This window comes from Macaca thibetana, chromosome 4, assembly GCF_024542745.1.
Source record: "Macaca thibetana thibetana isolate TM-01 chromosome 4, ASM2454274v1, whole genome shotgun sequence".
Classification (NCBI taxonomy): domain Eukaryota; kingdom Metazoa; phylum Chordata; class Mammalia; order Primates; family Cercopithecidae; genus Macaca; species Macaca thibetana.
The window spans coordinates 118,721,936-118,866,114 of NC_065581.1; the positions used below are offsets into that span (position 1 = coordinate 118,721,936).

At 37.1% G+C, this 144,179-nt stretch overlaps 1 protein-coding gene and 2 long non-coding RNA genes across 4 annotated transcripts; 1 reads left to right on the forward strand and 2 right to left on the reverse strand.

Moving 5' to 3' along the window:
- Nucleotides 1–3,562: 3,562 nt before the first annotated feature.
- Nucleotides 3,563–58,424, reverse strand: LOC126952651 (uncharacterized). The gene is made up of 4 exons (XR_007724988.1): nucleotides 57,865–58,424; nucleotides 44,485–44,580; nucleotides 13,785–13,873; nucleotides 3,563–5,972 (listed from the first exon to the last, which is right to left on the reverse strand). It is a non-coding gene; the product is annotated as an uncharacterized LOC126952651 (long non-coding RNA).
- Nucleotides 58,425–58,517: 93 nt separating this feature from the next.
- On the forward strand, nucleotides 58,518–84,398 carry FBXO30 (F-box protein 30). 2 transcript variants are annotated; one of them, XM_050787361.1, is made up of 3 exons: nucleotides 58,518–58,712; nucleotides 66,837–68,883; nucleotides 72,894–75,067. In XM_050787361.1, the coding sequence occupies exons 2-3, from the start codon at nucleotides 66,853–66,855 to the stop codon at nucleotides 73,095–73,097; spliced, it is 2,235 nt and encodes a 744-aa protein (XP_050643318.1). In that variant the 5' UTR covers nucleotides 58,518–58,712; nucleotides 66,837–66,852; the 3' UTR covers nucleotides 73,098–75,067. The 2 variants fall into 2 exon arrangements, with proteins under 2 accessions (XP_050643318.1, XP_050643319.1); XM_050787362.1 differs by lacking the exon at nucleotides 72,894–75,067 and adding an exon at nucleotides 84,279–84,398 and having other exon boundaries at nucleotides 58,520–58,712.
- On the reverse strand, nucleotides 75,669–101,597 carry LOC126952632 (uncharacterized). Its single transcript, XR_007724965.1, has 4 exons — nucleotides 101,410–101,597; nucleotides 96,732–96,848; nucleotides 95,301–95,509; nucleotides 75,669–76,496 (listed from the first exon to the last, which is right to left on the reverse strand). It is a non-coding gene; the product is annotated as an uncharacterized LOC126952632 (long non-coding RNA).
- Nucleotides 101,598–144,179: the final 42,582 nt, after the last annotated feature.

The following is a 144,179-nucleotide window of genomic DNA, read 5'->3' on the forward strand; positions in this document are numbered from 1 at the left end:
GATTTGTAGAAAAAATAAATGAAGTACTGATACATGCTACAACATGGATGAACCTTAAAAACATTATGCTAAGTGGAAAAAAAACAGTCCCAAAATACTGTATATTTCTGTTTATATGAAATGTCTAGAATAGACAAATCTTTATTTTATTTTATTTTTTTTAGAGATGGGTTCTCACTCTGTCACTCAGATGGGAGTGCAGTAGCAGTATCATAGTTCAGTGCAGCCTCAAACTCTGGGACTTAAGCAATCCTCCTGCCTTGGCCTCCTCAAGTAGCTGGGACTACAGGTATACATCACCACTCCTGGTGAGAATAGGCAAATCTTTAGACACAGAAATTACATTAGTAGTTGCCGAGGACTAGGAGAGGAACTGGAGTGACTGCTAAGGGGCATGGGCTTTGTTTATGGAGTAATGAAAATGTTCTGAATTTAGACTGTAGTGATAGTTGCACAAATTTGTGAATCTACTAAAAACCATTGACTTGTACACTTTAAATGGCTGAATTTTATGGTATATGAATTGTGTCTCAAAGATATTTTTGAAACATTTTTAAAGTAGCACAAAAGCTTATTTTGAAAAATGGCATGCAAAACTTTGGCAGAGCCAATTGTAGATGAAAATGAGACAAATGGTCTTCAAAATATGAAGCACACATTATAAAGAATGTTGTACTCCAGGCCTGTGAATCTTACTGATATCTGGCAGCCACAGTTTCAAATGTTGTAGCATCTGGAATTGCGGGCTGTAATTGAAACTCAACTGAAGAGCTCTCCATGGAGCTGGAATGACCAGAGAATGCATAAAGTTGTTAAACATGAAACAAAGATAACTATTATCTTTTAAAAACCTCTCATTAACCCTCATGATATTCTTGGGTGAAAGTCTAATCTGGCACACTTGCCAACTTCCAATAAAGAATCATACGGTCTTCCAACTCACATAATGACTAATTCTAAAGCATGCAACCTCGAAGTACAACATTCTCCCTGTTCTAGAAATACAACCCTAGAGGGCCAATCTTTCTTCAGCATTCAAATATTGAGTAAAACAACTGAACTGTAAGGTTCAGCTAAAGGAATGCAACTGTGATTTGAGCTGTGGAATGGCTATGGCCTAAGTCAAGAATTCTCAACCTCAGCACTACTGATTGATATTTTGGGCCAGGCAATTCTTTCTTCTGGGGCCTGTCCTATGCATTATAAGATTGAGCAGCATCCCTGGCCTCCACCCATTAGATGCCAGAAACACACTCTATCCCCAAGCTTTGACAACCAAAAATGTTTCCAGACATTTCCAATATCTCCTGGGGCTTAAATCAAGAACCACTGGCATAAGCCAAGGAAGAACTAACCATTTACCATGGTACAGGTTGAGTATCCCATATCCAAAATGCCTGGGACCAGAAGTGTTTTGGTTTTCAGATTTTTGAATATTTGCTTTATATGCTTACTGGTTAAGTATCTTAAATCCAAAATGCATGTCCTTTGAGCCTTATATCAGTGCTCAAAATGTTTCAGAGTTTGAAGTATTTCAAACTTGTGATTTTGGGTTTGGGATGCTAATCTGCAATAACATAGACCATGTACCAAAAGAAAAAAATTGATATGTTTAATTTATACGTCATTTATTCAAGCTCTGTGAAGTTTAAATATTCAGAATATTATGTAAAAACCAGTTTCCTTGATCATACTAAGTTTTGATGACCATAATCTTTGACAAGTTTATTCAGGAGATTTTCATATGTTGCTCTAAAGTTTAAACCCAATGCTGAAATGCCAGCTTGGAGCCACAGAAGGAATGAGCTGTTTGTATTCTATTAAAAGACTGCCCTTGAACATTTACAGATGAAAAAATTTCAAGGGGACAAAAATGTGATTTTAAAATCAATTTTGCCACCTAGTAAATGATTTGCTAAATGGGTAACTATGAGGTGATGGATGTGTTAATTATCTTGATTTTGGTAATCATTTCAGAATGTATATGTATATCAAAACATTACATTATACACCTTAAATATGTACTTTTTTTGTATGTCAGTTATACCTCAATAAAGCTCAGAATTAAAAAAAAAATGCTGTCATTAACTGAGGGTTTGCAAATACACTCTAAGTCTTTATCATTAAGGACACCAGGTGGCATGATAGAACTCACTTTCATTGTCCTTCCAGATTATCAACTGAATCACATAAAAATGAAAGATGAAGTAAAGTTTTGATACAGTGTACTTCAAAGTTTTTAAATGTGAATTTATTGTACTCTGAAACTACGATGTAGATGACATCGGCCCACACATTATTATTATTATTATTGAGATGGAATTTCACTCTTGTTGCTCAGACTGGAGTGCAATGGCGCGATCTCGGCTCACTGCAACCTCCTCCTCCTGGATTCAAGTGATTCTCCTGCCTCAGCCTCCAAAGTAGCTGGGACTACAGGCTTACTCCACCATGTCCTGCTAATTTTGTATTTTTAGTAGAGACAGGGTTTCCCCATGTTGGCCAGGCTGGTTTTGAACTCCTGACCTCAGGTGATCCACCTGCCTCAGCCTCCCAAAGTGCTGGGATTACAGGCGTGAGCCACTCCGCCCAGCCTGCCCACACATTTTGATGTCATAATAGTAACATAACATCACTTTGTGATATTAATTTTGTAACATTGGGAAGTCTTCACCTGTCTCAAGAGGACCCTAAGTAGACCTCATGCCTCTGCCTTCTAGAGGCTGGGACTACGTAGTTTCTAATTTTTTGTTCTTTTTTTTCATTTCCTTCCTTCCTCCCTCCCTCCCTCCCTCCCTCCCTCCCTCCCTCCCTCCCTCCCTCCCTCCCTCCCTCCCTCCCTCCCTCCCTCCCTTCCTTCCTTCCTTCCTTCCTTCCTTCCTTCCTTCCTTCCTTCCTTCCTTCCTTCCTTCCTTCCTTCCTTCCTTCCTTCCTTCCTTCCTTCCTCTAACAATTGTTACTGAGACACTAAAACTGACATCCCCACTGACACTTAGCAATTACAGTATGCTGCTGGGAAGCATGAGCATGCTGGTTTCTTCTCATAGCAGGAATGGGAGGCTTACCAAGAACCCTCCCCAGAATTTATGTCCATGATTTTGGCTACAGATGACCATTAAAGCAATATAAGGTCATAACCAGTAAAGCCTTCTCCTGTAACTTTCAGAAAATAAAATAAACTTGTTAACTGGACGTTGTGTCAATTAATAGTGTAAGAATAAACAGACTGGCTATTTTCTATAATCGCGGTAAATGGCATTCTTCCTTTTTTTTTTTTTTTTTTTTTTTTTTTTGAGACGGAGTCTCACGCTGTTGCCCAGGCTGGAGTGCAGTGGCGCGATCTCGGCTCACTGCAAGCTCCGCCTCCTGGGTTCACGCCATTCTCCTGCCTCAGCCTCCTGAGTAGCTGGGACTACAGGCGCCCGCCACCGCGCCCGGCTAATTTTTTGTATTTTTAGTAGAGACGGGGTTTCACTGTGGTCTCGATCTCCTGACCTCGTGATCCGCCCGCCTCGGCCTCCCAAAGTGCTGGGATTACAGGTTTGAGCCACCGCGCCCGGCCCAAGGCAAAAACTCTGGAGTCATCCTAGTGCCTTTTTCTTCTCTCATCTTTCACATCTAATCCACCAGCCAATCAAGCCCACCCTCAAAATGCGTCTAGACTCTGAACACTTTTCATCATCTCCACAGCTACCACATAGTCCCCAACATAATCTCTTTTTTTTTTAATTTTCAACTTTTATTTTAAGTTCAGGGATACATGTGCAGGATATGCAGATTTGTTACACAGGTAAACGTGTGCCATGGTGCTTTGGTACACAGATCATCCAGGTATTAAGCCCATTATCCAATAGCTATTCTTCCTGATCCTCTCCCTCCCCCTACCCCTACTTTCCAACAGGCCCCAGTGTGTGCTGTTCCCTGTCATGTGTCCATTTATTCTCACCATTTAGCTCCCACTTATAAGTGAGAACATGCAGTATTTGGTTTTCTGTTCCTATGTAAGTTTGCTAAGGATGACAGCTCCATCCATATCCCTGCAAAGGACATGATCTGATCCTTTTTATGGCTGCATAGTATTCCATGTTGTATATGTACATTTTCTTTATCCAGTATATCACTGATGGGCATTTAGGTTGATTCTATGTCTGCTATTGTGAATAGTGCTGCAATAAACATGTGTGTGCATGTGTCTTTATAAGAAAATGATTTATATTCCTTTGAGTATGTACCCAGTAATGAGATTGCTGGGTAGAATGGTATTTCTTCCTCTTTGTCTTTGAGGAATCACCGCACTGTTTTCCACAGTGGTTGAACTAATTTATACTACCACCAACAGTATTAAAGTGTTCCTTTTTTCTTCACAATCTCATCAGCATCTGTCATTTTTGACTTTTTAATAATCACCATCATGAATTATGTGAGATGGTATCTCATTGTGATTTTGATTTGCATTTATCTAATAATTAGTGATGTGAAGGCTTTTTTCATGTTTGTTAGCCACATATATGTCTTCTTTTGAGAAGTGTCTGTTCATGTCCTTTGCCCACTTTTTAATGGGGTTGCTTTTTTTTTATGTACATTTGTTTAAGTTCCTTATAGATTCTGGATATTAGGCCTTTGTCAGATGCATAGATTGCAATAATTTTTGCCCATTCTGTAGGTTGTCTATTTACTCTGTTGATAGTTATTTTGCTGTGCAGAAGCTCTTTAGTTTAATTAGACCCATTTGCTAATTTTTGCTTTTGTTGCAATTGCTTTTGGTGTTTTCATCATGAAATCTTTGCCAATGTCTATATCCTGAATGGTATTGCCCAGGTTTTCTTCTAGTGTTTTCATAGTTTGGGGTTTTACATTTAAGTCTTTAATCCATCTTGAGTTGATTTTTGTATAAAGCATAAGGAAGATTCCAGTTTCAATGTCCTGCATATGGCTAGCCAGTTCTCCCAGCACCATTTATTAAATAGGGAATCCTTTCTCTATTGCTTGTTTTTGTCAGGTTTGTCAAATATGAGACAGTTGTAGGTGTGCAGTCTTACTTCTGGATTCTCTATTCTTTTCCATTGATCTATCTGTCTGTTTTTGTACCAGTACCATGCTATTTTGTAGCCCTGCAGTATAGTTTGAAGTCAGCTAGCCTGATGCCTCCACCTTTGTTCTTTTTGCTTAGGATTGCTTTCAGTATTCAGGCTCTTTTTTGGTTCCATATACATTTAAAATAGTTTTTGCTAATTCTGTGAAGAATGTCAATGGTAATTTAATGGCTTTATATTGAATTTATAAGTTGCTTTGGGCAGTATGACCATTTACATAATATTGATTCTTCCTATCCATGAGCATGGAATGTTTTTCCATTTGTTTGCGTCATCTCTGATTTCTTTGAGCAGTGCTTTGTAGTTCTCCTTGAAGAGGTCCTTAACTTCTCTTGTTAGCTGTATTCCTAGGTATTTTATTCTTTTTGTGGCAATTGTGAATCAAAGCTCATTCATGATTTGGCTCTTGGCTTGCCTGTTGTCTGTTGTCGGTGTACAGCAAATTTTACACTTTGATTTTGATTTTGTATCCTGAGACTTTGCTGAAGTTGTTTATCAGCTTAAGAAGCTTTTGAGTTGAGACGATGGGTTTTCTATATATAAAGATAGTTTGACTTCCTCTTTTCCCATTTAAATACTCCTCATTTTTTTCTCTTGCCCAATTGCCTTGGCCATAACTTCCAATACTATGTTGAATAGGAGTTGGGAGAGAGGGCAAACTTGTCTTGTGCTGGTTTTCAAGGGGAATGCTTTCAGCTTTTGCCTATTCAGTAAGGACACTGGCTGTGAGTTTGTCATAAATAGCTCTTATTATTTTGAGGTATGTTCCCTCAATACCTAGTTAATTGAGAGTTTTTAACATGAAGGAATGAGGATTTTTATCGAAGGCCTTTTCTGCATTTAGATAATCATGTGGTTTTTGTCCATGAAATGAAGAGCCTAAGAAGAAAAAAATCCCACAAACATATCAGTAGGTGCAAAAAGAAAGCATTTTACAAAATCCAACACCCATTCTTCATAAAAAACTCTTAGTAAATTACAAACAAAGAGGAACTCCCTCAACCTGATAAAGGATATCTACAAAAACCCTACAGCTAACATATTTAGTGGTGAGAACCTTGAGACTTTCCCACTAAGATCAGGACAAAAGCAAGGATATCCCCTCTTACCAGTCCTTTTCAACATTGTTTTTGAAGTCCTAGCTAATGCTATACAACAAAAGGAAATAAAAGGTATACAGATTGGGAAAAAAGAAATGAAACTGTCTTTGTTCACAGATGACATGATCATGTATGTAGAAAATCTGAAACAGTTGACAAAAAAAAAACCCTTCTGGAACTAATAAGAGATTATAGAAAGGTAAGAGAAGACTAATATATAAAAGTCTATTGCTTTTCTCTGTAACAGCAATGAACAAGTAGAATTTAAAATAAAAAATGTAATACCATTTACCTTAGCACCCCCCAAAAATGAAATACTTAGGTATAAGTCTAGCAAAATATGTACAATATCTTCATGAGAAAAACTACAAAACACTGAAGAAAAATCAAAGAATAACTAAATAAATGGAGAGATAGACCACTTTTGTGGATAGCAAGGCTCAATATTATCAAGATGTTAGTTCTTCCCAACCTGATCTATAGGCTCACTGTAATCCCTGGTAAAATCCCAACCTATTATTTTGTGACTATGAACAAACTAATTTTAAAGTTTATATGGAGAGACAAAAAAAAAAAACAAAAAAAAACCCAAGATAGCCAAAACAATATTGAAAGAGAAGAACAAACTCAGAAGACTGATAGTATCTAACTTCAAGACTTACTATAAAGCTATAGTAATCAAGACAGTGTGGTATTGGTAAAGGAAAGGTCAACTAGATCAATGGAAGGAATAGAAAACTCATAAACAGACCCACATAAATATAGCGAACTAATCTTTGATAAAAGAGCAAAGGCAATAAAATGAAGCAAAGATTGTCATCTCAAAGAATGGTTCTGGAACAGCTGGACATCCACACAGAAATCACTGAATCTATACCCTTCACAAAAATTTACTCAAAATGAATCAGTCTTAAATTTAAAATGCAGAATTATAACACTCCTTGAAAATAACATAGAAGAAAATCTAGATCGCCTTGGGTTTGGCAATGACTTTTTGACTACAATACCCAAGGCACAATCCAAAACACAAATGATAAGCTCTTCATTCAGATTAATTTCTGCTCTGCAAATGCCAGTGTCAAGTGAATGAAAAGACAAGCTACAGAATAGGAGAAAAAATTTTCAAAACACATATCTGATAGGGAACTGTTATCCAAATACATAAAGAATACTTAAAACTCAACAATAAGAAAACACACAACTTGATTTAAAATGAGCCAAAGACCTTAACAAGTATCTCAATAAAGGAAATAGATGGCGAATGCATCAGGGAAATGCAAATTGAAACAAGATATTGATACACACCTATTGGAATGGCCAAAATCTAAAACACTGACAACAATAAACGCTGGTGAGGATGTAAAGCATTCATTGTTGGTGGGAATGCAAAATGGTACCTCCACTTTGGAAGCCAGTCTAGCAGTTTCTTACAAAACTAAACATACTCATACCTCATGAAATAAATATGAGAGACATTATTAGTTAAGAATAATAAAGCAAACTATTATAATTCAATATTTTTAACTTTTTCCTAAAAATAACAAATGGTTCATTGTAGATGTTTATATTTGTCCCAAAAATGAGATTTCAAGAAATCAACTATTAGAATGATTGTTTCACAGTAGACTTCTTTTTATGTTGCAACAATTGACGGCTGAGGCTGTACATCCTTCTTCAGCTTTAGATTGAATATACTAAGCAAAAGACTAGAGAGGTGAAGTATAAAAAACAATATTCTTCTAAGAAAGCTAGATTATCTTCTCTTGATTCTTTAATTTTCACTGACTATCTTCCTTTGTCCTACCTTAATGCTGATAACCTCATCTTAGCCGGACTGAAAACAAGTGACCCATTAAAACTTCCTAATAAAAAATGACATTCAACAAAAGTTAATTCTACCCCCAAATATTCTGTTTTAGAACTCAGGTATGAAGTCAGAACAACTTGGTTTTAAATCCAAGCTTCACAACTTACCAGCTGCGTGATGTTATGCAAAGTTGTGGGCTTTGGTCATTCCTCATGGGTAGCAACAGAGATGATGTTATTTGGCGTTATGGGATGAATTGCATCTCCTCTTCAAAAAATTGGTATGCTGAGGTCCTAACCCCCAGGGTCTTAGAATATGACTGTGTTTTGAGACAAGGCCTTTAAAGAGGTATTTTAGGTATAATGAGGTCATATTGGTGGACCCTAATCCAATTGGACTGCCATTCTTACAAGAAGAGGAGCTTTGGACACAGACAGGTACAGAGAGAAAACTATGTCAGAACACAGGAAGAAGGCATCATCTATAAGCTAAGGAAACAGGCCTCAGAAGAAATCAACCTAAAATAAATCAACTTGACCTCAAACTTCTAGCCTCTAGAATTGTGAGAAAAACAATTTCTGTTGTTTAAGCCACCCAGTTTGTGGTATTTTGTTATGGCAGCCCTAGCAAACTAATATACTTGGCAAAGTTGTTTTGTTTTGTTTTTAGTCTACAAGAGAGTTTTTGTGGAGGTATCTGTATTTAATTCCTGTGGGTGTTGTAACAAATTTCCATGAACTGAGTGGCTTAGAACCGCAGGAATTAATTCTCTCAGTTCTGGAGAGTAGCAGTCTGAAATCAGTTTTTCTGGGATAAAATCAAAGTATTGACAGGGCAGCTCTGGTGCTGATGGTGACATACTCCAAACTACCTCTGTGGTTACCTCTTCTGTCTGTGTCAAATCTTCCTTCACCTCTATCTTTTTTTTTTTTTTTTTTTTTTTTAAGACAGAGTGTGACCCTGTTGCTCAGGTTCAGGTGCAGCAGTGCAATCACAGCCTACTGCAGCTTCAACCTCCCGGACTCAAGTGATCCTCCTGTTTCATTTTGCTCCTCTCTTATAGTGACACCTGTGACTGCATGGAGGGTCCACCAGGTTAATCCAGCGTAATTTCCCCCCATTTCAAATTCTTTGCTTAATTCCTTTTGTAAGAGTCATTTTTCCATATAAGATAACATGTACAGGGAGGGATTAAGACCTGATATCTCTGGAGTCATTAATCAGTCTACTACGGTGTGATACAGGGATGAATTTGGATACTCATCTAATGAATGGAAGTTGCCTTCCTGTGAACCTTGTTAATGTTCATGAACAAGATGTTTACTGCACCTGTTCATTTTGAGATCAGGGAGTGACGAAGAGTAGAAAAGTGAAACTAAAATACTGAAACTGTAAAAATAGCACAGAATATTTCCCCCATAGTGACCTCAAATTTGAGCTTTAACTTCCCATTTAAAAGTTTTAGATTTTCTATGTTGGAACTGAAACAAGTGCTTTGAATATAAAAAACATAGAATACAGATTTGGCCAATCTGTTGGCAACCTTGAAGGGTGTTGACAAATCTTTATATTCACTGTAAGATTTTTGCATACCAGAAATATTGCCCCTGTCCCCTCTCTGTCTGCCTTCCCCCCTCAATCAGCACAGGCAAAGGCCAGAAAAAGTGACAAGTGATTGTGTGCTAGACAAGTTAACGTATGTGTGGAAAAGGAGAAAGCACTTTTGCCCCGCAAATCTCTGGTGACAAAGGACCCAGAAATCAAGAAGCAAATCTTCTAGTCTCCTTTAAGCCTTCTCTTTCATAAGTGGCCTCCTCCCTGGAATTGGAAACCACTGTTGAGTATCCACGTCCCCGTTGGTCCAGCATGAGACTTCTGCACCTTTGGCTCTTTGAATGCTACCTGACATGAACCCTCTGGCCACTTTCAAAATGAGGTCAGAGACTGCTGGCTCTCATGCTGCTAATAATGTCTGATAATGATAAAACCATGTCCTAATTGTCTGGTATTTTATCATAAAGAGCACTTTGATGTGCAGATTCTCTTTCCAAGGTGTTAAGAAAACAAAAGTAGATAAGACACATATTCAACCCTTACGGATCATTTCAATCCAGTTAATTATAACTCTTTTAATCCCAGAAATGTAGAAAGGAGGATAAGAGAGTTATTATTGTCCCCATTTTCCAAATGAGGAAGATGGGTGTTAAAAAAAAATTTCAGAAAAAGGTTAAAGTGTGACTTTCATACAGATATAAAAATGAATAGATGTTAAAGATTTTGTTCAACACATTCAATGAGGGAAGCAGACAGATGTTATAACCATTTCAAAAAAGAAGTCAAGAAGCACAAATGTATATGTCATAAAACAATGTTGAAATTAATGGGGAATGAAAGCAACTGTTTTTCCCCCTTGGGGATAAAGGTGAGGAAGAGGGAAGTCAATACAGCTTGTGGCACACAGGACAGAATTTGTGTGACTATCAGGTAAGTTCAACAAAGAGTTGTGAAATAGCTCCATGGAATCAGATCACCAGAGGGAGGATGTGTAAATGCATAGATTTCCAAATAGGGCCTGGATGTGAATCTTAGATTTTCTGACACCAAATTCAGGTTTGTTTCACTCTACCACATTGTCCTAGCTTCTGAAAAAGGTACTCTTTTGTCACCTTAAGTCAAAGAAAGTTACCAAAAAGAAAAAAAAATAGGAAATGAAAGCATAAAAGGTAAACTGGTCAGAGGTCTCCTGCTATTCTGCCAGTAAGCCAAGATGCAGCTGAACCTGATTCTTGGAGAGATTGCCCAGGCCTCTGCCCATACTGAGGCACAACTCCTGAAATGAAGCCAGCTTCAGAACTTGCTCAAATGCATGTTGTTTCTCATTGCAGTTGGAATAGTAGCTTGAACTGGGATGGAAATTGAAAGTCTGCTTCTAAATCCTAACAGGAATCTCCTAAGCAGGATCAAAGGCCATCTGTCTTAGTCAGCTCAGGCTGCCATAACAAAATACCATAGACTCAGTGGAAACAACAGATTTTATTCATTCATTCATTTATTCATCCATCTTCACACGGTTCTGGAGGCTGAAAGTCCAAGATCAGGATGTCGCATGGTTGGGTCCAGTGAGAACTCTTTTTAGCAACCATCTTTTCATCTACTTCCTATGTCCTCACATGGGAAAGAGAAAGTGAAACCTCTCTGGTATCTCTTTTTATAATGGCACTAATCTCACCATGAGGGCCCCACTTTCATAATCTCATCGAAATCTAATATCTCCGAAAGGCCTCATCTCTAAACGTCATAACGTTAGGAGTTAGGACTTCAATAGTTGAATTTGCATGGGGAAATTATTCCATCTATAGCAATGCCAATATTTGAACTAACTAACATGCTTAAGCCGGGGACCTGAGATGGTCACAATTATGGGCAAAAAGATGTTCAATCCAAAATAATGAAATTATAGCAGCTTACAAAAATGTTACAATTTATGTTTCTGAATGTTCCGTACTAGAAATAAATAGAAAGGCACCATGGTCTCAAAGTGTGTGTGTGTGTGTGCGCGTGTGTGTGTGTGTGTGTATAAATTTTATTTGATAGTTTGGACTTACTAGGCTGAAGGAAGAAGAACATTAGCAAAAAAATGATAGTGGCATTAATACATTTGCTCACTACTAATGACCTAAAACTTGGCAATTCAAAAGGAACAAATAATTATTTCAGTGTAGACTGTCACAGAATCTAGGGCATCATCAAACTTTGGTCCCTTTGGGCTTTTTGCTTGGAAAGAATGCAGTCTCTCTCTTTTTTTTAACATTAGCTTTATTTTCCAAACATTTTAAAATTTGATTCATGGGCTATTATTTTGTTCATAAGCTAAGTGACTTACCAAAAAAAAAAAAAAATTATTTCTTTGTACCAGATCGTACCAGATTTGTATCTTTCCAAGAGGCTTTATTGTTTTGTTGTTGCTGTTTTTATTTTTATCTTTTAATTTTTTAAATTTTTTATTTCCATAGGTTTTTTTAGGAACAGGTGGTATTTCATTTTTGTGACATCACCCCATCCTCCCACCCCTGGTCCCTGACAACTGCCATTCTACAGTTGAGAGATTTGGTGATTTGTGAGTTTCTTTTTTATTTACTTTTAAAAATGTTTGATTTCTTTTTTAGAATCGTTCACAGTTTACAGATGTTTGGCACAAGTAAAAATAACAGGGCTTATTCAATAAGAAATGTCTCTAAGGAATAAACATTAAGACACCCAAATTAGGGTCTAAATTAAGGAAAGGTGAAATATGAAGAATAAAGAAATGAGGAAGAGAGAATATAGATGATAGACCTAAGAGATTTGTCTTAAGTTATGGTCGTACTACAAGGAGAGGGCAGGTGATCTAATTTGTCAACAAGATGAAAGAATAAAGCACTCACATAAAGAAGTGTAAGTTTACATACAATGGTTTGCTTTGCAGATTTGCTGGGACCACAGCACAAGCCAGACACTCACATGATGCAAATTACTTATGTGGATAAATAATAGATATGCACATATCACAAGAGATTTTAACAAAACCTATTTAGCGACAATTCGCTAGTAATACACTATAAATAATCATAATTCTTCATTGACTTGTATTTTACCAAGTCTCAGTCCTTTTTTCTGACAGCCAGATCCTTAATGAATTACTAAGGACAGCAGGAAGCTGCCGCCAAAAGATGCTGCTTGTGAAATTTACCTTCCTGAAAACACTTTGATTATGTCTGTTCCCTAATTACAAACCTTTACTGGCTCCTCTTTGACACTGACAACGTCCTGAACTCCTAAAGAGGGAAAAATTTATCCTTTATTAACGAGCCCAGTCCATCTCAGACCCTCTCCCCTAAAAACTCTGGTCACATTAAGCTCGCTGTCCTCTCAACTCCTATGCACCTTTGCATTAGCTATTGTCTTTACTCAGAATGCTCTCCTTTCTCTTTGTCTTCTTAATAACATGGGCTATTGCAAAATGACAACTTACCACTGTCAATCTTATCCAGATCGCTTAAAATAGTTGTTTGCTGAAGGAGCTATACAACTTAAACTCAGGAAAGGTATTGCAATATATCTGCATTTATCCATCCATTCCTTTGGATACCTGGTCTTATTTATGTCTACCCTTTTAAAGGGAGGCTTGGTTAAGTTCATGTTATTCTAAAGATTTTTTGTCCTTGATTAGCTTAAATCAAATCATTGTAATCAAGTCTCTCATTTTCAAGTCTCACCACAAGTATCATCTAGTCTCCTTTACTAGTAATTCCATAGATCTTCATTCATACTTGGGATACAGCACTTCCAATGAGATATATAATTGATCTGTTTGCACATCTGCCTCTTTTAGGCTGGATAGAGATTCCTGTATTTGCCTTTGTATCCTCAGCTCTAACACAGAGTCTCATACATAATTGTTGTTCAATACATGATATCCTTAGATTCAAACTCCTGTCCAGTGACACTGGACACTACACAATTTGCTCTTAATCATTCATTTAATCTTTCAACTAAAATAAACTGAGCACATACTATGTCAGACATTGGGAATACAAAGACTAATAATACCTCATACCTACCTAGTTCTAAAATCCAGAAAAAAAGAAATAATCTTATACCTTGCATGTGAGAGGGTTTTCTAAGACACTCAGGAGAATTTGATTTAAATAATAGGAAAATAAGGGTTGTACTACTTTATTAGTCTTACACAGGAAACTGCACTTCACAGACATGAAAATACTGTTTCAAAGATAAATACAGTACCTCATACATTCAGAACAGAGTTTGACAGCTGAAACACAGAAGAAATTGTTCAACATCTACTATGTAACTGCCAAGCTCTATGCAAAATGCTGTGAATGTAAAAACAAGACACAATATTTGCCATTATGTAAACTTGATATGTTTGGGGAAAAGTATACACCCATGAAACTGTTACCACAATCAATGGCATAAACTTAACCAACACCTCCAAAAGTTTCTTCCTCCTCCATTTTTATTGTTTTGTTTTGTTTTTTCTTTTTGGTAAGAGCATTTAACATATGCTCTACCATTTTAGCAAATTTTAAAATATGCAATACAGTATTGTTATTCATAGGCCCCATTTTGTACAGTAGATCTCCAAAATCTACTCATCCTACATAAATGAAACTTTGCAACCTTTGACCAACATCACCCCATTCTCCCACCCCCAGTCCATGACAACTGCCATTCTACTCTCTGCTCCTATTAGTTCGACTATTTTAGATTTTACATATAAGTGAGATCATGCCATGTTTGTCTTTCTGCGTCTGGCTTATTTCACTTAACACACTGTCTTCCAGGTTCATCCATATTACCACAGATGGGAGAATTTCCTCCTTTTTATGGGATGAATAATATCCCAGTGTGTGTATGTGTATGTATCTATATCTACATCTATATCTACATATATGTGTGTGTCTGTGTGTGTGTATATAATGTTTTCTTTGTCCATTCATTTGTCAATGGACGCAGGTTGTTTCCATATCTTGGCTACTGTGAATAATGCTGCAACGAATATGGGAGGATGGATATCTCTTCAAGATACTGATTTTATTTACTTTGGATATACACCTGGAAGTGGGATTGCTGGATCAAATGGCAATTCTATTTTTAATTTTTTGATAAATCTCCATACTGTTTTCCATAGTGGCTGTACCAATTTACATTCCCACCAACAGTGTACAGAATTCCTTTTCTCTACACCAACACTTGATGTCCTTTTTTTTTTTTTATAATAGCCAGTCTAGAGTGTATGAGGTGATATCTCACTGTAGTTTTCATTTACATCTCACTAACGACTAGTAATGTTGTACATATTTTCACGTACCTCTTGATCATTTTGTATGTCTTCTTTAGATAAGTGTTGGTTCAGGTCTTTGCCCATTTTTAAATCAAGTTATTTGTTGTGGTTTTCTATTGAGTTGTAGGTATTAAAGTCTACAAACATTTTTCCCCCATTCGCTAGATTGCCTTTTCATTTTTTAAATTGTTTTCTTTACTATGCAAAAGCTTTACATTTTATGTAATCCTACTTGTTCATTTTTTGGTTTTCGCCTGTGTTTTTGGTATGATATCCCAGAAATCATTGCCCAGTCCAATGTCTGCAATCTTTTTCCTCTATTTTAAGACTATTATTTTTTCCAGTTCTACATGTAAGTATTTAATCCATTTTGAATTCGTTTTTGTATATGGGGCCCACTTTCATGCTTTACATATGGATATTCAATTTTCCCCACACTGTTTACTGAATAGATTATCTTTTCCTCATTGTGTATTCTTGGCATCCTTGTCAAAGATCAGTTGGCCATATATGTGTGGGTTTATTTCTGGGCTCTCCATTCTGTTTCATTGTCCCATATGTCTGTTTTTATTCTGTACCATACTGTTTAGATTACTGTAGCTTTATAATAGGTTTAGATGTAATAGAATGTGATACCTCTAGTTTTGTTCTTAGTGCCCAAAATTTCTTTGGCTATTTGGAGTCTTTTGTAGTTTCAAGTAAATTTTAGGATTCTTTTTTCTATTTCTGGAAAAATGCCAGTGGGATTTTGATAAAGATTGCATTGAATCTGTAGATTGTTTGGGGAAATATAGACATTTTAACAATATCAGTTCTTCAAATCCATGAACACAGAATGTCCTTCTATTTATTTGTATCTTTTAAATTTTATTTCATCAATGTTTTGTAGTTTTCAACGTACAAGTCTTTCACTTACTTGGTTGAGTTTACTTCTAAGTAGATGTTTAGATGCTATTATAAATATTTTTAAAATTTCCTTTATGGATATGTTGCTTAGTGTATAGAAACACAACGCATTTTTGCAGATTAATTTTGTATTCTGTAATGTAACTTTACTGAGTTCAGTTATTAGTTCTAACAGTTTTTTGTGGCATCTTTAGGATTTTCTACACGTAAGGTCATGTTATATGCATGACATAAGATAGTTTTACTTTTCCTTTCTGGAATGCTCTTGTTAGGGCTTTCAATACTATATTGAATAGATGTGGTGAGAATGGACATCCTTGCCTTTTTCCAGGTCTTAGAGGAAAAACTTTCATGTTTTCACCATTGAGTATGGTAGTTGTAAGAAATACACTTTTAATTCATTAACTATAAATGCCTATTTCAAAATAATTTTAGCAGTATAGGCAATTATATTCATATAAAATTTGAATTTAGATTATAAAAAGCTAACTGTTGTCTAGAGATTAATATAGGTTAAACAAAAACCCACCTTAGACACTATTAATATATCTGTAAAACATACTCACATTTGCCACTCAGAAAGAACAGAGATAGAATTCAATTTAAGACCCCTAAGCACTTTCTCCTCTTCTTGCCATTCCAACACATTCTGCCACTCTTTTTCATCTTGGTATCCACAGCCCACAAAGCTGCTTGGGCCTTGTTACAACAACCTCACAATCTTTTACGTTGGTTTGGAATCAGAAACAACATAATTTAGAAGCAAATTCAGTAAATTTTGACTATCATTTACTCATTCTAACTGAAGTCTTGCTGCTGCTTGATCTGTGATCTTTTACAATGGTTGCTGTTTTATTTCTTTGTTATGCATTACAAATTTATTTTATTATTTGAAATTGATGCATTCTAACATTACCTTTTGTAAAGCAGACAATTTTATTTCTGATTTGCTGTCAGTATCTCCACTAATTTATTTGTCTACATGGATAAGTTATTCCAAACATAATAATGATGTATATTTCAACGTGCAATTGAACTATAAAATCTTTAAATGATGTCCAGTGCCACATTAAATAAAAATCAATGATTTTTTCAATCATTTGAACATTTGAACAGTTTAACACTTTCTAAAATAAATATAGGTCAATTAGAGACATATAACAACTAAACTTTCAGAGAAAATTACAATTAATATCACAGGTTAATTGGGTGAGATTGAGTTGTTAGCATTCTACTCAATTTAAAATTGGGATGCATTTCTTCAAAATTGGTTAGACATACATTTTGTTTTTATCTGATCATCTACAAGTACATGTACATACAAAGATCTCCCAAGGAAAAGTTTTGGGTTGTTTTGCATGCATTGTATTTTTTATGCTATCCAGAATATTTAGTCCATAATAGTCAAAAGCATATTTGTTAATGTCAAACTATCATTTTAATATGACATGAATTACATAAAAATACAGACTAATGAGAAAAGCAAAGTCAAGATCAACCACAAGTAAGTCCATTTCTGTCTGCCCAGTCATAAAGAGCCATGAAATCTAAAGTACCACATCACTCCAGTTCTCTATGCCTGTTGAAAGTATACCAGGTTATTCTTTCATCCAGCATTAGCATTTTGAACCTTTAGGGTTTCTGTAGTTCTGTGACACATTTATTGAATATTGAAGAGGAAGAAAAACTTGGCAGAAAACCATTGTTGTTTTAAGTTTTACTGAGGTATAATTTACATCTAATCAACAGCACATATTTAAAATGTCAAATTTGATAAGTTTTGACATCCATGAAACCATCACCACAGTCAAGATAGTGAACATATTCATTACCCCAAAAAGTTTCCTCATGCTTCTTTGAAATCCCTCTCTCCCTTGTTTTCCTCTACTCATTCCCCTCTTCCCAACCAGATCTGCTTTTTATCACTGGAGATTATTTTAGAGGTCTATATAAATAGAATCAAACAACATGCACTTTTTTTGGTCTGGCTTTTTTCAGTAAGTATATTTATTTTAAGATTCATCCAATTTTTTTCTCATATAAATCTTTTTTAAAAATTATAGTGCTAAGTGACTTTCTGTTTATGGCCATACGACAATATATTTATTCATTCATCTGTTGATGTTTATGTTATTTTCAGTTTCTGACTATCATAAATAAAATGGCTATGAGCATACATGAATAAGTCTTTGTGTAAACATAAGCTTTTTTCCCCTTAGGTAAATTCATAGGAGTAGAATGACTGGGTCATATGGTAGGTGTGTTGGCCTTTTTAAGAAATTGCTAAACTATTTTCCAAATTCTGTACCATTTTAAATTTCCACACACAAAAAAGTATGAATGTTTCAGTTTCTTCACATCCTCACCAACTTAGTATAGTCATTCCTTAATTTTAGACATTCTACTAGGGCTACAGTGGTATCACATTGTGGTTTTGATTTGCATTTCCCTATAACTAATGATATAGTGTGTTATATCATATGTTTATTTTCCATCCATTTATCTTTGGTGAAATGTCTGTGCAAATATTGTACACATGTTTTATTGGGTTGTTTGATTTCTTATGGTTGAGTAAAGTGCACTTCTTGCAAGCAAAGTATAGTCTTATTTTTTTATTTCTACTCAGACAATCTGTGACTTTTATGTGGGGCAGTTAGAATATTTACATTTAATGTGATAGTTGATATTGTAAGGCCTAGGTCTATCACCTTCCTGTTTGTTTTTGCTCTGTCCCATGTGTCCTTTGTTCCCCCTTTTCTCTTTTCCCATCTTCTTTTGTATTAATTATATTTTTAAAATTCTTTGTTTATTAGGTGTAGTTATTTTGATGTGGTTTGTGTCATTGTTATTATTGCTCCTGTTTTAGTGGTTGTTTACAGCGTATTAATAGCTTACCATTGTCTATCTTCAAGCAATATTATACCACTTCATGTACAATACAAGAGCCTTACACTATTATATTTCATTTTTCTCCTCCTAGTCTTCATGTTATTGTTGATATACATTTTACTTATTTACATTTTATAAATTTCAGAATGCATTGTAATTAGTTTTAATACTCAATCAGTTATCTTTTTAGAAGATATAACTATAAAGGAAAAAATGTTAGGTTTTTACTCTTAGGGTTATCGTTTGTGGTGCTTACCATTCCTTTGTGTAGATCCATAATACCATGTGATATCATTTGTCTGACTGAAGGACATATTTTAACAATTCTTGTAGTGATGATCTGCTAGCTATAAGTTCCTCCAATTTCACTTTTTAAAAAATGAGCTATTTTACTAGGTCTAGCAGTTTAAAGGTGTTTTTCCTTTCAGCACTTTAAGGACGTTTCTCTCTTGTCTGCCCACTTACATCGTTCCTATTGAGAAATGTGTTATACATGTCTTTATTCCTCTATGGATAGTGTTTCTTTTTCCTTGAGCTGCTCTTAAGATTTTCTCTTTATCACTGGTCTTGAACAATTTGTTTACTGTGTCTGTTGTTTCTTCATTTTTTTTTGTATTTATAGATTTTAGTTGTCTCAAATTTGGGAATATTTTGGCCATTATTTTTCTATCCATTCTCCCTGCCCCTTGGCACTCAGGGACTCCAACTACATCTGTACTGGGCCACTCGAAGTTGTTTCACAGCTCTCAGATGCTCTGTTTACATTTTTAAAATTTGTTTTAGTCTCTATGATTCATTTCTGATAGTTTCTATTGCTGTGTCTTTAAATTCACTAATCTTTGACCGGACGCGGTGGCTCACGCCTATAATTCCAGCTCTTTGGGAGGCAGAGGTGGATGGATCACGAGGTCAGGAGATCGAGACCTTCTTGGCTAACACCGTGAAACCCCGTCTGTACTGAAAATACAAAACAAATTAGCTGGCCGTGGTGGTGTGCCCCTGTAGTCCCAGCTACTCAGGAGGCTGAGGCAGGAGACTGCCGTGAACCTGGGAGGCAGAACTTGCAGTGAGCGGAGACCATACCACTGCACTTCAGCCTGGGTGAGAGAGCAAGATTCTGTCTATAAATAAATAAATAAATAAATTCACTAATCTTTTCTTCTGCAATGTCTAACATATCATTAATCCTATCTAGTGTGTTTTTTAATTTCAGTAATTGTAGTTTTTATTCCTAAAATTTTAATTTGAATATTTTGATAAGTACTATGTCTCTACTTAATTTTGAAAGACATGGAGTGTGTGTGTGTGTGTGTGTGTGTGTGTGTGTGTGTGTGTGTATATATATATATATATATTTTTTTTTTTTTGGAGACGTAATCTTGCTCTGTCGCCCAGGCTGGAGTGCAGCGGCGCGGTCTCGGCTCACTGCAAGCTCCGCCTCCCAGGTTCATGCCATTCTCCATGGAGTATATTTATAATACCTTTTAAATACCTTTGTCTGTTATTTCTAACGTGTCAGTTCTGTGTCAGTTTTAATTGACTGATTATTCTCTTTATTAAGGGTCATGTTTTCTTGCTTCTTTGCATGCCGGAATAGCTTTCGTTGGAGGAAGACATTGTGAGTCTTACCTTTTGGGAGCTGGGCATTTTTATATTCCTATAAATATAATTGAGCATTGTTCTGAGGTGCAGTTAAATAACGTGAAAACAGTTTGATTTTGGGGAATCTCATTTTTATGATTTGATAGACATGTCAGAAGCAGTGCTAGGTAAAGGTCTAATTATTTCCTACTACTGAGGCAAGACCTTCTTGAGTACTCTACACAGCGCCCCATGAATTATGAAAATTTCCACTTTGGCTGGTGAAAATATGAACTATTCTCAGCCATTGCGAATGTCAGTCACTGTTCTTTCTGATTCATTCAGGTAATGTTTTTCCTGGCCTTAGGTAGTTTTCTCACATGTGAGCACTGACTGGTACTCTGCTGTAAGTCAGGGTTTGTTCGCTGCTGATTTCCTGGATTCTTTTTTGGTGTAATTCTCTTTTTGTAAACACTCTGTCTTGTGAACTCCAACTACTTGGGCATCCTTGGATCCTTAGTTCCCTGTTCTCAACCTAGGGAATCTGCTGGAATCTACCAGTGATCCCCACCCTTGTGTCATGACCTGAAAATGCTCTTAAGGTAGTAATCTGGGGCAAACATAATGTTTATCTTGTTTGTTTCCTCTCTCTGTGGTATCACTGTCCTGCACTGCCTGATAGCCACTGTCCAGAAAACCATTGTTTCATATATTTTGCTGGATTTTTAAATTTGTTTCAAACAACATGATAAATCCATTCTTGTTTTTCCATTTTTGCCAGAAAGCAGAAATCACTGTCACAAAATTTTGCAGCTAAAGAAAAAAGCAAAACAAAATCTTGTTTGTGGAAATCTTATTTATCCCTTTCTTGACTTTTAGAAGCATTTTCTATTTAACCTATTGCTTCATTGTGAATGTTTGTGTACTCCTCAAATCTATCTGTTAGAATCCTCTTTCTCACAGTGATGGTATCAGGAGAAGGGCCTTGTAAGAATACTACTATTTGCCTTCTGGCAACACTGCCATTTGAAAGATAATAATAACAGCAACAATAATAAATGGATATTGAATGCTTGCCATAATGAGATACAATCGGATGCATAAATCCAGCTTAGAGACTAGGCTATTTAGTGCCTAGTTGACAAAAAGGGCTGATTAGTAATAATATTAGTTAATGCTAAAAACGTATGTTATCCACCAGGCATTATTGTAATTCTTGACATATATTTACTAATATGATCTCTATAATTACTCTATGGGAATTTTGTGTTTCTATTTTACAGGTGGGGTAACCAAGGCATCAAGAAGTTATTTCTCCAAGGTCTCTCACCTAGTAAAGGACAGAAGCAAATATGAGCCCAGCAGTATTATTCCACAGTCCTTCTCAATTAGCCTTTAAATTTGTTTAAATATGAAAATCAGGGATTATCACAGCTCTGTGCATGTAGGAGTTCAGTTTTTCTCAGAAGATGCAAAGAAAATCTCTGAACTATTTTTGCAGCAGTACTCATATATGCATGCAGGGAGAATATTGGGTATAGCCCAATATTCTGTCATTAGCTCTCTTGCCAAAGTTCTTTAGTCTGTTTTAGGACAGAAATGATTGCAAAATGCTGAGTTGTGGATTGTCCATTTAGTGCTGTCTAATAAAATGATCTGTGACTATCTAAATGTTTGCATCTGTAGTATCCAATAGCCAGTCGACATACGTGGGCATTGAACCGTTGGAATGTGAATAGTGTAATTGAGAAATGAAATTTTTAGTTTAATTTTAGTTAAATTTAAATAAAAAAGTCACAGGTGGCTAAAGGTTACTGTATTGATCAGAGTAGATCTATGATGGAGAAGTTTCCACTTGTCATCACAAAGGACAGCACAAAAAAGCTTTTGTAAGATACTAATTAAAACCTATGAGAACCAAAATAAAGCTCTTCTAGCCACTCTCTATGATTTCATTCCACCCACTCTTCCTCTTCCCTCTTTCCTGCCAGACAAAACACACACAACATAAACACATGCATCACACACATAGACACAGACTCTCTCTCTCTCTCCCCCCCCCCCACCCCCGCACATCAGAAAAATAGTTATTTCCTGAGTAGTATATCCTGGACTTCCGTGTTGACCAGGACTTGCTACTGTTGTTTTCTCTGCCTGAAATGCCCCTCTCCTCTAGCCTTGCAAATGTCTCCTTCCTTCGCAAAATGTCATCTTTCCTTTCTTGGTCCCCTGAATCCCCTTAACAGAATTGATTGTTCCTGTGTTCCTAGGTGTGATGGTTAATTGTATGCTTCAACTCGCCTGTGCCATGGTGTGCTCAGAGTAAACATTATTTCTAGCTGCGTCCACCGGGGTATTTCCACATGAGATTAGCATTTCAATCAGTGGACTCAATAAAGTAGATGGTTGTCACTCGTATAGGTTGGCATCATCCAACCTGTTGAAGGCCCAAATAGAACAAACCAAAAAAAAAAAAAAAAAAAAAAAAAATGAAGGAAGGAGGAATTTTTCCCTTTTGCTTCCTGCATGCTTGCTGAGCTATCAGTCTTCTCCTGCACTTGAACTGAGATTTACACCTTCCGCTCCCCTGGTTCTTAGGCCTTCAGAATTGGACTGGAATTATACCACTGGTTATACTGGGTCTCCAGCTTGCAGATTATGAAACTTTTCAGCCTCTATAATTGTGGGAGCCAATTCCTCATAATTTCTCTCTCTTTCTCTGGAGAACTCTAATACACTAGCTATAAATGACCTCTGTGATTTAAAATTAATTGTTTATCAACTGAGGATGGATTGCTGGATTAGTAAAAAAAAAAAAAAAAAAAAAAAAAAAAAGAGAGAGAGAATGGAGACTAGAAGACCACAATCCAAACAGATTTCACAGAACTGCACAGGGCATGAAATGTCCCTGGTAGCATGTCAACCAATCATGTTTTGTAACAATCTCAGCTTCGCTCCAATTATTCAAAAGATGAGTAGTACATATTACTTTTGACAGTGTTGCTTTTTCCTCCAGTTTAGCAATGAGAATTTGTGTTACAAATGCACGTCATCATCTTGCATAAAACATAGAACTTCCAGTTTGGAGCTTTTTAGTAGAAAGCAATGGCATACAGGATACTGATATGACTCCTGTAAATGAGTTGACTTCAGAAGCTCAACTTTACTCTGATGCTGTTCAGTATGCCCAAGGTATCCCCATAGTTTGCAAGGATAAGGCAGACTACAAAATAAATCTTTAAAGGTGCCTTCCAAGAAAAGTGTAAATATTAAATTTGAATATATCTCACTACTAATGGGAAGTCAAGACGCACCCCTCAGATAAAAAGAACTTGCTATTCACCTGGAGTAGTGCAGTCAGTTGAGAGCCGCCTGCTCTAGTGCCCTCAGAAGACTGGATAGCTCCCAGCCAATGCCTGGGTATGGTGTACCAGGGCCTAGCCATCTGTCCCTCATGCAGAGCTCCTCCTCTGTCAGTGTTTGCACCAGAACTCTCTTTTGCTTGGCCGAGATTTTATCAGTACTATACTTATTGCCGTTTGAGGCTAGTCCTACCCAATCCTCCTTCCTTCCTATTCTCCGTTCCACAACAGTCAGACTTACATCACAGTCTGAGTCTTTCCCTGTCTATTCCTACTCCCTTTTCCCCTTTGTCTTTCACTGAAATTACTCTTGATTAATTTCTTGCTCTTCTAATTACATTTTGGTGTCTGTTTCCCAGGAGACATAAACTGATAGAATTAGATCCAATTTTAGAAACAAGAATCAGGCCTATAGAAGCACAGGACTTGCCTCCATGGCCTCTCCATCTGCTTCTAGGTTGAATCAGGAAGATGAACATATATTGTTTATTAGTTTTTATTCATTTTTTCTTTAAATGTTGGTCTTTTGTGGAACTGTGTTCCAGAAACAGAAATAGGTTCAGCTACTGCCAAGAACTTTTTTCCCCTACTTGATCCATAAAGTAAAAGAAGTAATAGGTCACTGTAACTGGCAAGGTGGGATTATCTAGTTTTGCTATGCCAGTAAGAACGAATTAAGACAATTTTTTCCAATAGGAACATACACAAACATAAATCTATATAAATGTGTATAATTTTTCTATTGCCTAAAAAATATCTATAATTCTGTTTCTTACTATATATGCTTCCCACTAGACCAAACACAAATTGGAAAGAAAAAAATATTCTGGAATTGCCTCTTTTTTGAAAAACATATGAAATATTTATGCTTAGGCCAATCATAAGAAAAACCCTAAATTCAAATGCAGAATTCTTTAAATTCCTTGGTTTATTGTAGACACAACTAGAAGATCCTGATATTCAGAAGTTTGGCTTTGTAGAATGATGATGCCTCAATTAAATCTAACCATCCTGTGGAAATTTAGATTATACTTGGTAGTAAATCATAATGCTGTGAAGACATTACAAAACTTATAAAGCTATATGATTTTTTTCACATATTAAAATAAGAAATTGGTTTAAACTTACTGAAACTCCTTTTCGGAAAGACATTTAGAGGTTGTTTTTAAGCCACCACCAACACTGGCTTTATTGTTTTAAAGCCATTTATCAGCATTTAATGGAAAAAATGAAAAACAGAGTCACCTGTATTGCTCACAAATTACCTCTAAATTATTTAGTTTATTTTTAAAGGTAAAATCCCTCCTCAAATAACAAATATCCATCATATGTATCTTTATCACATCTGAGAGGCTATAAATAAATCCTGGCGGATTATAAAGACTTGTTAATGATGAATTACACACCAGTAACTCCAAGACAGACCTGGAGGACATAAAGTTCCACAACGTGACCATGTCAAGTGGTGAAAGATCAAAAGTCAAAATGAGGGGCTCGGGAGAGATCCCAGGACATCTGGGTGCTAAACCTGCCTCTGCCATCTTGGAGAAGTTCTTGAAACTTCCAGGCCATTTTCTCACTCAGACTGTGAGAGGACAGGTTTTGAGGATGTCTAAGGTTCACTCCTGAATGAGCAAGGCTACTTCCCTTAGATAAGAAGAGCCAAGGGTGAACAATAAATATTTCCAAGGTGTAAAGTTGGAGCATAAAGAAAAACCTAACCAGTCTTTCCCTCCATCTTCTCACAGAAGATTGATTTAGAAAAAAAAAATCTTCAAGTACAAATGAAAAGATGTTTAAATAGTCATAAAACCTGCAAGTGTGATTAAATGGAAGCAAACAGTTGAACACAAATTGGGATGCTTTGCACCCTTCTCAATCTTTAATCTGCCCTTTACACACCAGGCTCAGGGCCTCCACCAGAGGGGTCATTAAAGATCTAGGAATTACAACAGAAGGTTTTTAGTAAGAAGGCTCTTAGTTTTTCCCTACAACATGCTTGCATGCACATGCTGGTCACATAAATTCAGCCCATTTGACTAAACAAAATATTTCTTTTTTTTTTGAGACATAGTCTTGCTCTGTCACCCAGGCTGGGATGCAATGGCATGATCTCAGCTCACTGCGACCTCTGCCTTCTGGATTCAAGCGATTCTTTTGTGTCTGCCTCCCAAGTAGCTGGGACTACAGGTGCATGATTAGCCCAGCTAATTTTTGTATTTTTAGTAGAGACGGGGTTTCACCATATTGGTCAGTCTGGTCTCGAACTCTTGACCTCAGGTGGTGCACCCACCTCGGGCTCCCAAAGTACTGGGATCATAGATGTGAGCCACCAGGTCTGACCCAGAATGTTTATCTTCTGAGCTACTATTTTAAACACATAGGATAGAAATTTCCATTTCTAAGACATAAAATAGTGGTCTCTTTTAATCTGGAAGATGTATCACTATCATCGTTGATATAGCATCTACTCAGTTACGCTCCTGATTTTCAAAAGTCAAACCCATGTTGCAATCATTATACAAGAAAGCAATTGAAGATAGGGAATACTGAAGATGTGGAATATTATGTCTGAAGAAGCCTAGATTAAACTTTTTATGTCACATTCATTTTTGTCAAATTCTAGGCCTTTAATAATCCAACTTGAACACAGCTGGGAGTATCCTTCTCAATAATCTAGGTCTGATGACATGTGCAAAGCCATACTATTGAAGGGAAGAAATAAGAAGACTGGCAATCAAAACATAATAAACGAAGTGCCATAAGAAGAAATACCTAAAATCCAGTTTGAGGAGATGAAGAAAGCAAGATATAAATGGGAATCCGAAAAATGAGGGGAGTAGCTAGATTCTGGTGGGGTTTAGGGGAAAGGGGATAACACTGGGTCAGAACAGTATTTGTAAAGGTTCCAGAAGCAAGAGAGATCAGAAAGTATTTAGGACTAAGTATAGAGTTTGGGAGAATGGGAGCAGATTATGATGAATAGAAAGATTGGAAAGGCAAGTGGGACCAGATCATGATGGAAGGACATGTTTCTTGAACCTCCATTTCCAAACACTTTTCACCTATATTCTGAATCTTCATTTTATCTCCACAACAAACATGCTTAGAAAGAATATTGTCATTTTCTTTTTTTAATTTTTTTTAAGACAGGGCCTCATTCTGTCACCCAGGCTGGAGTGCAGTGACATGATCATAGCTCACTATAATCTCAGACCTCTTGGTTCAAGTGACAGATCCTCTCACTTCAGCCTCCCGAATAGCTAGGACTACCAGCATGTGTCATCACACCCAGCCATTTTTATTTTTTTATTTTATTTTTTTGTAGAGACAGGGTCTTGCTATGTTGACCAGGTTATATTGACATTTTTATAAAAGTAAAATGTAAAAGTACTTTTTATAAAAGTAAAAAGTAAAAGTAAAGTGATTTGCTGACATTTCTTTAACAAATGTGCTCTATATGCTATTCATAATACTGTCTCCTGTATATTAAAATGTTAAAAGGTGGCTGGAGGAGGAATGTTGATAGCAAGTGTTCTCTTGCCACTCATTCTGCAACTCACAAGTTCCTCCTCAGTCATAGACTTCCACACCCATCTGCATCACCCATTAGAAAATTCATCCATGGTTTTTACAGGATTTAAGCCTTAGACTGATTCTGTAGGGGGTCGCTGGCAGAAATAAAAAGTGACTCATTGGACAGAAGTAGTATCCTGGGATTCTTACTTCTATTTTTAATGGTATTAGATCCAGAGAATTCAAATTATTAATGACAAACTGCATGGGTAAGTTAACCAAGTAAGAATGACAAACAAAATTTTCTCTGGAGTATAAATTGCACAGTCACCAACAACTTGGCAAGGTGTTAGAAGCAAAATTTGTACAACAGTTGAGTAATGTGGTGACTTGGCTGTCCTCTCCACATGAGTGACTTGCCACTGGCTGTGACATATACTAAGCTAAATCTAGATAGAAGAGGCTTTTAAGTTATATAAAATTGATAGTTGAACTCTGACTGGATCTTAGCATTTATTTCTCATTTGTCCAAAATTCATTTTTTCAGCCAGGTGAAACAATGCCGAAGACATTGAAAGTCGATATGTGTTGAAAGCAGGATTATTAATTTTTGATCAAGTAAAATACGTGTTTTCATGTCTTCTCAATTCTTCCTAGGCACTCTTGAGTTGGGAAGCATAAACAGTATTGAAAATAACGAGTTAAAAAAAATCTAGGACACAAATCCAGATATTCAGTTTTGTTGAGATTTCTTACAGTGATCTGTACTCCATGGCATAGTTTAAATATATCACAGTTTTGCTATTGGAAATCTGGTATGCTTCCCGTCTAGACAAGGTTTTGGAAATCATATTATGTATTAGACAAAATATGACTATATGATACCACATTTTAATTAAAGATTAATGGGCATATTAGAAGTTTCTCAAAGTTAGGCTAGAAATATATCTCAAATTACCCTAAGCAAACAGACAGAAAGGAGAAAATTTATCATCTTAAGTAAGTGGGCAGTCTGTCATGGGTCAGGTACAAACAGATTGAGGAGACCATGCAATAGCATCAGGCTCTGTTCTTCACCTCTGGATCTGCTTGCCTTGATGTGCTCTTCATTCATAGGTTGATATTGTTAGGTTTTGGGTCCCCACCCAAATCTCATCTTTAATTGTAATCCCCATAATCCCCATGTGTCAAGAGAGAGACCGGGTAGAGGTAGTTGAATCATGGGTGTGGGTTCCCCCATGCTGTTCTTGTGATAGTGAGTTCTCACGAGATCTGATGGTTTTATAAGGTGCTCTTCCCACTTTGCTCAGCACTTCTCCTTCCTGCTGCCTTGTGAAGAAGTTGCGTTGCTTCACCTTTGCCTTCCACCATTATTGTAAGTTTCCTGAGGCCTCCCAAGCCATGCTGAACGGGAGTCAGTTAAACCTCTTTCCTTTATAAATTACCCAGTCTTGGGCAGTTTGCTATGGCAGTGTGAAAACGGACTAATATATACATTTTCCAAGTCTTGGCAAAACAGTGCCTCTGAGCTCCATTATTCTTATAGCTGCAGATTACAGTGAAAGCAAACATCGCTCATCCTGGCAATTAGAATTACAACCTGATTTGAGCTACCTGCCCATCCTTGATCACAGTTTGGAGAGAAATAATGAGCACTTGACTGACCTGATTGATTGACTCTGAATTTAGTTGACCTTGAAGTAGGAAATGGGTTGCTTCTCCAGAAGAAAAAAGTGCAGAGCAAGTAAAAATAAATAAATAAATATCTTGCAGATGTCTTCTCCACAGGCAAATCAAATACAGAAAACATTTCTCTTTTGGTAGCCAAAATAGATAAGCATCTTTAGAAAACACTTTTTCACAATATTTTCTGCATATTTGAAGAATATATTATTATGCTATTAGAAGGGAAAACATCGTCTTGCCCTTCCACCAACACAAATTGCTTAAAATCACAAAATGTTTTCCCAGTAACCAAACTATTAAAATACATTTTTAATGGACTCAGTTACTTTAAATTCAAGTAACTATGAGTTGACATATTATCTGCAGTGAAAACAAAAACAAAACTTTGCTCATAATATATCTTAATGGAAGTTAATTAGCTGACACAGCTGGCAAAGAAAACAAATTAAGAAACAGAAAGACATTTAGGCAACTAACTAAATTAAAAAGCAGGTCTCTCTTTCTGGAACCTGTCATTGTGTGTATGACCCCAAGCTCTCAAGCTTATTGCTAAAAATCCTTAGTATCATTCAAAACTTTCTTTACCTCAGATACTTTTAATAAAATGTTGACAAATTCATCTCTGTACACAACTTAGAAAAAAAAAAAACCTTTATTCCATGAGTGTTTAATAAACAGATGTTTACTTGTAATCTGTTGTTTTGATAGCTGACTATGGGATTGGAGGCAGGGAAGAAGCAGGCAGGGGCAGCAGGAGGAGGGAGAACAGGCTGTGAAGACAGGGAACAGCCAGTGTTTCATGTTAGACCTTAAAAACAAAAGAAAGGAATTCTGAAAACTGGCACAGTTATCACATTATAAACAAAATGCCTTCCCAAGCAGATTGTATAAAAGGCATTTCTCAAGTTACAATTCCCCTACTGCCATGGTTGTGAAAGAGCAAAGACTAAAGAAGGAAATAATCTACCTTCTTTTTCAACTGGTTAAGGCAGATATTCTCAGAATCTTTGAGGCTGAATCTTTCTCATATGAGTTGATTCCGTAACATTCCCTCTCATTCTTATTCATTCTAAAAGTGTGATTTGGAATCTCTTCCTTATGAAATTAAAAGGAGTTTTATTTTTTAACACAATTTGATGCCATCTTTTGACTTAATTGGGCCATACTATGGGCTTTGACTTAATTGGGCCATACTATGGGCTTTTCCCACTCAAAAAGTGAGTGGGAAAGTGAGGTCCATAGAGCTAGAGGTTGGAGAGCTGCCCAGACAGGATTTGATGCCTTCAGGGTGGGCTTTCTCACCCACCCCTTCTTCACTGGATAGACCTGATTATATTGAAGTGTTATTTCCCTCTACCTGAGCTTCTCTAATTAAAGACTGGTTTCTGGATCAGAAATATGATTGGTGCACACCACTGCTTCCTATAGAGGGTGTTTTGCATATATGGGTTTTGATAATAATATTTGTCTTTGATTCTGACAACAGGCAGTTGGCTGCTTAGATATAAAAAGAACCCATAATAACCTATTCACAGAGCTGCAAATGCACAGATCAGCAATGCAGCTCCATTGGTTTGTTCCATTGTCTAGACCTTCCACTTACCCTGCCTGTGCATTCCCCTAGACCCACTTCAGTGGACAATGGGCACATGGTACATGAGGAAGACATACGGGGCTGGGACCCATGGGAAAGGCCTGCACCAACCAGAGGAACTGGGAGATTATCAGCCTCTGGGAAGGAACTCATGTGCTTTGGAACAGAGAGTTCATTTAAAACATGATGGTGATGGGTAAGAAAGAGGGGAGAAAAAATAAAAAGTTATCTTTGCCTGGTTCTGCTCCTGCTGGTTTCACTACATCCTGCAGCGAGGGGTGGGGAAGTTAAAAACACCTGTGTTGTCTCAGTCACGCCTAGAACTGAAGCTGCCTGACATCAAACCAATTGTCCAGGACCAGCATTTCCAGCACTTCCAGTTGTCCATACCTGCACTTCCAGGAGTAAACAGGCAACTGAAATACAAGTTTGTCAGCAAAAATCCCAGGAAACAAGTTCCTGGTAGAACAACGGTTAGATCAGGGGATCACTTCTGTGTCGGTATTACAGTGAGGTGTAGTCACAACCCAAACCACAAGAGCTTTTCAACCCAAAGTCATAGCTTGAATTGCAGTGAGCAGGAAAGCATGCAGTTAATGCACACTTGTTAAACTACAAAAAAAAGTATATTGGCTAGTATACAGGCAATTGCCTGCTCCATAACAAAGATGCCAAATTTTTGAAACATATAAATTAAAAATTATTCCTAGCTGGTGTTGTTCAAACGTAGGTGTCCCTCCAAAATTCTCATGTTGGAACTTAAAGCCCAAAGTGATGGTATTAAGAAAATGGGCATTTGGGTGTTGATTAGGCCACATGGGCTCTGCCCTCTTAAACGAAATAATGCTCTTATAAAAGAAGTTGGGAGTGTTCTAGCACCTTTTTGCCTTTCCATCTCTTCTGTCCTGGGAAGACAGCATTCTCCGTTCCCTTTTCACTCCTTCCTCCGAGTGAGGATTTAGCAAGTAGTGCCTACTTAAAGCAGGGAGCAGCTATCACGAGGCACCAAATCTGTCAGCACCTTGATCTTGGACTTTTCAGCCTCCAGACTGTGAGAAATAAACGTCTGTTGATTATAAATTTCTCAGTCTGTGGTATTTTGTTTTAGTAATAAACCTACACTAGCTTTAACAAGCTTCTCTTAATGTTTAATATGTTGTAGTTACATAATAGAATTATAATTGGAAGATTGTAATATATTGTAACAGATTACTAAAGCAGACCAATAAAATGAAGAGTCTACCTGACATCACCTTTTGAAGCCGTTCAGATTCCACTGACTAAATAGGATAAAAGGTCACTGTATTACTCAAGGTTCTCCAAAGAAACAAGAATCAACAGAATATATACATATGTGTGTGTGTATGTGTGTGCACATGTACATTATATATTTATATATAGTATATGTATGTGTGTGTATGTACACTACATATTTTTATATTATATATTTATATGATACATGCCATATATAAAAAATATATGAACATGTCTCATATATAAAACATATAATATATGATATATATTTTAAAATACATATATGGAAATTTTACATATTATATTTATAAAATATGTTATATATTTTAATATATAAATAAATAATATATAAATTAATATTATAATAAATCTTTCATTTTATATATATCATATAATTCTGTATATAAATAATATAAAATTATATATGTATATACTATATATTTGTCTAATTATATTTTAAATAATTATAACAATATTGTTATATTTAATATACTATCCATAAATATTTACAATTTATATATATAATTTAATGTATAATTTTATATAAATTAATATGTGATTTAGATATAAATATATAAAATTAATATGTGATTTATGTATAATTAATACATAAAATTAATATATAATTTATATAAATATGTTATATAATTATATAATTAAGGTATATATTATGAATATAATGAGAGATTTAATGTAATATTTTAAAATTTTAAAAAATACATACAAAATTTTAAAAATTTATTATATATAAAATTCTTTTAATATAATTATTTATTTACATATACAATGTATAAATTATATATAATTAATTTTATATATTAATTCTATTATATATACTATATAACATTATATATTATATAATTATATATAAATTATATATAATATATGAAATGAGAGAGATACAGAGAGACAGAGTTATTGTGATAAATTGGCTTACATGATTGTGGAGTCTTGATAAGTTCAAAATCTGCAGGGTGGACTGGTAGGCTGAAGAGCCAATGAAGAACTGGTATTGCAGTTCAAGTCTGAAGACAGTCTGCTGGCAGAAATCCCTCTTCCAGGAAGTTCATCTTTTTCTCTTAAGGCCTTCAACTGATTGGATGAGGCCCACCCACGTTATGGAGAGTAATCTGCTTTACTCAAAATCTGCTGATTTAAATGTTGATCGCATCTAAAAAAAACCTTCACAGAAACATCTAAAATAATGTTTGACCAAATATCTAGGTGGTGTGGCCCAGCTAAGCTGACACATAAAATTAACTGTGATAGTCACTTTCTCCATTGTAAGCTATTCTGATCTTGTTTGAACCTTCGAACCCCAATTATCAATAGTCAGAGGCCAGGAAGTATTTGGAGCTGAGAGAATGTATTTTATAATTTAAAAAAAATGAAACACCTATGGAGAGTTATTTGAAATTACTAACATATTAAGAGCCTTCCCTAAAATAGGAGAACACCAATAAAGAAATTAATTCCATTGAGCTTTCACTCAGGTTTCCTCATCTGTTTTGGAAGATACCACTTTTCTAGTAAAACAATCATACCAATTCTTTCCTTGTACCTGACATATATAATGATAAGATGTAGATAAATAATGTAGGTGAAGATTCCATTGACTAATTCAAACTTGCTGCTTCTGACTTAAAAGAATGTGTGATGTATTTATCTCAGAAATTGTCAAGAAACAGCCTCTGGAATTTGGAAATATAAAATAGTTTTCTTCAACCTTACTTTAAAAAGATATGTATATATGTTTCACCTCTAGAACGTACTTTCTAATTCTATATGAGGATAGTACTTGGTAGCACTAGTATATGTAACCCAAAGGGCAGTCTTAGAATGGGATGGTGACTAGACAGCATCTGACCCAAGTGGTTCTCTAGGGACCAAATATTTAAAACTCAAAGATTCCTGGGCTGGCATATAGTTGAAAAACGGCACAGAATATTTTAAGTAGCAACATAAAACCTACTGTTCCAGAAAAGCTTCATTTTCCTATTAGAGATATTTCCAGATATATCAAAACATGTACAAAGATAACTTGATTATCTAGGTATTATCTCCCTTTAAGTGGAGGATTTATAATCTGCAGGATAATAATCCTGAGACTACACGTCATGAGACTACTATAATCTGCAGGATAATAATCCTGAGACTACACATTCTTTGCAAAAGACATGAATCTGATTTCTGGAAATGAGAACAAAATACCATTGTAATGAATAATTTCTATTTACACTTTATTATTGGTGGCAAATGATTATGCATTTCAACTTGCTATGCTGAGGATATGTTTATTTCTTCAACATACTGTGTAAACTATGTACTAGCTTTGTTGGGTACACTGGAGATTCTGAGAAGAGTAAGACACAGCTTCTAACCTCAGGGAGGTCTTGTTCTAGTTGGAGATGCAGGTGGTGGTGTGAGTTAATTGTTTTTCCCCATCCAAAATTCATGTTGTAACTTGATCTTCAATGCAGCAGTATTAAGAGGTGAGACCTTTAGGAGGTCCCTGACTCATGAGGGCTCTGTCCTCCTTCATGGAGTTTGGTTCTGTTTTAAAATGGCTTGACAGAGGAAATTTGCCCCTTTCCCTCCTTTAGTCCCTTCCATGATATAAGAACACAGCACTCCTCCATTTTGGAGTACATGACAGCGAGGTGCCATCTTGGAGGCAAACAGCAGCCCTTGCTAGACAGCAATCCTGCCAGAGCCATGATCTTGGACTTCTTAACCTCTATAACTATAAAAAAATAAGTATCTGTTCTTTCCAATTATCCAGTCTGTGGTATTTTGCTACAAGAATGCAAATGGACAAAGATGGTTGGTAAACAAGTGTAGGTGTCATAAAAACCAAGACACAAAGGGGGGTCAAGTCTTCTTCAGAGAGAATAGGTTAATGACAGTCCAAGTCATTATGAAAGATATAAATTATCCCAGTGTCTACTGCATGTCCAGCAGTAGATATAGCCTTCCCTGAGTCTGATGTTGCCCTTAGCTGTGAACTATTTGACTCAAGTTGAAGTTTTTACCTTGTGGTTTTCCTTCATAGCTGGCAGGCAATGGGCTACATGGACTATGGAGTCTGAAAGACAGGGTGCCTCTCACAAAGCCTGACCAGAAGGGAGAATAGGAGGCAGCCAATGTAGAACTGGTGCCTGAAACCCATCTTTAGGGAGCTGGAGCACTTTGTCCAACAACTATCAAACACAAGATCTACCACCCTCCTACTCTTGGCTCAGTCATTCTTCATCTGAGGGTTGCTAAAATAGTGTAGGCCTTTATTGCATTTGTTATTTATACACTGATGCCTACTCCCAAGAGTATGTAAGCTTACTTGAAGTCCACACATACAATATAACCAATGAAAGAATACAATAATGTTTTAAAATAATTAAGGAGGTAATAAGTAGGTAGTTTAATCTAGTTTGATGGAATTGAGCATTAAATTTAGCTCTATTTTTGCTAATAGTAAAAGAAAAAAGGAAAAAAGATAAGGAGGGGGAACAGGATGAGTTCACATGCTTCTATCAACATAAAAAGAAAATGAGCAATTTAGAAATGTCTTTATTCTTCCTCTGGGACAAAATTCTAAGAGGGAGTATAGTGTAAGGATATTTCTATAAAGAGGACTAGGTAATTAATAATAGTACAAAGGATGAAGATACATAAATACAGCTTGTGGGTGTTGGGGAGGGTATGAATTCTGAATAAAAGCAGAAGGCAAATTGTTAAAGTTTTCAATGGTCTTTCTATAGAGAGCCAATAAAGTGACAATAACTCCCACTATTATATGTTGACGCTGTGTTAGAGCTTTACATATATTTTCCATAACAATGTTGGGAGGTACATACTACTGTTCTTCTAGAAGTTTCCTAGGGGAACTGTGAGAGATTGAGGATCTTGGTCATGTAAAGCTAAGACATGAATCTGGGTCTTCATGGTCTAAAGTCACATTCTTTCCATTCTACTCATCCAGGCATGTAGATTTCTATTGATTTGGTATGGAGATAGAGTAAAACAATGTGGAAAATGCTAGTTATCATGTTACTGTATCTCCGAAAACCACTGTCCAAGTCCAACTTTTGACACAACCAAGAGAGCAAAAAACTTGAGTTTAAGTTAACTGAAAAATGCTTGCAATATTACTATTTTCCAAAAGAAAATTCAGATGTTTTATATACCATATCATTAAGAAGAAAAACTGGTTTTCTTTTAAATGAAAATTAGCGTCAGATACAGACTTTCCAAGTTGACGAGTAAATTATATCCTTGCACAAAAGTAGACTGGGGTTTATGAGGATTAGGGCCAAAATTTTTCACAATAATGCTTGAAAGCAGCATCTATCATTAAGGACTCCTGCTTGAAAGTGATAGAAACCCAATTTGAACCCATATTGAGAAAGATGAATTTGTTATCTCTCAAAATCTAAAGAAGTAGTGAATATCCAAACCATGTGAAAGAAAGCATTGAGTTGGGTCTCAGGAACTGACTGTGTCAGGAACTTGAAGGATACCAGGTTTCTCTTTCATTTACTTTCTCTCTCTCACTTACATTCTCTGTCTCTCTCTTTTGCTCTCTCTCTCTTCCCCGCCTCCCCTCTGTGGTAACTTTGTCTCACACTGAGTCAGTCTTTCTCTTTGTGGCAGGAAACATGATTACTGACAGTTTCTAAGTTTTACACCTCAATTCAATCACAGGACAAGATTGCCTAACACACACCACACCAACTCCCCAACAAACAACAAAAACAACTCAAGGAATGCCCCTGATTTGAATGGCTTGGTTTGGTTACCCATCCTTAGAGCCCTCAACACTTTCTAGGAGGCAGAGTTGCAGTGGGAGGAGGAATAGTTTCCAGAAGAATGAGTTGCTTTTTTTTTCAGAAGAAGGCAGGGGTGGTTAGTAGACAAATAATAAATATTCTTCTCAAGATTGTCTTGTCTCAGTGGCTTTTAAAAGTACAGACTAACAACTGTCAGATTCTTCTATATGATAGAATATATTTTGTTTAATTGATGGATTAAACTTTTTATTTATCAGTACCTTATCTTATTTCAAAAGAGATTTAAGATCTTTAAAGGGCAATATAAAATATAGCAATAAGCTACAAATAAAATGTGCCAATAAATCATAAACTACAAATTCTATGAGAATAAATAAGGAAAAACAAACATGGGGGCAAAAACTAGAAGTAGAAATGAGTTAAATGAAAGATGAAATCATACTGTCATTTTGAGCTACAAATTTTGCTCTGTGAGAGGGAATGGGAAAAGGGAAATTTGATTGATGACCCAGTTCATAATATCCATAAAAAAAAACAAATCAATTTCTCAAGATAAGTCTGGCTTATCTTCCTCACATTAGCACCAGAAAAGAAATGTTGAGGTAGTTTATAGAGAGTGAGATATGGAATAACATGATTTCCATAGGAGGCTGCAAAGAGAAATTATCTGTGCAAGTCCAGAGCATCACACCAAATAGAATTCAGGAACAACAATTCAGTAGGGGGCCAAAAAATATATTCTGGAGTTACATGTTTCAGCTTTTAAGAGATCAAATTCAATGAAATATTTTATTCATGTATTCAATCAACAATTTTTGTGGGGTACTTACTACTTGACAAAGTGAGAAAAAAAGATGAAATAATAGATAAAATGTGAATTTTCCCAAAGGCATCCATGGACATTGTTTCCTGCGGTTGAGTTTTTAACAGATACTTGAATGACAAGGAATTCAAGAGTATATTCTCTAGGAAGTAGCTAGCAATTCTTGTATGTTGCCAATTAAGCACACAATTATATAGTTTCCTGCAGGGAAGAGCTAGCGTTGCAATAAATAACTTGTGAAAAAAATAAATAAATAAAGACATTTTCCTGAAGCCATCCACCTTCCTCTTAGAGGTGAGTGAGGCAATTTCACTAGGCAGAACCAAGATCATCCTTAGAAAACAAATTGTTATAATGTCCCAAATTTCTGTTCCAGATAATTTTGCAGTAATTTTAATTGACAAAAAATTACAAGGTGACATATCTGAATGCCTGTTTCAACATAACAAGAGCCCTGTAAAACACATGAGAACAACAAGGGTTGAACTACGTTCTGGCATAGCCTCCAAGAAGGACAATTTGTACACATCAACATCAGTGGACAAGGTATCATGCTACATTGATTCTTAATAATAATTTAATAGTTGAGAGAGAGCAACCAAAAGATAATTTTGAAATAGTTATTCATTTGGGGAAAGACAAGTAATAATATAACCAATTTTCTGTTAAACGTCCTACACTGTGGTTGTATCATGCATGCCTATAAAAGTACTTATGAGAAATCTATGGTGCCTGTAGAATAGTTCTTTTTTGAGCAGCCTGTATCCGGATGGGCCTGCTGGATAAGGTAGCCATGAAACAATTATCCCAGAGAACTTACCATGTGCTAATGTTAAATAATTTATTCATCACAGTGGGGTTATAAAGCATCGACTGGACACCAAAATGACAGTTTGGATTGCAGTATAATTGGTAATCATCAGGGAATATTATTATACATAATAGTCATTATATTTCATTATATAATATTATTAAGTAATAATTATAATTACTATTAAATAGTATATGTTATTATTATTTTACTGTCACTAGTTAGTAGATTAAGGTATTAACCACCTGTCATTCCTGTAAGAATGTGTCCTTTACTGTTTGCTATGGCCAGAAAACATGCATTTAATCAATACAATCATTGTGACAATTTACTAATTCTAATTAGGAGTGGAAATTAATCTATCAGCTCCTGTCACTCTATGTTTGCAAGCAGCTTTGTGATAAAGTCTCTGAATCCACATTGAAAGCCTACTATTTATATTGAAATCATAAAGCTTGGCCCATGCATCCTTATTAAATCAATAGATTAGAATAGATCAGAAATGATGCAAAAATTCAGAATTTGCTTCTAACATCTTTTTTTTGTCATTTATGTGAAAGAGAATATAGCAGTGATCCAACAGTAAACCAGTTTTACCTCCTGCTTTCTTATTCCTCATAAAGGAATAGTCATAGCCTGGTAAATAGTAGTCACTGAGTAAATTTGTGTTGAAGGAACTACACTAAGCAGATCACTCTTAAATAGGAAGTCAAAGGATTTTAGTCTTGTAAATGGATAAACTACATTTTGAGCCAATGCTGAAGAAATAAAGGTGAGTTAATAAAGATGATTTTGGCCAGGTGCGGTGACTCACACCTGTAATCCCAGCACTTTGGGAGGCCAAGGTGGGAAGATCACTTGAGGCTGGGAGTTCGAGACCAGCCTGGCCAACATCGCGAAACTCCGTCTCTCCTGAAAAATACAAAAATTAGCCGGGTGTGGTGGCACACGCCTGTAGTCCCAGCTACTCCGGAGGCTGAAGCAGGAGAATTGCTTGAACCCAGGAGGTGGAGGCTGCAGTGAGCTGAGGTCATGCCACTGCACTCCAGCCTGGGCTACAGCATGAGACTCCATCTCAAAATAAAAACAAAAACAAAAAGAGGTGAGTTTTGACTTTGAATTGAGAGTGTCCTCGACGATCTGTGTCAATACAAGTTGATTAACCAGAACGCTAAGAATTATTAGTTTCATTTAGAAATTATTCTAATATAAATTTCCAGTGAAAACTTGACTGTTCACAGACCTCTGAAAATTAAATCTAAAAAGTCAAGTAATGTAGGTAACTAAGGGTTACTCTTTTAGCTTTAAAATGGCTGTGTTTTTTATTTTAACCATTTTAAATAGTAATTTTAAGAAATACACATGCTTCTATTTTTTTTAAACAGAATTCATTGGACATGTCAACTTTTTCTGATGTGCTACAGAATGTTATTATAAACATCAGTTACAGCACTGCCCTCAGGACTGATAGAAAAGTATAGTCACAAGACAGATGTGTGATTTTTTTTTAAAGCTTTTCTGTTTAAATTTTTCTACCACCTTCTCTTCCCCCAGACTCTCAGGCAATTTTTTCTTCTTGGTTTTAGTGTATGTGCTTATTTCAATCCTATTGTCATATTTCAATTTGTGGCCTCTACTCCGTGGTAGGTTAAGATATTAAAAAGCCACACTCAAAACTGTATGCAAAAAATTCTCATATTTTTATGAGAATTTAGGTTTTAAATGGTTACATGGAATCCCTCTATGAAAAAAAAGTGTGCATTTTGTTTCAGAGTATTTTTACATATTTTGATTGTTCTTTGTTTATCTATTTTAGTCCTTTTTGGCTTCTGGGATTTTGGCTGCTTTCCTGATTAGGCAAATTTTAAAGATAATTAAGTTTTGTAGAAATGAAGTACTAACGTATACACAAGACTAGTTAAATAACTGGTTAACCAATAAATACATATTTCATGAGATTCTATTACTTTTTCAGTGTTGAATAGAGGTCATATGTGTGTTGGGGAAGGTATTTTCCTTCCATTTCAAAGGGCAGGAAACATTCATTTCAGTAATAGTGTAAGCTTTCTGAAATGGTGATAGGGAGATGAAGAATTAGGCTAAATAACAATTTTAAAATATTTCATAAAATAGCTGTTCTGGAATACCTATAAAACAAACATATGAGAGCATTTATCACAGGAGGTGATAATTGAGTATGCATTTATGTTATTATTTACTTAAAGTCTATCTCTCCAACTACACTGTAAACACTATGCAGGTAGGGACAATGTCGGTTTTACTGACCACTTTGACTTTTAGTGTTTTAAGAGATAACAGATGCTCAATGAAAATTTTCAAATGATTCAATCAATGACATATAATTGATAAGGAGGCAATATTTTCTGATGTAAAGAACATGGGATCCAGATTTGTAAAATTCCCTTTCTTCTGGTTGCATGTGATTTCAGAAAAGTTATTTATTGTCTCAGAACTGTGGTAACTTCATGGGAAAAACTGAGATAACAGTAAAGTCTATTAAATAAGTTGTTTGCAGGGCCAAACAAAATACTATATGAAGAGTATTTCTTATACTATAAGATGTTACAGTACTTTTTTGTCAAATTATAGTAAGAGATGAATAAAAGTCTCAAGAAGAAACAGTCTTTGATTACAGCTGTTGTTGCTTGACAAAAATATATAAATAGCCATAATCCTTAATGGCTGCTAATGTTCCCAAAAGTCATCAGACATATGTGCTTCCTGGCTGAAGTATACCTATGCAGTATTCTTACTACAAAATTGAACTTGATGCTCATCAAGCCTCTGGATCTAACTATCACTTTGCAGGAAATACGGGAGTAGTGGGAATCAGTAAACTTCAGACTAAGAGAAATTCTATTAGACAAATGACCTGGTCTTTTTAATGAATAATTTTCAAGGGATTAAAAAAGAGATAGAGTGAGAAAGATGGAAGAAGAAGGGTTAAGGAGACTTAAGAGACACATCAACTAACTGCAATATGTGGCCCACAACTTGGTTACATCAACAAATACATTTTTAGGAATTATAAAAGAGAAAGGGAGAACCTAGGGATTAAAATGGATTTCATCAAAATCCATTTTTCATTCCATTGTTAATGGAATGAAAAGACAAGCCACAAAGTAAATATTTGTAAAACACACCTACTAGTGGTCTTTTATCCAGGCCATATGAAGAATTTTCAAAAGAATATTAAGAAAAACTGCTCCATTTAAAAAATGAGCAATAAGCTAGGCATAGCAGATAATGCCTGTAATTCCAGCACTTTGGAAGGCCAAAGCAGGAAAATCCTTTGAGGCCAGGAGTTTGAGACCAGCTTGGGTAACATAGTGAGACCCCATCTCTACATATATTAAAAGTATTAGCTAGGAATGGTGGAGCACATCTAGCTACTCAGGGGGCTGAGGTTGGAAAATCACTTGAGCTCAGGAGTTCAAGTTTGCAGTGAGCTATGATCATGCCACTGCACTCCAGCCTGGGCAATAGTGCAGGACCCTATCTCTTTACAAAGAAAGTGGGGGAGGGGCAAGTAAACCAAACAGACACTTGACTAAAGTACAGATATAAATGGCAAACAAGCACATAAAAAGATGCTCAACATCATCACTTATTAGAAAAATGCGAGTTACAACCACAACAAGTTACTACTTTATGTCTGTTACAGTCATTAGAGTTTAATAATACTGGTGAGGATGCAGAGCAAATGAAACTCTCACGCTGCTGGTGAGAATGAAGATGGAACATTAGCAGTTTCCTATAAAGCTAAAAATGTACTTACCATGGGACCCAGCAATCATATTCTTAGGTATTTCCCTAAATGAATTAAAAACTTATATTCATACAAAGCCTATACATGAATGTTTAGAGAGCTTTTAGCCATAATTGCAAAAAACTGAAAACCACCCAAAAGTCTTTCAATAGGTAGATGATGAGGCAAACTGTGTTATATCCACATAACAGAATACTACTCAGCAATAAAAAGGTAGAAATTACTAATACATACAGCTACATAAATGAATCATGAACACAATATACTAAGTGAAAGAAGCCAGATTCAAAAGGCTATATGGTGTGATTCCATTTGTATGACATTTGGGAAAAGGCAAACCTATAGAGACAGGAAAAAAAAAAAAAAAAAAAAAAAAAAATGCTTAATGCCTCCCAGGACCTGAGCATAGGGAGGAGTACTGACAAGGAAGGGACACAAGAAAAGTTTTTGGAATGATAGAAATATTGTATATCTCAGTTGAGATGGTGATTACAAGACTGTGTTTGTCAACACTTACAATCGTACACTTAAAAGGGTGAATAGTGCTATATATAAATTATAGCTCCATTTCAAAAAAAATTTCAGAAGACAAATCAACCAATTACAATTGGTTGTACATTGATTTAATTTTGTTTCTGATTTTACAATGTTAAAAAATTTTTACAAGGCAATTCGAAGTTTTTGAACACTGACCTGTTTTATGATAATAATGAATTATTATTTTCAAGGTGCTGTGATAGTATTATTGGTATATTTACATAAATAGTTAATACCTTCTAGAGATACATAAGGAAATGATATGATGCCTGGAATTGGCTTCTATATAATCTAGATGGGCAGAGCAAGGAGTGCTGATGAAGCAAGATTATCCATGAGGTTATAATTATTGAAGCTGGGTAATGGTACAGGAGGGCTTAGCATGCTACTCTCTTTACTTTTAAATGTGTTTGAAGTTTTACCTAACGAAACATTTTCTAATGTGCAATGATTTTGTAAAAACAGAACTCGATTCTATAAAAAAATAAAAAATACAGAAAAAAAGAATTTATGTTAGAGGAGCCAAGGCAAATATGGAAACTCACAATATAAAAGTTGCTTTTTCAGTTCCCAGGAGGGTTTGAGCATAACTGCTGACATCTTAATTGAAAATTCATCATGTCTGGCATCAGTTCATACTTCCAGACACTTGCTCTACCACTAAGCTACTTCTATCTTGATAATTAAAGTATCAAGTCCTTATCTCCTGAGCCATTATTTACACATATTGATCACAAAAATCTTAAACTAACCTGAAATATTTAAGTTTGGTACAAACTTTGGTACAAACAGTAGACCTCTGTAAGTTTCTGTCATTTTTTGCTGCCTATTATTAAAAATGTTTATTCCCCTTTGGTTTTAGATTTTACTCTTCTATTTAGTATGACTATCTGTTGCATGAATTTTATTTTATGTAATCTTGCTTCAAACTCTTGAAAATATAAATGTATTCGGAGGTGAAGATAGTAGACACATATGTAAGATCTTATTACAGAGTATTTAATAATGATATGCTACATGGTGCTTTTGTAATGGTAACTTTCGTTAATTTAAAAAAAATCCTCCAAATGTATCTTGTCCTCAGTCTTTTAGCATTCCTCTGTTCTTATTCCCAAGAGAGTCCAGGAGGATAAGAGGCCGAGCAAGTGAGCCAGGGCCACAAGGCACAGGGTCAGAACTAAACCAGTGGACCAGGGCCAGCATGGCTCGGGCCAGAGCAGGAGGCAGCCAACAGCACCAATGCCAGAGAGAGCTGGGAAGAGAGCACAGTGGTGCAGCCAGAGGTAAACAGGTTGGGAAAGGTCAAAGCGGAGTGTGGCCTCTTGAGTTCAAAGGACAGAAGTATTGGTCCTGCTGTCCCCTGTGATGGTGCATTCTTCAAGTGGTTGTATTTCAGTGACTGACTCGAATTGCATTGCTTTTTTTCTCCACCAGTGCATCTGAATGACAGTAAATTCCTTAGTTCTTCGCTCTTCAGTAGCCCATTCTGAGTCTAATGTTGATATTAATATTAATCAAGTATTTAAAGAATATCCATTTGGGCAAATTCAGAAACACTATCAGTAAACAACTTGGACTGACTTCTGTGAGAGATGTAGAATTTTAAAATTTTTTAATTGACACGTTGTAATTGTACATATGTATGGATGCAATTTCCTGTTTTAATAAATATCTGTGCTGTATAATAATCAAATCAGGATAGTTAGTATATCCATCACCTCATGCATTTATCATTTCCTTGAGGTGAGAACATTCAAAGTCCTCTTTTCTAGCAATTTTGTGATTATATAATACCTTACTGTTAACCATAGTCACCTTATTATGCAAGAGAACAGCAGAACGTATTTCTCCTATTTAATAGCAACTCTCTATCTATTTGACTCTCTCCTATCTAATTGACTAAGCTCTTTCCATCTTCCTCATCCCCTCTTCCTTCCCCATTCTCTGGTAAACACTGTTCTACTCTCTACTTCTATGATACTGACTTTTTAAAAAATTCCACATATGAGTAAGATCATGTGTGTATTAGTCCATTCTCATGCTCCTAATAAAGGCATACCTGAGACTGGGTAATTTATAAAGGAAAGAGATTTAATTAACTCACAGTTCAGCATGGCTAGGGAGGCTCCAGGAAACTTACAATCATGGCAGAAGGGGAAGCAAACACGTCCCTCTTCACATGGCCACAGCAAGGAGAAGGCTGAGCAAAAGAGAGAAACGCATCTAATAAAATCACCAAATCTCATGAGAACTCACTCACTGTCATGAGAACAGCAGCATGGGGGTAACCACCCCTATGATTCAATTACCTCTCACCAGGTCCCTCCCATGACACCCGGAAATTATGAGAACTACAATTCAAGATGAGATTTGGGTAGGGGCGCAGCCAAATCATATCAATGTGGTATTTGTCTTTCTGTGTCTGGCTTATTAAACTTAACATAATGTCTTCCAGGTTCTTCCATGTGGTCACAAATGACAAGATTTCTTTTTTTAAATCATAGAACGGTATTCCATTGTGTATATAGACTGCATTTTCCTTTTCTCTCTTTCTCTTTCTTTCTTTCTCTTCTTTCTTTCTTTCCTTCCTTCCTTCCTTCCTTCCTTCCTTCCTTCCTTCCTTCCTTCCTTCCTTCTTTCTTCTTTCTTTCTTTCTTTCTTTCTTTCTTTCTTTCTTTCTTTCTTTCTTTCTTTCTTTCTTTCTTTCTTTCTTTCTCTCTCTTTTCTTTTCTTTTCTTTTCCTTTCTTTCTTTCTTTCTTTCTTTCTTTCTTTCTTTCTTTCTTTCTTTCTTTCTTTCTTTCTTTCTTTCTTTCTTTCTTTCTTTCTTTCTTTCTTTCTTTCCGTTCTTTCTTTTTTTTTTTTTTTGACGGAGTTTCACTCCTGTTGCCCAGGCTGGAGTGCAATAGTGCAATCTTGGCTCACCACAACCTCTGTCTCCTGGGTTCAAGTGATTCTCCTGCCTCAGCCTCCTGAGTAGCTGGGATTACAGGCATGAACCACTATGTCCAGCTAATTTTGTAGTTTTAGTAGAGATGGGCTTTCTTCATGTTGGTCAGGCTGGTCTTGAACTCCTGACCTCAGGTGACCCACCTGCCTCGGCCTCCTAAAGTGCTGGGATTACAGGCATGAGCCACCATGCCTGGCCTACATTTTCTTTATGTATTCATTCATTGTTTAACACTTAGATTAATTCCATAGCTTGGCTATTGTAAGAAGTGCTGCAATAAACATGAGACTGGAGACATCTCTTTGATATATTGATTTAATTTCCTATGGATATATACCTAGTAGTAGGATTGTTGGAAAATATGGTAATTCTACTTTTAATTTTTTGAGGAATCTTCATACTGTCCTTTCTCCAATATATATTCTCGACACCTTTGTTTTCCATCATGGCTGTACTAATTTATAATCTCACTAACAGTGTGTAAATGTCTCTTTTTCTTCACATACCTGTCTACATTTGTTTCATCTTTTTGATAATAGCTATTCTAACTGGAGTGAGGTGGTATCTCACTGTGGTTTTCATTTGCATTTCTCTGATGATTAGGATATCTTTTCATATACCTGCTGGACATCTGTGTGTCTTTTTTTGAAAAATGTCTGCTCATGTGTTTTTCTCATTTTTTAAGTTAGGTGATTTGTTTCTTCGCTGTTGAGTTTTTCAAGTTCCTTGTATGTTCTAAATATTACCCCTTGCCAGATGGATAGTTTGCAAATATTTTATCCCATCATGTAAGTTGTCCCTTCACTCTGCTTATAGATCCCTTTACTGTTCAAAGCTTTTAAGTTTTATATAATCTCATTTGTTTCTCTTTTTGTCACTTGAGCTTTTGAGGTTTTATTTTAAAAATCCTTGCCCAACCCCATGTCACGAAATGTTTCCCCTATGTTTTCTTCTAGTAGTTTCATAGTTTCAAGCCTTTAATTTAAGTCTTTAATCCATTTTAACTGATTTTTTGTATATGATGAGAGGTAGGGATCTAGTCTCATTTTTCTGCATGCAGGAGATGTGGTTTTTAAATTTTTTAATATTTTTAGGTAGGAATCTAGTCTCATTTTTCTCAATTTTCCTCCACACCATTTATTGAAGAGATTGTCCTTTCTCCAGTGTGGATTCTTGGCACCTTTGTTGAAAATCAATTGGCTATTGGATGTAAGTTTATTAATTTATTCCTGAGCTCTCTATTCTGTTCCATTGGTCATTGTGTGTGTTTTTATGCTATTTTGGTTACATTAGCTTTGTAGCATATTTTGAAGTCAGGTAATGTGATGTCTAAGCCTTCCTTCTTTTTGATCAGGATTGTTTTAGCTATTTAGGGTCTTTGTGATTAACACAAATTTTAGGATTGTTTTTCTAATTCTGTGAAGAATATCATTGATATTTAACAGGCATTGCATTAAACCTGTAGATCACTTCGGGTATTATGGCCATTTTCAGAATATTAATTCTTTCAATCCACAAACATAGGTTATCTTCCCATTTATTTGTGTCCTTCTCAATTTCTTTCATCAATGTTTCATAGTTTTTCAGTGTAGAGATCTTTCACTTTCTTAGTTAAGTTTATTCCTAAGTGTATTAGTCTGTTCTTGCATTGCTATAAAGAAATACCTGAGACTGGGTAATTTATAAAGAAAAGAGAATTCACTGTCTCATGGCTCTGCAGACTGTACAGGAAGCATAGCGGCTTCTGCTTCTGTGGAGGCCTCAGAGAACTTCCAAGAATGGTGGAAGACAAAGAGGGAGCAGGCCTCTTACATAGCAGGAGCAGGGCCGAGAGAGAGGGAGGAGGTGCCACACATTTTTAAACAACCAAATCTCTTGAGCATATACTCACTATTGTAACACAGTACCCAGGGGAACATCCAGGCCCCATATCCAATATTGGGAATTACAATCTATTGAACATGAGATTTGGGTGGGGACACAGATCCATACCATATCACTAAGTATCTTACTTTTCTTGCAGCTCATGTAAATGAAATTTTTTTCTTGGAATTTTTATTAAAAAATTTTTAAAACCTTAAATGTCATATTTCCAAATATGATCTTAAAGACTTTTTTCCTGTGTTAAAAAATAGTAAGTAATGTTTGTTTCTCATATGATTTATAGTAGAACCCTATTATAGCATGGTTGATCACTTAAATGAATTTATGTATAAAATGAGACAAATAAGGCTATTGTTCCCTAAATTAAAAATACATTAAAAAATCAAAATAGAGATGGCTTCTTGAGGTGCCTTTCAATCTAAGATAGAAACTATCTTTCTAATCCACCTCAATCTGAACACCACTGTAAACATGTGAAGAAAGTATTTTGCTTTGTTTCCCCTTCTAGGCTCTACTTGTCCCCATAGTTACCACAGATGTCTCTCCCAACTCACTAAACTCTTGTCCTTGGCTCACAAACCCCAGATGTCTGTAGGGTAAGTTCAAGAACCTAGTTCCTAATCTTGTCACCACCAAAGTCTCCTTTAATTATCTATCCCTGCTCTTCTTCTCTTCATGCACACACAATCTCATTAGTTTAAACAATTTTGTTTTACCTTGAGATGCCACAATTTTATTTACAAGCAAGGAAATTTGATCTTTAATCAGCCTATATGTGACGTGTAGCAACAATATAGAAATAAGCCATACATGGTCACTTTATTTGGATTTGCAAGTTGTGGACTCCACAATTCCAGAAGGATAGCCATCTAAACATTCTCAAAATGGAAGCATCGGGACCATATGACATTTTGCTGTTTTTATGCAAGGTGCTACATCACAGAGGTATGGGTGCCAAACAGTAAGTCTGCTACAGCTATTCTGACACTGCTAATGATTAACACTCTGGCTTCAGACAGGCATTTGCTGTCTGCATTTATCAAATAAAATAAAAGGATTAATAATCTGTAAGATCTAACTTATTTTCTTGTTTTGTTTTGTTTTTTGGTGAACTCAGATATTCCTGAAAAAGAACAAATACGGAATCAGGAGACCACAGCCGTACATCCAGTTCTATGTTGTGAGACTTTGGGTGTCTTGCTTAAATGCTCATTGTCCCTATTTCTCCAAATGCAAAGTAGAGATAACTTGAGTAATTCACGAGATTGATAGTGAACTTAAAACTGGTTATAAAAAATGGTTTGAAATCATTTTAAATGCATTACACAAATATAGGGGGGGTTGCACTTCACCTAAAATTAACTTAGTTCAGTTGTACTTATCAAAATGGACTCACAACTTTTTGGGGGAAGAACTTGCCTCTGCTAGTGAAAGCAGCAAAGTAAAAGAACTGTATCGAAGCCAGCACTTCAAGTCCTAAGGCAAGAGCAGAAGGTAAAAAGTAGAAATATTTTTCCCAACTTGTTGTGTGATCTTGTTTCAGCCCTTCTGGTTCCCGGCACCTGCTCTTACTGAAAAAAAACCTGGCTGAGGCTGGAAGTTATTGTGGATATTCACAGCTTTCCTTATGTCATAGGACCCCATAAGCAATAAAAAGGACTTTCTTGGCTGGGCACAGTGGCTCATGCCTGTAATCCAGCACTTCAGGAGACCTAGGTGGGCAGATCACTTGAGGTCAGGAGTTTGAGATCAGCCTAGGTGGGCAGATCACTTGAGGTCAGGAGTTTGAGACCAGCCTGGCCAACATGATGAAATCCGTCTTTATTAAAAATACAAAAATCAGCCAGGTGTGGTGGGGCACACCTGTAATCTCAGCTACTCAGTAGGCTGAGACAAGAGAATTGCTTGAACCTGAAAGGTGGAGGAGGTTGCAGTGAGCCGAGATCACGCCACTGCACTCCAGCCTTGGTGATAGATCCCTCTTCTCAGCAGATTATTTATCATCCACTTCCCTGCCGTCCCCACTCTATCCCAGATTTGAAGATCCATATATTTTCAGACTTCTTAGGTAGACTCAAGGAAGCTTTCATGTTGCTGTTATTATGCCAAGTCAGGGTCTTCTAAACCGTGAGTTTGCACAACACAATTAGATCATGTGCATTTACTCTGATGTACTTCGTCGCATCATCTAGCTCTGTAAAATTTGCCTTCTGTTTCTTTCTGAAGTCTTTCCCCCACTACTTCACAAATGTTTATGTTCTTTTATAAACATTAAAAGCATTTAACCAAATGTGGGAAGCAACCAAAGTTATCTTAGCACTGAGGCATTAGACTGTTCTGTTTCTCTGAGGAATATTATTGTGTGACCTCACTAAGGAGGGAAATAAATAGAAGCATATGTTGTTTATAATATTTCTCTGCATAAGATAAACTGAGAAGTGGGTGAGCAGAATCAGGGTGTGGCAAGCTAATTCAGCTCTGGAGTGTCTGAGAAAGACTTGGGGACAAATTAAACACCCAGAGAAGATGACAAAGGCATTTGGGTTGTGGTGACATAGGCTTTAATGTATGACTCACGTGGGCTTGCTTTAGATCTTTCCATTTCAGGTTGGAAATGAAACTAAGCATCTTATAAGCAAACTGCAAGTCAATGTAAAGTTAATCTAGTTTTTGTTTGAGTGTGTTTGTTCTCAATATCTTGCTAATTAAATCACATTATGTGGGAGTCAGTGGTCCTAGACTCTGGTTCTGGCTCAGAAATTGATTTTATTGCCCTTTCTATTTATGAAATATGAGTAATATGAAAAGTCATAATGCTTCAGGGGGCATTAAATGCCAATCAGCTGGCTCCAGGATTTCTATAAAAAGGATATTAAGGGTAAATACTTTGGTTCTTCCTTTGCATCCAGATACCCAATGAAACTTCTACATGGATTAAAAATTTGCTCCAGGGTGTCAAGGCAAATTGAGGATGATGATGTCAGAGTTGCAACCTGTGTAGTTTTGATATGTCACATATTACTATGTAATTCACATTTAAAAAAAGAAACAGACACAGATTCGGAAGCAGAGGAAAAAGAAACAGAGAAACAGAAAGGCTATTGGGTGGAAGACTTTGCTTCTCAAGACTTAGCAACAAATAGAAAGTTCACATACAGGGCTAGACTTTGGAGGCCTCCATCTTCCCTTTTAATTCTTTCACCATCTTGAGGCCCCTGAAATCTCCTACTCCCATGCCTCAGATCCTCTTCTGCTACCAACTGTCCATTATTCTAAACAAAATACTGCTCATTTCAGGGTTGCTTTTAATAGGTGATTCCACAAGACCTCATAAATTACCAAAGGAACAAATTGATAACATTGTGCTCCACCCAGATGACTTGTCTTTCAATACCCACCACTGGAGAGACCTCAGATTTCCCAACTTGGAGGAAGAAGAAAAGAAAAGATAGCTTTCCTAAAGTTTTGTTTTCCCACAGAAGATGTCAGTTTAGAGATGAATCAGGGGGCCATTTGCCAGGTACTAGCTTCAGCTTTGTAAGCTGATAGGAATGGAGAGCATGCTTACCTTTAACCCTTTGAATAGTGGAGAAGCAAATTAGAAAGTGATTTTCAATTTAGAAAGTGAGTTTCTTTTTAGGTCTTACCATTCCTTGATGCTCTGGAAGACATCCAATTCTTCTTTTGGTGGAAAAACTCCCCCAAATCTACAATTTTTACTTTCAAGGCTTATGTGATAGAGTCTTTCTTACTGCAACAACTTGATTTACATTGAACAATATTAATATCAACCCATAATTATTGACTTGCATATACACATTTCTTTCTCCTGTTCCAGTCCCATCTTTGATACTCTAAATACATCCTGAATCACTTTGTGTAACTAAGGATAAATGAAAGTAATGCTAGATACTTTATTTATTCAGGAAATAATCTGTCTTAGAAAGACAAATTAGCTTAGCTTGCTTGTCACCTTAGATATTTCAGTGGAGTGGAAAAAATCCATTGACCTTGAAGACCACCTTGCTTCTGTTCCCTGAAATGTCCCAAAGTAGCTGTGTGCAGGTAAGCTTCTATCTCAATGTAATAATGCATTTTCTTTCCTTTACTGTAAAATGTAAGGTCAGAGAAAGGTCTATGAAAAGTGTGCTGCCATCTCAAAATATGAAGCAACAACAATTTACAATTATTGGTGTAACACAAACGTCATTTAACCAACATTTATTTAACATTGAGTATATCATATTCCCCTAGGCTCTGGGAATACAGGAATAAACTAGATAGACAACAGACCCTGTCCCTTCACCTACTGGGATTATCAGCCTTGCTTAAGTACAAGGCTTAACAGGTTTCAGCTACAATTTTTTTTTTTTTTTTGAGATGGAGTCCTGCTTTGTCACCCAGGCTGGAGTACAGTGGCACAATCTCAGCTCACTGCAACCTCTGCCTCCTGGGTTCAAGCGATTCTCCTGCCTTAGCCTTCTGTGTAGCTGGCATTACAGGTGTGTGCCACTTACCCCGGCTAATTTTATATTTTTAGTAGAGATGAGGTTTCACCATGTTGGCCAGGCTGGTCTTGAACTCTTAACCTCAAGTGGTCCACCCACCTTGGCCTCCCAAAGTGTGGATTAAGGTGTGAGCCACTGCACCTGGCTTCCGCTACAAATCTTAATGAGTAGACTCAATATCTCTCAGAGGCCCATTGCACAGGCTGACTCAGTTGTTTCTGAGTTTTTCCAGAGATCTTGTTAGAAATGCTCAAGAATAAATCCACCTATGATCTTGTGCTCGGGCCTCCTTGTCACTGCCCAGTCCATCGAGGGCAAGGCCAACCAGCTATTCTGATAAGGGCACAGTTCCCCTGGCTTCTGTAGCGCCCCTGTAGTTCTATCAGGCTCTGCAGCAAAGTTGCCCCATGGTGGAACACAAGTGGGAAAGAACTTTCCTTTGCCTAAAATAATGTCACAATTCGTCACTTGAACTTGAAGCTGCACAAAGACAGCCCCTTTTGCTTCTGTCTACTACCCTTCTTTGCTAAGATACTTGACTACCTCTAGGATCTGACTGAGGAAAAGACACCTAACATTATTGAGTGCTCACATGTGCCAGGCACTGTTCTAAGTACTTTAAAGATATTAATTCATTCAACTCTCAAAACAGCAGATGTTGGGGCAGGGGAGAATACTATTCTTTCCTATTTTAGAGATGAGAAAAATAGGATCTGATGTATTAGTTATCTATCACCATACAACAAATGATCAAAAACGTAATGGCTTAAACAACTTCATATTTTCTGTAAATCAGGGCATGGCTTAGTGGGGGCCTCTGTTTTAAGGTTTCTCACAAAGCTGCAATTCAATGTGTTGGCCAGGGCTAGGGTCTCATCTGAAGGCTTGATAGAGAAAGGATCTGCTTCTATATTCATGTAGGTGGTTGTTGGCAGGATTCAGTTCCTTTGGGATATTGAATTGAGGGCCTGGATTCCTAACTGATGATTGACAGTGAATATCCTCAGTTCCATGCCATGTGGGCCTCCCCAACATGACAACTTGTTTCATAAAAGCCAGCAAGAGGGAGAGTCTGCCAGCATGACAAAAGTCACAATCTTTCGTAGACATGAAAGTGATACCCTAACACCTTTGACATATTTAATTGGTTAAAAAGCAAGTTATAGCTCTTGTCCTCATTCAAGAGAAGATTACACATGAACAGTAGGAGACATGGGTCATTGGGGGCCATCTGAGAGTCTTTCTCCTGGACAGAAAAGTTAAATAATTACCAGGAATTATGAGTCAGTATTTAAGCATAGGAAATCTACCTCCAGAGGAAAATGAGACTCAAATGGTTTGGAAACCAGACGAGGCACAGAAATAATATGAACTTCTGTTTTATCACCTGTTGGATGAGTCACTAAAACAAGGGTGATAAAAATGTAGACTTTTTTGTGTTAGATTTTTTCCCCCATGCAGGGTTTTTTAAAAATTTGAAAACCACATCATGTTGTTTTACATAGTTATATGAATTTCCAGGAGTTTTAAAAATAATCAGAAAATATGTTGCCACCATTTCCTCCATTCACATGTGGCACCAGCTATTAGACTAGAGCTCAGTAACAACTTAGTAACAATGTGCTTGTCTAATCCCAACAACCTCTTTTGAGCCCTCTTCTTGTTACTAACATGGCATTTATATGAAGACATTTGACTTTGCTACAAATGCAATTGAATAGAGAGTATAGTAGACCTGAGAACTAAATAGTGAGCCCATTTATGGGGTAAATTAAAAGTGGTTTCTCCCAGATACTTAATCCATACCAAATTTCTTCAAATAATGAGAAATGTATACATAGAAATTAAACATTATCTGAAAATGTACTATCAAAAAGTGCTGTTCGCTTAGCAAAGTCACATATATATTTGTAGACAACTGATCTAAAAGGATATCTTCTAGATGTCCTGAGAGAAGGCTACCTGATCATTTGCTTAAGCACAGACTTAGTACCCATAAGTGCTAGCTTCCCAAAATTCAAATACAACACCTTTGAGGTACAACCTTTAGGGGAAGGAGATTTTTCATTTGTTTCTTTATTTGTTTAATGAGCATATATTCTGTATGCTAGGCACTATATTAAGAAATCTAATTACAATAATTCAAACTGTGAAATATTGAAATGCACATGATAGATAATTTCAATAATGTCCTATAGTAAGTCTGTGGTGTACAGGAACAAAACCCTGGTCTTCTGCTTTTCCAATATTCCAGGCTGCCTCGGTTCAAATTCTCTTGAAAATTTAGATAAAATTGCAAGGTTGACTTTGGGTTATGAGTATTACCCTTGGCAGGCTGCTTCAATTATCATATAAATGTATGTTAATTATCATATTCCTCATACTTCAAATTAACTTATACAGGAACTATAGTTATAGCTACTAGATTCTAGACTCTGGGAATTAGGTGATTCAAACTGACTCTCTTTCTTTCTTGTAATTCCAGAGGAGCATATCATAAAAGAGGAATGGTATTTCCCACCACAGTCCCAGCTGGTAATTCTGATTGTCCCATGATTTCACAGCTGCAAATCAGCCCCCACCCAATAACACTTGTCTCTGGCAATGATCCTTTCCTTAATTAGAACATGACTTAGACTTTAGTCCTAACTTATCTGTTGCCTTGGCCCTGGGCTACCTGAGTACAGGCTGGTTTAGTTGGAAAAGAAAACCTACTTGAACATAGGTCTGTTTATCCTAACATTGAACAAAGGGTAGAGCCATTTGTCTGGTTGCTGAATTTACTTTATTTAGCAACTGAATTTATTTTCTTTGATAACTTCTCTCTCTTACAGTCTAGTCTTGTCAAGGCTTTGTACTTGTGGTGTCATTTTTATAGTTCTTATTCCTTCCTCAACTTGGGTATGGCCTCTAGAAAAAACCATTAGGTCTTGTCCAAGCCTGTATGTGACAGCATGTGGGGTGTGATGTGAGGAGCAGGTAAGGCTTTCCTCTAAGGCAGCAGGTAGGTTAAACCTAATATTGCCCTTTCCTCCTTTTTTTTAAAAAACCTTGAATTTCCAGGGTCCCCGTCACTTCTCTGAGTGGCTAAGTCATACAGATGAGAGCTTTCCTCTAGAAGTCTATGTCAAAATACATGTATATTAGAGAGGAGGGTATATTTAAAGAAATTTGTGATTTCTGGCATTCTTTCTGCTCACCTTACACTTTGATACATTCTCTCGGAAAGGCACCAATAGAAGGTAAATAGAAGATACACAGAAAATGAGGATAAAGTCAAATGACAGGAAAAGTAAATATTTTATTTTTCAAATAAAATACTATGCATCTACAATGTACATGGTAGTATACTAGATAGTTGGGGAAGATATAAAAGTGGTACAAAATCTGCTTCCATGAATTTGGGAGATAATTTGTGAGCCAGTATCTACATGTGAATCTATATGTTTTACATATAGATTTGTGAAAAAGGTAACAGTGCCATCTGGTACATGTAAAAGTGCTGAAAACAGATAGTATTTGCTACAGAGTCCTCTCAGAGAGGACATGGTATTAGAGGTGTATATTTAAGAAGCAGGAACCTCAGATTTACTATGATCACAGGTGGCTTGAAATTGGACTGTGCATAGTGTTTGGTAGATAAAAGAAAGAAACAAATCAGGCTAAAATGAAAGATTTACTTTGAGCAACTGAAGATAGGAGTTGAGACTGTATCTCATGGGCTCTAGGTAGCCATCTTCTATGGTCTGAATGGTTTTGTCCCCGTCTCAATAATTCATATTGAAACTTAACCCCCATGCAACAGTGTTGGAAAGCATGGCCTTTGGGAGGTGACTGAGTTTTAAGAGCTCTGCCCGAATGAATGGGATTAGGTGCCCTTATAAGAGGGCTTGGCAAAGGGAATTTTTACTCTTGCCCTTTCACCTTCTGCTATGAGGACAGAGCTTTACTCTTCTCCAGAGGAAGAGGTGTTCAATGTGCTATCTTAGAAGCACAGATGGGACCTTTAACAGACAACCAAATCTGCCCATGCCTTGATCTTGAACTTCCCAGCCTCCAGAATTGTGAGAAAATAAATTTTTCTTCTTTATAATTTTAATGTCTTGTAATGTATAATTACTCAGTTTGTAATATTTTGTTATAGCAGCATATAAACAGACTGGGACAGTTAATATTGAGTGTCAACTTGATTGACTTGAAGGATGTCAAGTATTGATCATAGGCATGTCTGTGGGGGTGTTGCTAAAGGAGAATAACATTTGAGTCAGTGGGCTGGGAAAGGCAGATCCACCCTTAATCTAAGTGGGCACCATCTAATCAGCTGCCATTGCAGTTAGGATATAAAGCAGGCAGAAAAACGTAAAAAGGCTAGACTGGCCTAGCTTCCCAGCCTACATCTTTCTCCCATGTTGGATGCTTCCTGCCCTTGAACATCAGACTCCAAGTTCTTCAGTTTTGGAACTCAGACTAGCTCTCCTTGCTCCTCAGCTTGCAGATGGCCTATTGTGGGACCTTGTGATCGTGTGAGTTAATACTTAATAAACTCTGTTTTATACGTATCTGCCCTATTAATTCTGTCCCTCTAGAGAACCCTGACTAATACACATACTAAGACACCATCCCATCGAGATGTCTGAATACAAAAATAACAAGATAAAATGAGTGTCTTAGGAAGAATTGTGTTGATAGTGGATTTGAGATAGCAGACAGTGCAGGAGAAAGGACTGGTTAGGCAACAGCAGAAATCCAAATTTGTTTAAGACAATAATGTTTAAAATAAACTTCAGCCACATTAAATTTAAAGGAGTTTGAGCAACGAACAATTCACGAATCAGGCAGCCTCCTGAGCCAGAGGCGGCTCTGAGACTCCAGCACAGCCACATGGTGGAAGATGATTTACGGACAGAAGAAGGAAAATGACGTACAGAAAACGAAACTGAGGTATAGAAACAGCTGGATTGGTTACAGGTTAGGGTTTGTCTTATTTGAACGAAGTTCAAACAACTGGCTACATTTGATTGGCCAAACTCAGTGATTGACAGAAGTGTGGGCTATGGTCTGTTTACTCCTCCACTTATTATAGTTCAAGGTGTACACAGAAACCTTTAGGCTGAACTTAAAATATGTAAGGAGGCTGCTTTAGGCTAAACTTGATTTAACAGTAACTAGGAATGAAGGTGAAAGAAAAAAAGGATTTTAAATAATTGTGTGGACACGGAAAATTAATGAGATGAAGGGGAAAAGAAGACAATGAGATTTCCAGCCTGAATGACTCAGCTTCAGGCGGGTGAGAGTGACCTTGTGTCAGCTAGATGACTTAGTGGAAGGTAAAGCCCCAGATCTCAAAAAGTATAATTAGAGATTCACAGAATTTTAAAGCTGGAAAGGGTTCTAGAGATAATCTATTTTAGATCCTTTATAAGAGGACAACTAAAGCAAAAGAAAGGTCTGTGACTCAATCCAGGACAGTAAGCATGGAGGGGGGCCATAGTGTAGCAGCACCTACATCCTCTCCCACCAGGCCATCCTGCTTGTTTCCCCATCCTGACCATGTAGCTCTCTGGACAGTGGTTCTCAAGGTCTGAACCGAGGACCAGAGCCTGTCTGCAGTCAAATTAGGCAAAATAAGGGAAACAGATAATTTTTCAAAAAGTTAATCATTTAAGGAATCAGTCTTTACTCTGTAATCTAAGTTCCTAACTCAGTCTTTGTTTTAATTTACGGATCTGAAAAACCCACAGGTCTGAGAGTCATTTCTCTGTAGGATAGCAAGTTATGTGTTAGCTCTCTTTCCCAAAGCACAACAGCAGGGGGTAAAGAAGCAGCCACAAAAAGGATGACAACAGTGATTTCCTGGCTCTGCCCCAATCCCCACTGCCAGGATTACAGCCATCTTCCCTTTGTTGTAATTCTCTTGCCATAGGGGTGGGCAGGAGTCCCCGACAGAGGGGCGGGGGCGGGTGAGCGGCTCCCACCACCCAGAGCTCGGAATCACTGTCCCTCGGCCGTAGACCAAGGCTTGGTGGTGGCAGCTGGGGCGTGGACATCCATTCTTTGATATAGCCCTGTAGGATTTCTTTACTCCTCAGTCATAGGTAAGGTACACTGCAAAAGCGGCTTCAAGCCCCCTCCCCAGCTAATTACCTTCCCGGAATGACGCCTCAGCCCCTCACAGAAGCAGACCCTGGTGGGCTGTCCCGTCTGAGCTCCAGAGAGGCTCTGCCGCCCGCCGGGATCCAGGGCTGCGTTCCGTCCCGGGGGACATAAAACCCGACAGGGGATAACGGGTCACAGCACCCTCCTGGCAGTAAGTCATGGGACTTGGGCACGCTGGGTTAGCTGGCGGGAAGGCCTGTGGCGGCAATCACCAAAGGTCGAGCAAGGGCTGACCCATTTCCTCCAAAAATGAGCCAAAGGGAAAGCAGTGCCCCGGAGTCAAGGGGTCGGGGCTGCTTCTCCTTCAACTAGCGGCGGGAACAAGTCATGCTACTGGGGCCTGTTTCCTCAATTGTAAAATCAGGGGTCTAGGATTCCCTCTAGGAATGTAAGATTCTAAAATCGAACAGGGTTTGGTAGCACCGCCAGGGCGGAGCCTCACGGGGCGCCGCGGGAATCCAACGACAGGACTCGCCACAGCAGGAGCTCTCTCCAGACCCTACTCTAGCCACGTGGCTGCCGGGTCAGAGGGCAGCGTGCGCGTCCCCGCCGGGCCTGCGTGCGCGTCCCCGCCCAGCTGTCGGCAGAGGCCGGGCCGGGTGGGCGGGGCGCGGCGGGGCGCGGCGCGGCGGGGCGGGGCGCGCCAGGAGGGCGGCTGCCTCTGGAGTAGGCCGGCTGGAGAAGAGAAAAGGCGGCGGCCCGGCTGGGGAAGAGGGGTGGAGGAGGCGGTCCGGACGGCTGTTTGGGGCACTGAGCGTCGCCGGGACAGAGCGGAGCAACTGGGCACGGCGTCCAGGGCAGCTAGGGCCTGGGCCGCGGTTCGGCCGCGCTGGCCGGTGAGTGTCGAGAGGCCGGCAGAGGAGGCCGGCGCCGTCCGCCCTGCGGCGGGGACCGAGGCGGCGGCTGGGCAGTTAGAGGCCGGCAGCCGGGATCAAGGCGCTGGCGCTGGCGACCGTGGGGTTGACGGGCCCGGCCTGGAGTGGAGGAAAGGCGGCTGACCCCGGTCCTTTCGCGTCCCGGGTCGGCCGTCCGGTCGCGCTGAGAAGGGGTCCGTGGCGCTGGTGTCCGCGCCCGGCAGCATGCCTGGCCAGCCGTTGAGGTCAGCAAATGGCGACTCAAGCCCCGAGGGTACCGACCTCCGTGTTCCCCCCAGTTTGTGTGTCTGTGTATTGGGAAGGGACGAAGGAGGAGTTAAACTTAGGGAACCCTAAGCTTCTTGTTGAGTCTGGCTTTTAGAAACTTGGGTTCTTTGGGGACAAATGGGTTAAAGTAAGACTAGGGAGGCATCATCCACTGTCTGCACGGGATGAGCAAAGTTGGTAACTTTTCCATTCATGGAAGTGAGAGGTTCTTATCCTTAGCCTCGGTCGTTATTAAAGGGAAACTTCCTTATTTTGCCGACCTGAGGTTATTTGTGTTGTTCCACGACCTGCACCTTGGAACTGCTTTGCTTGGAAGGGGTTTATAGAGCGCGTGCTGAATTTAGAGTAATCTGCCAATATGTTTTTAACGTGTGTATTTGGGAGTATAGAGGCAAAGAGGCAGAACAGTATGTATTTACCATGATCCTAGTACTCCATTTCCCTTTCCCTTTCTCTTGTGTTTTTTTTTTTTTTTTTTTTTTTTTTTTTGAGCCCTGTCGTAAGTCCCAAATAAAAGATGCTTGGGAACGAATTGACCTTTTATTCCATGATTACTTCGTTGACTCTGATCCAAGATGAAGTTATTTATGGGCATTATGATATCGGTGTAGATTAAGTTAAAACTCTTTTAATACAAAATCCCAAACTTTTTAAATTTCCATTTGCTCAATTTCAATAGTTTGTTCTTTAGAGACCTATGCAAATTATATTAACAGGTTTTGCATTTGCTCATACTAAGGTTTTCCAAAGCAGTCCAGTTGTTGACATGGCAAAAGGAAAAGAGTAGCATAAAATAAACCTTTAGGGTTTTTCAGAGGGTTAGATTTCAATATGCGGTTTCCGCTGAATCACTCTTCTTAATGCTTAGTCACTGTTTCTCATCACAGAAGTTTAATTGGGGGTAACATGGTGTTTTGCTAACTTTTTAAATTGCCAATTTGTTTTTACCTAGCACTTTAGTGCCGTGACGTAACTTTTTTTTTTTTTTTAAATTCTGGTAATAGTGTAGTTTCGTGAATGCTATAAGAGAACTGAGGTTTCCAATATAGGCACACTTTAATGTATACCAAGTGTACTAGGTATTTAATTTCAATCCAGTATTTCTCCCGGTCTAGCATTGGGAGACTTCTTCTAAAAAGTGTCCTAATATATCATTAAAAAGCAATATTATATAGGTAATGATAGCGTGTATAGAGAGGTACCTTAAGGTCACTAAAATAGGCATTAGTTAATGCTTACTGTTTGATATAACATGTTTCTAAGATGTGAATATTTTAATGGGTAAGCCCTATGCTATTCCGTATGATTTTGGATAAATCTTTTAATTCAGTTCCTAAGACTGCTTATTTGATAAAAGGAGTTAGTACATACTATGGAATGTCATTGTATTTGTAGAATTTTTTGACATAAAACAATTGAGTCAAAGGCTGTATAAAATATAAATTAAATTCAAATTCAGTGTGATGAAATAGAGGAGATTGGCCTTAAACAAGTTGCTTCTATATTTTAGGTAGATAGATGTTAGATGCAGACAGGCGGATCAGTTAAAACCCAGTCTATGAAAATCTTTTTTTTAAAGAATGGGTAATGTTATTACTAGGTAGTTCTTCGTATGATTGCATTTAATTAATGATCTCATAAAAATAATTACACATACAATTTTTGTGTATGTAAGTGTGGCTGTTGTGCAAATCGAAGTACATCTGGTTTCTGAGAAGTACATGTTTATATCCTATTGGACATACACATAATTGTAAACAACCTTTTTAAAGTTCTAGGTTGTTTCCAGAGTAAAGTAACTGCCTCAAGGTCACTAAGCTGAGACTCCTTGGAAGCCCATTCCCCCATGTCATGTTACCTGTTTTAATAAACTGAGTTCTGCCGTTTGGGTGGATTATTTCTATCTGAGTATCAACTCAAATAGGTTCGAGTCTGAGTATTAAATATTTATTAATACTATTTCAATTTCCTATGTAAGTCTGTGATCGTTTCATTTGCTTATTTAGTGGAGAACATTGCAAATAGATATCGCTTTAGAATATGCTACTCATGACCATGACCATATTTAGAAATGAAGAATATATGTTTTGATATATCTGGAACAATAAAACGTAAAAAAAATCCATATAATTAGGTCATCCATTTTATAAATGAAAACGAAAGTTTAATAAAAGAATGTATACCTTGTAATCCATTTAGCCATTTGGGATTGAAAGCTAGTGCTTTGAGTTGGTAATTTAAGGATGTCTTTTTGATTTTGTCTAACCAGTGCCCCCCAAACCCAGCTCTTTTTAAACAGTAAGATAAGATGCCTAACTGAGGTACAGATTTATTATCATTTTTTAAAGCTGAGTGCGCCTGATAAACAGATCAGTCAGTAGAGGTACTATGCACTAGTACCTCTGGACTTTACAAGGGATGAGATTTGCACTGGAAGAGCTGATAAGTGATTGCTAAATTTGAAATTTCATTTGTGGACTTAACTTGTAATAATGGTTAATTAATTGAACAAATCTGTCTATAGTTTTATATCAGCCTTACATTGGAACAGTATATTACTGTTTTAAGTATATTTTATTTAATACCATGTTAATTGTAATATTAAGCTGTAGGCTGATAGCACTTCCTATTTTGAACTTCTTTTTCTCACTCTCTATTCAGGTACCTTTGCATGTGTAGACCTTAATCTCTTCCTTTCTTTTTGAACCCAGTGCTTCTGTATTCATTTTTTTTTTTTTCCAGTAATTGGTCTGCAGGTTTGATTAGGGAATTAAAATAGTAGAAATATATAAGGTAAATGCTTCTTCCTGTGTTTCTCATATTATTATTATTTAAGATTTTAAAACAATGGAAGGTTGAAACTAACTTTCTCTGATTTGCTTTTTTGATAGATGATTTGTCTAACTCCATATATAATGCCTGAAACATATTACTTATGTGCTCAACATATGTTTGAGCACCATTGACTTTTTATGGCCAGTACAGTGAAGTAATTTTGATTCAGTTTGATTGATGCCAGATCTGTAAGGTATTTTTATGTGGAATATGTAGTTTTCCATGAAATGAAGACTCTGATTTGTCCATTTCATTATTTCCTTATAATTCTTCGTGTATTTAACACAAATGGGTCTCTAATTGAGGCAGAATTTTGAATGTAGGGAACATAAGAATGAATGAGACAGAGATGATTCTGACTTTCATGGAGCTTATAGTTTTCCTGTGGAAATAGATATTAAACAAAACAATGACTTACTTAGAGTAGTCACTAGTATTACCAGGGAAAAAGGCATTGTGTAATGGGTACACACAATAGGGGATCCATACCTTGTCTTTGGAGTATGTGGAAAAGGAACACATAAGCGGAGGTTTAGGGTTGAGGCAGTAGGGGTGTGTGTGGAGGAAAAGATATGTGTCTCTGTCTGTGTGTTAGAGGTAAAGGCAGACATTAGGAACAGCCTTGAAGCAGCAGGTTATTTTGAATACATTAGATGACTCTTATGTTTTAAAATCATGCTAATTTGCACTTCTTTATATTTACTTACCTCCTTATGTATTTTAATGAATTTTTAAAAATACTTTTTTGAGGTCAATGTATTTATGCCTTTAATGACAAGATCTCATTTCATTATATGGGAAAATGCCATGTCTTAGAACTATTTTTATGAATTGCTTGTCAGCCACTGAGTATGAGTTGGCAAAGAACTTCTCTTAGAGAAAATTGAAAGAATTGAAAACATTTGATGATTTACTAATATTTTCAGGTCCAGCGAAACTTTTCCAATAATTTAAATTCAAGTGTAAATTATTAGAGATGTTAGTTGTTTTCTACTGTGCCTGCTGTGTAACTGATAAATAAGAGATTGATGTTTTTAAACCTGTTCTACAGGATTTACAGGCAGTTGCAAAATACTTTATAAAGGCACGTTTAATTTGATCTAGTGGTCTTGATTAGGTGGAGGATGAATCTAGGGGAGTTTTAAATTCAATACTCAGAATACTCTTAGTATTGACTACTGTATTTTCTTAATTTTTTTCTTAATATAGTTAATAGGAAAATGGAATTGAAATTCATTCCTCATTTGTATGGCTATTTTAAGAATTGTTAAATTTAGTAATGTAATGTTCTGTACACTTATACTGAGCATTATCTATGTAAATTATTCTTCAAATAATTTAAAACATATATATTCAAAGCAGAGTAAAATGCTATTAAAATTGGAAGAGACCAAAAGACTTTCTTGACCACAGGAGTGATTAAGTACTGGGATAAACTACAAGCAAAGTTGTGTAATCTCCATTACTCACATAATGTCTTAACATTGGATCACCAGTTACAGAAGTGCCGCCTTATGTTTTTAAACTTTTATAAGTAAACATACCTGTTATTGTCCATGGATGTTGATCGGACATGGAGCTAGAACATATAGTCCTATCTCTGCCACTTACTAGGTAGATGACCTTGGCAAATCACTTACTCTTTCTGAACCTCAGTTTCCTCCAGGTTGTTATAAAGACGTGTAAAGAAGGATAAAATAGGCACATAATTACTGTTCTCTCTTCCTTCTAAGTCTACTTCAGAAAATAATAAATGTTATGAACTTGTTGCTATGAATGCTTTTTTAAAACCTTATTCAAAGGGGGATGGATAGTGTAAAAGAGACTATTTATTTGAAGCTTGACTACTTTCCTTCTACCTTTGAAAATTATGGCTGTTTCTGCTTTTAACTCAGACCCTGTTTCAAGCAGTCGCTATTTTAAGCGCTTTTGAATTAAGTGATATTTTTAAGATGTGTTTTCCCTGGTGGTGTCATGTGATGGTGTGTACAGTAACATAAAGTGTCCCTAAAAGTTCTGAGAGCACTGGTTACTTCTGTTGAAACTGCTTGTATTTTTAGGTTTCTCCCTTAGTAACAGTCAAGCTTGTAACCTTCAGCATGTGAGATCAGCTCAGTCTAGTTCTTGCAAAATAAGAAAGCTACAGCTGTTTCACAATCTAATCACTCAGTAAGATTTGTTGTAATTCTTAATAAAGTTTCTCTTTAAATGTCCGGTTAATTTACAAATGTTTGTCACTAGTCTTTTTCTATATGACTATTTTAGTATGTCTATTTTTATAGTTCTATACTTATCTTTAAAATTTATGAAGATAAACATTTAAAAATATTCAACTCATAATTTGTAATTTTTGACACAATTTAAAAATACAGTTTTGGTGTTGAGTATGTACCTTGTCTTTTGTTTGACATCATTGAACACCATAATATCAATTTGGAACTTTTCTACTGAATCAAGAAAAACTCTGTTGATGATGATTCACGTACACTTTTGTTCTTCTAGTTTGAGAAAACTCATGCCTCAACTGGAGAAAAAGATAATAGCAATTGAGAGTGATTAATTAGTTACCTGGAGCCAAGATAGATTTTATGGAAAAATATGTCATAGGGTTAACAATGTCTTATGCACTGAGGTGAAGAAAACAGGGTAAGAATCACCTTCCAGTCCAGAAAATTCTTGTCTACTACAATGCAATTTGATTTTGGAAATGTTGAACTGAGTTGCCCGTGCCATATACAAGTAGAAATATATCATAAGTAATCCATTGTAGAGAGTGAAGAGGAGTTTGAAAGAGGAATCTGGTAGGATGTATAGATGGATTTTCAGCATATGTGTGGTAATTGAAACTTTTGGAGAAAATGAAAGCACCCAGGGAGAATGTGCAGAATAAGCAAAAAATGACATAAGCCCTGAAGAAATGTAATATTTAAGTAATTATTATTGAGGAATAGTTAAGAAAACTAAGGGTAGGAGAAAGACTGGAGTGACATCATGAAAAGTAAGAGGATGTAATAGTCCCAAAATAAGAGATTAGTCATCATCACGATACAGTGGCCACGGAAGATGGGGTCTGGAAAAATATGCCCTCCAGATTTAGTATTGAGGTTCTCAGCAGAGTGGTTTTAAGAGGGGTAGTAAAAATAGAGCCAGAATAGAGAGTTAAAGGACATATAGGAGATTAGAAGTTTTTTGGTGGTATTTTTTTTTTAGAAAACTTGACTGGATAAGAAAAAAAAATGGTGGCAAAGGGCGGATATTATGTTATTATTTCAATTATTATTATCACTTTTTGAGACAGAGTCTCACTGTGTCACCCAGGCTGGAATGCGGGGGTGCACAATCATGGCTTACTGCAGCATTAATCTCCTGGGCTCAATTGAGCCTCCTGCCTTGGCTTCCCAAGTAGCTGGGATTATAGGTACATGTCACTATGCCTGGCTAATTTTTTTGTTTTTGTTTTGTAGAGAGAGGGTCTTACTATGTTGTCCAGGCTGGTCTTGAACTCTAGGCCTCAAACGACCCTCCTATCTTGGCTCCCAAAGTGCTGGGATTACAGGTTTGAGACACCATGACTATTATTTCAGTTTTTAGAGGTTAAATAATCTTTTAAGTTTTTATTGCTAATAGGAAACACGCCAGTAAAGAAGTTGATTATACTAAAAATACATTGAATAGACTCACTAATTATAATTAAGTCAATATATTATGGTTAGACTTTTATTTTTGATGTAAAACTTTTCTTTATAAAAGTTACAGTGCAAATTTTAAAGCAGGAAAGACTTAATCCATTCATGTTATTTTATAGAACTATTTCTCTGCTTACAATTCTCAGTGACTTCCAGTTGTAAAAGTGTGAACTCTTTAGAGCAGCATAAAGCACTCATTATGATTTGCCTTATTCCTTTCTGGCCTCATCTTTTACAGATACCTTGCATTTTTCCCTGTGATCCAACAATACTAGGGAACTTGAGGTTTTGCTAATTCATGCTTTTTGGTATTTGCATTTGCTATTACTTCAGCACTGAATTCCTCTCGTTTTTACCAGTTTACCCTCCCGTACTTAAGACCTCTCTTTCAAGACTACTGTGAATTATTTTTTAATCCCTACTCATATTGATTATTATCTTCTCTATTTGTACCATTTTACTTCTATCATATGGACCACATAAAAACGACATACACTTTTTACTGTCTTTGACATCTTGCTGTAGCTTTTTGAGAGGAGGCACCGTGACTTGCTAATCTTCATATTGCCACACCGAACACAGTGCCTGATCCATGATAAACAATAAATAGGCATTTAGTGAATGAATGTGACCCTCAAAAGTAAGTGATTGGCCCACAGCCACAGAGCTTGAGCTAGAACTTTTATTTTCTGGATAAATTCCTTGTATGTTCTAATTAAGACTTAATTTGTTGCGGAATTTATTAAGGCATATATAGAAGGAGGGATCAATAGATGAAATCTTAAATGAATTCATTTAGAAGGAATGAAAAGAAAACTTCTAATAAAGTTTTAAATACATTCATGAAATTCATACTGTTCTTTTTTAGTAATATGAAGTCTCTGCAATGTGGGGTACAATCAAAATCAGTTTAGTTGAAATTAGAAAGATAAAAGTGAAAACACTCTGAAATCTAAAATGCACATTAACTTGTTTTTAGCATTATGTAGTATACAGTATTAGAATTTAAATCATATATTTTGAAACTTTTGCGCTTTTAGGCATATTGTTATATGGTATATAAAAATGAGCCCTTATGACATTCTATAGTATTGAATTGTTACTAGAATATAAGTGCTTACGTCCTTTCAAGACATTGATTATATGTAAAATTAACTGGTTAAATATGTTTATTTTATATATGTCATCCTAAAATAAACCAAGATATTAGATACATTAGTGATTTAATTATTAAACAATTTTGAAAAATCAACAATTTTTTGGCTAACTTCTTATCTTTTTCCATTTCATCAACCAGAGCTGTGCTAGCCATTATGGAGGAGCAGCTGCAGCATTCCCATTGTGTGAATTGTGTCAGTAGACGGTGCATGACTAGACCAGAGCCTGGGATTTCCTGTGATTTGATTGGTTGTCCATTGGTTTGTGGTGCAGTTTTCCATTCTTGTAAAGCTGAAGAGCATCGACTTTTATGTCCATTTGAACGAGTGCCTTGCTTAAATAGTGACTTTGGATGTCCGTTTACCATGGCCCGAAATAAAGTTGCTGAACATCTGGAAATGTGTCCTGCAAGTGTGGTGTGCTGTACTATGGAATGGAATCGATGGCCAGTTAGTTATGCAGACCGGAAATCATATGAAAATCTAAGCAGAGATGTTGATGAAGTGGCACAATTGGATATGGCCTTGGCTCTTCAAGACCAAAGGATGCTCTTAGAATCCCTCAAAGTAGCCACCATGATGTCAAAAGCAACTGATAAAGTATCCAAACCTAGAGAACAAATCTCAGTTAAATCAAGTGTCCCAGAAATACCACATACTAATGGTTTGGTATCTGTTGATGAAGAATCTTATGGTGCACTTTATCAAGCTACTGTAGAAACAACCAGAAGTTTGGCTGCTGCTTTGGATATCCTGAATACTGCTACAAGAGACATTGGCATGTTAAATACAAGTATCCCAAATGACATGGATGAAGAGCAAAATGCGAGAGAAAGCTTAGAGGATCAAAACTTGAAAGACCAAGATCATCTTTATGAGGAGGAGATAGGAGCAGTAGGTGGAATTGACTACAATGACACAGATCAGAATGCCCAGTCTGAACAAAATGGTTCAAGTGATTTATTATGTGACTTGAATACAAGTTCTTATGACACTTCAGCTCTTTGTAATGGCTTTCCTTTGGAAAATATATGTACCCAGGTCATAGACCAGAATCAGAATTTACATGGTGATTCAAAACAAAGTAACTTAACAAATGGAGACCGTGTGGCATCAGATGGCACTTCAAAACCTTCCAGCTCACTTGCGGTAGCAGCACAACTTAGGGAAATAATACCATCCAGTGCCTTGCCTAATGGCACGGTTCAGCATATCCTCATGCCAGATGATGAGGATGAAGGTGAATTGTGTTGGAAAAAAGTAGACTTAGGGGACTTGAAGAATGTGGATGTCTTATCTTTCAGTCATGCTCCTTCATTCAGTTTTCTTTCTAATTCATGTTGGTGTAAACCAAAGGAAGATAAAGCAGTAGATACATCAGATTTGGAAGTTGCAGAAGATCCCATGGGCCTCCAAGGAATAGATCTGATCACAGCAGCGCTGCTGTTTTGTCTAGGAGATTCTCCAGGAGGTCGGGGTATATCTGATAGCCGCATGGCTGATATTTATCATATTGACGTTGGGACTCAGACTTTTTCACTTCCATCTGCAATATTAGCTACAAATACAATGGTTGGGGAGATAGCTTCAGCTTCAGCTTGTGATCATGCCAATCCACAGCTTTCAAATCCAAGTCCATTTCAGACACTTGGGCTGGATTTAGTATTGGAATGTGTCGCTAGGTACCAACCCAAGCAGCGTTCAATGTTTACCTTTGTGTGTGGACAGTTATTTAGAAGGAAAGAATTTTCTTCCCATTTTAAGAATGTGCATGGTGACATTCATGCTGGACTCAATGGCTGGATGGAACAGAGGTGCCCTTTAGCTTACTATGGTTGTACCTATTCTCAGCGTAGATTTTGTCCATCAATACAAGGAGCGAAGATTATACATGATCGCCATTTGCGGTCATTTGGAGTTCAGCCATGTGTATCTACAGTATTAGTGGAGCCTGCTAGAAACTGTGTGTTGGGATTACATAATGACCATCTAAGTAGTCTTCCTTTTGAGGTCCTGCAGCATATTGCAGGCTTTCTTGATGGCTTCAGTTTATGCCAGCTCTCATGTGTATCCAAGTTAATGAGGGATGTGTGTGGCAGCCTGCTTCAGTCTCGTGGCATGGTCATACTGCAGTGGGGGAAAAGGAAGTATCCAGAAGGAAATTCATCATGGCAGATAAAAGAAAAGGTTAGTGTAATCTTTACAGCCTTTTATTTGACATAAAGAGGGCTTTCGTAATACTGCTGAATTAATACAATTAATATCTTGTTGAGAAATTGACCATTCCCTAAAACTTACTAAATCAATGTGATGACAGAATTTTTTTAATGGAAATTAATAATGAACTAGGATAGTTAGAATTGTTTGCCATAATTATAGGTTTACTAGAACTAGATTATAATCTAATATGGCAGAGACCACTTATGTTTCTCAATTTTTCTATAACAACTCTTTTTTGTTTGGGTCCATTTTACCATCTTCTAATTTGGATTCCATCTGAAAAATTTGCATCATAAGATAATGGAGGAAGTAAGAAGAGGGTTTTTTTCCTGCTTGTAATTGTCTCTCCATTCTATGGCCATTTCGTTCTTAGGATTTGGTTGTTTCAGGTATAACCTAAATAGCGAGAGATGAGAAAAAGTTATAACTACGACTATGGTCATATATTAAAGTGACCAGAGGAACATAAATGGATGAATGAGGAAATGCTTCAGGCTCGTGTGAGAAAACAGTAGGGCAGTAGGATTTGATATTTTGGGTGGGGACTCGGTTTAGTGGAGTCCAAAGAAGTGATGCATACTGTATTGGAAACTTGAGCTGGAGATTTAGGCAGACCTAAGCAAATTCAAGCTACACCATTTTCCTTCTGTGATACCCTACTTTTGCTCAGCTTCTATTTGGCACTACTCAGTAGGACCTGGAAGGCATTACAGATATCTTTGATTGAAGGTGTTTTTTATTTTTGAACACTTACAATATGAAGCTTTTACATTTTATAAAGTGGAAACAATTGTGATAAACTTTACATTTAGTTGCACAGCATTCAAACTGGTTGCTTTATTTGTAGCACCTTTAAGTTTTCTTTCATTCATTGCACTGATTTTTCAGAATTCTACATCCACTTGGTTTCCCTGAGGCTTTGACCAATAAATGATCACATAAATTGTTTCATGATTTTTTTTTTTCCCAAAAGGGAATTTCTGATGGCAGAAAGTTTCTACCACTTGTGTTTGTGTGTATTTTTGTTTTCCATATGATTTTGTATCTTTTCTTCCCTTTGGGATGGGACACTCTTAGTATGGTCTTTTTATCTTTGCCTACTAGTATTGACATATGGAGTGAAATGTTTTTTGGGGATTCTATAATCATTCCTGCAGAAAATCTCACCTACTCTTCAAATTTAACTCGCCATCATTTATGTAGATTAGTCACACATCTGTCTCCTAGCCATTTGCTCCACTATACACAAGCATCTACTGGACATTTCCACTTGATTACCCTACAGCTTTCTCAAACTCAACATATCCAGCCTACTCCAGTCCTCCCCCTCTTAGTCTGAGAAAGTGGCACCATCATCACCAAGTATCCTAAACCAGGAATTTAGGAGTTATGTTGACTGCTTTTTCTCCCCCCTTTGTTTTTATTCAGATACTCATGAAGTCCTGTTTATTTTCCCTTTCTCATACCTCTCAGGTTTGCTTCTCTGTTTGCACTGCCATTTCCCAAGTTCATTCCCAACTTTAGTAGTCTCCTAGACTACAACAACAGCTTCCTTCTAACTGGGTTCCTACTTCCATTTGGGCCCTTCTAAAATATATTCTGTACACAAGAGCTAATGTGATATGTATTTTCTTGAATACAGTTCTTACACTGTCACTGCAGTGCTTAAAAACGTGTTTAATATTTGTTCATCACCCCGGGATAGAGTCCAGCTCCTTAATAAAACATTTGAGACTTTTCGTAATCTCATCTTTATCTTTTCACTTTCCTTTTCATTTTATACTGTAACCATGTTGATTTACTGACAGTTCCCTAATGTTTTTTCTTGCATTAAGTCTTTAAAGTATGCCATCCCTAATACTCACACTTGAGCACCTGCAATATGCTACTCAGTGTGCATTAGTACTTGTATTAACTTACATAATCCACTGTCCCCATTTTACAGACAAACAGAGGTTAAGTAAGCTTGCCAACTAATTGACTTAGGAAACTGGTTTCTCCATCTTTTGATCTTCATCTTTCTTGCTGTGTCCTGCTTACTCTTCAGGTTTTACCTCCTGAAGATAGCTTCTTGGCACCCAAACCCTGACACCTTCTGAGAGTTGCACTGCTCTGTGTTCCTGTGGTGCTCCATTATATACCTCTACTAAAGAACTCACTGTGCTGTTTTGAAATTGATTGATCAGTTTCAGTCACTAGACTGTAAATTCCTTGAGAAGTGGGACTCTCAGGGAACCAAAATACTCCCTTGCATAGCAGCTACTATGTAGTAGGCACTCAGTAAATACTTGATGCGTACTTGGATGAAAGATGGATCCATTACTAAGAAATCTTGTAATCAGCAGGGGGAGTCATACATTTTCTTTTGCCTGCTTTTCCTAAGTTTGCTTCAGCAGACTCTCAGTTGTACGGAAGTAGAGAGACTGCCTGTCTCCATTGAATCTTTCAGCTAATTCACCTGCCAAAGCTTAAAGAAAACTAATGCCTTTGTAGTTTTGTGAGCATAGGGAATGGTAAGGGAGGCTAGTGACATCTATACTATCACTAGGCCTTCACTGACTCCTGGGAAATTACTCCATAAAGGGTAATTGATCATAACCCTAAGGAGTATAGGGGGTACCCTTGTGCTGAACAATGGGGACTTTCTATTGCTAGTTGACAAATAATTGGTTTCCCACAAAATTTGAAGACATCTAGCCACCCCGAGAAGATATTACCTTGCTTTCCTGAGAAGCAATAAATGCTGAGGGTTTTGCTTAAATCTGGCACTCTCTAAAGCAGGGGTGTCCAATTTGTTGGCTTCCCTGGGCCACATTGGTAGAAAAAATTGTCTTGGGCCACACATAAAATACACTAACTACAGCTGATGAGCTAAAAAAAAAAAAAAAAAAAAAAAAATTCAGATAACGTTTTAAGACAGTTTACGAATTTGTGTTGGACTGCATTCAAAGCTGTCCTGGACCACATGCTGCTCACGGGACCCGGGTTAGACAGGCTTGTTCTAAAGCATCTGCTGTTCAACGCATTGTAAACTATTCCCTGTATCAACATTTGCCTGTTGATACACTTAGCAGGGATGCCTAGGCCTGTCCTGCCCCATTCATGCTTGTTATCTAGGTCTGTCCTGCTCTGCATTCATGCTTGTTACTTATGTTCAGGTAGCTATATGTTTCATTTGTAAAGATGAGGGGCATGGGGCACAGTCTTTACTGGACTAATAATTTGACAGTGCTTTAGGGCCTAGAGCTGTTGGGGGGACAAAAGGGGAAGAAGCCAATATTTTTACCTACAGACATGAATAGGGATGGCGGGTGAATATTTTGCCTAGAAACATGTTTTACAATGATATGAACTAAAATAGGATCCACTTTACAAATATTATTTTTATATAAAATTTCAGAGCGATTTTGAACAAATCGAAGTACTTGAATATTATTAAGCACCTTTAGTACTTGTGAACAGCAGGAAAATAAGCTTACCTTGGCATACATTATTCTAAGGTATTTTGTAGTACTGATAGTATAAATAGGAATGGGAGAGAAAAATCTGGAGAAAAAAAGAAAAACACTTGCATTGTATCTCCAGAGTGTGGTTAGTTCTAGATAGCCAGTCGGAGAGTATGAAAGAATAGTGTGCAGTACATAATATTTTAGGAAATGGCTCTGAATTTGTGCAGTTTTAATTTTATAAAAATCATTTGGTAAGCCAGATTGGGGTGTGATTTTTAATACTGAGTTTTGTCTTTTATTGTTTTTAAATTTATTGAAGTCATAATGTCATAGAAGTGATTTACCTTGTAAATATTTGACAGATATATTTGTATCCAAAAGGATTTGCCAATTTTTAATTTTATAGCTATTTGAAACTTTATATTGGATGCTTCTGCAATAGCAGAAATGTACACAGTAGGAGCAAAAAGTGTGTTTTGATTCTCTACAGATTGACTTGTTTAAATCTAAAGTAGAATTTTCTTGTAGGTATGGCGATTTAGTACTGCATTTTGTTCTGTTAATGAATGGAAATTTGCTGACATCCTAAGCATGGCCGACCACTTGAAGAAATGCAGTTACAATGTTGTCGAGAAACGGGAGGAAGCAATCCCTTTGCCATGTATGTGTGTGACACGAGAACTCACTAAAGAAGGACGTTCACTACGCTCAGTTTTAAAACCTGTACTTTAAAAGTTGTAATTTTACTTGCACATATATGCAAGCACCTAGTATAATTTCTTTGTAATATGTGAAACCTTATTAATGTATTAAATATTACAACTAGCTAAATTTATTGTCACTATGTATATAATGTTTTGAAGTGACATCTATTTTTATAAAGTACTGTTTAGTTGGAAAAAGTTGCCTTAATGTTTGAAATGTGTGAAATTTTTGGAACTTGCTGGACAGGGTGATTTAATTTTTAGCCGCATAATTTTAAGAATTAGTATTTTCAGTGGTGTGCATATTTTGGTTCCTAAATTTTTGCTTCTTAAACTAAAAATATCCTGACCAATTTATTCCTGTTTTCTGTGGGTTGCAACCCATGCAATCAAAAAGCAAAACTTTGACTCAGATTTTTTACAGCATAGGTTTTTCATATAAAAATATTCTCAATTTCTTAAGCACTGCCATAAGATCATTATAATGTTTTTGTTTTTTAGTGCTTCCCTATACAATTGTTAATGCACAGATGATCTCTAATATATACTTACATATGTAAAATCGTAATTAAAGTTTGGTAATGCAGTTTATCATGTTTTAAAAATAATCCACAAAGATGTTTTTAATCTCATATACTTACAATTCAACACAGAGAGTGACCATGTGCAGCCTTCTTTTTTGTTAGATGCCACATCCAAAGACTCATCGCAGTGTGTTATATGACAGGACAATGCAAAAACAAGCAAACAAAAAGCAAGCCTGTGAATATACTGTAATTTGAAACTGCTCCTGGTATTACATATTTGCTGGATATCTAATGTTTTAAAAGAAAATATACCTCATTTTAAGTTTGAATTGGGCATATTGTATAAATTTCAAATATTCAGAATGCAAAGGGCTTAACTATTAAATTTTTGCCTTTTGATGTTTATAAACATTACAACTGTGTTGTTTTAAGACATTTAAAAACATGAAATTTGTTATCTTTTAAAATGACAATCATGTAGAAACGTGTTTTGGTTGACAATCTCTTTGAAACATTTCCAAGTTAATTTCCCATAGGCTTCACTACCAAGAAAGTAAGAATTGCATCTTTGCGTAATGGTCAAGGTATAATGGAAAAATATACCTATTCTTGAAGTAGTTTATTATAGTTTTCAAATTGATTTATACCATTATTAATCTGATGTGGTCTGCTTAAAAAATGAATATATCAGTGTTTAGATATAAATTGCAAAGGTGGGGATATATACTTAAACAATTTGTCTTTAGCATTTGGTAGTCTGAAATGGTGACAGATTGCTTGTTAAAATTGTGAAAACTCTGTTGTGTCCTCTCTTCCTACATTTGTCCCTGAGAGTGCTCTATGATTACTAGGTTCTTGATTCCCATATATGGCAATCAGGCAGAGGCGTTCCTTGGGCATTAGAGAGTTCTGAAGCTTAAGATTTGTTTTGGTTGGGTCAAGTCCTTAGTACAGTTGAAAAATACAGCATTAAAGACTAATCAATTGTTTTGCCTCACCAGTCATTTTAAATAGTAGAATACTTATTTCTCAGTGCTTAAAATTTCTTTTTCAACTGTGAGATTGAATAAGCAGTCTGTATTTCTGTGAAAAAAACAGAAAAAATATATTAAATACCATAAAATATAACTCTGCCTTTTAAAGTTTTGCTGAAGAATGTGTCTGTGGTTAGGAAAGCACAAGCATTGACTTTTGTTTTATAGTTATGCTTTTAAAAATTCATTGTTTTTAAATTTAGACTTCTTATTTCCACACTGGATTATGAGATATTTAATAATTTTCCACCTTATATTTCTTTTACACATTTTGCTGTTCTCTTTTTTGTTATTGTTATGCCACCATACCATTTTGTTAAAATGTTTTCTTTGTGAAACATTTGTTCAAGTTCTAATAAAATTAATATTTTCCCTTAACATGGCTCAATAACTTAAAAAGGTTCATTTAAATAAAATTTTAATACTTGTTTGACAAATTCCAACACAATCATATTGTTTCTGTAGTGTGGATTTTCTGCATGTTATGGTAGTTGTTGATTATCATTGCTCACACATGTTTTACTAGTGAACCTTAATTTTTTAAAAATATGAGACACTCATTACTTAGCTTTCTCTGATCATTCAGTGTCTCGAAAGTAATACCACCTAAGTTCACTGAAAGGCGGAAGAGTTTCTAGCATGGTTATATCTCTAAAAGTCATATAAACCATCTGTCTCTCCTCTTAAGTATGAAAAGGTTTGTATGTTGGCCTAATAGATTGTACTTTGAGAAGTCATCATTGATTCGTTAGTCTTTGCTAAATAGCAAGGTAAAAGGCAAGCATTGGGATGGAGGGAAGTATTTGAATTCACTTTTTTCCTCTGCCTCCTTCCCCAATACTGCCTGTTAGCTTAATCTTTCTCCCTCTCTCCCTCTCCCTTTCCCTTTTTCTCCCTTTCTCACTCTTTTTTACTAGATTTTGAGACTCACAGATCTTACAGCAGTGGTTCCTAAAGTGTGGTCCTTGGACTAGCAGGAACATCAACACCTAGAAATTTGTTAGAAATGCAGATTATTAGGCTTCTCTCCAGACTTAGTGAATCAGGAACTCTGGGGTGGGACCCAGGAATCTGTTTTAACAAGATCTCCAGGTGATTCTAATGCACAGTAAAGTGTTAGAACTTAGAGGGAAGCCTGAGTCATGTCAGCTACACTCTGGTGCATTACTGGAGTGGATATATGTGTGTACCTGTGTGTGTTTGTATAAATATATGTGTAATCAAAAATTGAGAGTAATGGTAATTTATTAATGGTTAAACTATATATGTTGTCTCAATTTTACAGCCATATGACAAAATACACTGGGTACTGTAGTTGGACTTGTATTCTTTAAATTAGTCTTTACTAGTATTTAAAATTTTACTAGTGTTTCTTCTGTTCAAGGTAAATTGCAGTGCAAATTTTAGTTTATTAGCAGTAACATTTAGCCTAGTCATCTCATTCTCTTGTTTAGTGGTTGTGTAGAGTCGTGAACATATTCAGATTATAGGGTAATCAAAGAGTAGAAGTAGACAAATATTGGATTAAATCCTACAAAAATATTTTTAGGGATCTTTTCAACCCTATCAATATGATGTTATGAAAGATTGAATCTCTTGTTTATAGTAGTATAGAACCTTTTCTGATCTTTTTGACTCTGTGCTGCCTCTCTCATCAATGTTGTTGTTATTTATATCTGTCCTTTAACACTGGATGTTGGGATCTTAGTAATGTTGATGATAATAGGATTTTCAGCAAAACTTCCATATCCCTTGAAGATATGGTAGCTTATGTTACTATATTGATAACAGTTTTACCTGTGGAGATTTGACTAGTTTTTAGGTGTTTGGAAGCAAAAGAGTTTTCTTCATGTTTTGCATCCCAACCTGAAAAGACATGGGGTTTATTAATTTTAAAATTTCCTAAGGAAAAATTATTCAAATATTTTAAAATGTGTTTGTTTTGTGCATGACATGCCACATTGGTGTTGTGATTGTGATTGGAGCTTACAGAGTTGGTTGTTTAGAAGTGCAGTAGAAAGAAAGCAATTGGCCCTTATTCTCTGGACAAACTTTTGATGGAAATAATTTCTCTGATAGGTGTTTGACTGGTTATCTAAATGTTGCTGTAAGTAGTCTTACTTAAGATGCTCATAAGGTCTAGGAAGCAGAGAATATTAGTTATACCTTTATCAACTCATCAGTGACTTGTTTCATGGTGTTTAAGATAATTTAATAATGGGGTTTGACAGGATTTATCTGATTTCCAAAAAAGCAAAGTTTGAATTCAGAAAAGATCAACTCTAATGAAGTCCTTTCTAAATAAGGGGAAAGGAAAGATGGTTTGCTTATCTTTTACATAATTATTCCCTTTATTTAAAAGATTAAAGTGAGATCAAGAGATAAAACCTTTCAAATTTGAATTTTATGGATGAGAAAACAGGTACTCAAAATTTAGGCAGTGATTAGTGTACCAGGATATTTGAGAGAGAATTATGTCCTTACATGGATCACTTTTTCACTTTACAAATGCAGGAAGAAAAGAGACATTTAGATGTAAGGAAATTTGGAAAATGTTGTCTAGGATATTTGATTCTTACTGCTTTGGAAAGCATTTTGGGGCAATACCAAAAGGAAACAAACTAACCAGGTGTGGCATGTTGCTCTGAAAACTTTACGAAATTAGGGTCTCTTGCTGAATTTTACAAATAGGTTATTGCATCTATGATTAAACTTTTTAAATAAATTGCTTATACATATGTTTATTTGACATATATAATCTTCATAATTGGCCAGTACACCTTGAGATGTATTAATGGCGATACATCTTTAGGTGCTTTGTTACCTTAGCACATTTCAAAACTGGCATTTTGTATTCAGATTGTTTTATATTTCAGTGTATTATGTGGACAGTGACTTTTCATTAATAAACTACAAAGAAATGGGTTATAAGGAAGATTCATGAACATGCTGTATAGAAATATAGTAAAAATTCATTGATGCAAAGTCCTTTTTTAAAAATAATTTTCAATCTTTTTGATATGCTTCTGTCTTTTACTATGAAGAAAACATTTCTGAAGTGAACTGACAACATAAGGCAAATACTGGGTAAAAATTTAAACATCTCCAAAATCATTAACCCATTTGTATGCAAATATTAGGGAATGGTTCTTCAATACGTAGCTAGTTCTTGTGGTGGTTAATAGTTCGTGTGTTTGAAAGTAATAAAACTGCATTTGTGTTGAACTCTCAAAACCAATTAATCAGGTCAGTTGCTCCTAACAAAGGTAAATTCATCAGATTTAATTTCTACCCTTTTCTAATACAAATTTTTAGAAATTTTCTTTCTCAGATGTAAGGCAAATAGGTTGATATATTTGTTTATTGTTTGACAGAGAAACTGACTAGAGTTAGCTTTTTAATACCCCTTACAGTCAAAAAGTAACATTGTTATATTTTGTTTTAAAATCATACCATTTTACAGTATAATCATACTGCACTGCCATTAGCTATTTGCTGGTATCTATATACTATAATTATGGGGCCATCTAGGTAGAAACCATATCTTATGTGGCTTTGCATCCCTGTTCCTAGCTGAGGGTCTTACAAACATACAGTGATATGGTTTGGCTGTGTTCCCACCAAACCTTGTCTTGAATTGTAACTCCACAATTCCCACATGTTATGAGAGGGACATGCTGGGAGGTAATTGAATCACGGGGCAGGTCTTTCCCATGCTAGTCTCATGATAGTGAATAAGTTTTAAAGTCTGATGACATAAGAACAGTAACAATTTGTTAATATTCAAAAGATTTAAGTTGAAAAAAAAGGGGTCCTGCACTCTGCTGTCCTAGAATATTTTTTTTTTCTGTTGAAATCCTCCTTTCTATATTGTCATTATTGCTTCTTTATCCCATGACTTCAGTTTTCTGGTGAGGTGACCCTGAATTTAGTCATTTTGGTCAGTAGTTTTAGATTTAAGTAACATCACACTTGTTTTAAAGTCTCTCTCAGCTCACCCATGAAGAAACAAATTTTTTTTCATTTTTTTCTTCAAAAATCAGCAAGTCTTGCTGAATCTAACAAGTATCAGCATTCAGGTTTAACCATGTTATTTGATTGAAAGAAACCAAACCATGGAAATAATGGGCACTGTATCTGCTCAAGAGTAAAATTACCCAATGAATAATTATGTCATCTGGATGTCTTTTATATCAATTGATGACTTTTTAAAAAATCTGTATTTTAAATAAAATATGGAAAGAACAGTGTTGGTCCCTACAACATTCCAATAGCTTTGTCATGACAGCCATGACATATGAAATAACTTACTCTGAATGGCCAATAATTCGGTGGACATGAATTCTAAAGATTTTTATTTGCACTTAAAATGTTAAAGTAGTATTGTTCATTTGATCAATGTTTGAATACCAGTCAGTATTGAAAACTTTTAACTGCATTCTGAAAGGTCATTGCACAGATTCACTTACCTCAGATGTCATTTAGCTTCCTTTTCTCATGATTTACATAAATGTTGTTACCTTAAATGCAGAAAGATGTGATATTCTTTGGAGGATAAAAAACCTAAGTGAATGAAGCTAGACACAAAAGGCTACATCTTATATGATTTCATTTATATGAGATATTCAGAATAGGTAAATTCATAGAGATAAATCAGATTCATGGTTGCTGGGGGAGGGGGAGTGACTGCTTCATGGGTATGGGGTTTTCTTTTGGATTGATGAAAATATTGTAGAACAAGATAGTGGGGATAGTTGCATAATATTGTGAATGTGCCAAAATGCCACTGAATTGTATACTTTAAAATGGTATATTTGATGTATATGTTATTACAATTAAAAAGAAAAGAATTTAGTATTTGCAGTCATTACCAAAGCCAAAAACTAGTGTTCTCAATGTTTGTGAAATGCCCAAACCATGGTTTAGAATTAATTTATAGCATTAGTAACATGACAAATCTATTCAGCTTAAAGTTCTCGTAAAATTTGTGAATCCCATCTTAGAAGTACCCCTGACAGCAGCAGAAATAAAGCTGTAATTCATCAAAATTTCCTTATATTTAATACTTCTGTGACTGAGTAATTGACTTCTGTGTCAATGTTTATGTTTTATCTTTTGAAAATTTTTATGATTCCTTGTGGCACATCTCAAACATACTTTTTAAAGATGTGATTTTAAAATCATGCTTTGAAAAAAAATTGTGTAATTTTCAAGGTGATTTTTTTTATAGTTTTATACTTTGTTTCTTTTAAAGAACAAATGCAACTTGTATTAGAGTAAGACTAAATAAATTGTACTGATGTGTACATTTTTATGCTTTTGTATTGTCTTGTGGGGAAAAAAACTATTTGAATCTTAAGATTGGTAGGAACTCTAATGATCATTTAGTTTCTCATTTTATATTTGGAGAAATTGAAGCTGAGGTTATCGGTGTGTCATTCATTTAACAGGCATTTATTGAACACTCATGCCAGGTAATGTGTAGGCTTGGCTCTGGAAGGTTATTTCATGCTTGAAAGTTTCACAGGTAATTTCTTGTTTTCTTGTTTTTTCTTTCATCTAGTAACTATGCCAGACACATGGACAAACGGACAAGTTTCAGAGGAGGGGAGGCTTACGCATAGAATCACTTTAAGTGGTTCTTCTCCAAACATCTTAAAGAGATGTTCTTCAGTGCAGTAAAGCACACATGATCATAAGTAGTCTGCTACTTAAGGAATGTGTTACTACTTTCATGACTTTGGGAAGGGAGTATTTTTGAATCACTTTAAACCAATTATTTTCCATTGTTCTAAGGAGCCAGCTTCATACTGTTGGTTCAAATCAATCTGTAAAGAAAAGTTAAATTGCTTTGCAGATAACAGTGCCTCTCATATAGTTGGGGGTATATATGTGAAAGGTTGTGTATGCTTCAAGTTGAACAACAGTAAGTATAATTAAAGAACTTAACAGAATGAGGTTGATAAGGTGATAAACATAGACAAGTAGCAGTACAGTGGCTTTACTTACACACTGCAAGAGTCCAAAATTGAAGAAAATGAGAAGGTAATAGTTGTGATAATTCATACACTAACACATTTGTTATGATTTTTTTACCTTACTAATTTCTTCTTAATATTTTGCTACTTCTACAACAGGACTTCTCACCAAATAGGTTATTTGACTTGAGTTTCCTTAATCATCTACCTTCTCTTATTCCATCACTTTACACTCTACATTTCTGCTGCATTGTATTACTATTTCCCAAACACTTCATATCCTTCAATGTCTGTGAGGCTTTACATACACTACTTCTTTTGCCTAGAATGTTCTCCCCTAACTTTCTTGTTCATTGGTGAAGATCCAATTCTGATCTCATCTGCTTTTTACCTAGATCATCTCCAGTGGATAATCATCTTTTATCTGTGTTCCCAGTTTGGATTTCTTTTGTTTTAAAATCATACCATTTCACAGTATAATCATACTGCACTGCCATTATCTATTTGCTGGTATCTATATACTATAATTATGGGGCCATCTAGGTAGAAACCATATCTTATGTAGCTTTGCATCCCTGTTCCTAGCTGAGGGTCTTACAAACATACAGTGATATGGTTTGGCTGTGTTCCTACCAAATCTTGTCTTGAATTGTAACTCCACAATTCCCACATGTTATGAGAGGGACCTGCTGGGAGGTAATTGAATCATGGGGGCAGGTCTTTGCCATGCTGTTCTCATGATAGTGAATAAGTCTCATGAGATCTGATGGTTTTAAAAACAGGGTTTCCCTGCATGGGCTCCTCTCTTTGCCTGCTGCCATCCATGTAAGACGTGACTTGCTCCTCCTTGCCTTCCACCATGATTGTGAGGCTTCCCCAGCAACGTGGAACTGTAACTCCATCAAGCCTATTTTTCTTCCCAGTCTCAGATATATCTTTATCAATAGCATGAAAATGGACTAATACAGTAAATTGGTATCAGTAGAGTGAGACGCTGCTGAAAAGATACCCAAAAATGTGTTAAGTGACTTTGGAAATGGGTAACAGGCAGAAGTTGGAACAGTTTGGAGGCCTCAGAAGACAGGAAAATATGGGAAAGTTTGGAACATCCTAGAAACTTGAAGAATGACTTTGACCAAAATGCTAATAATGATATGGACAATGAAATCCAGGCTGAGGTGGTCTCAGATGGAGATGAGGAACTTATTGGGAACTGGAGGAAAAATGACTCTTGTTATGTTTTAGCAAAGAGACTGGTGGCATTTTGCCCCTGGCCTAAAGATTTGTGGAACTTTGAACTTGTGAGAGATGATTTAGGGTATCTGGTGGAAGAAATTTCTAAGCAGCAAAGCATTCAAGAAGTGACTTGGGTGCTGTTAAAGGCATTTAGTTTTGTAAGGTAAGCAGAGCATAAAAGTTTGGAAAATGTGCAGCCTGATAATGTAATAGAAAATAAAATCCCATTTTCTGTAGAGAAATTGAAGCTGGCTGCAAAAATTCGGATAAGTAATGAGGAGCTGAATATTAATCCCCAAAACAATGGGAAAATGTCCCCAGGGCATGTTGGAGGTCTTCACAGCAGCCCCTCCCATCACAGGGCTGGAGGCCTAGAAGGAAAAAAATGGTTTCAGGGCCTGGGCCCAGGGCCCCCTTGCTCTGTGCAGCCTAAGGACTTGGTGCCCTGCGTCCCAGCCACTCCAGCCATGGCTAAAAGGGGCCAAGGCACAATTTGCGCCATTGGTTCAGAGGGTGCAAGCCCCAAGGCTTGGCAGCTTCCACATGGTGTTGACCTGCAGGTGCACAGAAGTTGAGAATTGAGGTTTGGAACCTCTGCCTAGATTTCAGAGGCAGAAACGCCTGGATATGCCAGGCAGAAGTTTGAGGCAGGGACAGGGGCCCCATGGAGAATCTCTGCCAGGTAGTGCAGAAGGGAAATGTGGGATCAGAGCCCCCACCCAGAGTCCCTACTGAAGCACTGCTTAGTGGAGCTGTGAGAGGAGGGTCACCGTCCTCCAGACCCCAGAATGGTGGATCCACTGACAGCTTGCACTGTGCACCTGGAAAAGCCATAGACAATGCCAGCCCACGAAAGCAGCCAGGAGAGGGACTATATCCTGCAAAGCCACATGGGTGGAGCTGCCCAAGACCATGGGAATCCAATTCGTGCATCAGCATGACCTGGATGTGAGACATGGAGTCAAAGGAGATCATTTTGGAACTTTTAAGATTTGACTGCCCCACTGATTTTGGACTTGCATGGGACCTGTAGCCCTTTGTTTTGGCCAGTTTCTCCCATTTGCAATGGGTGTATTTATCCAATGTCTGTACCCCCATTTCAGCTAGAAAGTAATTAACTTGCTTTTGATTTTACTGGCTCATAGGTGGAAGGGACTTGCCTTGTCTCAGATGAGGCTTTGGACTTTGGCCTTTTGAGTTAATGCTGAAATGAGTTGAGACTTTGTGGGATGGCTGGGAAGGCATGATTGGTTTTGAAATATGAGGACATGAGATTTGGGAGGGACCAGGAGTGGAATGATATGGATTGGCTGTGTCCTCACTCAAATCTCATCTTGAATTTTAACTCCCACAATTCCTACATTGTGGGAGGGACCCAGTGGGAGGTAATTGAATCATGAGGGTGGGTCTCTCCCATGCCGTTCTCATGATAGTGAATATGCCTCATGAGATCTGGTGCTTTTAAAAATGGGAGTTTTCCCCACACAAATTCTCTCTTTTCCTGTTGCCATCCATGTAAGTTATGACTTGCCCTCCTTGCCTTCTGTCATGATCGTGAGGCTTCCCCAGACACGTGGAACTGTAAGTGCATTAAACCTATTTTTCTTCTCAGCCTCGGGTATGTCTTTATCAGCAGCATGAAAACGGACTGATACAGAAGGCATTCAATAGAGGTTTGTTAATCTGATAATGAAAAATGATTGAATAATTTAGTGTTGTGTCAGTTAGCTTTTGCTGCATAACATGAAATCCTAAAAGTTTGTTGTTTAAGCAACAGTATAATTAGCTCATGATTGGTTGGCTTAGCATTTCTGGTTGGCCTGACTTGGCTGATGTCTTCCTAATTGGCTCACGTCCATGGTCAGCTGATGGGTCGGCTGGAGGTTAGATGATCTAAGACCACCTTACACATCTGGCAGTTGGCAGGCTGTTGGCCAGGGTTATGGGGATGATTACACCATGTGTCTCTCATCATCCATCAGGCTAGCCCAGGCTTATTTGCAGGGAATAACAAGAACAGCAAGAGTGTAAGCCTCTATGTTCAACCCCTTTCCAAGCCACTGCTCGTCACATTTATTAATGTCCCATCTTCCAAAGCAGTCACGTGGCCAAACCCGGATTCAGGGGGTGGAGAAATAGGCTCTATACCCTTTGATGGAAGGAACAGCAAAGTCACAGTGGAAATGAGTATGTGTATAGGAATAAGAAGAATCATACCTATTTAAGTCTACCATAAATGTTGAGAAAATTTTCACTTAATCTACCTGAATGTTAAAAACTAGAGCCCATTCAAAATCAGAACTATCTTTTGCCTCTTTTTTTCAAACTGTAAAGCTAGTGTTTTAGTCTGGGTTCTCCAGAACGACAGAACTGATAAGAGATATCTATCTATCTATCTATCTATCTATCTATCTATCTATCTATCTATCTACAGAAATTGACTTACTCAATTGTGGAAGTTGAAAAGTCGCATGATAGGCCATCTGCAAGCGGGAGAGCCAGGAGATCCAGCAGCCTGGAGGACCAGGATGTCCAGTAGCCTGGATTATGTTTGAAGACTTCACAACCAAAGAAGGGAAGATGATGGTGTAACTCTCAGTATGAGGCTTAAGGCCTAAGAGCCTACGGGACTGCTGGTATGAGTCCAGGAGTCCCAAAGCCAGAGAACTGGGAGATCTGATGTCCAAGGGCAGAAGATAAAGGGTGCCCAAGCTCCAGAAGAGAGAGAGAGAGCAAGAATTCCCCCTTCCTCATGTTTTTGTTTTATCCAAGACCCCAGCTGATCAGATGGTGCCTACTCACATTGATGGCAGATTATCCCTACTCAGTTCAATGACCGAAATGCCAATCTCCACTGGAAACACCCTCATGGACATACATAGGGCAGTCCAATCATTCTAATCAAATGTTAAAACACCTGAGTTTGTTTTCCTTTCAGCAGAAGAGGGATGGGCTTAATGCCTACTGAAGCACTGAAGATATGTAATGCTATACCACCTACCTGGATATCCCTTAATCCAGTCAAGTTGACATCCAAAATCAACCATTACAAGTTCGTCCCTTGTCAACTTAGCACCCATACACATCTCTTTATCATACTTAATCTCTAAATAACAATACAGCTATCTTGTGCATAACCAAAAACTCATGAATCCTTTCCCCGGTAGAGGAGGTAAAGTTCTTGCATGATGTTTACTCCTTTTCTGATATCCAATAACTAAAATTCTATAATATAAAATTAACAGTACTCATACTAATACAAGCTCAATACATATAATGTTACATAACAAAGGATAAGCAATGAAAGCAAAGATATTTGCTTCATATATGTGTATACACACAAAAACCTATTCTTAACAAAATAGGGATTGTACAGCCCTTGTTTCTGTAACTGGCCACATGGTTGTAACTGGTATTTATAACTACCTTGTTCTACTACCTGTTGTGTATTCCCTTTGCCTGCAGTAAGCACCTTAGCTGGTTATTGTTCTTTACCTGATGGAGTAACCCAAACCTCTCTTCTTGTAGGGTCTCAGCAATTTGCAGCCCTGCCTGGATTGGGTTATGATAATTTCCCATTGACTTTTTTTTTTTTAATTATACTTTAAGTTCTAGGGTACATGTGCATAACGTGCAGGTTTGTTACATATGTATACTTGTGCCATGTTGGTGTGCTGCACCCATCAACTCGTCAGCACCCATCAACTCGTCATTTACATCAGGTATAACTCCCAATGCAATCCCTCCCCCCTCCCCCCTCCCCGTGATAGGCCCCGGTGTGTGATGTTCCCCTTCCCGAGTCCAAGTGATCTCATTGTTCAGTTCCCACCTATGAGTGAGAACATGCGTTGTTTGGTTTTCTGTTCTTGCGATAGTTTGCTGAGAATGATGGTTTCCAGCTGCATCCATGTCCCTACAGAGGACACAAACTCATCCTTTTTTATGGCTGCATAGTATTCCATGGTGTATATGTGCCACATTTTCTTAATCCAGTCTGTCACTGATGGACATTTGGGTTGATTCCAAGTCTTTGCTATTGTGAATACTGCCACAATAAACATACGTGTGCATGTGTCTTTATAGCAGCATGATTTATAATCCTTTGGTCATATACCCAGTAATGGGATGGCTGGGTCATATGGTACTTCTAGTTCTAGATCCTTGAGGAATCGCCATACTGTTTTCCATAATGGTTGAACTAGTTTACAATCCCACCAACAGTGTAAAAGTGTTCCTATTTCTCCACATCCTCTCCAACACCTATTGTTTCCTGACTTTTTAATGATCGCCATTCTAACTGGTGTGAGATGGTATCTCATTGTGGTTTTGATTTGCATTTCTCTGATGGCCAGTGATGATGAGCATTTTTTCATGTGTCTGTTGGCTGTATGAATGTCCTCTTTTGAGAAATGTCTGTTCATATCATTTGCCCACTTTTTGATGGAGTTGTTTGTTTTTTTTCTTGTAAATTTGTTTGAGTTCTTTGTAGGTTCTGGATATTAGCCCTTTGTCAGGTGAGTAGATTGCAAAAATTTTCTCCCATTCTGTAGGTTGCCTGATAAAGGGGATATCACCACCGACCCCACAGAAATACAAACTACCATCAGAGAATACTATAAACACCTCTACGCAAATAAACTAGAAAATCTAGAAGAAATGGATAATTTCATGGACGCTTATACTCTCCCAAGACTAAACCAGGAAGAAGCTGAATCCCTGAATAGACCAAAAACAGGCTCTGAAATTGAGACAATAATTAATAGCCTACCAACCAAAAAAAGTCCAGGACCAGATGGATTCACAGCTGAATTCTACCAGAGATACAAGGAGGAGCTGGTACCATTCCTTCTGAAACTATTCCAATCAATAGAAAAAGAGGGAATCCTCCCTAACTCATTTTATGAGGCCAACATCATCCTGATACCAAAGCCTGGCAGAGACACAACAAAAAAAGAGAATTTTAGACTAATATCCCTGATGAACATTGATGCAAAAATCCTCAATAAAATACTGGCAAACCGGATCCAGCAGCACATCAAAAAGCTTATCCACCATGATCAAGTGGGCTTCATCCCTGGGATGCAAGGCTGGTTCAACATATGCAAATCAATAAACGTAATCCAGCATATAAGCAGAACCAAAGATGAAAACCACATGATTATCTCAGTAGATGCAGAAAAGGCCTTTGACAAAATTCAACAGCCCTTCATGCTAAAAACTCTCAATAAATTCGGTATTGATGGAACATATCTCAAAATCATAAGAGCTATTTATGACAAACCCACAGCCAATATCATACTGAATGGGCAAAAACTGGAAAAATTCCCTTTGAAAACTGGCACAAGACAGGGATGCCCTCTCTCACCACTCCTATTCGACATAGTGTTGGAAGTTCTGGCTAGGGCAATCAGGCAAGAGAAAGAAATCAAGGGTATTCAGTTAGGAAAAGAAGAAGTCAAATTGTCCCTGTTTGCAGATGACATGATTGTATATTTAGAAAACCCCATTGTCTCAGCCCAAAATCTCCTTAAGCTGATAAGAAACTTCAGCAAAATCTCAGGATACAAAACTAATGTGCAAAAGTCACAAGCATTCTTATACACCAGTAACAGACAAACAGAGAGCCAAATCATGAATGAACTCCCATTGACCTTAATCACAGGATATAGTAGTACTAAGAGACAGCCTTAGGGATACCTTGTATTCCAGACATACTCTTCTTTACCCCCATGGTAGAATAACAGTCCAATTTCTCCTCAATAGTCCAGATCAGTCACCCCAGCCAACACTGTTACTCTTCTCTTAGCCTGCTGACTCAGGCATGAAGAGCCCAAAGTGGGCAGATAGCAGTCTTAACTTCTAGCTCAATGGAATTGTTATGTCTCCTGGTAGAAACATTTATCCCTCTGGAACTAAAACACCCAGGCCAGGGGAGCTTGAAGTTGTGGGAACAGGAAGCAAAAATTTTGCTAGTGTGTCACTAGGGGTAATGGTGGATAGTGCCACACCTATCTTCACCCCTTGATTCCTGGATCCATGAATCCTGGCTATGGAAGAAAGAGTACCATATTCCTGGTGTTGATTTGGAGCAATTGTGGTCTGCTGGAGAACACTGCTCCAGTCTTGCAAAGTGTTATCATCTAGTTGGTACTGTAAAAGGCCATTTCACCATTTTATCAAGACATTTGCTTCAAGATGATGGAGAACACGATAAGTTAATTCAATGAGCATGAGCTAATTGCTGCACTCCTTTCTCTATGAGGTGAGTTTCTTGGTCAGAAGCAATGCTGTGTGAGATACCATGACCATGGATAAGAGTGGAAGTGGCACCACTCACCATCACCCTTAGTGATCCACTAGCAAAGTTTTTGCTTCCTGTTCCTGTGACATTACATTCTGCTGGTCTAGAGATCTTAGTTTCAAAGGGGAAACACTGCCACCAGGAGACACAAGAATGATTTAAACTGGAAGTTAAGATTGCCACCTGGACACTTTGGGTTCTTCCTACCTTTAAGTCAAGAGGCTAAGTTACAGTGTTGGCTGGGGTGACTGACCCAGACTATCAAGATGAAATCAGTCTACTACTCCACAACAGAGGTAAGAAAGGTATGCATGGGATACAGGAGATCCATTAGGGCATCTTTTAGTATTACCATGCCCTGTAATTAAGGTCAATGGGAAACTACAGTAGACCAATTCAGGCAGGACTACAAGTGGCCCAGACCCCTCAGGAATGAAAGTTTGGGTCGCCCCCGCAGGATAAAAAAACCATGATCTGCTGAGGTGCTTACTGAAGGCAAAGGGAATACAGAATGAGTAGTAGAAGAAGGTAGTCATCAATACCAGCTATGACCACATGACCAGCTGCAGAAACGAGGACTGTAGCTACCATGAGGATTTCCTCCTTCTTTTGTTAAAAACATGTTTGTGCCTGTATACACTTGTATTAAGAAAATATCTTGTTTTATTTCCTTTTCCTTTATCATATGACATAAGATTTATTGATTTCATATAAGCATTTAAGTATTGTTAACTTTATGTAATAGTATTTGGGTTGGGGATTGGTATGTTTCCGGTTGTACAAAGGATAGTTGTATTATGTTAGGTGTAATTATGACCTTATTGTTGTCTTTTTTTGAATATTATGTATGATCTCAGGAGATGTGTATGGGTTCACGTTGACAAGGGGTGGACTTGTGATGGTTAATACTAAGTGTCAACTTTATTGGATTGAAGGATTCAAAGTATTAATCCTGGGTATGTCTATGAGGGTGTTGCCAAAAGAGATTAATATTTGAGTCAGTGGGCTGGGGAAGGCAAATCCATCCTTAATCTGGTGGGCACAATCTAATCAGCTGCCAGGAAATATAAAGCAGGCAGAATAATGTGAAAAGAGTGAGACTGGCCTAGCCTCCCAGCCTATATCTTTCTCCCATACTGGATGCTTCCTGCCCTCAAACATTGGACTCCAAGTTCTTCAGTTGGGAGACTCAGACTGGCTCTCCTTGCTTCTCAAGCTTGCAGACAGCCTATTGTGGGACCTTGTGATAGTGTAAGTTAATACTTAATAAACTCCCCTTAGTGTGTGTGTGTGTATACACTAATATAAATAAATATAACTAATAGGATATATCTATATAAGCATTCTATAAGTCCACAGATGATAGTTTTAACAGAATATTGCATGCAAAGAAGACAAATGCATACCTTTAGTAAGTGTCTATTAGGTCTAATGTAATCAACCTGCCATGCCACAATGTGCTTGGCTAATCACCCCAGGGAACAACGCCGTATCAGTGGCTCAGTGTTGGCCTCCAGGGCTGGCACATTGGGCACCAGCAGTAGCCATGACCAGGCTGGCCTTTGTGAGTGGAAGTGTATGTTACTGATCCTATGCTAACTTCCATTCCTGCCACCATGACCACTTTGTTCATGAATCTGTTGGACAATTACAGGGATGACTGGGGAAAAAGACTGATTGGCATCGAAAGACTGGGTCATCCTATCTACTTGTTTTTTACAATTCTCTACTGAGGTCATCCTTTGGTGAGTATTCACATGGGACACAAATATCTTTATGTCCTTTGCCCATTTAAAAATGCCTATCCACATACCTCTTCATCATATTTCTTTTATCACTGGTTTTTCACCATGTTTCTTCCAAGTCCTTGACCATCCAGCCAAGCCGCTGACTACAGCCCATGAATTGATATATAATCACACATCTGTCCCTTTCTCCTTCCACACAAGGTGCACGACCAGGGGCAGTGCCCAAAGTTTACCCCTCTAAAAAGATACTCCTTCACCTCTGGACTTTCAGAGACATCTTAGAAAGGGGCTGTAGAGCTGCAGCTAGCTGTCTACTGTCAGTAGTACCCACATATTCTTCAGAACTGTCTATTAACCAGGCCTGAGTCTTCTCTTCCCATCAACTGATCATAGCAAACTTCCCATGAGGTTACAGCTACAGGCTGAGAAGAGGAGCCATTGTAGCAACAGCAGAAACCACGGACATTTATGCCAGCCACTTCTTCATGGACCTTACTTGTGCCTTCAGGACCTGCCTGGGTTTGATCATGTATATACCACTTACATTGATGATGAAGTGCTGCTGTGCATGCCCAACTTTATGTCTTGGTGGATCAGATAACATCCAGTTCATAATAGGGATCTTGGGTCACATGGTAACTTGGTGGCCTATGGTCAAGCTTTCAGCTTCTAATAAGACTCAGTGGCAGACCAAGAGCTGTCTCTCAAAAAGAAAGTAGTTATTTGTGGATGACGGCAGGGCAGTGCTCCAAAATCCTAAAGGCCTCTGTTGCAAATCACCTATGGAAGCCTGCCAAAGGCTGCAAACATTATCCCTATCTGCCACTGACACCTCAAGTACACTTGGAGCTGCTAGGTCATATGGCCCAAGTGGCAGAGCAGCTTGCACAGCACCCTAGACCTGTTGCAGAGCCTTCTCCTGATCTGGACCCTACTGAAAACTAGCAGCTTTTTGAGTTATTTGGTAAATGAGCTAGAATTTACCAAATGGCATTTCACCCCTGTAGTTTGGATGTGTCCCCTCTAAAATTCAGGAATGCCAATTAGGTAGTATTAACCCTTTTCCTGTTTATAATTTTTAAAATGCAGCTCATGGCCAGCACTCATTTAATTTTATATAAACATGCTCTTTGAGGCTGCAGCAAAACTGACTGATTTTCCAATGTGAAAATAAAATATAAAAACTGTTCTTGGCTGGTGTTATTTCTAAACAGAAGTAACATCAGACTTGACTTGATCATCAGAATCATCTATTTCAGAAAAATTAGATTCATCAAATGAATCCTTGGCCAACAACTGTTCAGAATGATGTTAACATCACATGTAGAAATGCTACATTTTCTAGGATTTGACATTTTCAGTGAATGAAAATAACTGTATTTTATAAATGAAAATACCACTACTAAATGTAGAATGCTATAAATAGAATGATGTCTTTTGTTTCCAAAGTCGATATACTAGAGCAATGCGAAAATAATAATAAGAGTGAGATATTTCATAGCAAAGTTATCTCAGGGTATATGCTACAGCTGCTAGCACCACTGGTGAGTATTCTCAGAGCAAACAGGAACAGGGTTAAGAAGTGGGGCCTTTAAGAGGTGATTTAAGTCATGAGAGCTGCTTCCTCATGAGTGGGATTAAGATCTTAAAAAAAAAAAAGGCTTTGTTTAGCATTTGACTCACTTAACTCCACCATCTAAAGACACAGCATTTCTCCTTTCTGAAGGATACACCATTCACCAGACAACCAAATCTGCCTATTTAACCTTGATCTTGGACTTCCTAGCCTTCAGCACTGTGAGAAAGTAAATTTATTTTCTGTATAAATTACCTAGTCTGTGGTATTTTGTTTTAGCAGCACAAAATGGGCTAAGACAGAAATTGGTACTGATAAATGGGGGTGTTGCTATAACAAATACCTGAAAATGTAGAAGTGGCTTTGAAATTAGGTAATAGGCAGAGGCTGATAGAGTTGGTAGGAGCAGGCTAGCAAAAGCCTATATTGCCATGAGTGCGGCGAAAGGGTGATTCTGGTGAAGGCTTAAAAGAAAAGGAGAGCTACAGAGAGGGCCTTATTCTTCTTATAGATTACTTAAGTGGCTGCGAGCAGAATGTTGGTAGAAATAGACAGTGAAGACTACTCTGTCATTTCAGATGGAAATGAAGAACAAGGTATTGGAAACTGGAGGAAAGGCCATCCTTGTAATAAAGTGGCAAAGACTTGGTTGAGTTGTGTCTGTATCTTAGGACTCTGTGGAAGTTAGAACTTAAGAGTAATGAACTAGAACATTTGATGGAAAAAAATTGCTAAGCAGAAAAGTGTTCAGGGTGCTGCATGGCTTCTCTTAACTGCTTATAGTAAAGTGCAAGGAGACAGAAACAATTTGAAGATGGAAATATATAAATAAAATCCAAAAACAAAACAAACTATAAAGATTTAGCAACTTTTAGGCTGCCCATGCAAAAAATATAAAGTCATGTCTATTAGGAGAGAAAACAATGGGTATGTCCAAGAGATCATTTGGTAATATTCATATGGATAGAGGGAAGCCAGGAGGTATTCATCAAGACAATGGTAGAATGACTCTGAAGGCATTTCAGAGATCTAGGCTGCCAATCCATCATAGGTCCAGAGCACCAAAGTCTTGAGGTCATAATAGTTTTGAAAGAGAGGCCCAGGGCTCTTGTGGGATGTTGAGGAAAAGTCTTCATCTCTCCTTCATGTTTGAAGTTTGTTCTTGCTAAGTACAGTATTCTTGGCTGACAGATTTTTTTTTAATGTCAATTTTACTCTCTCCTGGCCTTCAAGGTTTCTGCTGAGAAATCCACTGAAAGCTGCACTAGGGCTCCTTTGAATGTGATTTTTTTTTTTATTTTCCTTTTGCTGCTTTGAGTATCCTTTCTTGGTCTTTGATTTTTGTGAGTTTGATTATGATGTACTTTGGGAAATCTCTCTTTGGGTTACATTTGATGGGTGATCTCTGAGTTTCCTGTACCTGGATGCTACCATCTTTCTTCAGATTTGGGAAGTTCTTAGCCATTGTTTCCTTAAGTATACTTTCTAGGCCTTTTTCTCTCTCATCCCTTTTAGGAACTCATAGTATACAGAAGTTAATTCACTTGAAGTTGTCCCATAATTCTCATAGGCCTTCTTCACTCTTTTAAAATTATTTTTACTTTTTTCTCATCTGATTGGGTAATTTCATGTTATGTCTTAACTCACTGAATTTTTCCTGTTTTATCAACTCTGCTGTTGAAGCTTTCCAATGAGTTTTTTGAATTTCAGTTATTCTTTATTTCTACTAGTTTTTAAAAATTGTTTTTATTTCTTTATCAAGTTTCTAATTTTGTTTCTGGTTTTCCAACTTTCATTTAGTTTCTATCTGTATCTTTTTGTGATTCCCTGAACATTTAAAAGATTATTCTGAATTTTTTTTTATCAGACACCTTCTGGATCTTTTGTTTTGGGGGGCTCATTACTGGAACATTGCTGGTTTCTTTTGGTGGTTTCAGATTTCCCTGAGTTTTTACAATCCTTGTTTCTTTATGTTGATGCTTTCACATTTGATGGGGTAGCCACCTCTTCCACTTTTTGTAGGTGTTCTTTGGTGTTATTATACATTTACTACTTAATATTAGAATGTAATCACTGGTTCACTATTGCTTTCTGGCCTGAAGAAGACATATACTGAGCACTGGAATTTAAACTCTGCACTGAAATTTCAGCACTGCCCTACCATTGTTTCCCAGTTTGGGGAAGACTTAAGGAAGCATTCGACCTATTCACTGACTTTTTAGTTGTTTCAGCTCATCAGAAGGTTTCATACAAATGCCAGGACATTGTGGGAAATCCAGTCAGGGATTTGGGCCTTGTCGAGGATTGTGCCCCTGCCACACTATGGTGCCAATCAGTCTCCTCAGTGTGGCATCCCTACTGACCAGAGCACATAGCAGCTACCAAGATCCAAATACCAGTTGCTGTAATCAGCACCCTTGCTTTTTGTCCTCAATCCACTCCAGAAGGTTCAGCCCAATTGTCACTACCAGTAGTTCCCATGGGACAAGATCAGAGTGGACTTCCCATGGAGATTCTCAGACTAACGGGGAGATCAAATGCCAACCTCCAGTTCTGTCCTCCAACTTCCAATAAAGTGGGTCTGTAAAAATTCTCTTTAAGAGGCATTATGACAGCTTAAGAGGAGATAGTGGAGCAGTCTGAAATAATTGTTCCTCTTATTGGTTTTGTTCTTCTTGATTCTGTGGGACCAGGGGATTTCTCTATTTCTTTCCTGAGTTCTGCAAATTCCGGTTGGTATTCTGATGTTTGAATAATTTCTAATTGTATTTGTGTGTATTGGGGTGGGGGAAGCGATGCTGGGGGATCTTCTATTTTGCCTTCCTGCTGACATAACTCTCCTATAATCTAGGTAATTATTTTGAAACCTTAATAGCCATTTGTTACTTAGATGTTTAAATATTCAATTGCTAGGGCAATGGCTGAGTAGCTTTGTGGGACCAACTGTCTGACAGATAACAACTGTAAAATTAGTACCAAACATTAAAAAAAAATACTATTTGAAGATACTATAGAGGGTCTTAAAGCAGGCATCAAGTGGAGAGAGGTCTACCCTTTAAAAATGCACACAAGTGAAATTTGCATGAATCACAGAAAGCCATAGCCTTACTGGCTTAAGGTGTAAAAACAGAGTCGAGTCTAGCAAAGGGGCCAGAAAGTTAAGGAGGAAATCTTGTAAGAGAAGGGACTAGGAAGAATGTGAGCACCAAAATCTATGTATAAAATTTGCCTAAATACTTGACTACCAAACTATGTATGTGCAGGTGAGAGCCCATTGAGCCAAGCAAAAACAAACAGCAGCTAGAAACAGAAAAAAAATCAGTAGAGATTTTAGCTACATTCCACAGAAGAAAAAATGGACATTGGAGTTTGATTCAGTGAAGTAAATTGCCCACTAGAACAAAAATCACTTTTCAAAGGAACAAAATGGAATCCAGAGTCATCTTTACAGTTCATAATTCATAATATCGAGTATCTTATAAAATCCACCAGATTTGTGAATAAACAGGAAAAAGTGACCCATGCTCATGAATAAGAGTAGTTAATAGGATGTAAACCCAAGGTAATTCAGATGTTATAAATAGCAGACAAGGACTTTGCAATAGCTTAACATAAATATACATTCACATTGCTTTTCCATTTGTATGTATCTGCATGTGAGTATATGAAAGAACCATAACTGCAATGAAAAATCACTGAATAGTATTAATATTATGGTATGGTGTTGTATGAATGCTCTTGACCTCCAGTGGTTCCTTTTTCCTAGTATTCATGCTTTTATGTAATCCCCTTCCCTTGAGTGTAGACTGGATCAAGTGACTTGCTTCTCACCAATAGAAGATGACTAGTGGTTGTATATCATTTGATGATTGGGTTCCAAAACATTGTGGCTTTGATCTTGCTATTAGAATATCTTTCTTGCTTGCCAGTGAGGAATTGGATCTTGCCAAAAAGTGTGGCGTGAGCTTAGAAGTCAATGCTTTCTCAGCTGAGTCTTCAGTTGAGATCATAGACTTTGGGTTGACTTCTTGATTTCAATCCTGTGAGAGAACATCAAGCAGAGGACCCAGATAAACTCTGTCTGAATTCCTCACCCACAGAAACAGTGAGATAATAAATATGTACATTGCTTTAAGCTGCAAATTTTTAGGGTAATTTTTTCCACAATAATAAATAAATACTAGTGGGAATAATAACCAACTAAAGATGGTAGAACAATAAGTCAATAAACTTAAAGAAAGATTGTTGATATTATCCCTATATGAAGAACAGAAAAAAAGATTGAAGAAAATTAAACAGAGCTTCAGAGATATATGGAATAATATCAAGGAGTCTTATATACATATAATGTTAATTCCAAAAGGGGAAGACTGAGAGAATGGAGCAGAAAAAAGGATATGGAAAACTAGTACTTGAGAACCTCCCTCTGAATTTTAAAGACATCAGTTTTAGCATTCAAGGGGTTCAAATGAGTCCCGAGCAGGATAAATTTAATAAAAACTGAAACTGAGCACTTCATAGTTAAACTGCTCAATCTAAAGATAAGATAAAATTTCAAAAGCATCCAAAGCAACATATTATATACATAAGCAAAAAGTTATTAATGATGGGTTATTTTTCATTAGAAAATTTAAATAAAAATAAATTGATAGGACACTAAAACGCTATTTTTAAAGATTTGAACAAAGACTATTGTTCATCTATAATTGTGTCTAGCAAACTATTCTTCAAAATGAAGGTAAAATAAAGACATATGGAGAAAACACTGACTAAAATTATTGTTAATACACATATACAATAAGAAATGCTGAAGTTAGTTCCTCAGAATGAAAATAAATGATACAAAATATTAATTTAGAACTACAGAAATGAATGAAGATCACCTAAAATGATAAGTATGTTGGCAAATGTAAGTGACTATATAATTTATTCTTCTCTTAATTACTTTAATGACATAATATGTAAAGCAAACCTTTTATGCATAGGGTTTATAATGTATTTAAATGTAATATTTATGACAACAATTAAACAAATAATAGGGGTAAGTTGGTAACTGGAGCAGTGATATTCCAATGCTGCCAAATAGAACAATAAAAGATTGTGATAGGCCGGGCATGGTAGCTCACGCCTGTAATCCCAACACTTTGGGAGGCCAAGATGGGTGGATCACCTGAGGTCATGAGTTTGAGTCCAGCCTGCCAACATGGTGAAACCCTATCTCTACTCAAAATACAAAAATTAGCTGGGCATAGTAGTGGGCACCTGTAGCTACTCAGGAGTCTGAGGCAGGAGAATCACTTGCACCCAGGAGGCGGAGGTTGCAGTAAGCTGAAATCACACCATTGCCCTTGAGCCTGGGTGACAAGAGCAAGACTCCATCTAAAAAAAAAAAAAAAAATTGTGATAAGTTGAAAATGCAACCATTTAAAAAATGCAACACAGATATATAATTATCTTCACTTGTAGATGATATAATTATCTACATTGAAAATTCTAAGGGATCCTCAACAAAAGTAGGAAAAAGAAGTGAATACAGAACAAATTTGTAGAGACCTACAAAGAGACTTAGACTCCCACACAATAATATGAGAGGCTTTAATACCCCATTGTCAATATTAGATAAATGAGACAGAAAATTAATAAGGATATTCAGGATTTGAACTCGGTCCTGGATCAAGTGGACCTAATAGACATTTACAGAACTCTCTACCCCAAATAAGCAGAATATACATTCTTCTCAGTGCCACATGGCACTTATTCTAAAATCGACCACATAATTGGAAGTAAACACACCTCAGGAAATGCAAAAGAACTGAAATCATAACAAACGGTCTCTCAATCCACGGTGCAATCAAATTAGAACTCAGGATTAAGAAACTTACTTAAAACCACATAACTACATGAAAATTGAACAACCTGCTCCTGAATGACTCGTGGGTAAGTAATAAAATTAAGGCAGAAATAAAGAAGTTCTTTGAAACCAACAAGAACAAAGAGACAATGTACCAGAATCTCTGGGATGCAGCTAAAGGAGTGTTAAGAGGGAAATTTATATCACTAAATGTCCACATCAGAAAGTTAGAAAGATCTCAAATCAACACCTTAACATCACGATTAAAAGAGCTAGAGAAGAAAGAGCAAACAAATCCAAAAGCTAGCAGAAGAAAAGAAATAACTAAGATCAGAGCTAGAACAGAAGGAGACAGAAGCCAAAAAATCCCTTTTAAAAAACAATGAATCCAGGAGCTGGTTTTTTGAAATAATTAACAAAATAGACCACTAGCTAGACTAATAAAGAAGAAAAGAGAGAATAATAAATAGACACAATAAAAAAGATAAAAGGGATGTCACCACTGACCCCTCAGAAATACAAACTATGATCAAAGAATACTATAAACATCTTAATGCAAATAAACTAGAAAACCTAGAAGAAATGGATCAATTCCTGGACACATATACCCTCCCAAGACTGAACAAGAAACAAGTCAAATCCCTGAATAGATCAATAACAAGTTCTGAAATTAAGGCAGTAATTAATAGCCTACCAACCATGAAAAGCCCAGGACCAGACAGATACACAGCCAAATTCTACCAGAGGTACAAAGAAGAGCTGGTACCATCCCTTCTGAAACTGTTAAACTATTCCAAACAGTTGGAAAGGAGCGACTCCTCCCTAGCTCAGTATATGAGGCCAGCGTCATCCTATACCAAAACCCGGCAGATACAGAACAACAACAACAAAAAGAAAACTTCAGGGCAACATCTCTGATGGACATCAATGTGAAAATCCTCAGTAAAATACCGGCAAACTGAATCAAGCAGCACATCACACAGCTTATCCACCACGATCAAGTCAACTTCATCCCTGGGATGCAAGGCGGGTTCGACATAGGCAAATTAATTAAATGTAATCCATCACAAGAACAGAATCAATGACAAAAACCACGATTATCCCAATAGATGCCAAAAAGGCCTTTGATAAATTCAACATCTCTTTATATTAAAAATGCTCAATAGGCTAGGTATTCATATAACTTGTCTCAAAATAGTAAGATCTATTTATGACAAACCCACAGCCAATATCAGACTGAATGGGCAAAAGCTGGAAGCATTCCCTTTGAAAACTTGTACAAGAGAAGGATGCCCTGTCTCACCACTCCTATTCAACATAGTATCAGAGGTTCTGGGCAAGGCAATCAGGCAATAGAAAGAAATAAAGCATATTCAAATAGGAAGAGAGAAAGTCAAATTGCCTCTGTTTGCAGATGATGTGATGATATATTTAGAAAACCCCATCGTCTCAGTCCAAAACTCCTTAAACTGATAAGCAACTACAGCAGTCTCAGGATACAAAATCAAGGTGCAAAAATGACAAGCATTTCTATACACCAACAATACACAAGCAGAGAGCCAAATCATGAATGAATTCCCATTCACAATTGCTACAAACAGAATAAAATACTTAGAAATACAGTTACCAAGGGATGTGAAGGACCTCTTCAAGGAGAACTACAAACCACTGCTCAAGAAAATAAGAGAGGACACAAATACATGGGAAAATATTCCAGCCTCATGAATAGCAAGAATCGGTATCATGAAAATGGACATACTGCCCAAAGTAATTTATAGATTCAATGTTATTCCCATCAAACTACCATTGACATTTTTTACAGAATTGGAAAAAGCTACTTTAAATTTCATGTGGAACCAAAAAAAGAGCCCGTATAGCCAAGATAATCCTAAGCAAAAAGAACAAAGCTGGAGGCATCATGCAATTGGACTTCAAAATATACTACAAGGCTGCAGTAACCAAAGCAGCATGGTACTGGTACCAAAACAGACATATAGACCAATGGAACAGAATAGAGACTTCAGAAATAATACAATACCACACATCTACAACCACCTAATCCTCAACAAATCTGACAAAAACAAGCAATGGAGAAAGACTTCCCTGTTTAATAAATGGTGCTGGGAAAACTGGCTAACCATATGCAGGAAACTGAAACTGGACCCCTTCCTTATACCTTATACAAAAAGTAACCCAAGATGAATTAAAGAATTAAATGTAAAACCCCAAACCGTAAAAACACTAGAAGAAAACCTAGGCAATGCCATTCAGGACATAGGCATGGGCAAAGACTTCATGATGAAAACACCAAAAGAATTGCAACAAAAGCCAAAATTGACAAAATTGAATCTAATTAAACTAAAGAGCTTCTGCACATCAGAAACAACAGGTCAGAGTCAACAGGTAACCCACAGAATGGGAGGAAATTTTTGCAATCTATCCATCTGACAAAGGTCTAATATCCAGAATCTACGAGGAACTTAAACAAACTTACAAGAAAAAAACAAACAACCCCATCAAAAAGTGGGCAAAGGATATGAACACATACTTCTCAAAAGAAAACATTCATGAGGCCAAAAATCATACGGAAAAAAAGCTCATCACTGATCATTAGAGCAATGGCAATCGAAGCCACAGTGAGATACCATGTCACACCAGTCAGAATGGTGATTATTAAAAAGTCAAGAAGCAATAGATGCTGGTAAGGCAGTGGAGAAATAGGAACACTTTTACACTGTTGGTGGGAATGTAAATTAGTTCAACCATTGTGCATGACAGTGTGGTGACTCCTTAAGGATCTAGAACCAGAAATACCATTTGACCCAGCAATCCCATTACTGGGTATATACCCAAAGGAATACAAATCATTCTACTATAAAGACACAGGCACACGCATGTTTATTGCAGCACTATTTACAATAGCAAAGACATGGAATCAATCCAAATTCCTATCAATGATAGACTGGATTTAAAAAATGTAGTACACCATGAAATACTATGCAGGCATAAAGTGGAATGAGATCATGTCCTTTGCAGGGACATGACTAAGCTGGATGCCATCATCCTCAGCAAATTAACAGAGGAATAGAAAACCAGACATTGCATGTTCTCACTCATAACTGGGAGTTGAACAATGAGAACACATGGACACAAGGAGGGGAACAACACACCAGGGTCAGTCAGGGGATGGGGAGCAAGGGGAGGGAGAGCATTAGGACAAATAGGTAATGGATGCGGTGCTTAAAACCAAGATGGAGGGTTGACAGCTGCAGCAAACCACCATGACACATGTATACCTATGTAACAAACGTATATGTTCTACACTTGTATCCTAGAACTTAAGGTAAAATTTTAAAAATTTTAAAAAAGAAAAGTACAGAACTCAAAATTAATATACAACAGTCAATTGTATTTTTATATATAAAAAATTGGGAAGTTAAGATTCCATTTACAATAGCACAAATAAAAAATGTGAAGGAATACATTTAATGAAAGATGTGTAAGTCTTCCAAGTGGAAAGCTATACAACATAGCAGAAAAATTATAGAAAACCTAAATAATTTATCAGTAATGTAATTTGTCACTACATTTTGAAAATGATAAAGAAAATACTTAAAGCAGAAGGAAAATGATATAAAATGAAAATTTGGATCTGCACTAAAAAAAGATATAAAATGAAAATTTGGATGATATAAAATGGTAAATTTGTGAGTAAATATTAATTTTTTTATTTTAAAAATGTATTTAAAGATGACATGCTGCTTAAAAGAAAATAATGTCTTGTAAGGTATGTGTACAAAGAAATTTATATATGTAAAAGCAAAATGTATGACAAAAACACAAAGCTTGTAGAGAGAAAATCTATGCATACTTTTTTGTAAGATTCTTACAGTATTGTTAGTGATATAATATTACTTGAATGTAGATTGTGTTAAACTCAATGCCAGACAGAATTCTAAAGTGGCCTTGCTAAAACTCTTGGCCTGGGTAATACACGAACCTTTTATCAGTTACTCAAATAAACACTGATCTAGATGATCTTGTGAAGTACAAATGTAATTAGTACTTCCCAAACCAAAATCAACTGACCTTAAGATAGGGTGATTATCCAGGTGCACCTGAACTAACCGCACAAGCCTTTTAAATGCACAGATTTCTCTGGCTGGTTACCAAAGAGGAAATTATGGAGATGTATTCTGGTTGCCCAGAAAGAAAGCAAACATCCATATTATGAACTGATGGCCTCCAAATGTTGAGAGTGGTCCCTGGCTGACAGCTAACAGGAGAACTGGGACCTCCACCCTACAATGATAAAAAAGTAAATCCTGCCAGTGAGCTTAGAAGAGGACCCAGAGCTCTAGATTAGTACTAGAGCCCCAACTAACATCTTCATTTCAGCCTGGTGAAATCCTGGGCTAAGAATTCAGCCACATTATGCCTGGACTTTTAAATTCCTGAAACTATGAGATAATAAACTTGATTGTTTTAAGTCACCAAGGTTGTGGTCATTTGTTATGCAATAATAGAAAATGAATGCAATGTTAAAACTTTAGCAACCCCCCCCCCACACACACAAAAAAAAAAAAAGAAAAGAAAAGAAAAAATAGGTATAGCCAACAACACAGATAAAATAGAATCATAATTTATACTAAATTCAAAAGGGGGCATAAACATAAGAAAGAATAGACAGGGCAAATAATAAATAGCATGATGGTAGATTTGGACATAAGTTCAACCATTCTAATAATTGCAGTAAAATTCAGTGGCCAAAACATCCCAATAAAAAAACACGATATTCAGATTAGATAAAAATGCAAAAACAAACTACATACTGCCTAAAAGAAGCCCACTTTAGATATGAAGATATAGATAGATCAAAAGTAAAGTGTGTAAAACATATATTATGTTATAACTAATAAAAACAAAGCTGAAGTAGTTATATAAATACAAAACAGATTTCAAAGCAAAAAATATCACCAGTGATAATGGGTGATAACAGGGTCAAGTCATCAAAATTTGTGAAGCTAATGACAGAGTTTCAAAACACGTGAAGCAAATCAGAACTTGAAAGAGAAATGCAAAAATCTATAATTACAGTGAGAGATTTCAACACCACTCTTAATAATTTACAGGACAATGAGACAGAAAATCAATAAGTGTGTAGAAGACTTGAGCAACACTATCAACCAACATGACCCAAATGTCACTTACGCGGAAATGTAAGTGAACAGACATTTTTTTTTACATGAACACAGAACACTGACCAAAATAGACACTATTCTGTGCCTTAAAAACAAGTCTTAATGAGTTTAAAAGTATTCAAATTGGAATATGTTTTCGGGCCAGAATTAGGAATCAATAATGGAAAGAAATCTGGAAAATACAAAAAAATATGGTAAGCTAAATATCATACTTATATACAACCTGTTGTCAAAGAAGAAATCAAAATAAAAATTAGAAAGTATATTGAAATGAATAAAATTGAAAACACATGTCAAAATATAAAGATAAGTCTGTGCTTTAAAAAATTATAGCACTAAATTCCTATATGAGAAAATAAATGTCAGAAATTAATGATCTAAATGTTTGTCATTTTATTTTTTTAGAGAAAGGGTCTTGCTATGTTGCCCAGACTGGTCTCAAACTCCTGAGCTCAAGTGATCTGCCTGCCTCAACCTCCCAAAATGCTGGGATTATTGGCATGAGCCACTGCACCTGGCCATAAAGACCTCAGCTTTGAATTTCAGAAATGTGTAAAAGAAAAAATAAATACAAAGTAAGCAGAAGAATGGAATGATAATGATAAGATTAGAAAACAAAATGAAAAAATAGTGAAAATTAATGAAATTAAAAGCTGGCTCTTTGGGAAAAAAAAAAAAAAACAAAGTGGACGAACCTCTAGTCAGACTGATCTGGAAAAAAGAGGTAACACAAATTACCAATATCAAGAATGACAGAAGGGAATCTTGCAGATACTAAACTTTAAAGGGAAAATTAGCGGATAATATGAACAACTTTATGCCAACAAAATCGACAATTTAGATAAAACGGAAAAAGTATTTGAAACATAAACTACCAAAGCTTACTTAGGAGAAATAGCTATCCTGAATAGCCCTATGTATCTGACAGAAATTAAATTTATAGTTAACAAACAAACAAACAAGAAAAGCAATTCCCCACATAGAGAATTTCAGGCCCAGGTGGCTTCCTTGGGGAATTTCACCAAATCTTTAAGAAAGAAATCATGCCAATTCTGTCCAAACTCTTCCACAAAAATGGAGAAGTAGAAAACCATTCCCAACTCATTTTATGAAGCAACATTAAAATCAAGAAAGAGCCCTACAAGAACAGAAAACTGCAGATCAGTATCCTTCATGAATATAGATGCAACTATTCTCAGCAAAATTTTGGCGAATCAAATCTAACAATACATTAAAAGTAGATTACACCACGACTCTGGGGGCATTATCCCAGGAATGCAAGCTTAGTTTAACTTTTGAAAATCAATAAATGTAATTCACCATATTAACAGGCAAAAGAGAAAAAAACATATGACAATTTCTTCAGGATGAGAGAAAATAATTTATAAGAATGGTGAAAGTATAAATATTAGTACAGATGAAGTGCCATTTTCCTTGTCCTCTAGAAATTTGTTGTTGTTTTTTCTGTTTTTGAGACAGAGTCTCGCTCTGTCATCCAGGCTGGAGTGCAGTGGTACAATTTCAGCTCACCACAATCTCCGCCTCCTGGGTTCAAGTGATTCTCTTGCTTCAGCCTCCCGAGTATCTGGGACTACATGTGCATGCCACCATGCCCAGCTAATTTTTATATTTTTAGTAGAGACAGGGTTTTGCCATGTTGGCCAGGCTGATCTTGAACTCCTGACCTCAAGTGATCCACCTGCCTTGACCCCCCAAAGTGCTGGGATTAGTAGGCGTGAGCCACCGTGCCCCACCACCTCTAGAAATTTTGATCCTATTTATGCTCTTGTCTTAACTTTCTTGACTTCATGACTTCATATTTTTCTAATTTTCTTATTTTAATTTCTGGTCCTTTTGCTGATTTCCTTTTCCTGACCCTTGTTTTCCCACTTATGGCCATCCATCAATGTCTAAGTTTATTATTTTGTACTATTTTCTAATATTGATGTTGTTTAATAGGAATACATCTCAATCTATAGCTCTAGGTATATATATCTCAAAATACCTATTGGATATTTTCACATGAATGTTATTATTTCAAACTGCAATGAACGGCCAACATGTTAATAATCTTTCCCTTAAAAGTAACTCTATTCTTACCTTATGACCCAACAATTCTTCTCCTTGGTATTTCCTCAACAGAAATAAAAACATGTCCACAGAAAGACTATACAAATGTATAGCAGCTTTGTTCTTGATAGCTCCAAACCAAAACAACTCAAATGTATATCAGTAAGCAAATGAATAAATAAATTATGCTCCAACCATACAATAAAATACCACTCAGCAATACAATAGAATGGACTACTATACACAAACAATATCTCCAAATATTAAGCTGAGAAAAAGAATCCAGATGGAAATGAGTACACACTCCTCATTTCATTTATATGAAACTCTAGAACAAGAAGGAACTTGTGGTGATAGAAAGAATATCGCTAATTTTTTCTGGGGCCAGGAGTGAGTAGATGTGAATTGACTATGAAGCCTCTCTCCCAGTTTCTGGTGATTTTCTGCCAGTCTTTGGTTTTCCTTGTCTGTGGCTGTATCATTCTTATCTTTGCTTTCATATTCACATGGTATTCTTCCTATGTATATCTTTGTGTTCAAATTTCCAAAATTCCCCTTTTTATGGGGATACCAGTTATCTTGGATTAGGAGTACACCTACTCCAGCATGACTTGATCTTAAAATTAGATCTCTTTCCAAATAAGGTCACGTTCTGGTACTGGGGGTAAGAACTTCAATATTTGACTTCTGGGGGGACACACATTAATCCATAAAACGTAACTGGAACTCATGACCAAGAATTAGCAACTAATCTAGACACATTAGTAAGACACTTGCTTGTAAATGAGTAAGAAATAAAGTCCACAAAAATTAGCAGTTATCCTAGTGAAATTTCTAGGAATCCAGTTGTCTGGGACATGTCAAGATACCTCATTCAAGGTGAAGAACAAGTTGCTATATCTACCCTCTCTTAACACTAAGGAAAATGCACAACACCTAATAGGCCTCTTTGGATTTTGGAGGCAATATATATATATCTCTTTTGAGTATGTTATTCCAACCTAGTTACTGTAAGATCTCAAAAACTATCAATTTTGATTGGAGCCCAGAACAAGAGAAGGCTTTGCAACAGTACAGACTGCTGTACAAGCTACTGTGCCAGTTGGGCCATATGATCCAGCAGATCTGAAGGTGCTTAAACTGTTAGTAGTAGGTAGCGATACAATATGGAGCCTTTGGCAGAGGGTAAACACAGTGCTTAGCTTCACAGTTCATCTCTTTCTTTCCAATCCTTATCTCTGTATTTTTCTTGCCTGTATCTATTTAATAAGTCCTCCAGTTCAATATAGAATAAAAAGGGCAAGACAAACATCCTTACATTCTCCTCATCTTAAAGTAAAATTCTTTATTACTTAATTATCAAATTTGACATTAGCAGTAAGTTTTACACACTCCTTGTATAGCAAATTGAGGAATCTAACTTCTATTCTTGAGGGGAGATTTTGTTTTAATCACAAATGGATGTTGAATCTTATCAAATGACTTTTCTGCATCTGGTAAGATGATTATATAATATTTCTACTTTTCTTTTGTTGCAGCAAATTACATTCATTGATCTCCAAATGTAACCTTGAATTTCTGAGATAAACTCCACCTCATTATTTTGTATTGCCATTGTTATGTACTGCATGATTTGATTTGCTAATAATTTATGAAGGACTTTTTCAAAGTTTATGAAATATATTGGTCCATAATTTTCTTATGAAATTTTTGTCAGGTTTTAGTGCTGAGGTTATGCTGCCCTCATAAAGAGAATTGAAGCAGTGTTTCTTCCTTCTATGTTTTCAAAAAGAGTTTGTGTAGGTTGGTATTATTTATTTCTAATCTGTTTGATAGAATTTACCAGAGAGACTAGTTGGGCTTAGAGTTTTATGTGAAGGGTTTGCAAAATTGGGAATCAATTTCTTTTGCAGATATAAAAAGATGTTTAGAATTCTTGTGTTTTGAATCAGGTTCAGTATTTCATGTATTTCAATAAATCCATCAATTTTATCAAAGATGTTAAATTTATTCAATTTATATTTATGATGGGATAGTTAGCTACCCTTATGCAGAAGAATGAAACTGGGCCCCTACTTTTCACCGTATAAAAATTAAGGTGGCTGTCAAGATGGCCAAATAGGAACAGCTCCAGTCTGTAGCTCCCAGTGAGATCAATGCAGAAGGCAGGTGATTTCTGCATTTCCAACTGAGGTACCCAGCTCATCTCGTTGGGACTGGGGTATATCCCACAGAGGGCAAGCCAAAGCAGGGTGGGGTGTCTCCTCACTCAGGAATCACAAGGGGTTGGGGAACTCCCTCCCCTAGCCAAGGGAAGCCTTGAGGGACTGTGCCATGAGGAACTGTGCACTCCGGCCCAGATACTATATTTTTCCCATGGGTCTTTGCAACCTGCAGACCAGGAGATTCCCTTGGGTGGCTACGCCACCAGGGCCCTGTGTTTAAAGCACAAAGCTGGGTGGCTGTTTGGGCAGACACCGAGCTAGCTTCAGGAGGGTTTTTTTTTTTTTTTTTTTTTTTTTTTTTCCATATCCCAGTGGTGCCTGGAATGCCAGTGAGACAGAACCGTTCACTCCCCTGGAAAGGGGGCTGAACCCAGGGAGCCAAGTGATCTAGTTCAGTGGATCCCACCCCTACGGAGACCAGCAAGCTGAGATCCACTGGCTTGAAATTCTCACTGCCAGACAGCAGTCTAAAGTCGACCTGGGACACTCGAGCTTGTTGGGGGTAGAGGTATCCACCATCACTAAGGCTTGGGTAGGCAGTTTTCCCCTCACAGTGTAAACAAAGCCTCCGGGAAGTTCAAATGGGGCGGAGCCCACCACAGCTCACCCAAGCTGCTGTAGCCAGACTGCCTCTCTAGATTCCTCCTCTCTGGGCAGGGCATCTCTGAAAGAAAGGCAGCAGCCCCAGTCAGAGGCTTATAGATAAAATTCCCATCACCCTGGAACAGAGCACCTGAGAAAAGGGGCAGCCATTGGCATAGCTTCAGCAGACTTAAACATTCCTGCCTGCCAGCTCTGAAGAGAGCAGTGCATCTCACAGCACAGCACTCAAGTCTGCTAAAGGACAGACTGCCTCTTTGAGTGGGTCCCTGTCCCTTGTGCCTCCTAACTGGGAGACACCTCCTCGCAGGGGTCGACAGACAACTCATACAAAAGAGCTCCAGCTGGCATCTGGTGGGTGCCCCTCTGGGACAAAGCTTCCAGAGGAAGGAACAGGCAGCAATCTTTGCTGTTCTGCAGCCTCTGCTGGTGAAACCCAGGCAAACAGGGTCTGGAGTGGACCTCCAGAAAACTCCAGCAGACCTGCAGCAGAGGGGCCTGACTGTTAGAAGGAAAGCTAACAAACAGAAAGGAATAGCATCAACATCAACAAAAAGGATGTCCACACAGAAACCCCATCCGAAGATCACCAACGTCAAAGACCAAGGTAGATAAATCCATGAAAATGAGGAAAAACCAGTGCAGAAAGGCTGAAAATTCCCAAAACCAGAATGCCTCTTCTCCTTTGAAGGATCGCAACTCCTCACCAGCAAGGGAACAAAACTGGATGGAGAACGAGTTTGACAAATTGACAAAAGTAGGCTTCAGAAGAGTAATAACAAACCATTCTGAGCTAAAGGAGTATGTTCTAACCCAATGCAAGGAAGTTAAGAACATTGGGAAAAGGTTAGAGGAATTGCTAACTAGAATAACCAGATTACAGAAGAGCATAAATGACCTGATGGAGCTGAAAAACACAGCATGAGAACTTCATGAAGCATACACAAGTATCATTAGCAGAATTGATCAGAAGAGACAAAGCAGAAGGAATATCAGAAATAACCAGATTACTTAATGAAAAATGAAAGCTGAAAAACACAGCATGAGAACTTCATGAAGCATACACAAGTATCATTAGCAGAATTGATCAAGCAGAAGAAAGGATATCAGAAATTGAAGATCAACTTAATGAAATAAAGCGTAAAGACAAGATTAAAGAAAAAAGAATGAAAAAGAATGAACAAAGCCTCCAAGAAATAGTGGACTATGTGAAAAGACCAAACCAACGTTTGATTGGTGTACCTGAAAGTGATGGGGAGAATGGAACCAAGTTGGAAAACACTCTTTTTATATTAATATAAGGGTATTATCCAGGGGAACTTCCGCAACCTAGCAAGACAGGCTAACATTCAAATTCAGGAAATATAGAGAACACCACAAAGATACTCCATCAACACTATGAAGAAACTACATCAACTAACTGGCAAAATAACCAGCTAGCATCATAATGATAGGATCAATTTCACACACAACAATATTAACCTTAAATGTAAATGGGCTAAATGCCCCAATTAAAAGACACAGACAGGCAAATTGGATAGAGTCAAGACCTATCGGTGTGCTGCATTCAGGAGACCCATCACATCTGCAAAGACACACATAGACTCAAAATAAAGGGATGGAAGAGTATTTACCAAGCAAATGGAAAGCAAAAAAAAGCAAGGGTTGCAATCCCAGTCTATGATAAACAGTCTTTAAAACAACAAAGATCAAAAAAGACAAAGAAGGACATTACATAATGATAAAGAGATCAATACAACAAGAAGAGCTAACTATCCTAAATATGTATGTATCCAATACAGGAGCACCCAGATTCATAAAGCAATTTCTCAGAGTCCTACAAAGAAACTTAGAGTCCCACACAATAATAGTGGGAGACATTAACACCCCACTGTCAATATTAGACAGATCAACAAGACAGAAAATTAACAGGGATATTCAGGACTTGAACTCAGCTCTGGACCAAGCACACCTAATAGACATCTACAGAACTCTCCACCCCAAATCAAGAGAATATACATCTTCTCAGCACCACATCACAATTATTCTAAAATTGGCCACATAATTGGAAGTAAAACACTCCTCAGCAAATACAAAAGAATGGAAATCATAACAAACAGTCTCTCAGACCACAGTGCAGTCAAATTAGAACTCAGGATTAAGAAACTCATTCAAAACTGCACAACTACATGGAAACTGAACAACCTGCTCCTGAATGACTACTGAACAAATAATGAAATTAAGGCAGAAATAAATAAGTTTTTTGAAACCAATGAGAACAAAGACACAATGTACCAGAATCTCTGGGACACCGCTAAAGCAGTCTTTAGAGGGAAATTTATAGCCCTAAATCTCCACAGGAGAAAGCAGGAAAGATCTAAAATCGACACCCCACCTCACAATTAAAATAACTAGACAAGCAAGTGCAAACAAATTCAAAAGAGAGCAGAAGAAAATAAATAACTAAGATCAGAGCAGAATGAAGGAGATAGAAAAAAGAAAAACCCTTAAAAAAAATCAGTGAATCCAAGAGCTGGTTTGTTGAAAAGATTAACAAAATAGATAGACCGCTAGTCAGACTAATAAAGAAGAAAAGAGAGAAAATAGACACAATAATAAAGGATAAAGGGATATCACCACTGATCCCACAGAAACTACCATCAGAGAATATTATAAACACCTCTATGCAAATAAACTAGATAATCTAGAATAAATAGATAAATTCCTGGACACATACACCCTCCCAAGACTAAACCAGGAAGAAGTCAAATCCCTGAATAGAGCAATAACAAGTTCTGAAATTGAGGCAGTAATTAATAGCCTACCAACCATAAAAAGTCTAGGACCAGATGGATTCAGAGCCGAATTCTACCAGAGATACAAACAGGAGCTGGTACCATTTGTTCTGAAACTATTGGAAACAATAGAAAAAGAGAGAATCCTCCCTAATTCATTTTATGAGGCTAGCATCATCCTGATACCAAAACCTGGCAGAGACACAACAAAGAAAGAAAATTTCAGGCCAATATCCCTGATGAACACAAATGGAAAACTCCTCAATAAAATACTGGCAAACCAAATCCAGCATCACATCAAAAAGCTTATCCAACATGATCAAGTCCGCTTCATCCCTGGGATGCAAGGCTGGTTCAACATACACAAATCAATAAACGTAAACCATCACCTAAACAGAACTAATGACTAAAACCACATGATTATCTCAATAGATGCAGAAAAGGCTTTTGATAAAATTAAACACTGTTTCATGCTAAAAACTCTCAATGAACTGTATCTCAAAATAATAACAGCTATTTATGACAAGCCCACAGCCAATATAATACTGAATAGGCAAAAGCTGGAAGCATTCCCTTTGAAAACCGGCACAAGACAAGGATGCCCTCTCTCACCACTCCTATTCAACATAGTTCTGGAAGTTCTGGCCAGGGAACTCAGGCAAGAGAAAGAAATAAAGAGTATTCAAATAGGGAGAGAGAAAGTCAAATTGCCTCTGTTTGCAGATGACGTGATTGTATATTTAGAAAACCCCATCATCTAAGTCCAAAATCTCCTTAAGCTGATAAGCAACTTCAGCAAAGTCTCAGGATACAAAATCAAGGTGCAAAAATCACAAGCTTTCCTATACACAGTGAAATCCCATTCACAATTGCTACAAAAAGAATAAAATACCCAGGAATATAGCTAACAAGGGATGTGAAGGACCTCTTCAAGGAGATCTACAAACCACTGCTCGAGGAAATAAGAGAAGACACAAACAAATGGAGAAATATTCCATGCTCATGAAGGAAGAATCAATATTGTGAAAATGTCCATACTGCCCAGAATAATTTATAGATTCAATGCTATTCCCATCAAGCTACCACTGGCTTTTTTCACAGAATTAGAAAAAGCTACTTTAAATTTCATATGGAACCAAAAAAGAGCCCGTATAGCCAAGACAATCCTAAGCAGAAAGAACAAAAGCTGGAGGCATCACGCTTCCTGACTTCAAAGTATACTTCAAGGCTGTAGTAACCAAAACAGCATAGTACTGGTACCAAAACAGATATATAGCCCAATGGAACAGAACAGAGGCCTCAGAAATAATGCCACACGTCTACAACCATCTGATCTTTGACAAGCCTGGCAAAAACGAGCAATAAGGAAAGGATTCCCTATTTAATAAATGGTGTTGGGAAAACAGGCTAGCCATATGCAGAAAACTGAAACTGGGCCTCTTTCTTACACCTTATGCAAAAATTAACTCAAGATAGATTAAAGACTTAAACATAAGACCTAAAACCATAAAAATCCTAGAAGAAAACCTCGGCAATACCATTCAGGACATAGGAATGGGCAAAGACTTCATGATGAAAACACCAAAAGTAATGGCAACAAAAGCCAAAATTGACCAGTTGGATCTAATTAAACTAAAGAGCTTCTGCACAGCCAAAGAAACTATTATCAGAGTGAACATGAAACTTACAGAATGGGAGAAAATTTTTGCAATCTATCCATCTGACAAAGGGCTAATATCCAGAATCTACAAAGAACTTAAACAAATTTACAAGAAAATTTCATCAAAAAGTGGGCAAAGGATATAAACAGACACTTCTCAACAGAAGCGGCCAACAAACATATGAAAAATGGCTCATCATCACTGGTCATTAGGGAAATGCAAATCAAAACCACAATGAGATATCATCTCATGCCAGTTAGGATGGTGATCATTAAAAAGTCAGGGAACAACAGATGCTGGAGAGGATGTGGATAAATAGAAGCACTTTTATACTGTTGGTGGAAGTGTAAATTTGCTCAACCATTGTGGAAGACAGTGTGGCAATTCCTCGAAGATCTAGAAACAGAAATACCATTTGACCCAACGATTCCATTACTGGATATATACCCAAAGGATTATAAATCATTCTACTATAAAGATACATGCACATGTATGTTTATTGCAGCATTGTTCACAATAGCAAAGACTTGGAACCAACTCAAATCCCCATCAAATTGATACACTAGATGAAGAAAATGTTGCATATATACACCATGGAGTACTGTGTAGCCATAAAAAGGATGAGTTCATGTCCTTTGCAGCAACATGAATGAAGCTGGATACCATCATTCTCAGCAAACTATCACAGGAACAGAAAATTAAACACTGCATGTTCTTACTCATAAGTGGGAGTTGAACAATGAGAACACACGGACCCAGGGAGGGGAACATCACACACTGGGGCCTGTTAAGGGGTAGGGGGCTAGGGGAGGGATAGCATTAGGAGAAACACCTAATGTAGATGACAGGTTGATGGGTGCGGCAAACCACCATGGCATGTGTATACCTATGTAACAAACCTGCACTTTCTTCACATGTATCCCAGAACTTAAAATAATAAAAAAGAGAAAGTCAAATGTGAATCTCAGAGTGAGAGATACATTCTGTTGTAAAGGATGTAAACTGACTGTGACCTTTGAATGTTGTGTGTTCTTGGGAAAAAAATTAACTTGAGATGGATTAAATATCTAAATGTAAGACTTCAAGCTATATAAGAATTCTAGAAGAAAACTTAGGAAACACCATTCTGGGCATCAGTCTTGGAAAATAATTTATGACTAAATCCTCAAAAGCAATTGCAACAAAAACAAAAATTTACAAGTGATGATAGGGATAGGAGGCAGGGAAGTTCTGGGGAGAAGAGAGTGGGTCCCTGGCAAGGGCTCCACCCTCAAGCTGAAAAGCCTGATACTGTGGCCAAAGTGAGAACATACATCCCTGTTTTCATGTTTGGCTGTTGCCTTTGCAAAAGCACCCATGGCCCAAACTGCCCACAAAATCCCCAAGCTCAGCCAGCAGAAGAGGAGAAGCAGCTGAACATTGGAGACTATGGTTGAACATTGGACAGAGGTGGCTGGACTTCAGAGAAACTGCTTGATGGTGTAGCTTTGGAGAGGAGTGATTTCACTTCAGAGGGACGGCTTGACAGTGTAGCTTCACTCTTGCAGGGTCAGTACAAAGTTCACTCTTGTGGGCATCCGAAAGTGCTTACCCTGGCTCCTGCACCCACTCATCTGTGCTCTCCCTCTAATGAGGAGTGGAGCAGCAAGTGAGTGGAGTTCACTTTTGCAATCCAGCCCACAAAGTGGTCGGGGAAATATCCTTCTTCTTGAGACCTAATTAAACTAACCATCTTCTGCACAGCAAAAGAACTATCAATAGAGTAAACAGATAGTATACAAAATGGGAGAAAATTTTCACAAATTATGCATTCAACAATGGTCTAATATTTCAGAATCTATAAGGAACTTAACTCAACAAGCAAAAGCCAAATAATCCTATTAGAAAATGGGCAAAAGACATTAACAGACACTTCTCAAAAGAAGACATACGACCAGCCAATAAACATATGAAAAAATTCTCAACATCACTAATCAGAGAAATGCAAATCAAAATCGCGATGAGATACCATCTCACACCAGTCAGAATAGCTATTATTAAAAAGTAAAAAACAACAGATTCTGACAAAGGCTGTGGAGAAAGGAACATTTATCCACTGTTGGTTGGAATGTAAATTAGTTCAGCCATTTTGGAAGGCAATTTGGAGATTTCTCAAGGAGCTTAAGGTAGAACTACCATTCAGCTCAGCAATCCCATTATTTGGTATATATCTAAAAGAAAACAAATTGTTCTGCTAAAAAGACACATGCAATCACATGTTCATCTCAACACTGTTCACAATAGCAAAGACATGGAATCAACCCATCAATGGTGGATTGGATAAAGAAAATGTGAATATATATATGTATATATATACACACACACATACACCATAAAATACTATGTAGCCATAAAAAAGAACAAAATAACATCCTTTGATGCAACATGGATGCAGCTGGAGGCCATTATCTTAAGCAAATTAATGCAGAAACAGAAAATCAAATACCACATGTTCTCATTTATAAGTGGCAGCTAAACACTGGGTACTAAGGGGCATAAAGATGGCAACAATTGAAACTAGGGATGACTGGGAAAAGGGTGGGAGGGAGGAAGGCAAGGGTTGAAAAACTAACTGTTGGATACTGTGCTCAGTACCTAGATGATGGAATGATCTGTGACCCAACCTTAGTGTCACACAATTTATCTAGATAAAAAACCCTATCATTGACTGTATTTAATTTCTGGTTTATGTGATAAATATGCTAGCTTTTAAGTTAAAATGTTTATATAATGTTGGTTTACTATCAAAGTTGGTAATATAGTATTTATACAGATGAAATTGTTGGAAAGAGGTTAAATAAATGCAATTTCTATAGGCCTGTGACTGCTGTGTGCCTCCTGGCTTCCCCCTTTTTAGATGGTAGTGTGTAAAAACTTATCCTATTCTTGGCCGGGCGCGGTGGCTCAAGCCTGTAATCCCAGCACTTTGGGAGGCCGAGACAGGCGGATCACGAGGTCAGGAGATCAAGACCATCTTGGCTAACACGGTGAAACCCCGTCTCTACTAAAAAATACAAAAAACTAGCCGGGCGAGGTGGCTGGCGCCTGTAGTCCCAGCTACTCGGGAGGCTGAGGCAGGAGAATGGCAGGAACCCAGGAGGCAGAGCTTGCAGTGAGCCGAGATCTGGCCACTGCACTCCAACCTTGGCGACAGAGCGAGACTCTGTCTCAAAAAAAAAAAAAACAAAAAACAAAAAACAACTTATCCTATTCTTATTGAATATTGAATATTTGGGGAGCAAGTAGCTCATCTCTTTAGATATTATGTCTTTAGATCAAAATGAATGTTTCTGAAGAAGTTGTACTTGAGGAACTACACCCAAGGAGATTCACCTGAACCTTGACTGATTTAGTTGAGGAAACCCTAGAGCAGATGCCACAGCATGAGAAGACTTGAAAATCTTAGGGAAAAGAATGAGTACATCTTGCATGTGGAAGGGTAGAAAGGATGTGAATTTTTGTAGCTAGAGAGTAGACTGTGACACATTGTATTTTCCAAAGATGACCTGCATTCTTTCTTTACAATACATTTTCTTTATTTTTGCTGTCAAATAAAAGTCAGATTACATTTTTAACTGCCCTCAAAACCTTGATACTCCTCCCACTGAGTGGTAAAGTCCATGTCCCCTCTCCCTGCAGTGGGTAGACTTTAGTGACTGCCTCAATTAATAGAGTATGAGAAAAGTGACACTACTTGACTTTGAGACTAAATCATAAAAATCCCATCTACCTTTCCCTTGCTCTCTGGGGACACTTGCTTTTGAAATACAGAACCATGTTGTGAGAAAGCCCACACTAGCCCATAGGAAAGACTATATGAGGAGGCTACATGCTAGTGTTCTGATTGACAGCCAAGCTAAGGTTCCAACCAACAGCCAGCAACAATGTGAGTGAAGTGACATGTGAGTGAAGACGGCAAGTTAATGAAACTGCCACAGGGTGATTTTAGCCCCAACAATTGAATGATCCTCATCCTTAAAATTTTCCCAGCTGAGACCTCACAATTGTGGAGCAAAGAACAGCCATTCCTGCTTTCCCTAGTCTGAATTCCTAACCCACAAGATTCATAAGCATAATATAATAAATTTTCACCAAGTTTTGGGGGTAGTTTTTGCTAAGTTTTTGGGGTCATTGGGGGTAGTTGTATAGCAACTGAGCACTGGAAAATTAGAATAAATTATATAGTCAAAAAAACAAAAAACAAAAGACAAAAAAAAAACACCCCTGTACATGTACCCCAAACCTAAAATAAAAGTTGAAACTAATTTATATTTACACTAATTTTACATTGTTCACAATGTTTCCCTATTATACTTTTAATATCTGCAGAATCTGTATTCATAACCCATCATTCATTGTTTGTAACTAGTAACTTGTGTTTTCTTTTTTTCTTTATTACTTTTGATACTGGTTTATGAATTTATTAATTTTTTAAAATAATTGGCTTTTGGCTTTAAGTTCCTTCCTTGTTTGTCTGTTTTACATGTCATTGACATTTGCTCTTCTCTTTATTATTTCCTTTGTTTCTACCCTGTGTACAATTTGCTCTTTGTTTACCAGCTTCTTATCAACTTAGACCATTGATTTTAAACATTTCATCTTTTATGAGTATTTAAAGATATAAATTTCCCTCTCATCACTGCTTCAGCTGCATCTCACAAATTTCGATGCTGTATTTCATTATCATTCAATTCAAGATTTCTCCTGTGAGTCCTTCTTTTGTTTATTTACATACATATTTAAAAATTTCAAAATTTAAGTAATTTTATAGATAGTAGTTGTAGTTGTTACTGATTTCTAATTCCACTGTGCTCAGAGGATATACTCTGTATAATTTCAAACTTTTGAAGTTTATTACGACTTTTATTTTTTCGTCCAACCTGTGGCCAGTCTTGATGAAAAACCTATGTGCATTTGAACAGAATACGTATTCCACAGTTTGGGCTAGAGCATTTAATAAATACCATTCAGATATTATTTATCCTTACTGATTTCTTTTGCACCTGCTCTATCAATGATGGAGAGAGAGGTGTGTAAATGTTTAATTATGACTATGGATCTATTTTTATTTTTTCTGTCAGTTTTTACTTCAGGTAGTTTGAAGCTCGTATTAGATGTATACTCCCTTAAGATTGCTATATCTTGATCACCACTTTTATCATTATGAAATAAACTTCTTTTTCTCTGTTTGAAAATATGCTATGGAAGAATAAAGGAACAATAGAAAGGAAAACAGCAAGGAGTGGGAACAGCAAGGAGTGGGTGGGAAGCAGCTTACAAATTTTTAAAGCGATTAGAATAAGCCTCTTTAAGAAGGTAACATTTGAACCAAGACTTGAAGAAGTTAGCAAAGTGTAAGAGAAGAGTGTTTCAGAGAGGGGTAACAGCCAGTATAGATGCCCTGAGATAAGAGCATGACAGTTATTTTCAAGGAATAGTAAGAAAGCAGTGTGGGCTGGAGAACAGTGAGTGATGGAGAAAATAGTATGAAAGCCTATAAGGGAGATAAAGGGAATTCAGGTCTTATAGGGAGGGCCTTGAAGGTTTTGGTAAGACTTTGGCTTTTAGTTTCAGTAAGGAATCATTACATGGCTTTTAATATGACTTACTCTATGCTCTGACTTGCATGTTAAAGGGATTGTTCTGGTTACTGTGATGAGTATAGAGTGTAAGAGACAAGGGATACAAACAAGGAAAACTTTGTGTAGTAAGCAGGGCAAAGAAGATGATGATATGGAACAGGGTAGTAGCAGTAGAAGTAGTGAAATATAAGAGAAAAAAAGAAGTCAATGATGACTTTACTTTTTTGGGGGCTGAATAAGTAGAAGTTTTATCTTAATTGTACAAAAAGAAAAGTAAGATATAGCTCAGTTTATCAGTAATTCTCCAGAAAATAATGGGTCATAGAGATGTTAACATCTGTTAACAAAGAATGGCTTTTACTATGGTTGTGTCTGCAGCTCTCAGTAAAGCACACTGTGAGTCATTGAAGAAATGGGATAGAAGCACTGACAGATATGTTTTAAATGAAACATTTTATAGGGGAAAGAAATGAGACTGAAATTGCTTACAAACTAAGTAAACTATTCGATTGTAACTAAGATGTTTAATTTTATTTGACGTATTGATTTAAAATCCATACAGATTATACCACTAAAAGAGCTAATGGAATTTATAGAGACAATCTCACTGATGTGCTTATAGAGAATGTAAACTGATCCTAATGTAGGTACATTCAGAAAATTTTGAAAGTGAGCACCATCTAGACTGTGTTAAGGCTGGGCATGGTGGCTCATGCCTGTAATATCAGCACTTTCAGAGGCCAAAGTGGGCAGATTGCTTGAGTACAGAAGTTCAAGACCAGCCTGGACAACAAGGCAAAACCCCATCTCTACAAAAATAAAAAAAATTAGCCAGACATGATAGCATGCACATGTGGTCCCAGTTACTCAGGTGGCTGAGGCGGGAGAATCCCTAACACCTGGGAGGTAGAGGCTGCAGTAAGCCATGATCGCATCACTGCACCCCTGTCTGGATGACAGAGAGACACCTGGTCTCAAAATAATAACAATAACAATAATAATAATAATAATAATATACACAAAGATGGGAACATAAGAGAAGAACCCTGTTCTAAGAAGTAGGTGTTTTATAATATTAAAAAGATAGGACATGCAGAGTTTCAGCCAAGATGGCTGACTAGATGCAGCCAGAAGGGACAGCTGCCATGAAGACTGGGACATCAGGAAGACTGACACACTCAGAGCAGATCTTCAGTGGGAAGGCGTTCAAAGTGGACAGAGGGAGGATGTAAACAGTGAGCTAAATGGGGAGGAAGCTAGGAACCGTGCACAGAGCTACCAAGCACTGGGATTTGTTCGTGGTCCCCAGTGACTCCTGGGAAAGGGATGAGTTGAACAGGCAAGGAGTGGCCTGTTCTCATCATGGACCTTCAGATTCCTGGCAGCAGGAGACTCCATGATCCCCATGGACACTTGAGCTGGCAGGGAGAGATACATCGAGTGGTGGTAGGAGCAGGACTCTAGCCTGTGTGGAGCCTAGAGGATTTGGTGTGGGAACATCTGCAATGGAACATAGCCAGGGACATCCATCCCCCAAGGCTTTCCATGATCTTCTAGGAGACTTTAGCCTCTGGGTGACTGTAGGATCTGGACAGAGCAGGGTGGTTTCGCCCATGATGGTGCAAGTCTCATCTGAGTGCCCTCCTGTCTGTTGGCCTTTCCCAGGGTTCCAGCTGCACCCACTTGCATTACAACTTCAGATATTCAACATGGGTGGTTCCTGGGAGGTCCTTATCATAGCTCCTTTGCTGGAAGACTGTGTCTGGTTGTTGGAAAACAACCCCTGCCAACGTGCAGGAGCCCACCCCCACTTTCTCCCTACTGCAGCCTCCCCAGACTGCTTTGCTGGCATGTACTCATCCATGGCCACCCCCACATAACTTTACAAGAGTGCATGTACACATGCACCCCACTGCACCACTGCTGTCAATGTGAGTGCACCCCACCACCCCACCCCGGGCTGATGTGTGGGCACCTGGCTGTGCCACCATTGCCATCTCAAATGCATGCAGAGACACAGGCAATCACATCCTCCACATGCTGACACCACCATCAGTGTAAATGTGCACACAGAAGTCAGCAGCCCTGTGCCTGGCAGAGCCCCATCTCTACTTCTGCCACCACCAGTACAAGTGCAAGCATAGATACCAGCAACCTTGCTAACACCCTACCCCCACCACAACACTGGCATGAACACACACAGGAACACTGGAGCCCCACTCCCACTGGTACATGGCCCTAGCTGACACATGTGTACCCCATTATCCTTCCATGGCTGTTGGCACATGCAGGCAAGCATAGATCCTGCTGCCACTGCTCTGATAAAGTGCTTTGGCTGGCACCACCCATCAGAGTGTTGTGGCCAGCTTATCAGAAACACCTTGACCCTGCCAGTATATCAATTTCCTAACTTTGAGGGGCCAGTTTACAAAACCAGTTGCCTGGTACCAGTCCCCCAGAGTTAGAGCATGTGGCCCAGGAGTGCTGAGCTGAGAATTGGCCCCCTAAATCTTCCAGAATCCAAGCCACTTGAGAGAATCCTCTTATACCATGATCAAATCACCAAGGACATAAAAGAAGATAAAAGCAACAAACAAACAAACAAACAAAAAAACCTATCCGAAGGATAGCAGCTTCACAGATTGAAGGAACATCAGCCCACACGGATGAGAAAGAAACAGGACAAGAACTCTGGCAACTCAAAAAACCAAAATATCTTCTTCCTGCCAAATGACTGCACTAGTTCACCAGCAATGGTTCTTAATCAGGCTGAAATGGCTGAAATAATAGACATGGAATTCAGAATATGGATAGGAATGAAGATCATCGAGATTCAGTAGAAAACCAAATCCCAATCCTAGTAATCTAGGGAATACAATAAAATGACACAGGATATAAAAAAAATGAAATGGCCATTTTAATAAAGAACCAAACTGATCTGATAGAGCTTAAAAACTCACTTCAATAATTTCATAATACAATTGCAAGTAAAATGGTAGAATTAATCAAGCCAAGGAAAGAATCTGAGATCTTAAAGATCTGTTCTTCAAACTAAGTCAGCCAGACAAAAGTAAAGAAAAAAGAATAAAGATGATTGAATAAAGCCTTTGAAAAATGTGAAATTATGTAAAGAGACCAAATCTATGACTCATTGGTATCCCTGAAAGAGAAGGAGAGAAAGAAAGCAACTTGAAAAACATATTCCAGCATATCACCCATAAAAATGTCCCCAGTCTTACTAGAGAGGCTAACATTCAAATTCAGGAAGTGTAGAGAACCCCTGTGAGATACTACACAAAACAACCATACCCAAGACACACCATCATCAGATTTTCCAAAATCAAACTTAAAAAATAAAAAGTTAAAGGTGGCTAGAGCAAAAAGTCCCATCAGGCTAACTAACAGTGGAACTTTCAGCAAAAACTCTACAAACCAGAAGACATTGAAGGTCTATATTCAGCATTCTTAAAGAACAGAAATTCCCACCAAGAATTGTATATCCAGCCAAACTAAGGAGAAATAAGATCTTTTTCAGACAAGCAAATGCTAAGTAAATTTGTTACCACCAGACCTGCCTTACAAGAGGTTTTTAATAGAGTGCTGAATATGCAAAGGAAAGACTGTTACTGACCACCACAAAATACACTTAAGTACATAGACTATTGATACTATAAAACAACCACACAAACATATATGCATTATAACCAGCTAGCAACATGATAACAGAATCAAATCCACACATATCAATATTAGACTTGAATGCAATTAGGCCAAATGCCCCAATTAAAAAATGCAAGGTGGCAAATTGGATAAAGAAGCAAGACCCAAGAGTATGTTGTGTTCAAAAGACCTATCTCTCATGCAATTATACCTATACACTCAAAGAAAAAGTATGGAGAAAAATTTACCAAGCAAATGAATGACAAAAAAGCAGGAGTTGTTATTCTAATTTTAGGTAAAACAGATTTTAAACCAATAATTATCAAATAAGACAAAGAAGGGCATTACACAATGGTAAAGAATTAAATTCAGCAAGAAGACATACCTGTCCTAAATACATATGCACCTAACACAGGAACACTCAGACTCATAAAGCAAGTTCTTAGAGACCTCCAAAGAGACTTAGATAACCACATAATAATAATTTGAGGCTTCAACACCCCACTGACAGTATTAGACAGATCATTGAGGTCGAAAACTAACAAAGATATTCAGCATCTGAACTCAGCACTTGACCAAATGGGCCTAACAGACATCTGCAGAATTCTCCACCCCAAAATAACAGCATATACATTCTTCTCATCTGCACATGGCACATATTCTAAAGTTGACCACATAATTGGCCATCAAACAATTCTCATCAAATTAAAACAAAAAACAACTGAAATCATACCACTCTTGGATCACAGCACAATAAAAGTAGAAATCAATACTAAGAAAACTGCTCAAAACCATACAATTACGTGCAAATTAAACAGTCTGCTCCTGAATGACTTCTGGGCAAACAATGAAATTAAGGCAGAAATCAAGAATTTCTTTGAAACTACTGAGAACAAAGATACAACACACCAGAATCTGTGGAACACAACTAAAACAGTGTTATGAGGGAAGCTTACAGCACAGAACACTCACATCAAAAAGCTGGAAACATCTCTAATGCACAACCTAACATCACACCTAGAGGAACTTGAGAAACTAGAGCAAACCAACCCCAAAGGTGGTAGAAGACAAGAAATAACTAAAATCAGAGCTTAACTAAAGGAAATTGAGATGTGAAAAATCATATAAATATCATCAAAAAAATTCAAAAGTTGGTTCTTCGAAAGAATAAATAAGATTGATAGACCCCTAGCTAGGCTAATAAAGAAAAAAAAAAAGAAAGAAGATCCAAATAAACACAACCAGAAATGATAAAGGTAACATTACCACCAAATCTACAGAAATACAAAAGCCCCTCAGAGACTAGTATTTACACCTCTATGCACAAAAACTACAAAACTTTCAAGAAATGGATAAATTCCTGGAAACATACAACCTCTCAAGATTGAATGAGGAAGAAATTAAATCCCTGAACACACCAATAAGGAGTGCTGAAATTGTATCAGTAAAAAAATCCTACCAAGCAGAAAAAGCCCTGGACCAGACAGACTCACGGCCAAATTCTACCAGATGTATAAAAAGCTGGTACTATTCTGAAAAATTGAGGCGAGACTCCTCTATAACTCAATCTATGAAGCCAGCACCAACCTGATACCAAAACCTGGCAGAGACACAATTAAAAAAGAAAACCTCAGGCCAATATCCTTGATGAACATAGATGCAAAAATCTTCAGCAAAATACTAGCATATCAAGCAGCACATCTAAAAGCGAATCTACCATGATCAAGTAGTTTTTATCCTTGTGATGCAAGGTTGGTTCAACATATGAAATCAATAGCTATAACTAATCTCATAAATAGAACCAAAAACAAAAACCATATGATCATCTCAATAAATGAAAAAAAGCTTTTAATAAAATTCAACATCCTTTCATATTCAAAACTCCCAGCCAACTAGGTAAATTGAAGGAACATACATCAAAATAATGAGAGCCATCTATCAATGACATTGTTTATAGAATTAGAAAAACTGTCTTAAAATTCACATGGAACCAAAAAAGAGCATGAATTGCCAAGATAATTCTAAGCCAAAAGAGCAAACTTGAGGTGTCACTTTACCCAATTTCAAACTATACTACATGACTACAATAACCAAAACAGGATGATACTGGTACAAAACAGTCACATAGATCAATGGAATAGAATAGAGAACCAGAAATAGTGCTGCACACCTACAACCACGTGATCTTCAACAAAGTCAACAAAAACAAGCAATTGGGAGAGGCCTCCCTATTCAATAAATGGCACAGGGATAACTGGTAGCCATATGCAGAAAATGGAAACTGGACCCATTACTTACATTATATACAAAAATTAACTCAAGATGGATGAAAGACTTAAATGTAAAACCCAAAACTATAAAAATTCTGGAAGATAACATAAGAAATATCATTCTGGACATAGGCCCTGGCAAAGATTTCACAACAAAGATGCAAAAAGCAATGACAACAAAAACAAAAGTTGACAAATGGGACATAATTAAATGAAAAAGCTTCTGCACAACAAAAGAAACTATCAACAGATAGACAACCTACAGAATGGGAGAAAATATTTGCAACCTATGCTTCTGACAAAGGTCTAATATACAGACTCTAGAAGAAACTTAAACAAATTAACAAGCAAAAAACAAATAGCCCCATTAAAAATTAGGCAAAGCACATGAAGAGGCACATTTCTAAAGAAGCCATATAAGCAGCCAGTAAACATATGAAAACATGCTCAACATCACTAATCATTAGAGAAATGCAAATGAAAATGACAATCAGATGCCATCTAACTCCAGTCAAAATAAATACTAAAAAGTAAAAAAATAATAATAATAACAAATGCTGCAGAGGTTGTAGAGAAAAGAGAATACCTATACATTGTTGGTGAGAATGTAAATTAGTTCAACCATTGTGGAAAGCAGTTTGGTGGTTTTTCAAAGAACTTAAAACAGCATTAGCATTTGACCCAACAATTCCATTACTGAATATATACCCCCCAAAATATAAATCATCCTATCAGAAAAACACATGTACTTGCGTGTTCATCACAGTAATATTCACAGTAGCAAAGACACGGAATCAACCTGAATGCCCATCATAGGTAGAGTAGATAAAGAAAATGTGGTATATATAAACCATGGAATACCAGTCAGCCATGAAAAGTAATGAGATCACATACTTTGCAGCAACATGGATGCAGCTGGAGGACATTACCCTAAGCAAACTAAAGCAGGAACAGAAAACCAAATGCCACACGTTCTCACTTATAAGTGGTAGCTAAACATTGAGTACATACGGACACATAGAAGGAAACAACAAATATCATAACCTACTTGAGGGTGAAGGTTGGGAGGAGGATAAAGATAAAAAAACTACCTATCAGGTACTATGCTTATTTTACCTAGGTAATGAAATAATCTGTACACAAAACCCCATGACATGCAACTTACCTATAAAATAAACCTGCACATGTACCCCTGAACCTAAAATAAGAGTTTTAAAAAAGACAGCACATGCCAAATATAAAAAAGTACAGACAAAATGAGAAATACTAGCATCAAATTTTTATTAACCAAAATGTAGTGCTTTAAGTTTTATATTTCTAGATTGTTTTCTAAATCCTTTTCACCAAAATATTACTGTATAAATATTGTTTTGTAAGTTACTTTTTCTAATCAGTGATTTCTATCTTCCATTCCAGTAAATATTTATCTCACATTTTCCCAAGCCATATTAATATTTTTCTAAGTATTCTGCAAAATATTCTTTACAGATGATTTGTCCAAGGCAGTACCTATTTCAAGCCTGTATATTGCATCTGATTATTGAACATTATAAATTTACTTTAAACTAACACTTTTTTTGTATGATGTTGACTTGTTGAAGAGTCCAGGCCAGTTATCTGTGAGAACTTTCTCTTGCCTTTATCTGATTGCTTCCTCATCTAGTTTCTTTCCACATTCCTGGTATAACCTGTACCCTTCAAGTTAAATCAAATAAACAATTTTTGGCTAGAGAATATCTTAGCAGGTATTGTCCTTATGATACCTTTAATACTTTTAAAATAAATATGATGACAGAGAATAAACATAACATGAAATATTATATTTCCAGATAATTCAAATCTCCCATTTAGTCATCAGACTCAACTTTAAGTCTTGTACCCAGAAAGTAAGGAAGAGTGAATGATCAATGTGTGTTTTACATCCTTCGCTTTTCTATTTTCTTCTCTCTAGCAGAGGTGCACATGACCAACGAAGCAGTAAAATTGAAGAGCATCAGGAAAAAGCGAAGAAAAGCAAAAGACCTTGACATCAACAAATTAGGTATAACCCTAAGTAATATGTACAACTAGAGTAATAAGCACAAACAAATTTATTTTACTATTTAAATTTTCAAATATGAAGATTACATATTGAGAATGACAGAGTAAGAAACTAAAATATTCTCTCCTCCATAAAAGCAATAACAACACTGGCAGAAATAATCAACTTTTTCAGAATTCAAGAAATTAGTCAAAGCCTTAGACAACTTTTTCAGAATTCAAGAAATTAGCCAAGGCTTTACAACTATCAAGGAAAAATGTGTACAAGAACAGGCAAATCCTAGTAAGAACAGTAAGCTTTATGACACTTTAACTTGCCCCTATTCCATCTTCCTTTCTCAAGATCCATGGAAACCTTGGAAACCACCAGATTGCAAACAAGGTGAAATTTATAAACCTAGAAGGATGAGTGTTGAAGTCATGCTTATGCATGTACACAGAGACCTTTGAGAAAGAGTGGGAGACATTAGTTCCAAGGGTTTAAGAAAGTCTCTGTTCATATGACAAAAAAAAAAAAAGCTAACCGACAAGTTTGAGATGTTCACACATGAAAAAGGCTACAGACTTTAGAAAATTAGTTCAAGAGAGTCACTAAAAAAGAAGCAAGAACAGCAAACCCTGAAGAGGGGCCAGAATCTGATGCCTAGAGTTGCCAATATGATACTAATGAAAGTTACAGTTTTCAACAAAAAGCTATGAGACATACAAATAAACAAAAAGTATGGCTAATATGAAGGAATAAAGCAGTCAATATAAACCATCTCTGAGTAAGCACAGATATTGAACATACTTGACAAAGACTTTAATTCAACCAATTTAAATATGTTCAAAGAACAGAAGAAAATCATGTCTCAAGAACTAAAGGGGCCAGGCACAGTGGCTCACGCCTGTAATCCCAGCACTTTGGGAGGCTGAGGTGGGTGGATCACAAGGTGAGGAGTTCAAAACCACCCTGGCCAAGATGATGAAACCCTGTCTCTACTAAAAATACAAAAATTAGCCGAGCATGGTGGTGGGCACCTGTTATCTCAGTTACTTGGGAAGCTGAGGCAGGAGAACCACTTGAACCCGGGAGGTGGACGTTGCAGTGAGCTGAGACTGCACCACTGCACTCTAGCCTGGGAAACAGAGCAAGACTCCATCTCAAAAAATAAAATATAAATAAATAAAAATAAAATTACAAAATCCTAAAGGAATGTATGACCAGCTGTAGTGACTCACACCTGTACAATTCCCAGCACTTTGGGAGGCAAGGGAATTACTTGAGCCCGAGAGTTTGAGACTGGCCTAGGAAACATAGCAAAACCCTGTTTCTACAGAAAAATACAAAAATTAGCCAGGTATGGTGGCATGTGCCTGTAATCCCAGCTACTCGAGGGCTTTAGGTGGGAGGATGACTTGAGCCCAGAAGGTCAAGGCTGCAGTTAGCTTTGATTATGCCACTGCACTCCAGCCTGGGTGACAGAGTTTAAAAATGTATGATAATTCTGCCTCACCAAATACAGAATATCAATAAAGAGACAGAAATTATAAAAGGATCAAGTATCAATTCTAGAGTTGAAAAGTACAGTACAGAAATAAAAAACATACTAGAGATTCAACAGCAGATTTGTGTAGCCAGAAGAATCAATGAACTTGAAGATAAGCCAATTGAAGTTACACATTTTGAGAAATAGAATGGAAAATAAATTAAGAAAAATGAGCAGAGCCTCAAAGTTCTGTGGAGCACCAAGCATATCAACATATGAATAATGGGAATCCCAGAAAAGGAGAAGAGACAGAAATGGACAGAAAAAATATTTGAAGAGATTATGGCAGAAATCATCCCAAGTTTGATGAAAAATATTACTCTACATATTCAAGATTCTTAGAAAATTCCAAGAAGGATAAATTAAAGTAGATCTACAACTAGATAAATAATAATGAAACACTCAAAAGTTAAAGACAACATCATAATCTGGAGAGTAGAGAGAAGTGACTTATCATGTACAAGTGATCCTTAATAAGATTACAGGTAATTTGTTATCAGAAAAATGTAGTCACGAAGGCAGTGAAATGATATAGTTAAAATGCTGAAAAAGAGACTATCAAGACAACTCTATATCCAGCCAAACTATCTATCAAAAGCGAAGCAGAAATTAAAACTTCCCAGATAAATAAAACTGGGAGAACTTGTTATTAACAGACTTGTCCTATGACAAACTGCAGAGGAAGTCCTTCAGACTGAAATGAAAGAATCTATATGTGAAATTACATTTACATGAGGAAATAAAGAGCACTAGCAAGTATAAAAGCACTTGGGTAAATACAAAAGAAGGTATAAATGTAACTCTTATTTGTAACTCTTTTGTTTCTCCCAAAAGGCAACAATATAAATAATTAATTATAAGTCTGTGTTGCTGGGCATAAAATGTACAAGTATATAATTTATATGACAATAATAGCTTAATAAAAGAGAAGGAAATGAGGCTAAATAGAAACATAGTTTTTGTAGATTATTAATATTAAGTGCTACTAATCAGAACTATATTGTCATATGTTAAAATGTTATATTAGTTTCCTAGGTCTATCATAACATATTAATATAAACTAGATAGCTTAAAACAATTGGAATTTATTCTCTCACACTCTTGGAGGCTAAAAGTATGAAATTAACATGTCATTAGAGCTATTCTCCCTCTAAAGGCTGTATGGAAAAATTCTTTCTTTCCTCTTCCTAACTTCTGATTACTCCTGACAATCCTCGGCATTCCTTAGCTTGCAGCTGTATTGCATCAATCTCTGCATCTGTCATCACATGGCCTTCTTCTCTGAATCTATCATTTGTGTGATTTTCTCACATTAGGACACCAGTCACTGAATTTAGGGCACAACCTAATCCAGTATGATGTCCCCTTAACTAATTACATCTGAAATATCCCATTTCAAAATAAGGTAACAGTCTCAGGTTTTTGGTAGACATGAATTTTGGGGTGACATTATTCAACACAATACTGGTGTTAATTGTAATTTCCAGAGTACTGCTAAAGAAATCACCCAAAGAAATAAAAGGCAACAATGTAATAAAAATGGTAAAGTGGAAAATATATAACACAAAAAGACAGTAATAATGGAGAAATAGAGAAACATAAAACACATAACACATTCAGAAAACAAACAGCAAAAAGGCATAAATGGATTAAATACTTTAATCAAAATGAAGAATCTGACAAAAAATAATATAATCCAGTGATATTACATCTACAAGAGGCACCTTTAGATTGCATGACGTATCTAGATTAAAAGTTTTTTAAAATGCCAAAAGATATACCAAGCAACAGCAACCAGACAAGAGCTGAGTGGCTATGTGAATATCAGAGGAAATAAGCTTCAGTAAAAAATGGTTAGTAGGTACAAAGGAGAATATTTTTGTAATGATAAAGAGGTTAATCCATTAAGAGGATATAACAATTATGAGCGTGTATGCATCTAACAAGAGAAACTCAAAATACATGAAAAAAGGTTAAAATTTAAGGAGAGAGAGAGACAATTCAACAAGACTAGCTGAAAACTTCAATAATCCACTTTCCTCTTTTTCTGAATAATTTTGTACTAAATAAACAATGTTGAAAGGCTCACTCACAGACAACAGATAACTGTTGTTCTTTAACATTCCTTCATTTTACAACTTTCTCTGGTATGTGTGAAACAGGACACTCTTCTGGGTGAAGTCCACAGCAACATCCTTGAAGGACGCTTATTTTAGAAAATATGGTGGGCATTTTTGTTCAGCCTGCATCATGTCTGACAGTGTGCACAGGCAATGGTCGAAAACCATCTGTTCTCCCCACCCCCCGCCACTGGGAAAAGACAGTTGTCTGTATTTAAAGCTCAAATTCTATTTGAGGTCATCAAATATTTTCTGTGATTACATATGGAAAGTTCTTCAGATGTCTGTTTAGTCTAGTTGATTAATAGTATTGATTAAGTCCTCTACATATTTAATGATTTACTTGATCCTTGTTCAGGGAAGGAATCTACTTTCAATAATGAGTAGAAGATGAATCCAGAAATCATGAAATATTTTGGACTTGATTAACACTATTAATCAACTAGACTTAACAGACATCTTTAGAATATTCCCTGTAACAGTAGCAGAATACTTATTTTTCTGAAATGCACATGGAGCATTCACCAACATAGACGATTTATCCATAAAACAATGTATTTAAATGGGTTGAAATTGTGTATGTTACCAGCAGAATAAAATTAGAAATTGATAAAAGAAGAAAATTTGGAAAATGCACAAATATGTGAAAATTAGCCATTGTACTTACAAAAAAGGGTCAAAAATGAAATCACAAGGAATTTAAAAAACACTTTGCAATGAATAAAAATGAAAGAATAATATACCAAAACATGTGAGCACAGCTAAAGCAGTGATAGGAAGACATTTATAACTGTAAATGCCTAAATTATAAAAGAGGAAATATGTCAAAATAAAAACCTGATCTTCCACCTGAAGAACCTAAAAAAAGTAAACTAAACTCAAAGCAACTAGAAAGAAGAACATAATAAAGACTAGAGTGGAAATAAACAAAATTAACAATAGAAAAACAGTAGAAAATATTAGTTAAACCAAAAGTTAGCCCTTTGTAAAGATCAACAATATTGACAAACTTTTAGCTAGACTGATGAAGCATCAAAGGGAGAAGACTCAAATTACCTAAGCAAGAAATTAGAGAGAGGATATTACTACCTACTTTACAGAAATAAAAATGACTAAATGAAGACTGCTATGAATGATGCTAGGCCAACAAGTTAGATAGTCTAGGTAAAATGAACAAACTCCTAAAAAGACAAATCAAAATTAATTCAAGAAGAAATAGAATAACTAGAAGACTTTGTACAGTAAGCTCACCATACACTGGTGTCCATCCCAGGGGAGGATTCTAAACACATTGCCAATACCACACACTGGTATCAATGCACTTGCACAAGTCTGCGAAGACAAGATACTTGCATAACAAGTTAAGCAAAGGAACTTCATGACTCACAGGTAGGCAGCAAAGGACAACAGAAGCCTATGATTCAGCTCAAGTTGGTCTCTCAAGGCTTAGGAGAGTTGCTCAAAGTGGATAGCATCTACTCTGTACAGGTGTACCCCACATCTCATGATAGCTAAGGGATCCTAAAATCATACTGTGCTCTGAGTTTTATATATCAGGCAATTAGAACAGCAAGGCTGAAGCACTGCAGGACATCTTGCTCTAGAAGAAACAGGTAGGAAACTTGGACTGTTCCAGCCAGTTCCTTCTTATCTAATATATTGCATTCTTAGCAGATTCTACAGTTATTCTTGAGTACTACAAAGGAGAAAGTGGGGGAAGAGATGAGTTACCAAGGCCATTTGGGAATTTGTCTTACAGACCTACACAAACTAAAGAGCTTGAATTTGTAATTTAAAACCGTTGCACTAAGAAAATCCTAGTCCTGGATGGCTTTACTGGTCAATTTTACCAAGTGTACAGAGAAAAATTGACAACAATCCTTCACAAATTTTTCAAAGACTTAAAACAGGAGAAACACCATGAGGCTAGCATTACCCTGGCACCAAAACCAAATGATGATATCTTAAGAAAAGGAAACTACAAACCAATATCCCTTATGAATATAAAATGCAATTTAAAATCCTCATCAAGTTGCTAGAAAACTGACTTCAGCAACATATAAGAAAATTATAAGCTATAACCAACTGAGATTTATCCTAAAAATGTAAGGTTTGTTTGACATGAGAATATCAATCTGAGTAATATACCACATTAATAGAATAAAGAACAAAAACAAAATGATTAACTAAATAGCCACAGAAAATATATTTGACAGAATTTAACACTATTTGGGATTTTAAAAACACTCATCAAACTAAGAATAGAGGAGAACTTCTTCAACCTGTTAAAGGCATCTATGAAAAACCTGTATCTACAACCATATTTAAGGATAAAGACTGAAACCCTCTCCCTTAAGTTCAGAAAAAAGACAAAGATGTATCTTTTCATTATTTATATTTGACATAAAAAAGAAATTAAAACATCCAAATTGAAAAGGAAGAAGTAAAACTACTTCTATTGGTAGATGACATGATTCTTGTATATAGAAAAATTTAAGGAGTCCACTATAAAACTGTGAAAACTAATGGATGAGCTCAGCAAGTTTGCATGATATAAGATTGATAAACAAAAATCAGTTGTATTTCTATACACTAGTAAAAAATATGAAAATAAAATTAAGAAATTTATTCATTTATAATAACATCAAAATAATAAAAATATGTAGAAATTTAACCAGAGAAGTGCAAGACTTGTATGCTAAAATCTATAAAACAGTTTCAAAATTTTCTATAAACTCTTAATTTTTTTTTTCAGAAATGGACAAGCTGATGCTAGAGCTCATATGGAAATGTAAAGGGCCCAGAATAGCCAAAATAATCTTGAAAAAGAAGACCAAAATTGGAGTACTCACCGTTTCTATTTTAAAACTTACTACAAAACTACAGCAAATAAGGCAAGGGAGTACCAGCCTAAGAGTTTGTACAGCAATGTCATAGAATTGAGAGTTCAGCCTTACATCTATAAATTTTCTTTTTTTAATTAAAAATAGCTTTATTGAGATAAAACTGACATACAATAAATTGCACATGTTAAAAGTATATAATTGATATAGTTAGATAGAAATTTATCTGCCATCAAGATACTATACAAATCGGTCATTCCCTCTGCCCATCCCCACCCCCCATCTTTCATCTCCATGCAACCACGAATCTGCTGTCACTAAATATTTGTTTGTATTTTATAAAGTTTTATATAGAGAGACTAATGTGGCATGTGCCCTCATTTTCCTGGCATCCTTCACATAGCATAATTATTCTGAGATTCATACTTGTTTTTGTGTTGCATGAATATATACTAATTAGTTTATTAATTCACCTGTTGATGGACATTTGAGTTGTTTCCAGTTTGGGCTATTATAAATAAAGGTGCTATGCAAATTTTTCTTCAAGTATTTGTATGTACATATATTTCCTTTTCTCCTGGGCAAAAATCTAGGAGTGGAATAACTGGACCATATGGTAGGTGCATGGTTAGATTTTTAGGAAACTTCCAAACTATTTTCCAAAAAAGCTTCATCATTTTACTGGCTATTATTCCTAATAGCTGGTATGAGAATTCTAGCTCCTGCACATCTATTCCAATGCTTGCTATAGTTGGCCATTTTTATTTTAGCCATTCTAATGAGTACATAGTGGCATATCATTATGGTTTTTAAAATACTTTTATTGTAAGTTTGTAGATTCATGTACAGGTTTGTTACATAGGTAAACATGTGTCATGGGGGTTTGTTGTACAGATTAGTGCATACCCATTATTTTTTCTGATTCTCTATCTCCTCCTATCCCTTCACCCTCTGATAGGCCCAAGTGTGTGTTGTTCTGCTCTATGTGTCCACGTGTTCTCATCATTTAGCTCCCACTTATAAGTGAGAACATGCAGTATTTGGTTTTCCGTTCCTGTGTTAGTTTGCTAAGGGTAATGGCCTCCAGCTCTATCCATGTCCCTGCAAAGGATATGACCTCATTTTTCGTGGCTGCATAGTATTCCATAGTGTATATGTATCGTATCTTCTTTATCCCAACTCTCATTGATGGGGATTTCGGCTGATTCCATGTCTTTGCTATTGTGAATAGTACTGCAATGAAGATATGCATGCATGTGTCTTTATAATAGACCAATTTATATCCCTTTCGGTTTATACCTAGTCATTGGATTGTTGAGTTAAATGGTGTTTCTCTCATTAGGTTTTTGAAGCCCTGCTACACTGTTTTGAACTAATTGTTGAACTAATTTACACTACCACCAATAGTGTATAAGCATTGCTTTTTCTCCACAACCTTGTCAGCATCTGTTATTGTTTTACTTTTGAGTAATCGCTGTTCTGACTTGTGTGAGATGGTATCTTATTGTGGCTTTGGTTTGCATTTCTCTAATGATCAGTGATGCTTAGCTTTTCTTCATATGCTTGTTGGCTGCATGTATGTCTTCTTTTGAGAAGTGTCTGTTTATGTCCTTTACTCATTTCTTAATGGGGTTGTTTGATTTTTATTGTAAATTTGTTTAAATTTCTTATAGATCCTGGATCACATACATGTTTTGTCAGATGCATAGTTTGAAATTTTTTCTTCCATTCTGTAGGTTGTCTGTAACTAGGGTGGTGAAAGATCTCTACAAGGAGAACTACAAACTGCTGCTCAAAAAATCAGAGATGACACAAACAAATGTAAAAGCATTCCATGTTCATAGATAGGAAGAATCAATATCATAAAAATGACCATACTGAGAAAAGCAATTAATAGATTTGATGCTATTCCTATCATTCTAACATTAACATTTTTCACATAACTAAAAAAAGTTTTAAAATTCATGTGGAACAAAATAAAAGCTGAAATAGACAAGGCAAGCCTAAGCAAAAAGAACAAAGTTGGAGGCATCATACTACCCAATTTGAAACTATACTACAGTACAAAACAGCATGGTATTGGTACAGCAACCAAAACAGCATGGTATGGGTACAAGAACAGACACATAGACCAATAGAACAGAATAGAGAATCCAGAAATGAGACTGCACACCTGCAACTATCTGATTTTTGACAAACCTGACAGAAACAAGCAATGGGGAAAATATTTCTTATTCAATAAATGGCGATGGGATAATTGGCTAGCCACATGCAGAAGATTAAAACTGGACCCTTTCCTGACACTACATACAAAAATTATATCAAGATGAATTAAAGACTTAAATGTAAACCCCCAAACTATAAAAGCCCTAGAAGAAGACCTAGACAATACCATTCAGGACATAGGCATAGGCAAAGAATTCACGACGAAGATTCCAAAATTAATTGCAACAAAAGCAAAAATTGACAAATGGGATCTAATTAAACTAAAGAACTTCTGCACAGCAAAAGAAACTTCGCATTTTCAACACTGGAGCCAAGACAATACAAAGGGAGAAAGAATAGATTCTTCAAAAAATGGTGCTGGGGCAGTTGCATAACCACATAGTAAGAAGGAAGTTAGACTCCTTCCTCACACCAAATACAAAAATTTACTCAAAATCAACAAAAGACCTAAATGTAAGAGCTTAACTATTAACTCTTAGAAGGAAACATAAATATAAATATTTGTGATCTTAGATTAGGCAATGGTTTCTTATACACGACACTCTTAAAACTTAACAACAGGTTCCGAGATAGCCAAATAGGAATAGTTTCAGTCTGCAGCTCCCAAAGTGATCAACACAGAAGATGGGTGATTTCAGCATTTCCAACTGATGTACCCGGTTCATCTCATTGGGACTGGTTGGATAGTGGGTACAGCCGCAGAGGGCGAACTGAAGCAGGGCAGGGCATTGCCTCACCTGGGAAACTCAAGGGATGGGGGAATTTCCCTTTCCTAGCCAAGCGAAGCCCTGACAGACTGTACCTGGAAAAACAGGACACTCTCACCCAAATACTGCGCTTTTCCCATGGTCTTAGCAACCGGCAGACCAGGAGATTCTCTCCCGTGCCTGGTTCAGTGGGTCCAACGCCCATGGAGCCTTGCTCATTGCTGGCGCAGCAGTCTAAGATCAAACTGTGAGGTGGCAGTCTGGTGGGGGCAAGGGCATCTGCCATTGCTAAGGCTTGAGTAGGTAAATAAAGCAGCTGGGAAGCTCGAACTGGGCAGAGCCCAACACAATTCAGCAAGGCCTACTGCCTCTATAGAATCCACCTCTGTGGGCAGGACATAGCTGGACAAAAGGCAGCAGAAATTTCTGCAGACTCAAATGTCACAGACAGACTGCCTCCTCAAGTGGGTCCCTGACCCCTATGTAGCCTAACTGGGAGACACCTCCCAGTAGTGGCTGACAGATACCTGATATAGGTGGGTGCCCCTCTGGGATGAAGCTTCCAGAGGATGGATTGGGTAGCAATATTTGCTGTTCTGCAATATTTGTTGTTCTGCAGCCTCTGCTGGTGATACCCAGGCAAACAGAGTCTGGAGTGGGACTCCAGCAAACTCCAAAAGACTTGCAGCTGTGGGATCTGACTGTTAGAAGGAAAACTGACAAACAAAAAGGAATAGCATCAACATCAACAAAAAGGACATCAACACAAAAACAACCATCTGTAGATCACCAACATCAAAGACCAAAGGTAGATGAAACCTCAAAGATGGGAAGAAACCAGAGCAGAAAAATTGACAATTCTAAAAACCAGAGCACCTCTTCTTCTCCAAAGGATCACAGCTCCTCGCCAGCAATGAAACAAAGCTGGATGGAGAATGACTTTGATGAGCTGACAGAAGTAGGATTCAGAAGGTGGGTAATAAGAAATTTCTCTGAGCTAAAGAAGCATGTTCTAACCCATCACAAGGAAGCTAAAAACCTTGAAGAAAGGTGAGATGAATGGCTAACTAAAATAAACAGTGTAGAGAAGAAATTAAATGACCCGATGCAGCTGAAAACCACAGCACAAGAACTTCGTGAAACATGCACAAGTTTCAATAGCTGATTTGATCAAGTGGAAGAAAGGAAATCAGCGATCGAAGATCAACTTAATGAAATAAAGTGTGAAAACAAGTTTAGAGAAAAAAGAGTAAAAAGAAATGAACAAAGCCTCCAAGGAACATGGGACTATGGGAAAAGACCAAATCTACATTTGATTGGTGTACCTGAAAGTGACAGAGAGAATGGAACCAAGTTGGAAAACACTCTTCAGGATATTATCCAGGAGAACTTCTCAAACCTTGCAAGGCAGGCCAACATTCAAATTCAGAAAATACAGAGAACACCACAAAGATACTCCTAAAGAAGAGCAACCCCAAGACACATAATTGTCAGATTCATCAAGGTTGAAATGAAGGGAAAAATGTTAAGGGCAGCCTGAGAAAAAGGTCAGGTTGCCCACATAGAGAAGCCCATCAGACTAACAGCAGATCTCTCGGCAGAAACCTTATAAGCCATAAGAGAGTAGGGGCAAATATTCAACATTCTTAAAGAAAAGAATTTTCAACCCAGAATTTCATATCCAGCCAAACTAAGATTCATAAATAAAGGATAAAATAAATAAAATCCTTTACAGAGAAGTAAATGCTGAGAGATTCTGTCACCACCAGTCCTGCTTTACAAGAGCTCCTGAAGGAAGCACTAAACGTGGAAAGGAACAACTGATAGCAGCCACTGCAAAAACATGCCAAATTGTAAAGACCACCAGTGCTATGAAGAAACTTCATCAATTAACGGGCAAAATAACCAGCTAACATCATAATGACAGAATCAAATTCACACACAACAATATTAACCTTAAATGTAAATGGGCTAAATGCCACAATTAAAAGATACAGACCGACAAAATGGATAAAGAGTCAAGACCCATCAGTGTGCTGTATTCAGGAGCCCCATCTCATGTGCAGAGACACACATAGGATCAAAAAAAAGGGATGGAGGAAGATCTACCAATGATCTTCCTCCAGGGGAAAGCAAAACAAACAAACAAAACAAAACAAAAAAAAACTGGGGTTGCAATCCTAGTCTCTGATAAAGCACATTTTAAACCAACAAAGATCAAAAGAGACAAAGAAGGCCATTACATAATGGTAAAGGGATCGATTCAACAAGAAGAGCTAACTATCCTAAATATATATGCACCCAATACAGGAGCACCCAGATTCATAAAGCAAGTCCTTAGAGACCTACAAAGAGACTTAGACCCCCACACAATAATGATGGGATACTTTAACACCCCACTGTCAATATTAGACAGATCAATGAGACAGATGGCCAACAAGGATATCCAGGACTTGAATTCAGCTCTGCACCAAGCAGACCTAATAGACATCTACAGAACTCTCCACCCCAAATCAACAGAATATATATTCTTTTCAGCACCACATCCCACTTATTCTAAAATTGACCACATAATTGGAAGTAAAACACTCCTCAGCAAATGAAAAAGAACAGAAATCATAACAAACTGTCTCTCAGACCACAGTGTAATCAAATTAGAACTCAGGATTAACAAACTCATTCAAAACTGCACAACTGCATGGAAACTGAACAGCCTGGTCCTGAATGACTACTGGGTACATAACGAAATGAAGGCAGAAATAAAGATGTTCCTTGAAACCAATGAGAACAAAGACACAACATACCAGAATCTCTGGGACACATTTAAAGCAGTGTGTAGAGGGAAATTTATAGCACTAAATGCTCACAACAGAAATCAGGAAAGATATAAAACTGACACCCTAACATCACAATTAAAAGAACTATGGAATCAAGAGCAAACACATTCAAAAGCTAGCAGAAGACAAGAAATAACTAATATCAGAGCAGAACTGAAGGAGTCGGAGACACAAAAACCCTTCAAAAAATCAATGAAACCAGGAGCTGGTTTTTTAAAGTCAACAAAATTGATAGACCACTAACAAGATTAATGAAGAAGAAAAGAGAGAAGAATCAAACAGACACAATAAAAAATAATAAAGAGGATATCACCACCGATCCCACAGAAATGCAAACTATCATCAGAGAATACTATAAACACCTCTACACAAATAAACTAGAAAGTCTAGAAGAAATGGACAAATTCCTGGACACATACACCCCTCCTAAGACTAAACCAGGAAGAAGTTAAATCTCCGAATACATCAATAACAGGCTCTGAAATTGAGGGAATATTTAATTGCCTACCAAGCAAGAAAAGTCCAGCACCAGATGGATTCACAGTCAAATTCTACCAGAGGTACAAAGGGGAGCTGGTACCATTCCTACTGAAACTATTCCAATCAATCGAAAAAGAAAAAAAAAAAAAAAAAAAAAGGAATCTTCCCTAATTCATTTTATGAGGCCAGCACCATCCTGATACCAAAGCCTGGCAGAAACACAACAAAAAAAAGACAATTTTAGACCAATATCACTGATGAACATTGATGCATCAATTCTCAATAAAATACTGGCAAACCAAATCCAGCAGCACATCAAAAAGTTTATCCACCACGATCAAGTTAGCTTCATCCCTGGGATACAAGGCTGGTTCAACATACACAAATCAATAAGTGTAATCCATCACATAAACAGCTCTCAACGATAAAAACCACATGATTATTTCAATAGATGCAGAAAAGACCTTCGACAAAATTCAACAGTGCTTTATGTTAAAACTCTCAATAAACTAGGTATTCATGGAACTTACCTCAAAACAATAAGAGCTATCTTTGACAAACCCACAGCCAATATCATACTGCTGGAGTGTTCTCTTTGAACAGTGTGACAAAACAAGGATGCCTTCTCTCACCACCCCTATTCAATACAGTGTTGGAAGTTCTGGCCAGGGCAATCAGGCAAGAGAAAGAAAGAAAGGGTATTCAATTAGGAAAAGAGGAAGTCAAATTGTCCCTTTTTGCAGATGACATGATGTATATTTAGAAAACCCTATCATCTCAGATGAAAGTCTCCTTAAGTTGATGAGCAACTTCAGCAAAGTCTCAGGATACAAAATCAATGTGCAAAAATCACAAGCTTTCCTATACATTAATAACAGACAAACAGAGAGCCAAATCATGAGTGAACTCCCATTCACAATTGCTACAAAGAGAATAAAATAACCAGGAATACAACTTACAAGGGATGTGAAGGACCTCTTCAAGGAGAACTATAAACCCCTGCTCAACAAAATAAAAGAGGACACACACAAATGGAAGAACATTCCATGCTCGTGGATAGGAAGAATCAATATCATGAAAATGACCATACTGCCCAAGGTAATTTATAGATTCAGTGCCATCCCCATCAAGCTACCAATGACTTTCTTCACAGAATTAAAAAAAAAAAAAAAAAACTACTTTAAAGTTCATATGGAACCAAAAAAGAGTCCACATAGCCAAGACAATCCTAAGTAAAAAGAACAAAGCTGGAGGCATCATGCTACCTGAGTTCAAACTATACTACAAGGCTACGGTAACCAAAACAGCATGGTACTGGTACCAAAAGAGATATGTAAACCAATGGGACAGAACAGAGGCCTCAGAAATAACACCGCATATCTGCAACTATCTGATCTTTGGCAAACCTGACAAAAACAAGAAATGGGGAAAGGATTCCCTATTTAATAAATGGTGCTGGGATAACTGGCTAGCCATATGTAGAAAGCTGAAACTGGATCCCTTTCTTACACCTTATACAAACATTAATTCAAGATGGATTAAAGACTTAAATGTTAGACCTAAAATGATAAAAACCCTAGAAGAAAACCTAGGCAATACCATTCAGGACATAGGCATGGGCAAGTACTTCGTGTCTAAAACACCAAAAGCAATGGCAACAAAAGCCAAAATTGACAAATGAGATCTAATTAAACTAAAGAGTTTCTGCATGGCAAAAGAAACTACCATCAGAGTGAACAGGCAACCTACAGAATGGGAGAAAATTTTTGCAATTTACCCATCTGACAAAGGTCTAACATCCAGAATCTACAAAGAACTTAAACTAATTTACAAGATAAAAAAACAAACAAACAACCCCACCAAAAAGTGGGCAAAGGATATGAACAGACACTTCTCAAAAGAAGACATTTGGCTAGGCATGGTGGCTCACGCCTGTAATCCCAGCACTTTGGGAGGACAAGGCGGACAGATCATGAGGTCAGGAGATCGAGACCATCCTGGCTAACACGGTGAAATCCTGTCTCTACTAAAATAAATACAAAAAAATTAGCCAGGCATGGTGGCAGGCCCCTGTAGTCCCAGCTACTCAGGAGGCTGAGGCAGGAGAATGGCATGAACCTGGAAGGTAGAGCTTGCAATGAGCCGAGATTGCGCCACTGCACTCCAGCCTGGGTGGCAGAGCAAGACTCCATCTCAAAACAAGGAAAAAAAAAAAAAAAAAAAAAGACATTTATGCAGCCAACAGACATATGAAAAAATGCTCATCATCACTGGTCATCAGAGAAAGAAAAATCAAATCCACAATGAGATACCATCTCATGACAGTTAGAATGGTGATCATTAAAAAGTCAGGAAACAACAGATGCTGGAGAAGATGTGGAGAAATAGGAATGCTTTTAAACTCATGGTGGGAGTGTAAATTAGTTCAACCATTGTGGAAGACAGTATGGCAATTCCTCAAGGATCTAGAACTAGAAATACCATTTGACCCAGTGATCCCATTACTGGGTATATACCCAAAGGATTATAAATCATTCTACTATAAACAACACATGCCTACATATGTTTATTGCTATTCACTATTCACAATAGCAAGGACTTGGAACTACCCCAAATGTCCATCAGTGATAGACTGGATTAAGAAAATGTGGCACACATACATTATGGAATACTAGGCAGCCATAAAAAAGGATGAGTTCATGTCCTTTGCAGGGACATGGATAAAGGTGGAAGCCATTATTCTCGGCAAACCAGCACACAGACAGAAAACCAAACACTGCATGTTCTCACTCATAGATGGAAATTGAATAATTAGAACACTTGGACACAGGGTGGGAAACGTCACACACCGGGGCCTGTTGGGGAGGTGGGGGGCTAGGGGAAGGATAGCATTAGGAGAAATACCTAATGTAATTGACGAGTTGATGGGTGCAGCAAACCATCATGGCACATGTATACCTATGTAACAAACCTGCACATTGTGCACACGTACCTTAGAACTTAAAGTAAATAATAATTTAAAAAAAACAACAACAAAAAGGCAAATACCACAAATTAATAATGGGCAAAGGATTTGAATAGACAAATACCAAGATGATACACAAATGGCCAATTAATACATGAAAAATGTTCAACATCATTAGTCACTAGATCAGTGCAAATAAAAACCACATGTGATAGAACTTCATACACACAAGGATGACTATAATTTAAAGGGAAGAAAATAACAAGTGTTGGCAAGGATGTGGAGAAACTTGACTCCTTATACATGGCTGTTGAGAATGCAAAGTGCTGCAACCACTTTAGAAAAAGTTTGGGATTCTCTCAAAATAGAGTTATCGTATGACTCAGCAATTCCACTCTTAAGTATATACCTGAGAGAACAGAAAACATATGAGTACACAAAAACTTGCACATAATGTTCACTGGAACTTTACTCATATTTGCCAAAAGGTAGAAACAACACACATGTCTGTCAAGGATGAATACATAAACACAATGTGGAATATCCATGAATTAGTCAGTTCTCACACTGTTATTAAAGACATACTTCAGAGGGTAATTTATAAAGAAAAAGAGGTTTAATAGACTTACAGTTCCACATGGTTGGGGAGGACTCACAATCATGTGGAAGGCAAAGGAGGAGAAAGTCATGTCTTACATGGCGGCAGGCAAGAGAGCATGTGCAGGGAAACTACCCTTTATAAAACCGTTAGATCTTGTGAGACTTATTCACTATACTGAGAACAGCATGGGAAAGACCCACCCCCACAATTCAATTACCTCTCACTGGGTCCCTCCCACAACATGTGGGAATTATGGGAGCTACAATTCAAGATGAGATTTGGGTGGGGACACAGCAAACCATGTCATTCTGCCCCTGGCCCCTCTCATGTCTCATATCTTCATATTTCAAAACCAATCATGCCTTCCCAACAGTCCCCCAAAGTCTTAACTCATTTCAGCATAAAGTCAAAAGTCCACAGTCCAAAGTCTCATCTGAGAAAAGGCAAGTTCCTTCCTCCTATGAGCCTGTAAAATCAAAAGTAAGTTAGTTACTTCCCCAAAACAATGGGGGTACAGGCATTGGGTAAATATACCCATTGCAAATGAGAGAAACTGGTCAAAATGAAGGGCTGTAGGACCCATACAAGTCCAAAATCCAATAGGGCAGTCATTAAACATTAAAGTTCCAAAATGATCTCCTTTGACGTCATGTCTCACATCCAGCTCATGCTGATACAAGAGGTGGGGTCCCACAGCCTTGGGCAGTTCTGCCCCTGTGGGCTTGAAGGGTGCAGCCCTTCTCTTGGTTGTTTCATGGGTTGGCATTGAGTGTGTGCAGCATTTCCAGGTGCATGGTACAAGTTGTCAGTGGATCTACCATTCTGGGGTCTGGAGGATGGTGGCCTTCTTCTCACAGCTCCACTAGGCGGTGCCCCAGTGAGCACTCTGTTGGGAATCTGACCCCACATTTCTCTTTTACACTGCCCCAGCAGAGGTTCTCCATGAGAGACCTGCTGCTGCAGCAAACTCCTGCCTGGGCATCCAGGTATTTCTGAAATCTAGGTGGAGGTTCTCCAACGTCAATTCCTGAATTTTGTGCACCTGTAGGCCCAACACCACGTGTAAGCTGCCAAGGCTTGGGGCTTGCACCCTATGAAGCAATGGCCTGAATTGTACATTAGCCCCTTTTACCCATAGTGGGAGATGAAGCAGCTGGGACACAGGGCACCATGTTCCAAGGCTTCCCAGAGCACTGGGGTCTTGGACCAGGCCCATGAAACCAATTTTCCCTCCTAAGTCTCCAGGCCTGTTATGGGAGGAGCTGCCATGAAAATCTCTGACATGGCCTGGAGACATTTTTTTTCGTCTTGGTGATTAACATTTGGATCCTTGTTACTTATGCAAACTTCAGCAGGCTTAAATTTCTCCCCAGGAAGTGTTGTTTTCTTTTATATAGCATCACCAGGTTGCACATTTTTCAAACTTTTCTGCTTCACTTCCTCTTGAATGCTTTGCTGCTTAGAAATTTCTTCTGCCAGATACCCTAAATCATCTCTCTCAAGTTCAAAGTTCCACAGATCTCTAGGGCAGGGGCAAGATGCCGCCAGTCTCTTTGCATAGCAAGAGTGACCTTTGTTCCAGTTACCAAGACATTCCTCATCTCCATCTGGGACCCCCTGAGCCTGGACTTCATTTTTCATATCCCTATCAGAATTTTGGTCAAACCCATTCAACAAATCTCTAGGAAGTTCCAAACTTTCCCACATCTTCCTGTCTTCTGAACCCTTCAAGTCTCTAGGAAGTTGCAAACTTTCCCACATTTCCTATCTTCTTCTGAGTCCTCCAAACTGTTCCAGACTCTCCTGTTACCCACTTCCAAAGTCGGTTCCAGATTTTTAAGTATCTTAACAGCAGCACCCGACTCTACTGTTACCAATTAACTGTATTAGTCAGTTCTCATGCTGTTATTAAAGACATATCTGAGACTGGGTAATTTATAAAGAAAAAGAAGTTTAATGGAATCACAGTTCCACAAGGCTGGGAAGGCCTCAAAATAATGGGGGAAGGCAAAGGAGCAGAAAGGCACACCTGGTGGCAGGTAAGAGAGCTTATGTGGGGGAACTACCCTTTATAAAACCATCAGATCTTGTGAGACTTACTCACTATCATGAGAGCAACACAGGGAAGTCCTGCCCCTGTGATTCAATTACCTCCCACTGGATCCTTCCCACAAGATGTGGGAATTATGGGAGCTACAATTCAAGATGAGATTTGGATGGGGACACAGCCAAACTATATCAATTCATATATAAAATGCTACTTGACAATAAAAAATGAATGAAGTACTGATACATGCCTCAACTTGGATAAACCTTTAAAACATCGGGCTATGTTAAAGAAACCAGACATAAAAAGGCCATATATTATGTTATTCCACTTATGTAAAATGTCCAGGGTAGGCAAATCT

Bases quoted from the DNA above. Each gene is read 5' to 3' on its own strand.
- FBXO30 (XM_050787361.1), top strand. From the start codon at position 66,853: ATGGAGGAGCAGCTGCAGCATTCCCATTGTGTGAATTGTGTCAGTAGA. The intron at 68,884-72,893 runs GTTAGTGTAATC...ATTTTCTTGTAG, and splicing joins CATGGCAGATAAAAGAAAAG to GTATGGCGATTTAGTACTGC.